Source organism: Grus americana, chromosome 4 (genome assembly GCF_028858705.1).
Source record: "Grus americana isolate bGruAme1 chromosome 4, bGruAme1.mat, whole genome shotgun sequence".
NCBI lineage: Eukaryota > Metazoa > Chordata > Aves > Gruiformes > Gruidae > Grus > Grus americana.
This window is the reverse complement of record NC_072855.1, coordinates 38,807,917-38,952,095: the sequence shown is the minus strand read 5'-3', so window position 1 is coordinate 38,952,095 and position 144,179 is coordinate 38,807,917. Positions and strand designations below refer to the sequence as shown.

The 144,179-nt window shown below is 37.7% G+C and overlaps 2 protein-coding genes across 5 annotated transcripts; one reads left to right on the top strand and one right to left on the bottom strand.

Annotated features, from left to right (window-relative positions):
* The first annotated feature begins 57,205 nt into the window (after positions 1-57,205).
* NEIL3 (nei like DNA glycosylase 3) lies at positions 57,206-80,969 on the top strand. Of its 2 annotated transcripts, XM_054824594.1 has the most exons (10): positions 57,206-57,322; positions 60,616-60,731; positions 65,566-65,700; positions 66,754-66,967; positions 68,168-68,242; positions 70,776-70,942; positions 73,978-74,147; positions 77,292-77,694; positions 79,585-79,759; positions 80,567-80,969. In XM_054824594.1, exons 1-10 carry the CDS (start codon positions 57,206-57,208, stop codon positions 80,741-80,743), a joined length of 1,749 nt encoding a protein of 582 aa, XP_054680569.1. In that variant the 3' UTR covers positions 80,744-80,969. The 2 variants fall into 2 exon arrangements, with proteins under 2 accessions (XP_054680569.1, XP_054680570.1); XM_054824595.1 differs by lacking the exon at positions 79,585-79,759 and having other exon boundaries at positions 80,567-80,723.
* A 12,249-nt stretch (positions 80,970-93,218) lies between these two features.
* AGA (aspartylglucosaminidase) lies at positions 93,219-110,495 on the bottom strand. 3 transcript variants are annotated; one of them, XM_054824287.1, is made up of 9 exons: positions 109,963-110,491; positions 107,813-107,966; positions 107,056-107,168; positions 102,182-102,294; positions 101,134-101,248; positions 99,075-99,150; positions 98,188-98,295; positions 96,022-96,155; positions 93,219-95,185 (listed from the first exon to the last, which is right to left on the bottom strand). In XM_054824287.1, exons 1-9 carry the CDS (start codon positions 110,105-110,107, stop codon positions 95,085-95,087), a joined length of 1,059 nt encoding a protein of 352 aa, XP_054680262.1. In that variant the 5' UTR covers positions 110,108-110,491; the 3' UTR covers positions 93,219-95,084. The 3 variants fall into 3 exon arrangements, with proteins under 3 accessions (XP_054680262.1, XP_054680263.1, XP_054680264.1); XM_054824288.1 differs by lacking the exon at positions 109,963-110,491 and adding an exon at positions 109,725-109,913; XM_054824289.1 differs by lacking the exon at positions 99,075-99,150 and having other exon boundaries at positions 101,121-101,248; positions 109,963-110,495.
* Between the last annotated feature and the right edge of the window lie 33,684 nt (positions 110,496-144,179).

Genomic DNA, 144,179 nt, shown 5'->3' with positions numbered 1-144,179 from the left:
AATTAACATTAAAAATTTTTGCCTTAATAGAATCTTATGCTTCCATTAAGAACAAGTTGCTTACAAACAGAAGAGTCCAAGATATATGTAATGCTAAAAGAAATGGACTTTGCTGTTTTGGTATTTACTAATAGGAAGTTTATTTCAAAACTACTTCATGTTTTTTCAAAGGTTTTTAAAGCTACAAATATTTTTAAAGCTCCACTCCTTCAATGTCAAATTATGCCTTAATATTTTAATATAATTTTATTATGTTTCAGTGGATATGATTTCTGCACATGAATGACAGAAGTTGGGACTGAACCCACCAAAGCATTTAAAACTATGCTAACTTTTAAGCATTAGCTGTTCTGACTTCAAAGTTCTAATCAGTATCTAAAATGCTAAACTACTTTAAATCAGACTGGCACACTTAGTGACTGGAAAAAACCTATTCAAAATTAACACAAAAAATATTTAGTTGTATCTGGGTCTTTTTTAAAGCACACACCAAAAACGTGACATATTCCTTGCTTCCAAATGTAATGTGTACACACACATGCATGCATAATTCTCTAGCACAGGACAAAGACACAACAGGGATGAAACTCTGCAGTTTCTAGACATGACAGCAACTTGCTGACATTCACTTGAATACCTCTATGAAATATCAGAGAACTTACTGCTAAGTCAGTGCACACCTCTCTATATTAAATACTGTATGATACTATGATACTCTATTGGCATATCATTGCCTTTCTGTTTAAATGATTAAATTCATACTGATATTCATTACAATTTTGAATGAAAACTACAATTTCATTTTAAGCAAAATTTAAAGGTAGAACTACTTAGGAGAAACTAGCATGCAGTGAGGCAAACCTGATGTAAACCATTCTGTAGGTCAAAAGGTGCCTCTCTGGGCTTTGGTTTCAGCTCTATCTTCTGAATGTGACTGGCGTAAAGCCAAATGTATCACTGGCTTAGAAACTAGTACAGCACTTCCTTCATCCTTTTAAAATGACAAATGCTTTTGGTAAAGAAAAATACATGGAACATGATTCTGTTGCCCACATAGATGTATTTTTTGCCACCTGAAATGCCTCGGATATCTGAGACATTGCTGCTGCACTGTTACATTGTGCTTATGGGTTTATGGGATACCTGTGCCATCTGCAGTGGCAGCTGAAGGCCAGACAGGATACCCTAGGACATCTATTGGTACTAAATGCTTTTGCAAGGGTAATTCAATCATACCTTTAAAAGCAATCATGACATAATTTTTCAGATGAAAAGTGTGGCTTGGAAACTGTTTTATTCTTTCTCTTTTTGTTGTTGTTGTTTTTTTTTTTTTTGTTATTAACAGAGGCTTGCTTTTTTGCTCTTGGATTGTGTCTGGTGGGTTAGTGAAGCTGGCTGTAACCCAATCCGCTAGTTCCAGACTCTTCCTATCAATGGTACCCTGAGACACAGTTGAGAAATGCTTTTCATCCTGCTTTGGGGATTGCTTGAAGAAAATGTTTTAAGGAATTATAGCAGAAAGCTCACAGTTCTTCAATGCAAAGGAATTTCTAAATAAGTAACTTCAGAAAATGTAGCTCTGTTGGGCTATGTACTGTTAGAATTTGTAATATAAAAATTCTGCCCAAATACTTGCCTGATTTTCAGCAATCAAGCAATAATGTCAATAATTAATTAAATAAATAAATATTTCAGAGCTCAATGGTTATGCTTTGGTAACTTAGTGATACTTGTATCACTTTATTCTAGAAAAAATGCATAGAGCTCCAAAAATCAAAAGTTAAATGATTTGTAGCATGTAAGTCACCAAAATATCATGGCTATTTAGGTCCCTATGCTCTACATACCAGCTATCATATGGAAGTGGAGAGCCTGCACCCAGCGTTGCTTATGAGGCCAAAACCAAAAGCAGGGAGCTCAACTGCATGCCACAGAAGCTCTAATACACTAGTGAAAAAAATGAGTAGGAATTAGTCACTACACATCCAGCTTTCCCTCACAGGCAAACCTGTAGCAAACAAAAGTGTAATTTACTGTCAGCAGACAGCAGTGATTTGTGCAATTTCCACTCTGTATTGTGAAATCTTCCTGGAGCTCCATGACCTACGCTCTGCCAGGGTCTCCAGGGATCTCTGGGAGGCTGCTGACCATGGAACACATTTCCTTTGCTTCCAGCACACTCTGCCCTTCAGCCTGCACTCTTGCTTTAGCAGTGAACTTTTTCCCCCATCTTAGATGAAAACAAGCAGAAATGTTGTGAGATTTCTACTGTCCTGTAAATGTGACTACTAGGCAGGGGAGATGTTGCCATTAGCTTGAATGCAGAAAAGTGTGAGTCAGAGTACAAAAAACCAAATGGTAGGTTACATGCAATTTGGATAATAGTTACCTAGCTTTTACACACCACTTCCCATCTGTAGACCATGTGACATTTTACAAAAAGGATTGGTGAGGCTGAACCTCAAGTACTGTGTTCAGTTTTGGGCCCCTCACTACAAAAAAGTCATTAAGGTGCTGGAGCATGTCCAAAAAAGAGCAAGAAAGCTAGTGAAGTGTCTAGAGTACAAGTCTTATGAGGAGCTGCTGAGGGAGTTTAGCCTGGAGAAAAGGAGGCTGAGGGGAGACCTTATTGCTCTCTACAACTACGTGAAAGGAGGTTGTAGCCAGGTGGGTGTTGGTCTCTTCTCCCAAGTAGCAAGTGATAGGACAAGAGGAAATGGCCTCAAGCTGTACCAGGGCAGGTTTAGACTGGATGTTAGGAAAAATTTCTTCACCAAAAGGGTTGCCAAGCACTGGAACAGGCTGCCCAGGGAAGTGGTTGAGTCACCATCCCTGGATGTATTTAAAAGACGTGTAGATGTGGTGCTTAGGGACTTGGTTTAGTGGTGGACTTGGCAGTGCTAGGTTAATGGTTGGGCTTGATGATCTTAAAGGTCTTTTCCAACCTAAACAATTCTATGATTCTATTCTATGTTTATACTCACTTTATAGATGGAGAAAAAAAATGACAAAAGATTTCCCAGGATCACAACTTGGTTTAAACAAGAGCCAGAAGGGAAGTTAGACCTTGACTGCCAAATCTATGTCCTGGAGACCAAATAGCTACTCCTGCAATTTCTGGGCAAGCCAATTTTTATGAGATGTGGAGTTAAGAGTTATTTTATTTGTTCTTCAGGTTAATTAAACAGGGTTTTTTTCTTTTTTTAAAAAAGGCATTTTAAAATTGCCCTACACTGACTGTAAAAAATAAAAATCAATAATTTTTGCCAAAACAAATTATAATAGCATAATGAAATGCTCCACATTTCTTCAAACTGGCAGTTGCCCGGGTGCTGCAGTAAGTAACATACACTCAGAAAAGTCTTAGCAGTTACAAAGTATAGTGTTAATTTTATACAGTCAAGATGAAAAATGTTGAAAACACAAATGGCTGAATTTTCATAAGTTTGATAATGCCTCCATTGTCAAAGACTGGACACAAAGTTGAATCAAATTACAGGGAATGTTCTTTTGCCCTTCAGAAGGACAACGATGGAGATAGTATTTTAGCATTAAGGTGAGAAATACAGATTTCTGTTCAACAGCCAGCAAGCTATGTATATTCAATAATGGCTGTCATAAAGAGGTTGCCAAAAATCAGTAAGCTTCAAGAAATAAGTGCATGGTTGCAAATACTTTGGGTAGTTTGGAGATCAACTAGCATGGCAATGAATGAAATAGAGAATACACTCCAGTGGGAATTCAACTGATTACTAACCAGCACTCTTTACAGCAGGAATAGACTAAACTTTCTGTTTTACAATGAAAGTAACATGACTTTATAAAGGACGTAACATTCCTTTGTGAATGCAAAAAAGGGGAGATATTCAAGCATAATACTAAGATGACAGCTTCAGAAGAGGAGAGTATAAGAGTTATTTTTCCTAATGAAGTAAGGAGGGTGGACGAGATCTCAAGAAAAAACTAAGCAGTTTGCATTCTGTCATAGTACATTGATGGTGATGGTACAGCATGCCTAACGAGCTGGACAGAAGTGATGGATATAGATTCAAGTCCAAAAAAGAGTAGGTTTGGCCCATATTTCAGAACTGGTGACAGCAACTGTATTTGAAACAAAAATATGAAGCAGAAAATTAAAATATTAAAAAGAAAGCTGTAGGAAATGACTGTACACTAAAGCAACTCTTGAAGGACCTTATGTGATTTATTACCTGGAAATAGTACAGAAAGTATGAGATGGATGCTGAAGTGCTCTTGATCAATTCAGTATGGTTCACTTCATGACTGAGATTTCAAACAAACATGTGGATGATCAAAACTGGCACTGAAAAAATGTCGAATAGGGTATTGATCTACATCACAAGCTGTACCTGATTTATAAACCACATTCCAGAGGCTGACATGTGACATACGCCTGATCCCTCTTTTATGTTTGACATATCAACTTTTAATTTGTGTTTCATAAGTCAAGTTCTTCCCTTAGGTATGCAGTGGAATTCATATTGTACTAGACAGAGAATTAAGATACCTTAAAATAGAAAGTAAAAGAAAGTCAAACATCACAAAGTGCTATAGAGTTTGAAAGTTATTGACCTGGGATAATGGAATGAAAAAAAAATATCCCTAAATTCATATGGCAATCTTTCTCACTAGGTTGACTGATTTTAGTTCAGTTCTCTCAGACACATTAAAAAGTAGATGCATGACTGTGCTTTATATTGTTCAAGTAAATATTCCTTGCCAGAAAGACGTTCCAGGACTTTACAAGAGAATTAGTTCTGATGGGTGCATGAAATTGTGAGCAGATTTAATTTTATATACTATGTCTGGTGTGTCTTTTGTACTCTTGATCCTTAAAATCCTTTCTTTCAATATCCTAATGAAAGTAAGATCTGTACTTTGCTAAATGTAGGCACGAGTTTAACAGCATTTTTGAATGGCACCTTTAGCTGTGCCCCACATAAGTGATTAAATGTTAATTTTACTGATACCGTGGGTCTACATGCATTCTTCTTATTGAGCGCTTTAAGACTTCATATTTATTAAGGAAAAATTGCTACACAACATTGTTTCTATTATAAAATAATTCATGAGCAACTCAAGTTAAAGAAAATGGCTTTGAACTACTGAAAATTTTAATACAGAAGGCAGGAACCTAAAACTGTAGTTCCTGCTACAAGCTTCTATTATGTTGAACTTGGCTGATGTTTTCCAGTGAGTATCTGGAGGTAACAATGCATTTAGGAACTATGTTTCAAAATGCTACTTGTACTTTGATAGATAGTTACATTTTCTATTAAGTTCAGATCTTTTTTTCTTCCCCCCCCCCCCCCCGTTAATTCATTGGGTTTGCAAGAAGGGTTTTATAAAGCAACAAACTATAGATCATTTAGAACAAACAGCAAATATATTTTGATTACCACTATCCAACAAGTTCTTAATTTGAAATATTGCGAATAGAGAAAATAGTAATATTAAGCAGACATTAAAAAGAAGCTGTATGTACTTCACCAAAACTAGCATTTGAAACATTTATAAATATATGGACATTTTTAAGTGCTTTTAAGGAGAAAGAATAAAACCCATGAAATACCAATAAAAATGATGCTTTGAGACTATAAAAATGCTGTATTTACAAACACCTAAGATCTAATTAGGTTTTCAAGTAATTCTACTGCCTTTTTCTTTCCTCCTTTTCTATGGTACAGGCTCAAGAACTAATCACCTTTTCCGATGGCTTTCATTCTTTAAACGTATTTGTCACAAGACTGTTAAAGAAAAGTTGTTCACCTGGAAGGCGGCCTGAGAACTGTTTGCTTTGATTAAATAAGATAAATTCTTAGAAGACATTAACAGAAGCTTACATCATCATTTACAGCTGAATCATCTCTTAGAACTAAAAGGGGGAAAAAAAAAAGAAGTGGAGAAGAATTCAGTGACAGTCTAGAGAGAATATATTTATATTCGTTATCTGATGAGTTTCTCTGCTCCTGTCAATTTCACTCATCAACTATTGGTAAATGGCATTATGTTCCATACAGGGCAGTAAACCAAATCTAATTCTTTATTCAGGAAAATATTTTCAAATGAATTTATATTGCTAAACATAAGAATTCTGAAGTTTATGTAAATGCCTTAATTTAATATTTTTGGTTTTATAAAAGCTTCCAAAAATAGTAGACTATAAAACATAATACTATGATCCAATTCCATTAATTTATGTATAGACCATTCTTGTCCATCCCTGCAAATTCAATTTTTTGTGTTTTTTTTTTTAAATCTGGGATACATTAACATAAGGTATCTTTGCCAGATAAGCAGTGGTGTGAATTTTTCAGTCAAAATGCTCAGAAAAAAACCCATCTCACATTCTGTACTTTATTGCCAGATAATAATTAGGAAGACTAATTTGATTTAGTACATCTTACATGCCCAATTACATGAAGACCATGTCAAAACAACATGAAACTTAAACATTCAGATGTTAGGAAATTTGAGTACTGAATTTTTCCACTTTGTGTATTATGTATGATAGTCTTTAATTTACCCGCTACTTTTTCCAATGAGACTTCTATCAATGGCTAATTCTTAAAGAATGATTCCTAATTATGCTCTTTTATTGTCGATACTCAATGCATCTGCCCAAGGCTTGTTTATTGCCTGCTGTTCAAATCTGTTTTAAATGCAGGATTAAGCTTCCTTTCTTTTTTTTTTTTTTTTTTTTTTTAAGAATACATCATTATGTAATGCTTATTTCAAACACGTTATGGGCTAGAGGAAAGTAAGGGCACATTTTGTATCACTTGTCACTTCCCCAGCAGTTGCCTGTATTCCCTGTTGTATAGGCTTTCATCCCTGCCTTAAGCTGCCACTGTTTGAAGAACTTAGTTTATACCTTGTTCCAGGACAGGGTAGGATCCAATAACCACTATGCTGCACCACCTCTCGTCTCTAGTACTGTATGCGTGTTCTGAATTTCCTTAACAAAAGCCAACATGACTAGATCTCCCAGAAAATGCAATTCCAGACATCTTTTTTTCAAATAGTGATACCTTTCATTTCTAGTCCTATCATCAGCACGCTACACAGATTGCACAGTGCCATCATCACCTGCTTACAGAGATACATATGTACGCTTGACAATCTGACCTCCCAGAAAAGAATGCTCTACTCATCAGGCTAATGTTGCAGTATTCCCTTCTGCACGGCAGGATTAATGGTGCCAGAAATTAAGTTTTGCAAGAGAGAGCATGACTTTGTCTTAATGGTTAGCAAATGATCCTGTTTCTGCATGGAAAGAAGATGCAACTGTGCTCTTTAATTACATGGCTGGAGTTATAGAAGAAACAGGACTTATGAACCTTCCAGGTGAAGCTTGCTGAAAAGCCCATGAGTCTACCTTGATGTCCACCAAGACTGACATGACAATGGAATAGTAAGTAACTTTTGTGGCTTATATAGTGATGACTATGTTAGGCCACACACAGTTAGGGCATTTGGAACATCACCTATGCCATTTGGGAATCATTGGAAAGAAAAAGTCCATATGACCATACTGGTTTCATCCTCTCAAACTGTTTCAAGGAGGAGAATTTAGAAGGTGGTCTTGGAAACCTTGATCCCCTTTTTTCAAGAAAGTGGCTTTGCCTATTTCACATTGGTTAGTCACCGATCGGTAGGAGGCACAGGTTGTAAAGCTCTGCAGGAAGATGTTACTCTCTTGGACACAGATTCTTGGATCAGGAACCAGGATATAATTAGTTTGAAACTAGACTGCAGAATCCTACTCATTTTCATTCTATTTTGGTTTGGTGAATTTTTAATTCTTTACAATAGCACAGTTTTAACAGCAGAGTTACACGTGTATATAGATCCATGTAATAAGGGCATTCTTGAGAAAGGTAGAAATCTAAGGAATCTAAACTATCCTTTACTCCTCCTCCTCCTCCTCCTCCTCCTCCTCCTCCTCCTCCTCCTCCTCCTCCTCCTCCTCCTCCTCCTCCTCCTCCTCCTCCTCCTCCTCCTCTTTTATTACTCCACTCATGGAGGGTAAATAATTGAACATAGGTGAATTAGATATCACCAGGAAAAAAGGAGAAAATATCACCTATGCAAAAATGAGCCTGCCTGTATCCCCACTGCCTGTTTATAACTAAATTATTTATTTTGGGAGAAAGCAAGGGCATGAACACTTTTTAACAGGAGAAAATTGCATCCTGTGGAATCATCATAGTGCTTAACTCATATCTTTCAGATAGGATATCTGCTCAAGTAGAGCAGTCTGGCCTGGACATATTGATGTTAAATGATCAGTAACTTGGCTGCCTGAGATGGACTGATTCCCCTTTGAGATATCTAATTTTGTCCATGCATCAAATAAGAAGGTTGAGTGTCTGAGTCATTTTGGACTGGGTTGTAGAGCAGGTGCCTAGAACAGAAGCGGTACAACCCACAGCAATGCAGCACTGAAATCCTGTTTTGGATACATTCCAGAGTCATACTCTTATTCTGATGAGTCAAATGAATTCAAGCATTGCTCATGTGCAGCAGTATTTGCTGGACAGAGCTCTGAATAGATGTTGTATTATTATTGTTGTTGTTGTTGCTATTATCCAGCTTGTTAATAATGCCAAAAAATTCACTTCAAATTGTGAAGTTTGTTATTCTATTGAGTGAGGGAGTACTGGGCTTTAACCTGACTACAGGCAATTAAATTTTGGGATGATCTTTACACAGTAATTACACAATAATTATTTCTCTTTTTCACTTGCACTCATAGAAAGCAGTGCTGACAAAATTATCTACATTTATTCTGAAAGATTTCAAGTTATAATTTCAGTAAGACTGATCTCTATCAATGACTAATTTATCAAAATCATTCAAAAATTGGAAGGTGAGAGTACAGAGGTGAAGGTTATTTGACCTCACTTAACCAAAACGGAAAATGTAACCTGAGTACCTCATTTGATCTTTTAAGTCAATAGATAAGGAGCATGTTGGTTTATTAGCAGAGACTTCTCATGAATAGTAAATAATTTCTGTTTGCTTTCCCTTATCTCTTCACACCACAAAATTTTAATCACAAAACTTGATTATTTTGGGAAGCGAAAATTTAAAGTCATTTTTAAAGTGGTAAAGAATTATAAGCATCAAAGCAACAAAGTACTATGACTGTTGACCTTTACAATCGTATAAATAAAGCAAAATTAAGTTGTTTGCAAATGGTCTTTTTTTCAGGCATTTATAGACTGGAAATAGCAATGTTTTCTTTCCATGTCTCTCAAACCTCAAATTATATGTCTGCATATGCAAGACAAATATGTAAGAATTGCTCAATTAACATTCTTAGTGAGCTGAATGAGAATTTCACCCAGGCAATAACTGAGTAAATGGTCAGTGTCTGGTTCAAGCTGTTTTAACAGTATCTTTCATATAAACGTTACCTTTAATCCATATGGATTTATGACAAAATAAAGCTAAATATGCATTTTATACTGTTTAGCTGAAACAGCTTAGACAATCCATGATTAATCGTACTAAAGATCTGCTCACACAGAAAAGAGATTTCTAGTTCTCTCAACAATAATTTAGTGTGTCTCTTGTTAGAATTTGCTTTATATCTGTATTACAACTAGCTCCTTCTAGAAAAAAATTCTAAGAGAGTGGTTTGCATTGTTTATGATCATAAACTGCCACCGTGTCAGTCTGCGATGTCATAAGAACACAAGAATGCCCTGGAAGTCCAATTAGCTCTTTATCTTTTCACAGGTAGTAACCAAAACCAGATACCCAGAGGATGTAAGAACAGAGCAAACATTGTTCTCTCAGCTGCACTTCTAGCCTCCAAAAACTCCTACCCTCTGTAGTATCACCCTGCAGTTGTCTGCTTTCCAAGTGGAAAAGCCTTATCTTCCTAAGTTTTCCCATAACTTTGTGGATGTGTTTTATTCTTTCAATCTTCCTTACTGCTTTTCTCCTATATATTTTTTTTTTTTTAATACTACTACCTTCTTAGCAGGAACCATGGTGGGAGAGCAAGGAGGTGAGGGAACCAGAACCACACACAATACTCAATAACATAATGAATCCTCAGTAACATAATGGCATAGTCATAGGCTTGGGTTTGTAATTTCTAAGTAGAAATTTTGAGAAAGTGACTACTTGCCTTCCTCGCCACATTTCTGCATCTTTTTCAGGCATTTCCACTCATTTTACTGAAGGCAGTTTCACACTTTTCAAATCTGAAGAACTTATCTAAAATGCATATGCAATATTTGAAGTTCAGAATGGTACACAATTGCTCAAAAAGAATCATAGAATCATAGAATGGTTTGGGTTGGAAGGGACCTTAAAGATCACCTAGTTCCAACCCCCCCTGCCATGGGCAGGGACACCCTCCACTGGACCAAGTTGCCCAAAGCCCCATCCAACCTGGCCTTGAACCCTTTCAAGGAGGGGACATCCACAGCTTCTCTGGGCAACCTGTTCCATTGCCTCACCATCCTCATAGTGAAGAATTTCTTCCTCATACCTAATCTAAATCTACCCTCCTTCAGCTTAAAGCCATTACCCCATGTTCTATCACTCCATGCCCTTGTAAAAAGTCCCTCTCCAGCTTTCCTGCAGGCCCCTTCAGGCACTGGAAGGCTGCTATAAAGTCCCCCCGGAGCCTTCTCTTCTCCAGGCTGAACAACCCCAACTCTCTCAGCCTGTCTTCATAGGAGAGATGCTCCAGCCCTCTGATCATCTTTGTGGCCCTCCTATGGACTCGCTCCAAAAGCTCCAAGTCTGTCTTATGGTCAGGCCCCCAGAGCTGGACACAGTACTCCAGGCGGGGTCTCACGAGTGCAGAATAGAGGGGGAGAATCACCTCCCTCGACCTTCTGGTCATACTTATTTTGATGCAGCCCAGGATCTGGCTGTCTTTCTGTGCTGCAAGTGCACATTGCCGGTCCTGTTGAGCTTTTCATCAGCCAACACCCCCAAGTCTCTCAATCCATTCTCCTCCCAGCCTGCATTTATGCTTGGGCTTGCCACGACCCATGTGCAGGACCTTGCACTTGGCCTTGTTGAACTTTATGAGGTTTGCACAGGCCCACCTCTCAACCCTGTCAAGGTCCCTCTGGATGACATCCCTTCCACAAAAAAAGGTGCATCTCTGCTCTGCAGTAACCTCTGATTCAGAACTTACTTGTCTTTTTTTGAAGAGTCAGTACAAGAAGTCTGCGCTCTCTGCAAAAACTATATGAGCTGTCTTTTCTCTGAGTTGGTCTTGACTTTCACACACGACATCAGTAGCAAAACAGGATTAACAGAGATGACAGCAGCTTGTTAAACCTTTGATGTTCAGTGATATATTTACATGCACATTGCAATTTCCCACATGAAAAAAAGGTCAGTCTTAACCGAAACTAATTGCTAAGGTTTGGAACTAATTGGAATTCTTTTGGTTTGCTAAAGAAAAACTAAAACAGAAGAGACACTGAGATTAACAACACTTTCATACTTAGAGGCAATCCCTTTAGGTTAAGGGATTCAAGACAAGCTTATGTCTATTTACATGTACTGTGTCTCTCCAATTGATAAATTAATTTCATGTTTATATATATCAGTTATATTTCTGATATTCTTCGCACTTACCAACTAAGTCTTTTGCTATATTTCAAAGAAAAAACAAACTACGATGCCAGTGTCTTTCAATACAGCAGTAGGGAAACATTTACATTCCCAAAATAGTAATGTGAGAGAACATAGATAAAACACTTGATTTCTTTCAGATTTGATGTCTGCTTGGGTGTTACCAACACTAAAAGCAGTATCTAGAGCAGTCATTTAATAATCTGTGATTTACAGTCAGTGCTTAATAGTGGTTGAACCAGTCTGGATTTCTTCCATATAATTCCATGAGCCCTAAGATAAGGGCTTTCACAGATTGCTTTAATTAGACACTTGAGGCCTGATTTTCTAAGGAATGCTCCACAATTGACTGTACATTATGAATGTTTCCTTGGTTATTCACTTTCCTATGTCCTTAACAGGGAATCTAGTTGTTCCCTTCAAAAATGAAGTTCTCAGCAACAGAGGTCATAATTTCAAAAGAAAAAGCATTCCCAGAAGTTAATCATCTTCAATTAGAAACAGTCAAGTGGACCATTTGTTCCTGATTTTAGACTCCTAATTTGCTATTGGAATTCTGTCACCTACAAATTCTTCTAGGCAGAGAGGTTTCTCTTTTTTTTTTTTTTTTTTTTCCCAGGCACTTAATTTCATTTATAACTTTATCAGAAGCCCGTTTTGTAAATTATTTATTTTCACTAGCTTATTTTCTATGTCATAGCTATCACTGGTGTCCTTTTGGATTGTGCTATTCAGCCAGCAGGTTACAGATAATGGCAGTTCAAATTGGGTAGGACAGTACTACAAGAATATTTGTAGATTCAGATGATGAAGGTGGAGACATCCAGGACAACAGAGCATACTGGATAAACTTTTTTTTTTTTTCTGTCCCTGGCATTATGTTTGTTTCTAACAGTCTGCTCAGTAGGGAAAACAGTGTGCTCCTACTCTATTCTTAAGAGAATTCTCTCTCCTAGACTATAGGGTTTTGTAGTGTAACAATGTTTTATTTGTGTTCAAGCTAGAAGAGTCTCTAGACACCTCTAGATGGCCCACGGCACACATCTACATTGATATAATGGAGATTTGCCTAATCTCGCTAGAAAATATCTAAAACATGATTTACGTTTTGCCACAGCTGTCTGCAGAAAAAGAGACAAATGTTTTCTGTCTGCAGAAACAGTTCAGAAAGGATGAAAGATAAAAGAAGAGTGTGGTCATGAACAAGACTGAAAACATCTATGTTGGACTTGGTTATGTGATAAAAGCTCATCTGCACACGCACAAAGGAGCCCAGGGAGACAATGGCCCATCAACCCATGAACTGCCCATCTCAACAAGCCCAGTGGAGCACAGGGGCACAGTGGCAGTTGGGAACCCAGATTAAGGACTCCCAAGGAACAAACAACTTCTCTGGGCCCTTCCCAGGGCTGCTCATCCACAGCCCCATTGTCCAGGTGTGAAATCCATCAAGTTAAGTCATCAGGAGCAGCTGGTTTTTTGGAACACCTTTCAGTCTAAGGGAATTTTCTACCTAGTGATGTGGGACACACTATGGGATGCAGGGGAAGAGCATTTTGGGATTGCACAGGATTTTTGCAGGATGTTTAGGGAAGGAATAGAAGATGAGGAAAAGGGAGGGGTTTAGGTGATTTAGGGAGGAACAAGTGTGGGAAAAGAAAGGTAAGAGGATAAAAAGGGCTGGTTGTGTGTGAACAGATCAGTGCAGTCTCTCCTGTCTTCTTATTAAATTCCTTTCTAAGTCTTTCCTGGGTGGGGAGGTCTCTGTTCTGTCTGCATTGGGAACTGGGAAATCTCAGCCATCTGTGTGTGTGCAACAGTCTGTACCTGCAACTGGAGCAGGGCTGCAGCCTCAGGGGCTTGTAAATCCAGGCATCTGCAGCTGGGGAGACTGGGATCCAGGGGCAGCTACTGGGCAGACTGGGTGTCTGAGCCCAGCTGCTGGAGGGATCCACATATGTATATGTATAAATATATGTGTGTATGTGTGTGTGTGTGTGTATTAATAGTGAACCTCCATCCTCCTCAGCCAGAGAGGACAGCAAGATAAGGCTGTTGGTGCTGTGTTCGTGTGACTGCTCTGCGTGTCTGTGACGTGTGCAGCTGCCCATGCTTATATGTGATGTATCTAAGTGCTCTGTGTGCGTATGTCTGCTGGGAACACCCTCATTGCTGGTTGAACTTGGGGACGTGGAGCTGCAGCAGCCTTGCCTCTCTCAGGCTGATGGATCTGGCATGATACATTTTCCTCTAACAGAGTTAAAGGCATTTTAATATAATCTAATAACTGTATTGATTTGGGAAGTGATGTAGTGACCAAAAAAAAAAATATTTAGACGTCATTAATGACTCCTACACCAACTGAGGAAAAAGAAAAAGGACAATTTTTATGGGCAAGTAGTCTTCCTTGTCATGTACTCAGTAGTATAGAAATATCTATTTTTTTCTTTCCATTTTGAGATCAAGACAATCTTTGCAGTCTTTTAGCCTTCACTCCATCCTTTCATTTCTAGAAAGCCAGTTATCATACTGATAATATCTTTTCACAGAGGAATATGAAGTAGCTAGAAAATAATACAGTACATTAAAGAAGTGAGAAATAAGATAAATGCTATCTGCTCTTTCAGATAAGAAAATAGAAAGAAGGTCACTAGCTTACTTACAAAAACTTCTGCGTAGAAATAATCATACAAGACTAGAGGAAAGGTGGAGGATGAATCTGGCATGATGTATCACTCAGTACTCTCTTGTGCCTGGCATTTTGGGAGGGCAAAGTAGCTTCAGACAAAGTACCTTTGATTAAAACTAAGTTTAAGAAGTAATTTAGGCTTATGGAAACAGAAACAATATTAAAATATATTGCTAAATACACTGCTTATTTGGGTTTCTGATGTTTCTAATTCAGCAACAAATGTTAGTAGGGACTTTCTATTGTGACTCTGTAACCTGATTCTACAGCTTGATTCCCATAAAATGAAAACAGCAATATCATCTCATGTCACGTGGCCTGCATTTAAAATAAATGCCTGAGTGCTTGTGAAATATTCAACTATTTTAAGGAAATAAGTAATCTGAAAGTCCATAGAGAAACACAGGATGCTTTCCTCAAATGGAGTTTGAAGAAATTTAGCAAATAAAGCTCTGAACCACTTTTAACAATGGAGTTTAAACAAATACTGAGTATTTGTGTACTGAATTATGTTTGGATTTTTTTTTTTTTAAGGAAAACTATCATATGTCTTTGTAATTAAAATCTGTTTCATAATGTATGTGCAGCTCCACTGAAGTTGCACAAGAACCCTAAATGTTAATCTTCAAATTCTTGACTTTGCAACATTAATATTTCTACCACAATGTTTTTCAAACCAGCAAATTAACTGCTGCCCTCCTTCGTCCCCAGCACTCATCTCATAATATTGTCCTCTACATGGACTCCACATCAGGACTTTTTATTGTAACATACACGATTTTTTCCCTCTAGGGAGCAGGTACACAAAGAATGTAATGATTATGCCAGTTGGAAAAGATGTCATGAAACAGTTCCTCTGCCACTTTACAAGCACCGTTCATATACTCAAAGTAGGGTTTGGGAGCAGAATTTTTTCTTAAAAGAATACGTCAAAGCTGATCAAATGCAAACCTACATTAAGAATAAACTACATCTGAGATTTCATCTAATCAATTCACCCTACTTGCAGTCTTTCTCCTTCAAGAATTTAGGTTTTAACCTAGTATCAGAGAGTAAATCCTTCCATGTCAACTAATTCTTATGTGCCTATGAGATATACTGCAATAGTGGGTATTTGGTTTTTGCAACCATAGCGATGAAATGTGTTTATTGGCTAAGGTCATAAGAATTCAAAGCAAGTATCTGCATTCATTTAATTTCAGAAAATCTGAACAGTCCTCTAACAGCAAATAATAGATATTTGGGGAATAGAACTACAAAATAAGTTTTGCAGCACTTTTCAGATACCAGTCTACCAATCTGACTATTTGATTAATTGAAAATAATAATAATTTATGAAATAGAGAAAGACAACACAAATCTGATTATCTTACAGGTTCTTTATTTAGTGCTGTATTAGGCATGAGTTTTCTTTGAAATGCCTCAAAATCTTACTCTTGAAGACTTATTTTATTTCTGCTAGCAGCTTAAGTTTCTACATTTATAATTTTTAGATCATTCTTATCAAAAGTTAACAGAAATTACCAGATAAAGTTTTCTTGCTATTAATGTTGTGATCCAGAAATTTTAAAATAGAAATGCTTAAGGGAATTTAGGAATTGGAGTGTTTGTTTCTATTTGACAATCCAATGCTCATGATCCATCAAAGTCAAGAAGACTCTATCAGGCAATTGGTCAGGCTCATAATGAATGGCAGATGCTGTATATAAGATCAACATTGAAAAGATGATACCACTCATGAAAGACTGCCAAAGAATCTCAGCATCTTTGTATAGAATTAAATAGAAGAAAATGTAAGTATTGTGAATTTTAAGTATGCTAAAAAATGTAACATGCAACAAATCTGTACTGAAAAATAATAAAAAAAGAACAATCCATGCCTGGTGCCAAAGTTACTAAAGCACAGACTTAATTCACTGGTAAAAATCTTTTCACTTTAGTGCAAATGGAAAACACGCAAACAGAATCATCCTATTCTAGAATAATTTAAAATGATTGGGGGTACGGAAACTGCAACTATGGTATCAACTAGAACCTTCATGGCAGTTGCAGATTCCTTTAATGAAATAATTTCATTCTGGTGACCTGTGTGATTCCCATTCCTCAAAAATGTTAAGAGTTATCTCTTCTTGCAAAGTTATGGAAACAAACATTTTTTATAGTAAACAGCATAATCTAGCTTTCAAGACAATATGCAACAAAACAGAACTCTAAAGGGATACATTTATTTTCTAGTTTATTCCTTCCATAATTGTTTTACAAAATGTCTGACAGACACAAAACCACACAAAATAACACTCTATGGTTCAGAAGGAATTAAAAATACACTTAATATTGTCTTCTCACTGGATTAAATCCAGTTGACTAAAACAATGGAGTAGCTCTTGACTCACCCAAATGTGACTGAAAATAGAACATACTTCTTGCATTATTAAAAGAATAATCCCCTCAAAAAAAAAAAAAAAGAAAAAAAAAAAGAGAAAAAACAATCTCTCCATTTCCCCAACTGCTACACAGAATACAGTAAAATTCTTATGACAACACTTTTCAACTGAGCTGGTAGATAAAAATGTTTAAATGTATTGGTTATCCTAATTTTTACATGGTTTCGATGCCAAGTTAGAGGTAAAGATCCTGTGGAGGAGCTCCAGGTGACAGAAACTTTAGAGGTAGACTTGAAATATAAGGGACTACACTATTCTATGCATTCCAGAAATTGTAGTTCCTGAGGGGTCAAAACTAAAACATGAATGACAGGAATTATACTGTCCAGCTGCTATTTCTCATATTTTTAAGCAATGCAAAATCTTAAACAAGGAAACAGCAGGCAGTATGATCAACTAACATTTCAGACAGGTGATAAACTATGTAGCGTACAAAGTATATGGCATACAAAACATTTCTAGGACATCTACAACCACAATATTTTGAAGTGTAACAGAAACACTAACCACTGTCAGTGGAGAAAAATTACTTTTTACAGCCACCAGATCCTATTCCCAAGTACTTTGAACATTCTGCCTCACATTCTAGTTTCACACTCTTTTGTGGGCAAGAGTCCTCCGTCTGTTGGGAAACAAAAGGCGTATTGCCACGTGGCTGTGTAAATAGTCTCCTCTTCCAAGTCTACTTTCTGCTTCGATGAGAAGGCCAAGCATATTCATAGCTAGACTATTGCTAATGGCTTGTCCCTGTCAGGATAAAATAATACTCACTTGTCTGTCTGTCTGTCTGAAATAATTACACTTTTATATGCTTTAAATAGACGAGTCTCTTCTGGTTAGATAAACTAAACTGTCATCGCAGAAGGCCAATCACATCAGATGATGGCAAATATTATTTTTGAATGTTATAATAATTTCCTTTTGTCTAACTTCTGAGTACAGAAAGAGTGTCACAAATCACCCATCAACAAAATCAAAGAAAACCGAATTTTCAGAGAAAATCAATTAACTGACTTTGATGGCTACGTGATAGCTTCAAATGAAATTATCCTTATCAGTTACTCTTTTCAATAGTGTCCCTTTAGGACATCACTAAAAATATATATGCGATCTGATCTAATACTCCAGCCTTCACATTTCTAAAACCAATTTTTGTCTGCTATGTCATTCTGGTACAGTCACAGAAGTCCACCATGACTCAGCAATTGAATTTGGCCTATCTACCAGTTTTCTGTTCAATATTCAGTTTACCTTGTACTCTCAAACAAATGTGTGACCTGTTAGATTTGGCATTGGACTGCAAGAGGTGAACACAAGCTCCTGTTCTCATTATATTTAAGCAGAATATGTTACAGATTTTCAAAAGGACTCCTGAAAAAGCAGTAGGTACAAAAGATTTTATCTATTTTGAAGCAATTTCTTTCTTATTATACTGGGATAATTCAGTTTTCTATTATTGAAATGAAGCCTTAACAGAATTTTGTACTCTATCCCTGGTCCTTTTGGCTAAGAATAACATGGGAAGCACTGAATTGTATATCTTGTTGAAACATTTAATGTATCCTCTGAAAATAACAACTTTTATTCTTAAGTGTTTCTCATCATGCTGATTTTATTCAGTTTAATTTTAACTAAGTATTTTGAGACTAGACATTTGACTTTTTCTTTGTCAATACAGAGATTTGTTTTACTACAAATCTCTCTATAACCAGTATTAAGCAAAATGAGAAAATCCCTCTTTTAAAAACTAGATTGGGTCCTCATAGTTATTACTATATTGCTAAACCATGATTTTCAAAAGTTAAAAATCATTATCAATAAATAGCATATCAAAAGACATTTTTAAGATGAATTCATAATTTTGCAAGTTTCAACCTTGTTTTCACACTCTCAAAGATGGCAATTATGAGTCAAGAGTGTGCGATGTTAACTCACCAATTACAAATCCAAAAGCTAAATGTTCAGCTTTTGACTGTTTATTCTTCCAAAAATCCCATTTCAATTTAAGGTAATTCTTAGCTGAAAAATATTTAAATGTTAATTTTAAAGACTTGAAAATTTTGTTCATGGAAATTGGAATGCTATGAAGAAAAATCTTCCTTACTATAGTCTTAATTTATCTTGTCTTATAAAAACTTACTCTGTATTTATTACGTTGCCATATAATTATGAAAGCAGTGTATCAAAAAGCATAAATTTTAGTGAAGGTCCTGATTTGAATAAGTTCACAACTACTATACTCCTTTTATGTGTTTGAAACACTTTTTGTTATACCTAGATTCATTAATGCAATTTCCCGCATGTGATACACAGCCTGATTTCTTACCAGTTTTCAAAAAACGAAAAGGGCCCAAATAACAGCTTAGGCAACCCCAAGCTGATTAGTAGTCACGTTTAAAACAGTTGTTCCAAAATTGCCCTATAAAACTATAAAGTGTTTTAGTAAGACTAATCTATCCAATGTGGCGGAGATACACAAGAGCCTGTATTTAGCTTGTCTTCAGCTTTACGGATCTCAAACTTCAAAGTGATTTTCTTCTGGCTAATAAGTGTCCGGAATATGCATGTAATCCCTCCAAGAGTTTACCTAATTGGGTCAGTCTTTGTGACTTTAAGTTGACCCTGCATACAGCTATACTGTAATGCAAGTTAAGCATCAAATTTTCCTGACATTAGCCGAGTTTATAAGGCAACCATATTAACTAAGTAGGGTGAATTACATCAAAATCAACAGTCTATCTTTGCATAAGCTTCCCAGCACCAGTTAAATGATATTTTAAATGATAAATAGCTTATATTTCAGGAAGAAAGAAAGCTTGTAATGGACAATGACTATGAAGCACCTTTCCAATCATGAAGTTATAATAAAGCAATATATTAGGTCCAGTTAGTTAACCATAGAGTAAACTCAAGTCACCTGAACATCCAGTGAGTGCTCAGAGGTATTTGGGCAAAACATTTGCAATGCTATTAGAATTTCCCAGAGCTGACAGGGCAGATGAGTGAGATGCACACTGTGTTAGTGCATACTTAATCATAATTGCAGAAATCAACTGCAGATATTTGTCATAGGGTCTTTGTTTTTCTGACTGACAGCTGATATGTGGTACATGAAGAAACTATTTACTTACCAGTAATAATTTCTGAGCTTGAGGGATGTTATCTCAAGAATTGGTAAACTAGCATTATCCAGAGAGAACACAGAAACTGATTTCTTGGAAACGAAGCCAGAAGTATTACGACAATCTTCTCTGAGAGAGCACTAAGAAATTATCCAAAGCTGGACACAGAGCCAGCAGTAAGAGTAAAATTTCTATTTAAAGTTTAAAGTAGTTCCCAAGCCACATTGTTTCATTAGGCAATTCTGCCTACCAACACTCTTTTATATAAAAATTTATCACGGGTAATGTATCAGCAAAATATATTTTTGTTATCCTGAAAAAAAATCAAGTAACTACTGTAAAAAGTATTAAAGATGTCAAATAAACACATTATGTTTTTAAAAGGCTGTGTACGAACCATATCCTGTATGCACAAATCACTGTTGCCAACGGAATTAGAAAAAGCAGAGAAAGCAGTATATTACTCCCAAACAGCTGAATGCAGCTGAGAAAAATATCTGATTTGAGCATACCTATGTGCAAACATCCTGATTTGATACAGATGGCTTGAACAAACAAATTGTATGTATCTTTCAATATCCCATTACAGGTCACAAAATGTCTGGATCTTAACTGATTGCTTTACCAGATAAAGATTAGGTTCTTACAAACAGTGCATGTTCCATGTGTCTAAAACATTAGTAGGTTAGACAGTTGGATGTAAAGTGATCTCTTAAATAACGAAAAATAGTTATAATTGCAACAATAATACAATGCATGTATTATACTTTTCTTTACCAAACAAGCTTATAAAAATAAAAATAAAAACCAGATGGTAAAATTTTATATTAAATCATAAATCTGCATAAACCCCTGTATCTCTCACTTCTAAATATACTCTGCAAAAGAAAATAAAAAGGTTTCTTCCATGATAAAATCTCAAACTGAATGTCATATATTTGTCTAGAATCAGTCTACATCTCTTTTCAAGTAGTGCCTACACCAGAAATAAGTTTATATACAGACAGGTATACAGACAGATTTAAACAGGAGAGCTTGTAAAGGACCTTGCAGTATTATGTTCTCTTCACCTTGCACTTTTCTAAGTGTTAGAGTTTACAAGTAGTGTATTGTAGTGCATTTGAAAGTATTTTTAACTGCTGGTATGTTAGTCAAAACATAACTCAGTAGTAAGCAATCTGATTTAAATTTGGAGGGGATCTTAAAATACTCTTTAGAGCTCTCAGAATCATTACCAATCATACATTAAACCCTTAGAGTGTTTGTATCTAAGACCTCCTTCAGAATTAATGTTTCATGGTCTACACAGTAATTTGCCACAAGACCTGAACATTGTAATGTTAACATACTGGTTAAGTTCACGTTCTCATACCTCCCTCTAGTGCCTGTATCTGTTCTGTGTATTTTAAACTGGATTGTAGAGGTTTCAGTCAGTGCAGAAACTGAAGTTTGATAAGGAAGGTCAAAGAATTCAAACAAGGAGAAATAGGCTTGAAGTGAGCTATTTGCTATGTGCCTATAAATAGTTACTAGTTTTGGTTTGTTGGGGTTTGTTTTGGTTTTGGGTTTTATTTTGTTTTGGGTTTGTTTGGGTTTTTTTGAGGATGTGTGTAAGGTAAGAGACAAATAAAGCAAATACAAACTTAATTCTCAAAGGAGTCTTGATGATTCTTTTGATGTCTCTTCAGTCTTTATTTTAAATTTACTGTCTTTCTTCAATGGGAAAACATGTTATTAAGCTCTTTTATCTAAATCTTTTTAGTGAGCAAAAATATTATGTCACCATAAAATGTAGAAATGACTTGAAAAGTTTATATTTGGATTTAACTAAATCACAAAAACTTGGTTTTGGTAGACTTTCCAAACAAGTGGCCTCTTGCAAAAGGACACATGCAAAGATGTGAAGAACTTTACAAGGAAACAACTTTTACCCTATTCCCTTTTATTACTATTTAAGATAGGAAAATAGGTAACCATGTTTGCAGTAGATCGTATCAGTCATTTCTAATGTCTATTGTTCTCAGATATTACAGGTTCTAGTTATTGCTGTTTAATGGTGTATTACAAGATGATGGGAATTGGACAAATAAATTCCTTTGAATTAGACTGAAAAATTCTTTCAATATTCACCTTCCCCCAGTAAAATGCATTTGCAAATGTAACTGGATGCGGTTTCACAACTTCTTTGTATTCACAGACAGAAACATAAAGGGTTCATGACTCGTAGGGCCAGCATGGAGTCACTGTTGTACTCTGACATTTTTTGTATTGAAAATGTTACTATGCAGCTTATAATACTAAATTATTTTATGTCTGTGTCAGAGTAAATAAAAGTATATATAACTTCTGAGTGTATGAATGTTCATTTTTTAAGTTGCTTATCTCACCTAATGAAAGCTATGAATCTGCCATGTAAACAAAGGGACCATCTAGGAATTCAAAGTCCTATCAAGTTTCCCACCCAGTGAGATGGGTGAAGTTATTCTATTTGGAAAATATTTCTACTGTGACCTTCTGACTAGTTGTTTGCCCATCGGTGTTCTGTGTTTTGGATGAATTTTGGTTAGTTACAATAATTTACTTGTTTGTGTTCACTTGCCAATAAGATTTGCATAAACAATCTCTTAGGTAGAAAGCAATTTCATGGAGCTGTCACCACTATTTCGATCAGAAGATACTAAATGAATATGCACAGTATCAATGGTGAGAATACCTAAGCATTTATCAAGTAAGGAAACCAAGCTAGTTCCAATAGTGTGTAAATAATATTCAATATTTGTAGATCTTCATGATTTTGAACTAAATGGAATAAATCAATAGGAAAATACCATAAATTGCTTTTAAATGAGAAATAAGAGTTTACATTTCCATACATTTCATTACAGTTAAATCTACATATAAAGCTACTATCTTGGTTTTAAAAACCAGCTTCCTTATTTTTTAAAGAAAGGTGTATTTCCAATTGAAATACAGATATATGTGAATATAAGAAACAGAAGTAACCTTACTTGGGACATTACTCAAAGCCCCTGTTTGCTAGGAAATGGGCAAGAGAACCTGAAGATTTATTACTCTTTAGTCTAAGTGAAGGTGCCTGTGCACTATTAACAATCTCTGTGCCATTCAGTCTCCAAACAGATTGAGGACATACGCTTTCATGCCTGGAATGCCAAAAGTACGAGAACTTAGTACAAAATGTGCTATGTTAAATATGTGAATGTCCAAAGCTATTTCTGGCTAAAACTAGTCTATCACGATAAGAAAGTAACAATCCTACAAAAAATGTTTTTCTTCTGATGTTTCAGAATACCATACTTCATTGCTGAGAAAATGTATGCATTAGCAAAATATTTTTTGTTTTATCATAGTTTTTAAAATGGCAAGATGAATATTTTTATATTACTAGCATCTCCTTATCTCTAGTCATTCTTTCACCCTTGTCTTCCCTTTTGGTTTAATGTATGTTTTTCTGTCTATCACTGATTTGAATCACTCTTAGAAATAATCCAGAGGTATCCTCTGATTGAAAATTCTGCCTCAGACTACATATCCAGTCAGTATATGTGTATACAAATGAGTCTTAGACATGAAAGCTAGGGAGAGGGCTGTTACATTATTCATTTCATTTCTCAATCACAAAGATGATGCTTTGAAGAAAACTCCATGGATGCTGAGAGTGTGCAAACTACTATGCACAGTAGCATGCCCTCATGAGTCCAATAAAACATTATTAGGCAAGTTAAAGTGGACTGTTAGTTTAAGTGCTTTTTATATTGTAAAATCTATTTTCACAATGTAAAAAAATGCTTTTTAGAAGCTTCCAGGACCAAGGGAGTTTTTATATCAAAATGTTTCTTCCATCAGGAATATGCATACTGTCAAAGAGAAACAGTGAGATGCAGGCCTCCATGCAGGGAGCCTTGTCTGCCTCTGGGCTCTCTGAAGAGCTGGAACAGAATCTGTTGTCTCTTCTGAGAGCCTCTCCTACCCAGAAGAATGTGAAAAAAAAAATCAAAACTAGTATCCCCGCTGTGGGAGTAGCTGCTCAGATGTCCAGTTATGCTCTTCATCACCTACAACAATCAAGCTCACAGGAACATTGGCAATCACACACTTCTCTGTATTTAATATTGGCCTCCCTTTATTCAGTTAATTCAGTTTTCTTCTTCCATCTGAGCCTCAAACAAAGGTTTGGGAAACAAGAGCGAAAGCCAAAACCAAACTGAGTCCAGAGAGATAATAGGCTCTCTTTCTTCATGTTAACTCTGATGGATGTGACAAAGTTCCTTTCTCAGCCCTCACAAAGTCAATAAAAGATTCCACTGACTAGAACTAATCAAGGTTTACTAAAAATCAGCAGTTAATTAGACCCTGAGTTTTTCTTCTAGTTCAGACTGGTTTTGCATTTTATTACAAAGGAGTCACAAGATACAAGGCCAATTGCGCTTAATCACTGAAAGAAGGAAGAGGTTGATGTATCACTTTATGTCAATATGTTTCTTTGTTATTGGGTGGTTAAAACCCCTGAAATGTGGTATTATGGCACCTGCTGCTCAGTTTATCAGCTCTTACACAGGCAATGGGTAATCAGCTCTGAATTAGTATTTTCTTGGCATTGTCAAACATCTACCTGGATGTGGTTATGCAGGCTGCATATTTGAATGCATACACACTGCATAAAAAGATCTTGACCTCACTAACTGTGATATTGATTTGGGGTAATACTACTCATATAAAGCAGAATTTGCTTACATATTTGTTCTGTAAAAGGAAAAAAAATGGTATTTTCCGCCAATGGAAATCAATCAGTTTGCTTTCTGTTGCAAAGTAGTATATGTAGGCCAGGATCTGAATAAAGATAAACCAACCGGTGTAAATCTATGCCTAGCCTTCTATAGTATGCACATTATTTCTTATAAGAATGATTATATTTATCTAGACAAGCAGAGCTCACTATTGACCTTCTATTTTATATTGTATTGTGTTTAGAAAGGCCCAACTGTGCCTATAAAATCATGTAACTCATGCAGACCTTAGCTGTAGTTGCAGCATATTTATTAGTAGAATGGAAAGTTTTCTACCTGTTCCAATGTATATTTTGCTAAATCTTTGGAGGTCACCTTTAGGGTAAGCTTTTAATAAAGTCCAGCAGCTGAAAGTCAGCTGTTCTCTTTTAGGTTGTTTATTTTTCTGGATCAAGCATAATTTCCATGTCCAGTACAATGTGACACGCACCAAGGCAGGTATGTTTCTGAAGGTATTCATATTGACTTAATGCTTTCCAACATGTAACAAAGCAAACAAAAGTACTATCTAATTTCACTTCATTTTGAAATATGGCCTTTCAATACAGAGACTAATCTGGATTTTTTAAAACCTGTTGCCCAGCTTGGGTTGGCAGCAGGTAATTGTCAAAAAACGAAGGTTGTCTTCTATAGAAGGTACTTTTTTGCTACTTTAGTTCTGGAATGTTTTTTCCTTGTACTATTGGATAAACACATACATTACTATGACTTTTTATTGACTGTGCTTATGGAGATAAGGATAATCTTAAGATAAAGAGATACGCTTATGGAGATAAGGAGAATGCTTAAGGGGGTGTCTGAAAGTGTTAGTTCTCGTATTTAATTTAATTACAAAGTAATGTATTGTTAAGAACCAAAATTGACGTGACATGTTAAATAGTAAGATACTATCCAACACATTTAGCTCCTAGGTGTGAAGAAATAATTTCAAGAGAAATGTTTTTCATATTTCTGCTGCAGTCTTTGCAAAATAAAGTATACCTTGATTGGAATATTGGATCACTGGAATGACAGTATGGAATATCAGATCAGAGACAGATTCTGTTACTATTAGTAAGGAACCATACTTTACAGATAATCTTATTGCCTCCAGAAGCAGAATATTACTTTGCATGAATAAGCTTATCAGCAATATGATCTTTCATCAAGTTGAATATTCACTATTCTTCTTCTGTCTCTCCCCAAATACGCGCTTGAGGGTGAGGTTTTGATACTTGTTAGCCAAAGCACTTGTCCATTTAAGCAGCAGCAAGTAGTCTGCTCCATACAAACCAGTGGGGCAGTCCCCCAGTCCCACACAACAGGAAGGGAAAAGCACAAGAGAAATTGTGAGTCATAATTCATTTCCTGGTGTGCTCATGGACTGCACAGCTTCTCATTATCCCCTTGCACAGAGAAGATCAGAGAAATACAATTTAGGCAACAAAAATTAGATCTTAAAATGTGATCAAATGAGTACAGTGGGAGTCAGCTCTAACTGAAACAAATGCAGCCTTCCACACACAAGTTTGAAGTCCACTCTTTGAAGTCGGCAGAAGAAAATCCTACAAATAATTGCTTCAGATTTTTCTAAATCATCAAATTTAAAACACATGGTGGAAGCACTTGACAAACTTCTGACAGAACCATACTTGTTCAGAAACCTCTGGTTTCTAATCAAAGTTATACAAATTGTTCTCCATTAGCCCTCAGCACAAAAATCCCTAGGTTTCCTAAATCCATGGATTCCGAGAAGCCCATTTGTGGACTACATAGGAGGACAAAAGTAAAGTCTTCCAAGGTCCTGAAGAATTTGCAGGAGCACACAATTTGAATTAAAGGGGAGAGCATTCAGGCTTTTGGGCCCTGTATTTCTTAAGTATGATTCTAGGAACTCTAAAATGACTGATTTTTTTTTTTTTTGTCTCAGAGGAGAGGTCCAGGGTTTTTTACTTATAATTTAGATAGTTTCATTTAGAACTAGGAGGATATCAAATTTTGAAATCTGAAGCAAATGGAATTACTCTTCTCTAAACAAAACAAAATTCCTATTTTAGAAAGACTTTTTCTATTAGTTTGCAGTAAGTAGTTATGAAATTTCACACCCTCCTAATATGTTTCTAATAAGGAATTACATCCTTCAGTTCAAAGTAGCTAATTGCTACATTGAAAGTGGTTTACATGGATGAGACATACTAGCTGGTATTAAAATTGTTCCAAATTATTATTTAATTTTTTAAAAGGAAAAGGTTTAGTAATTAGTCTCAAAGGTTTCAACTTCAGCATTTTCTAAGAAAGAAAACATGTTGAAAGCATCTTTTTAGGTGGAACAGATATGACTTTGGTTGAACAACCAAAGCATAAAGACAAAGTTATTGCAAAATATCCACTTACAATAAAACTATCTATTATCATAATGAATTATGCTATCAAGTGTCTTTCATTTTACCTAGTATTCTGTCACAGGTGATTGTATCTGGAAGGTATTATGATCTATTAAGTTGTGAATGAGACTTTACTACAAAGTTTTGAGCAAGGAGGAAATACAGGTGTTAATTAAAGAGAACCAGCATGTGGGTTTTTTGCAATTATGAAGTGAAGGTCAATTTAAAATAGTTTGGTTGGTAAGAGAGCAGTACGTAAGATATCATAATCAAAGGAGAATTCTATTAAAAATTCAGCATTATCAGGATATAATAAAAATTAACTTATCTGTGTTTTTAATGTCCTCATTGTATCCTAGTGTAGAAAGGATCCCAGAAGACAGTTGTACACTATCAGAGTAAAATAGTACATATGAAAAGACAGGATCAAGCCAGACAAGAAAATTCATCAAGAAAACAAAGGTGTAAAGTTGTGTTGGACATGGTGCATTTTTAACCCTACAAGTTCCAGGAAACTGTGATGGAATTCCACATTGTACAGATCAGGTTGCAAATCTTCCCAAAGGACAGAGGATATCTTATTTCTGTATGGAGTGAGATTCAGAACAACTTGCAGTGTTAAATGCAAGCTATCATCTTCTAATGCAGGATCAGGTGAAAAAGAGACAATTTATGCAGCATATTTTAACACAGGATTATCATCGGGTGTGTAAAGGAGCAAGGGCACTTCAGCTCCATCTCCAGAGTTCTCCCGTTTGTTGCACCAGATCTGCATGTCAGTTGATGCTGTAATTCCTTGCCAAATACTGTCATGTGAAGTAGATGACAAATTAAACCAGCTTGGTTTGAAAATTTTACTCGTCATACAAAAGTGACATGCTTGCAATCTTGTGGCAGATTTTCCTGTATTCAACTCATGTCTACAGATGTTTAGATTTGAGGATGCTTTAAAGGCTAGATTACTTTTTGACTAGTACCTTGACTTAATTAATGCTCTTGCTGAGTAAAATCCAGTTCTTTGTAAACTGCTCTAGCAGTTCCATTTCAGTACCGGATATCTGTACAATACACATCGTATTTATACTCTAAAAAGAGAAGTCTCAAAACAAAGGAATGCTGACAGATAGAAGATTAATGAAAGTTCATTTTCCTGGCAATAGAATTCTTTGTTTTGCTAAAAATATTTTAAATTATTAATGTATTTTTTGTCATATTCATATAATTTTCTATAGAGAAGAGAAAACAGAAATGTCAATGAACAGGAATTAGTCATACTGAATGAATATATCATAAAAAAGAGGTCAGAAATCAAATTAATATATATACATGTGACTCAGATCAGTTCACAAAAAGTGTTTTCAAAGACATTAGTCCTAAACCTCGTGTAATAAGTCAGTTGAAATGTACTCTTGAAATAAGAATTTAACAAAAAACCCCAGTATTTTTCATTTTTAAAGAGTTTTACAAAATTTGTAGGAAGCGTTTGAAAGAGAAGCAAAAAAAGTAATTTCAAAAAAAACAGTGTAAGTCTAAAGAAAAAATTATTCTGACATGACAAAATAATAGGTTCTGCTTTCAGTTAGAGTCACTACAGCAATATTGAATTTACTGAGCTATGAATAATATAGCATTCAGGAACAAAGTTGTTATGCTCCGTAACAAGCCAGTTTTTGCCTTACATACTTTTTTTGGAGAGAAGATTTACATGTTCTCATTATCTCTGAACACTCATGAGAAAGCAGAGAGCAAGCAGACTGTCCCCACAGTTTACATGAGGAAAAGGTTTCTGTTTATCATAATGATCTCATGAATCTTTTTAATCCTCTGTTAAAAAGAGCAGGACAGCTGCATTTGAAGCCCTTTTTCCAGCTGTGTATTGCTCAGTTGTTGCTTTTTCATGGAATTTGGGGATTGGTGTAATTAGGCTGAAGGGATGTTGGGTCATGCTTAACGATTAACTCTGCTAATATAGCTGATGTGTCCAAATGTTCCTTTTGGGTATCTGTGTAAACATTTTCTCTTGATAATTCTCTACTCTCCACTTCTTAAAATAATGAATTGGCAGCTTGTTTCACCATCTACAGTCCATGCTTATCAACTTTTAAGTTAAATATCTGAGAATGCAATTTCTTTATTGATAAACAGAGCAAATAATGATATTACAAGAGATGGATAAGGTGACCTCAGAAAGCAGATTATGGACTTACGTTAGTGCAGATTGGACATCAACATTTATAATAATTCACCTAGAAAGATTAGAAATTCTACACTGCTGAATACTTCTACAATTGCAACTTGATTGACTTGTCAGTGAAATATAATTCAACCATTGTATTACAGTCTTTAATTCAGATCATTTATGTTGCAGTTAGATGAGGTTTGATCCTGGAAGGAGTTAAAGCTTGAGTTGGTAGAGTTAATGGAACTCAGTACTTTACAGAACGAGGCCAGAGACAGCAAACTTTGTAGTTGCCAAAGAGGTAAATACAAGAAGGGCCAGAAATTGTTAGAAGAATGAAGTATATTTGAAAACAAGTAAGTTACCTTGCCAAAAAAAAAAAAAAATAAAATAGCAAACAATACACACAGAAGTTACACAATTAAATGATGCATCATGATCCCACCACACAGCAGCAGCGAAGGGAATAAACAATTCTATTAGGAAGCACAGCAACATGGAGTCAAGTGTCATCAGACTAATGAAACAAACATTCCTTTCCTTGTTCCACTACTGAAACAAGATTTTCTATAGAGAAAAATTTCACCTCTTCTCTTTCTCGTCTGCCTTTCTGATATTATATTCTTCAGAGCTCTGTTCCTACTTGTATTTTGTACAGTACTTAACAGGACAGCTCCTTAACCATGATTATAAACACTAGGAACAGTTCTAATACAAAACCACCAAATATATGTGTTAGTTATGAATTCCATTCTTCTTGAGAAAGAAATATAAGCACACGGAAATAACCAAAATATCTAAACTAAAAATCACAATAAAAAACGGTTGCTGTCAAACACCGGAAGTGCCTGACTCACTGAGCATCGCCCTGCTTGAGCTATGCACGTAGCATTTCTATGGTAGGCTCTTGTTCAAACCCAGAACTGATATGCTTGGCAGAGATTAGCTCCTAATTTCCATGTAAGCCTGATATCATTCAGAAAACAAGTACCATGCAAATTCAGAGTCTGGATCTAGCAGGCATTTTCAGATCACACCTAGCTCACACTGATAGGAGTAACCTACTTCCAAGCTTCAGCTCTGACTGCTTTATGTCTGTGGGGAGACACAAGGAATGCAGTCACAGCCCTCGTATCAGGAGTGAGGAAATCAGAGCCTGTGACTTCAATTGTCCAACTCGTGATTCTCTGACACCTCTGCCTCCTCCCTGACCTCCACTTTGGACTTTCACCTCTCTCTGTAACACTGTATTATTCAATAATATATCAACCAATCAGAAGGCAACATCTGTATCTATTTAGCATACTCCAATCATTGCTAATAGCATCAGAAATAAGAACAACTAGTAGGGAGTTTGAGCAAATCCTTGCGAAAAGTATATAGTACTAGAGGAACAGCATGATGTAAGGTTGTCATTGTCATCATCTTTATCCTTCATCATCATCACCTGCTGCACACTTTTTCTCCTGAATCAGCTTCCCCCCTTTAAGGTGATGTATGCCTTCAGCTACAGACCCCACTAAGGAACCTTTGTGCCTGTCTCTGTAAGTCTGACAACATCCTCTGTGCAGCAGTGTCCTCTCTTCCTGACAGCCCTACCTTTCACATTGCTTTCTGCCGCTTTCTTTCCACCTACTAAGATGCAGATGAGTGATCTGGTTAAAAATAAAATAAATAAATTAACAAGAGGAGAAAAAAAAGACGAGGCACCAGTGAAATCTTCTTGCTCTGCTGAAGCAAAATCTTACAATTCATCCCTATCAATGAATGTGGTTGTACATATTGATTAAGGACAAAAATCCTTTCCTGCTATCAGCTCGTAATGAAGGAGGCCCTGCCCATCCACAGAGTTCTCATAGCGCATGGGATTTTCTTCAACTCTTGAATCTTTCTAGACATGCTGTGAATACCTCTTTGTCTTCATGAACTAGAGGACAGAACTGTGACATGGAAGAGGAAGATAAGGCTTCTCTGGAATACCTCAGATTCTGCCTGTCTGGCCCATAAAAGTCTAGGAACATTTGTACTTCCTTTCCCATGGTCATAAACTCTGGAGAGAATGTGGAACTTGTGTCAAAGGGGAAGACTACTTATTTAATGAGTTATGTTGCTTATCCTTATCCTTATTTAAGAATTTGTCTGAATCAGACGATTGCTATCAGAAACATCCTTCTCTGCTAAGAACCGTGGGGGTATTTTTGTTCTTGCAGGCCTTGTTTGAGATGGGGAAAATCCTAATTTAAGACTTCCTGGAATCTTTTTCTTCTTTGTCTCCCATATACAATCTTGGCTCTTGTAAGTTGTTGTAAGAGTTCACATTTTAGTGCTCAAAAGGACCAAATTCAACTGAGCTGTGTAATGATATTCCAAACAAGTTGATAAGGAGCTGTAAGTTACAGCAAAATCAAACGAACAATGAGAAACTCACTACTGGATAGAAAGGACAATATAAAAAACTAGAAAATAAGGTAGTGTAACAGATGAGTAGAGAGTTAACACTTGCTCTGACTGATTCTTCTGCCTCTGCTTCTGAAACCTCAATTAGCAAGACAGTCCTCTCTCTGGGTCCATTGATTGCCACTAAACCACAATAAAATATGAAGAAAAAGCAATTCAACTTACCAAAGTTGGTTGTACAAACATTCTCTTCCCCTCCATTCCTGGGAAAGTAGCTATTATGGATGGCAATGTACGGGTCACTACTCCCTTAGGGACACTGAATACTAGCAAGAGAGACTGGTTTTATACTGGCAATATACTGGCAGTATTTAGCATTTGTCTGCATTTGGATAGATTCCAGTCATTGTTCAGTTTTGAATAAGTGTTAGGGCATTGGGTATGTAACATTATTTTTATAATATCTTTTATGAATATGACTCTACTTTTTTAGTATTTATATATATTTTAATTTTTTACTGACTGTAATAGTTGCATCAATTTACAAAATGTACATCAATGAAAATGAAATTCAGCATGTAAAACAAAATTATATAAAGTATTACAATTAGGTTCACTAAATCCAAGCATAGCGACAATATTTTCATGTGACTTTGTTGACTTGTTATTATTAGTTATGCAAAAGTAGCTCAAATTATCACTCTTTTTCATCTGCAACAACTTTGTGTGACATAATTCATTGGCTATTCTGAATGAATGTCATAAGAAATGCCTCCTTCATGCCAAGAACTCTCATGAAAGCGCGATTTGACATCAGCTATTTCTGATCTTCTCAAGACCCAGAGTTGCAGTGCAACTTGATCAACAGTGATTAAAAGTTATACTTCAAAAGTGGCATTTTGCTAGCATGATCCTTTCTATCCATTTTCTAAACCCAGGAACATTCTTATTTCACTTGCCACTCCCAGTTCAAATCTCTGTTTCAAATCTTTTGGACTGCATATGCACCAAATAAGACAGCATTTACCAAAATATTCTGTATACATGACTGGAATTTTAAACAAAAGGAAAGCAATACCCTGGGAAAATCAGAAATATCTCAATCCAGCATTTTGTGTTTTATTCTTTATGCAAACTAGTAAATTCAAGAGAGAACATTCAAAAGCTGGAACAAAACTAAGTGAAGTCAGAGAGTCATTCTAGTAAAGGCATCCCTATAAGCACGTCTCCATAAGATGTTCTTCCTGCATTCACACAGCAGACCTTCTAAGATTTGTTCCAGTTCCAGCCTATCTACACCACAGCTATTCTACAACCTTATTATACAGTGCTACATAAGGAGGTCTACCATACCCCACCAGTGTCTTGCAGCAAAAGTGGTGGAAATCTTGGGCCAAGGCAGTACCTCCACATTAGTGGCCATCTATACTGTCCTCTCGGGGCTCTTCTACATCCTGGAAGTTAACAGCCTTCATGAGGTAGAGTGCCTTGTATCTGTCTTCATCGGGCTGGCCTGCTGGAGTATCTACATCAAACAGGACAATTTCCTGTCCCCATCCCAAGCTGACCCATGTCCTGCAGAGGTAAGGCATGCCAGAACACCTCACGTGCAGGCTGTCTTTATCACCTGACAGGTTGTACGAGCCTGTGCCTTAAAGAGAATCTGCAACCCTAACCTGGACGCTACAGAGCTTAACCCCACAGGGGTACAGAGCAGGCCACCTGCAAGGAACAAGTAGGAAGAAATCCTTCTTTAGTTTATGAAAGAGGGGAAGAGCAGTAGAATTTGGGGATTAATTCAGGAAACACACAGTTTATTCCTGCTCAAAGCCAGGAGTATGCTTTACTGTTTCCCAGACCAAAACATCCTTCCTCAGAGCTTACAAAGAACAGGACCTTATAACCAGCCTCCAAAGAATTGTTTCCAAGGGCCACAATATACTGCAGCCCTCAAAAACAAACAAACAAGGAAGTGGATGAGGTGACCCTGTCTCCCTGTCCTGGGATACTCTGAAATTAGGTGGCCCAGGAGTATTGGGCTCTTGCTCTCAAAAGATGAAGTCACTTTCTCAGACAAGCAACATCAAAAGGAGCCTCTTCGGTGATATCAATGAACAGCATTTGACCTCCAACAACATTGATTCCTACCACTGATTCTGCTTTACTGATGCTGCTGGATCAGTTAAACCTTCAGATTGTGTCTATTACAGTACACACCTACTTGCAGACCCATAAAATATTTTAAAGAGATACGCAAGTGTGGACATCTTTACTGTAAACTTATGTAAATATGTAAAGTAGTGAATCTACTTCCTAGGAGTTTTAAAACCATTAACATGACAAAAAATTCTGTTCTTTAAAGTATTTCAAAAGATTTTGCAACAGACTTTTACCTCTATAAACAAGAGCTTCATTGGCTTTACTGAAATTATCTTATTCTAGAGGTGTCTTAAATACTTTACACTCTACAGATTTATTGGAATAACTCAGACAGGGAGAATGGTGACGTGAGAGAACATTACACGTCTGCACCTCAAAACAGAACTAGCAGAACTTACTAGAGCATCCTGTCTGAGCAGCCAGCTTATTTACCCCTTCATGACTGACAGTCAGCCAGTTCACATAACTGTTCTAGTTTATTGAACAAAAAACTGACACACTGAATTGCAAAGAATGTCAAAGCTTGCATATATTATACAGTATCATTTCATAAACTATGTGGTATTTGGCAGGTGTCATTTTCTTAAAAAACTGCTGTGTAACTAACAACTTAAAATACTTGTTGAGCTTGTAGACTGTAAGCAACTATAAAATTAATACAATGCCAGCTAGAAAATTGGTACATAAGAGAGGTCAGCCACTTTTAGAAAATCACACCCATAAGAGTATTTGTTTTGTTAGTACGCACAGCCTACTGGTTCAAGTATCTCTTTTCCTTGCACGGAACTCTGTCTGCCACCCTAAGGGCCTATGAAGCATGTTCTCCTCTCCAATTTCTTACAAAAGAAAATGCTTTCACATATCTGTGATAAAAATTAATTTTAAAGTTCCCATATAAGTAACAGGGAAGGAAACTTCATTCTTTCTAGTGTTTGTTTAGCAGCTAGACTTCAAACATTCTCTGAAAAGCAAACAACTCCAGGAAAAGGAAAATTGAAACACAGCAAGCCCATTGAACAGATGAAAGGTTTTAAACTGCATCTGCAGATTAAATACCAGGTTAACAATGATGGGAACCAAATACATAGTTACAAATCAAAGATAAAGGGAGGAACCAAACTACACAAGGTTCATGACAAGTATTAATTTTTCTACAGATAATTTTGTAGGGTTACTGTTCTTATTTTATACACCCTAGAATGAGAAATTTCTTCTTTGAGCAATGGGGGATCATGAAGCTTCAATGTTACTCTGAGTTTATTATTTTAACTTCTGCATATGAAGTAAATAGCTGCTGAAAACATCTGCATTTTAAGGAAAATTAATTGTTCAGACAAATGAGAAAGTCAACAAAAGCCACAATATTATTGGGTGCTATTGCTTTAGCCTATAACAAATAATCTTCATCCTGATTCAAAATATGTCATTGCCCAGAAATATTTACTGCTTTACTGCATTGGAAAAACAAAGCAAGAGCTCCCTCTATGTAACTCCGGATGCATTACTTTGCTGTACTGTGTTACAGATACATTTGTTTATATTTCAAAAGTCTTACTGTGAATGATGCATACAACAAACTGACAAAATTATTCAAAAAAAATCAGAGTTCTCAGCACGAAACTGAAATAGTATTTTTAGCAAAATTACAGAGAATAATTACAGGCTAAAAAATGTAAGACACTTATACTAAATGAATTGGTAGCAAAGACCCATTGAAGGTACAGGGCTAGAATTTCAGATAAAGCATGCCTAGTTTCTGACACACAAACACTTCTGCTTGAAAGTAAGTTAAACCAAACTAGTAAGAAATGTCTGAGGAGGCTCATTATTATTGCTACAATCAGATGACAGTAGAATTTACCATTCTCGGCTGTCTTCCCTGCCTCTGTTGAAAGCTCCTGCTCCCACAGCATGAACAACTCCTGAACCATCACAGATGGTTCACCATCTCATGCAGATCACCATACCAAATTATATTGATGCTGCTTGGGGTTACTTTAATATCCTGGGTAGTAAATGGCAGTTGTTTAGAACTTGTTTCATGTGTGGTTGCTCCTGCTGCAGAAGCAATAATCTCCAAGAGAATGCTGGGCAGACAAACAGTAATTGCTTCAGCCAAATGAACTGCAATCATTTGTGTTTGTAAATTAAAATTCTGAATACAAAGGTGATTCTTTAGTGATGCATTGTAGAAATGGGAACCATTACAACATTTCCAGCCTATCTTTGCAAGGATACTCCTGCCTTATGTAAACAATTCCTAGAGCTATTTGTAATTTTTCACAGAATGTTGGCACACAACTCTGCAACTAAGGGGAAAAAATGCGTTTCTTCATGAAAAAGAATCAATAATGCATGATGGTAGTGAGCACTGTTAACATATAGTCACTGTAGATAGATATTACTGCCTTGAAGCTGTATAAAATGATTCCGAATTTCATTGCACTTTCTAAATAAGACAAAGCCATCCTTTACCCATCCTTTCCTTTCAGAAACAAAACTTTTGCCAGCACATTTCAAATTTAAGGTGGAAAATTACCTTCTCTCTTGAAGTCTGTGTCAGTTCTATTATAAATTTAACAAGCCCTGGGACTGATGTGATTAATCTTATAGGTAACTAATATGTTAACAGTATGAAAGTCTTACTATTTATTTTGAAGTTTCCTCCCCTTCTTCTCAGTGGCTAGGCTGACAAGCATTTTGCACAAAGAAAGGAGAACAATGAATGCTGGTAGTGCACTGACTTCACAAATTCCTTCCTCATACCCTGAGGAAAGAACAAATTTTCCTTAACTTCAGCATGACTGGTTATCCAGCAGAAATACTTATTGCCTCTACACCAACACTTCCATCAAAATGCATCACTTTGACCAGGGCACAGTTTTTTTGTCAACCTGTGCTGTTGAGACAATTGCAACCTAATTGTTAAAGAGATCCTCCAAGACTACTCGAAGGACTTTCAGACACAGGGCATCATAAGAAGGCTGCTTCAAGAGTCTTAGGATTTAACCAGGAGAATGATGGTAAACAACCTGGATCATTTGATTACAGACTTTTGCCACGCTTGCATTTTGCACAGCATATTCATCTCCCAAAGAACAGATTGTGAAACACTTGGTGCTTTTAGAATTAACGAACCCAGTAGTTTATTTCTGGGGTATTAATATGTCTTTGGTTTATATTCTAGCTTTGTGGAACTCTTTGTGTTGACATGTCCCCAGTACTGAGCATCGGTTCAATAACTGCTCATCTGAATAACCCAATGTAAAATACCAATGTAGTGGCATTTCTGGACAACTAGAAATGTGTTATATAAGAACTTACGGCATGGAAGATACTTCTCTAGACAGTACTGATAGCTCTGGAGTTGTAACACTAATAAATTAAATTGATTAGTTGTATATATATACATATATATATATAGAGAGAGAGAGAGAGTTGTAAGGCATAATCCAGGCATGATTACAAGACAGGTGAGCATACTTCTGATAACTATAATCTGCCCAATATTAGTAATTTACTGGCATTCACAATAGCAGACCTTTGGCAATTCTGCGCACATTTTCTGGCCGCTTGAGCCTGTGCAGTAGTATCTTCACTGCTTTTGTGAGATTAACTAATTACACTAAATTTACCTGTGATGTGGCCACACCATTATTCAGGCATACAGGCCTAACAAAATTATATCAATCTTCCCAACCAATGGCAGAAGCAGTATGAGGAGGCACAGCCAACATATTTGACTCTTCCTTGGCTGCCCAAATGGTGGGAGGTAAGCCACTGGCACCTGCTGTCTGTTAGAGGAAGTAGCCTTTCATTTGAGTAAAAGATTAAGTTTTTACTCCAGGATCTAAAAGCATATACTGAGAAATTCTATTCAATAATGACACTTTTAGAAGAAGTACATTGTGTTGATTTGTCTCTACTGAAAAAGGACATCTTAATACTGAATTGTATCTTTTGTTAATATTTAAATATGGGTCAGGCAACACCAGTGTGAATTTGCATTCATAATTCCTTTCTGAAAAGATAATTTGACATGCTCTCCTTTTTCCACTTTGCTGTGTATTCAACTTTAGTTGCAAAGATCATTTACTGTGCTAATGCTTTTCCCCTGCAAAAATGTCTGTGCATGCCATGTCTCATGATGAATACCCATTTGTAAACAAAGTAGTGATTCATTATTATAGCTGAAGGGCATCGTTTTACCTGGATGTAAATTCATCATTTTTTAATGCCTCACAGCTTGATGCTTGAAATCTCATCAAGCACTCTGAAAGCTTCGTTGACACAGATTGATGATCCAAACAATTAACTTAATAATGGCATCAGCAACTGGAGGTTAGAATCAACCAGAGAAAGAGTGAGCCAAGTTCATCCCTCGTGTACGCCTAATAAAGTCAAAGGAGGTATGTTTGGGATCTATTTATTGCAAACAATATATTTGACCCTTTTTTTCCCTTTTCTGAGCTAATTTTATGAGCCTAGCTATACCGCATGAAGTACTCTGTGGACAACAAACTGCAGCTTTTGTTTTTTCTTTAACAGGTTAGGTACTGTTAAACACTATAAACAACACTCCTTTCTCAGAATGGTTTCAGAAAAGCTAATCTGTGAATTTTCTGTTAGAGCTCAGCTGGAGATAGCCACTTCTCAGCTGTTAATTACTACACCTCACCTGAGATATGGAGAAGTGGTAATTGCCATGTACATACTTCTGGTCTGCTCTAATGCATAGTAAAATAGCATTCAGAAAAACCCTCACTTGTCGTTTTTCTAGCTTGTCTAGCTAGAAGTTTTCATGTTTTTCTAGCACTATCTCAATGAATCTCTACACGACCTGGGAATCCACTGATGAACGTACAGCATCATTTGAATTCAGGCTGAACAAATTATAATTGTCTTAAGGAAGATCTTCTGCTATGGACTCTGATGGATTCTAGAAGATTGCAACCATTACAACCACTTCATGATTAGATCCTTTGCTATCGACCTTTCTGCAACATTAACCTTAGCATTTAAAGAAATCCAAAGTACTAAATCTTAAAACTAGGGAACTTAATTCTTCCCTAGAACTCTGTGATGGTCTAACAGTGAGACTAATGTCTTGTGCCAACTGACGTAATCATACCTGGCCAACAGTGTCTGGGAACTGCCAGTTTCAAGCTGGAGACTGACAGATGAATAGTTTTTCTTTCTAAAGAGAGCCAGGTGTTTGGAGTTACATGTAAAGGGCTTTGGTATTACCTTGAAGCTAAGCTGTTTCATCCTCTTTTTTGATAGTAATAAATGGGAGAAATTCACGAGTCAGATGACTATAAAAGTATTCAGGATCCAAAGATGACACCTGCCACTGTCTGTCTACCTCTTTTTTCTTTTTTTTTTTTTAAGTTTTTGTCAGTTTAAAAAATATTGATAATTTCTACAGCCTCGTCACTCCCTTCCTCTACCAGAGTTATTTTAACTCAGATTTGGAACAAATTACTGAGATATTTCACAGCAGTTGATATGTCTTTAATGGTACAGTTAAGGTTCCCATGTTACCACTAATCCTTTTCCACTTGTACATCTGTCACCACAGAAAAAGCATGAGTGCTTAGCTAAGTAATTTTCCTACCTATAAGAATTCAGGCACAACTACACACAGGCAGCTACTTGTATTTGCCAGGTCCATTGCATGCATCGGTGATCTTGCAGTTGCAATGTAGTTGCAGGAGCAACAAAACCTTACATATTAGATGTGAAGACGCTATTCACTACTTTAGGAATACCGATTTTAGCACAGTTATTAGCAAAGTAAGACAAGCACTGTGTGAGGTACTAAACTTTCTTGTATTAAAATGCTGGGTATGTTCAATACAGGGTTATTTTTGAGAGAAGCATAAGTCAGATTAAAGTCATTCTAAAGAAACAGTCTATTAGAGACAACACAACATACATATAAAGATGATGATACTCCATATGTAGTCAAAAGTACTTATGTGTTTGCTAATGTCTAGTGCATAAAAAATAATTACTGAGGAATGGAGGATGGTGATCAGTAGAGAGCAGGAACAAAAAGAAGAGTAACTGTCAGGGAGTTACATACAGCCAGGTAAATGGGAGGTCTAGTCATGCTCCTAAAGTGTGATAAGCTGTAGGGAGACAAGAATGCATACACATGCATATATTTTAAATTAATTTCTCTGAAATCTTTCAGTTCTAGATGAAATTCTTAGAGTCATTGCTTTTCAGAAATTATGAACAGGAACAAAGCTGAATCTGAAGAGGTAAATGTGAACATCTATTTATCCTCTTTCATAATATGAAGGCAAGGAGCCATTTGAGAAAATTGAAAGACAACAGGCTTGAGGTTAAAAGAGAATATTATTATATAGCACATAATGTGTTGAACTCTCCACCACAAGATAACAATGATGTGATAGCAGCAGACAGAAAAAGCATACATTTAATGAAAATATTGTTACACTAGACAGAATATTTAAATACATTTTCATAGATGTAAAGCAATTAGAGTATTGCTAGATATGTCAAATGTTATGACAAACCAATAAAAGAAAGGAAATTGAAGCAAAATAATACTACATATCCCTTTATTCAAACTTCACTGTTATCACAACTGTTATACAAAACAGATCACACACCACAACTCAAATTCTGATGACTTTTACCATGCATCTTAGTCAAGTTCTCCCCTTTCTTTCATCTCTTATACTTTTCTAAGAAAAATGTGTACATTTGGGGGTTTTTTTGCTCGGTTCTGCTGTGTATATTAGTCTGGTGACTATTTGTAAGTAGAGAATGGATAAGAGAAAGTGGTGTCTTTGACAGGCAAAATTGTTGTGGTGCACGGTCTGTAATGCAAAACTGTTCTAAACACCAAAATGGTACTTTCTTCAAACATTGCTTAAATTGGATGAAACAGAAGCATAGTGGCTAAATGTTTTGTCTGCCAGCATCTGCACATGAATCTTTTCCTTTTGTTTGATGAAAATGCATAGTTCCTTATAAAGAAGATAAGTGTGTATGTACGTGTGCCCAATCCCCATTCAGCAGATTGGCACAGTCCAAGCACCACCAGTCAACAGGGCATGCTTTACAGGCTTTATTGTAGAGCATCTCCATTGTCCATGAGGTTTGTGTAGAAAACTGTAGATTACTTTAAAATGACCTAAAGGTAAAGTGACCTCAAATTCATCACAAAAAATAATAAATTATCCAGGTATTAAAGTTCTTAAGCCTGAGTTTTCTAGCACTGATACTTTTAAAGAGACATCAGGCAATGTGAAAAGGTAATTTCAGCCTCAGCCTAACTGAAAAATCTTTCTTTTGATTTTTTTTTTTTTTTAAATAGATGTACCTACTGCACAATACTTTGCTGAAGTATTTGATGCTGGCCATTGTCAGTTCCTTAAAATAATAGATAAATAGACTATTTATTTGGCTTGGCATACCAATTCCTATGACAGGCTATTCTATTTTACTTCTGTAGCTTTCTCTTCCAAGATTAATGTAGGTATGAGTATCAGGTTCTTAAAAAATGCTTATTAGGAAACCTGTCTTTTCTGTGTACAGAATAAAGAAAAGGGAGTACATGTAACAGTACAGCTACTTTTAGGCTAACACAGCAAGGGACATAGTTCTTGATTTTCAAAGCAAGTAGGTCTTGATTTTAAGACAGAGCTAGATGTGTAGCTCATAGATTAGATATAGGTTATTTTCTTACTCAGTGATTTATATTAGCACAGAAATTGAAATTTCCAATATAGGACTATGCAGTTGAAAAGCACTAAATTATGTTATTTTATACATTGTTCCAACTTCTAACAAGAAGTTGGAATTAAAATACCTGTTACTAGTTCGTACTGAGAATACAGAACAGACCAGTAGTGCAAAACATATTATGCCATTTTATAGACACAGCAATAATGAAAACATTGCTAGAGCAATGAGACTTGCCAACTATTGATGAGACTCAGGAGAAATTCTTTAACAGATGTTTCCTATATCAAATAGATACTTAGCCCTCTCTGATTACCATGATCTTGAGAATTCATGACTTGATTCAATGATCAACACCTCTTCAGCAGTCCCATAAAAAACAAAATCTTGCAATAGGTTTTCCTTCCACACAGCAGCTGGTAAAATATATTTATGGCCTTGAGTCCCTTATGGTGAAGTTGTATTACAGCATTCTTGTGCTCATGACATAATTAGGGTTCTGTCAGCACATCAGTCATACACTGATGAATGCACATCCTGTTTTGTTTGCCATTTTAAAAGCTACCACCCTCACAGCAACCAGTGACTACTGTACTACAAGCTGACCTGACCACTTGCTTACTGAAAACTTCAACTGCTGTGCCTCAAGATTATTTATTATTTACTGTAAACTTCAACAGGCTTCCTTTGACAGCTGTTATTTATTATTTTTACATGCCCCCAATATACAATGCACTGAATACTATTCCCTCTGGATAACTTCTTTCCTTAGCTTCAAGTTTCATCATTAAACATTGTTTAGGCACCTTTCAAGAAGAGACATCAAACTCATTCTAGAGTAAGAAGTCACCACCTACAGTGAGAGCTTCAGCAGCTTATACCTAGAACTGCAATTAGCAAGAAAATAATAGTTTGAGATACCAGCTAAGCCTGGAAATATAGATGGTCAAGTGAACATTGTTTTAACGCAATACTCAAATCTATTTGTTTCATCTCTAATTTATTTTTAGGAGTCTTCAAATCTTCAAATTATGCTAGTAATATTTTATATCTATAACATACGCTTCATCCCAGCAATACTTGCTCAGCTCACAAAATATACATTGCACATACAACACCAATGAAATACACTCATTTTTTAAAAAAAAATACCTTGAAACAAACTGTAGCAAACAGACGCTGAAAAGAAATTCTTGCCAAGGAAATGTGAGAAATCCCTTGATTTCTCACACCATTAGAATATTTTTAAAGTTATATTGTAGCTTTTTGTCAAAGCTTATACCTTTTCAATTTCCACTGATTTTCATTAAAGAAAATACCACAGGTCAATTTAGGCTTTCTGCTACTTTTCATTTCCTTTAGTATTTATCCTGTTAGTATGAATAATAACTCAGGTACCTGGAATGGCACGATTTATTTTTGCTATTCAGCACGTTATAGTTTCTTATGAGTGGGATGAAAATAATGGGCATTTTGGGCCAGGATAAATGACATCTTTTAAAAAATATATCTTTATAATAAATATTTTTAGTTCAGTTAAACATTTTACTTTTAATAGGGTAAGTCAGGAATAATAAATCAATTTAAACTAATGGACATTTTTTAGCATATAACTGGCATAAGAAAAACAAAACCTTTGATTCTCAATAAATATTTCTTAATAGCAAATCATCCCATTTGGACTGGAACACAAGAGATAGCAAATCACTGAATGACCAGGTAATTCCAGCAACATAGGTTTTATAATTATATCCTGAACAACAGTGCAATTGAACATTTGAACTTAGCCTAGCAGCTTAAAACATACACTTCAAAAAATATCACCTTGCCTACTTCTTGCACATAAATTATGAGTGCCACCTTGCCTTTGCAGCCCTTACCTTCTCAACTGCTAAAAATTGCTGGCATCATTAACTCACTTCATATTATGCTATTTCTCTTTCTGCCCAACCTGTCACCACCTCATTTTCTCCTGCATCCCCCAGTTTGACAGATGCACTTGCAGTAATACTTTTCTAGTTTTTGACTTATTCAGGTTCTGCTATATTGCCAGCTTCCTCCTGAGAGCGCTGCTGTATCAGCAGCCTGCTTCCTGTGCTTGCAAGTAGAACTAAAGCAGACTTCCAAGCACCACAAGAACTGCAATATTGCGTCCTACAGAATGCTGCTTATTTCCAACTTAACCCATGCAGTGCAGATTTATCTATGATTTACAGAAACAACTGATTTTTCCAAGGGAAATGCATGCAGCCCACATTACTGTGGCCTAGACAGCTCAGTCTCACTGACACAGGTAGGGAACACACTCTATTTGTACACAGTCTATACAGAACATTACATGTGAAATACATTCACAACTTTTGAAAAATCATGCAGATTTGAATTCTGTGTTGTTTGATTGTATGTGCCTGATTTTTATACTGCTGATTGCAGCTATTCTTTTGTATACTTTACAAGACTTTGTATAAAATTGGCATATAACAAATAACAAGTTTCCTTTTTCTTTTAAAAATAAATTTTAAAAAAGGAAACTAAACTGTAGTGGTGATTGCAGCATGGATAGATTGATATGGAACCCTATCAAAATCATGAAACTGATGATACAACATTAATTCAGTAAGGAATTAAAGGAGAACTAATTAAAATGAAACCATTAGTTCTAGAAAATCTTATAATCAAACAAGTTTGGTGACATTATTAGACCTCATTCAATTCTGACTAAAACTACTTATAAAAATATAAAGTAAATTAAACCACCTGAAAGATCTGAAAAAGTAAAGTCACAAGTTTCAAGTTGGGGTATCTGTAGAGGGGTCTATCAAGTGCTACTCTTAGCCCTGTTCACTTCAATGCTTTAAGAATGGTCAAAAATTACTGTATTGATAAAAGGTATACTGATATTGACAGGTAAGCATGCAGGCTAGACAAAATCACTTAAACTTTGTCTAAAGATATGCTGTAGTGTACTCTTTCAATCAAGTAAGAAACCAAAACAGTTTCTACTACCTTACCCTCTTATCCCTATTAAAAACAAGGAAACCCTGTATCTTATGTAGCTGTTACTTCTCTGCAGCTACCAAGTGTTTAATTGTAAAAAAACCCCAACAATGTTTAAATGTATAGATGATACAAATGTATATACAATCACAACCTGTAAAATGACCCAGATGCAGCTGTGGGCAAAAAGAAACTTTTCCCAAATTACTCTTATTTTCTTAATACTTGTCTTTGGTTTTAGTCTGCCTTTGCTTCTAGTCTAGCTAGGATCTTACAATTATTTCTGTGTAATATCTGCCAATTTAATTAATGGTCTGCATACTTCCTCTTCCAGATCATTAATGAAGATGTTAAATAAGACTGGTTCTAACACTAATCCCAGGGTGCCTTGGCAGACACCTCTCCTCACAACATAATTCATCATACCCTTTGTTTGGAGATTGTTTGGATGATACAGCTGATGTAAAAGGAGGCTGCCCACCTGCTTGGCTATGTTTACCACAGGGAACATATTACACCAATTACTGAAAAACTTTACTGACTTTATTTGTTTCTTGCTGCAACTCAGAAAATGAAAAGTGTTGACAAAGTTCTAGAGAAGAGCTGTAAACCTTTTGGTTCCTGATCCCTGAGAGACAGTTCAGCAACCAGATCACTGTAACTGCGCTAGACGACAGACAATTCATAGAAGCAAATCCCTACTTTTTGAAAAGAAGCCCTACTGAATTAACTGAGATAGAGAGATATAAACTCTCAGTTTAAAAAAAACCAACCAACCAAACAAAAAAAACCCACCTCAAAACCTTCAACTCCTAGAAGAAAGCAACCTATTTTTCTTAAAGTGCTCCCAAACCAGAGCATATTAGGCTGAAAGTGCCTTTAAGAAGTCAGCTTCCTCTACATCTTTGAGGGCAAAATCTATTTAGCAGTAGCTGAATTGTATTTAAGTTACGTTGGCCAGAGACTTCTACAGATGGAGGATTCTCAAGATAATTTTCACTGCAGATAATGATCTAAGTAATGTTCTTACCTACATGGTATCACCGACTCTTTCTAGTGGTTTGCATCCCTTTTTCTATTATACTTTGTTGGTGTAGTTTTCCTTTCTGGTAAATCAGCCTACAGATGGTCAAAGCAAGGTCTTTCCGCCTTTGAAAAAACAAATATAAAATAAGACATTTAGTGGTCACTGTGAGTTTTTATTCTATTTGTGTAAATATTTTATATAATCTCTTGCGAGCCATAGTGGAAGCTTCCCACTATAACAAGAAGAGTCCAGGGGCCCTACTTTTCAAGACAGCAGCCTGCTCAAACCCAAGACTACTGTAGCTGGTTATGTCTTTGGGCAGCTTCTTACTGTGTACTTTCATGATTCAGATATTATTCATGTTGTTTGTAGATATAAATCCCACAAATCCTCATCCAATGTGCTTCTGAAGTCCAGTTAGAGGCTGCCTTTGGTTTATTTTATGCAGTTCTTTCAGTTGTTTTTTTTTTTTCCCCTCACCAGATTCTACTTAGTAGTAACCAACATTAATCTTTCCCTAGTTACTCCAGTGTCTAAAACCTTTTACAGTGTTTACACTTTTATTCACTGTTTTACATAGCTTCTCTTTTCCTTAGATCTGACTTGAGATGGGTAGTAGAACAGGCACAGTTCACAACTACTTTCTCAACAACCCTCCTTAGCCTGTGATGGACCACACTCTATTAATACAAAATTTTCACCATTTATGAAGTCTGCATGAGGGAACTGAAGGCAAAGGTTGAAATACAGTGAAGAGAGTTCAAAATACCTGAAGGCAAAAGGAATAAATCATTCCTAGTACTGCCGTGTTGCCAACCCTTAAATTGAAAAAGTGCATCCAAAAGCAAAGTTTTGTCCTTTTTGAACTTTACAGTACTCCTGTCAAACACCTTCCTCATCAGGTTCTATCAGGTTATACCCTGCCAAATAACCTTGCTGCCAAATAAACATTCTCCCCACTTCACAAATCATGAGAAACTTTATTGCACAGAAGCCCACCTCTTACTGCTATAGCAGTTTAATCAGCAACCCTTTATCGACAGTCCTCTGCCAACACCTCTTACATATAGTATTTCATCATCAGAAGGGGGAAAAATAAATAAGGGCTGCAGCATGTGCAAAATACAATTTGAAATATAAGTAACATGAAGATTCTCACACAGAATTCAAAAACATGGCAAGAGAAATCCGGCTGACGAACAGGGTGGATCTTAGACTCACAGAAACACGCAGATTGAAAGAGACCTCTGCTGTTCACCTAGTCCCAAGTCCCACTCAAAGCAAGGCAATATTCAAAGTGAGACTAGGTTCCCCAGGGTTTTCCCCAGGAGTATTCTTCAAGGGTGGAGATTTCACATGCACCTTGGACAACCTACTCCTGTGCTTAACCCCTCTTCATGATTTTTTGTTTTTCTTGTACAGTAAGTATTTCCTGAATATCTTGCATTGCCTCTTGTCCTTTCGCTATGTGCCTCTGAGAAGAGCCTCCACATCCTTAACAACTTCCCCTTTCCTTAAGCAGGTGAAGACAGCAATCAGAGAAGTGTAGAAAGCCTTGCCCTTCTCTTCTGCTAAGCAAACGCTGCGCTCTCAGCTCCTTGCTGTCTATCATGTGCTCCAGTCCCCTAAACATATTGGTGGAGCTCGGCTGGACGCTCTCTAGTTTGTCAATGTCTTCCTGTGCTGAGGAATCAAAAACTACACACAAGATTCTGGATGTGGCTTCACGTATGCTAACTAAACAGAAATAATCGCTTCCCTCGACCTGATGGCTATATACCACCTGAAGTAGCACCGAGTGCGGTAAGCCTTCATTGCCACAAGGGAGCACTGCTGGCTCATTTTCCTTTTGACCAAGCAGACTCCTGCAAATCCATCCTGCAGCGCTGTTTCTCCACCAGTCCTGGGGCAGGATTTGTTGCATGAGGTTATTCCACCCCAGCTGCTGGACTTTGAAAAAGAAGCATCTTCTTGACTCTACGTAAGACCAGGCTTCTTTGTTTCTAAGTTCCCTCAAGTCTACAAAATACACTACATTTATACACTTTGAAACCCAGCAAGTCATTAACCAATGCTGGTCTTGGAGGCCCACATTTGTTTTCTTTTTTGCTTCCTTCTGCTCCTTAGTACTTCTTACCTACTGAGGAAAAAAAAAAAAAATTGGCTGGTCCTTCTCCCCTTTCCAAAACTCTCCCTGGCTTGAAAGCCAGGAACAAAATGAAAACCTCAGCTGCAGTAATAATACACTGCTTCTTTCCAGCCAGGAGGAAAAATCTTTTTCCACTCTCCACAAGGAAAGGCAGAAATTCATAAAGAGCTAAAGCTTTATATCCTACTTCAAAACTGTCTGTAGCCTTTACCAAACTCCGCAAGGTCTATCCTGTCCTTCCAATCTGTTACCCTAGACTGACGTTCAAGAATACAGTAGGAATTGCAAGCTCTCTGGGTCAGTGCTTGTATGGCTTCATCAGGAAGCCAGACACCACTTCTGGACAAAATGAGTATTTTAGAAAACAAAAGTAGAAATAAAGTTCATAAAAAGGGACATTCACATTACTTTCACTAGCCAGTTTGAGTTCTGTTATTGCATTCTTACATGACTTGCTGATAGGAGCACAAGTAATAAATATATGTATGGAAGACATCCAGTTTTGTTTAATTTACCAGCATTGTTTGAGGAGCTATGAATCATGTCAGAGATTTAAGGGGATTACTGATAGAGAAGAGTGTAACCTTTCTTCCAATACAACAGCTGTTCCGAAAAATTTCCATAATAACAGTTGCTTTTAATTATATAAAGAACTGCAAAACCTTTTTAGCTTCATATCAGTAATGCAGCTTTGATTCAAAAGTTGCTAAAGAGATAATCCTCAGTCTTTTTTTGTCGAGGCCAGTTTGTGAGTAGCAATGATTTAAATCCCAATGTCATAATTTTTTTTCAAGGAAAGGAAAGAATAGTCTTCATTTCCCTGGAACTTAGACTGAAAAATTATAAAATTGGAAAGCATTATTCTCCTAAGAGTCCTTCAAGAAATGCTACTGATGCCTAAACAAATACATTTAAAATAAAAATATCAGAAATACGGCACAGACATGAGAAAAAAATTATCCTAAAATATTCTTATCAGTAGTGTTGGACTAGATAAAACAAAAATCTCTATATCTAGAATTGGTGTGTTTTACTAAAGAAGGATTATTTTTAGTAATTTTCAAGGCCCAGACAAGTCAGTGAAAATTGCATTTCTTTATCTTCCACTCTTCCTGCTTCTCTCTGTGATTGAATACTGGCCTCTGACTGCTTAATGCTTATTCATTCCTCATTTTCTGGGCAGATCACTAGTTTGTGAAGATAATTAGAGACCCCTGCTATTCCTTCTAAGCCTTGAATCTTCAGGCTAATTAAAATGGAGTGCTGCATACACATATACAGCTGATAAAGGCTTGCAACAAGGTACTAGGAATCGTACTATTTGTGTAACAGAAGTAAAAACTGGTTGCAACTGCTACGACAGTTTTTGCTATGGCCCTCGTATTTTGCCCTGTAAACCTCACTTATTTTGGTCTGTTATTAGAGCTTCATGGATCTTATAATACTAGCTATACTCAACAAATATTATCCTAATGTTTTTCAGGACACCATTAATGTACAACTTCTAAACCTGAAGGAAAGATGGCAAGTTTTTCATCCCAAGATCATCTTCTCCTAAATCCTTTTATTTTTCCTTGTGGTAGAACATCCAGGGTAAGAGAATACACCTCAGAGCACCGTACGGATAAATGCAATATTGGCAAGAAGGCTACAAAGAATGTCTCTGCTTCTCTCCAGGTACCAATTTTCTCCTTTTCCCTTTCGTCTGTTTTAGCGTGTAGATAGCCTGAGGCACTGCTGGACACTGTTTATTAAATATTTTCAAGGCTTTACCCTTTGAAAAAACCACTGCAAGTTTTAAATATTTTCTTTTCTCCTCCAGACAAATGTAGTAACTCTTACTTAATTTGGGAGGAGCCGATATCCATCAACAAAACAAGGACAACTACTGGCACTGCATTGTGTCTCAAGATGCAGTAAAGTTATGAGCGCTGTTCATAAGTTGCTAGGTAGGTTGTCTGTAGTTATCCCATGAATATCCAGTTTCAGTCAGATCTGCTGTTCCCACCCTGAGGCAGTTGCACATTGCTGTCAAAATTGTTTCTCCAAATGAAGTTAAACTATGACTGTAAATTAGATGATGCTATTGTGAATGGGTAGAAGCACTTATGCTGATGGATCTGAGTATCTAAAAGCAAGCAGAAGGTCTAACTGGGAAAGGAATAAGAGTCTTTAAGGAGCCTATAATTTTGAGTACAAATTTATAAAATAACTTTGTTTTTTCAATTATTTTCCAAACATTTTATTTCTGAATTTAGGCTGGGTCTTAGTCAATTCTTCTCAATATTACTCTATAATTTAAGAACTGCAAAAGATGTTTTGTCCTTTGGTCATAATATTTTGGAAAGAAACAGTCAGGAAAGAAACTTGATATTGCTTAATATGGTTATAGAACTTTGAAATGTCATAACTTGTATACTACAGTGAACATTTCTGAAGGAATCCATATATTTTCAGATCTTTCTTTTTCTCCAGTTTTGCTTTCTAACACACACAAAAAATATAACTTAGTCTGTAATACTTTGACCTCAGAGGTTTGATACTGAGACATAAGTAGTCAAAATCTAGGGCTTCCCACATTCAAGGTCACTGGTCCCTACCCTTGAACGTACCTATGTGTGTTGGGTTTGCGTGGCAAGGTTTTGGTAGCGGGGGGGGCTACAGGGGTGGCTTCTGTGAGAAGCTGCTAGAAGCTCCCCCTGTGTCTGATAGAGCCAGTGCCAGCCGGCTCTAAGACGGGCCCGCCGCTGGCCAAGGCCAAGCCAATCAGCGCCTCTGTGATAACATATTTAAGAAGGGAAGAAAAACACTTAGAGAGAGAGAGAGCTTTTGCAGCCGGAGAGAGGAGTGAGAAGATGTAAGAAACTCTGCAGACACCAAGGTCAGTGCAGAAGGAGGGGCAGGAGGAGCTCCAGGCGCCGGAGCAGAGATCCCCCTGCAGCCCGTGGTGAAGGCCATGGTGAAGCAGGCTGTCCTCCTGCAGCCCATGGAGGAAGGATGAGGGGGTGTAGCGATTCCACCCGCAGCCCGTGGAGGACCCCACGCCGGAGCAGGTGGAGGCACCTGAAGGAGGCTGCAGCCCGTGGGAAGCCCATGCTGGAGCAAGTTCCTGGCCGGACCGGTGGACCCGCGCAGAGGGGAGCCCACGCCAGGGCAGGTTTGCTGGCAGGACTTGTGACCCCGTGGGGGACCCCACGCTGGAGCAGTTTGCTCCTGAAGGTCTGCACCCCGTGAGAGGGACTCCATGCTGGAGCAGGGGAACGATGAGAGGAGTCCTCCCCCTGAGGATGAAGAAGCGGCAGAAACACCGTGAGATGAACTGACCACAACCCCCATTCCCCGTCCCCCTGTGCCACTGAGGGGGGGGAAGGTTGAAGCCGGGAGTGAAGTTGAGCCCGGGAAGATGGGAGGGGTGGGGGGAGGTGTTTTAAGAGTTGATTTCATTTCTCATTCCTCTACTCTGGTTTGCCTAGTAATAAATCAGATGAATTCCCTCTCTAAGTTCAGTCTGTTTTGCTCGTGACAACAATTAGTGAGTGATCTCTCCCTGTCCTTATCTCGACCTACAAGCATTTCGTTATGCCTTTTCTCCCCTGTTTAGTGAATGAGGGGAGTGATAGAGCAGCTCTGGTGGGTACCTGGCCTCCAGCCAGGGTCAACCCACCACACTATGTTACCAGGAAGCTAAGTTTCTGCTGTAGCAAATTTTCTGCCCCTGGGATGTGCACAAACATCAAGACTTGAAGATACCAGTTTCTTTATACCTCATATGTAGATGGAATTGACTATCTCTGCATACCTTGCTTTCGGAGTCTGCTCCAAGAGATGTAGTTTCTTGTAATGTCAAATCTTGGACAGAAACATGGTGAGGAGAATATTGTAGTGGTCTCCGCAACGTGCTCTGCTGCTGGCTTAAAGTAGCCACACAATGAATAATGCAGCTAGGTTCAAAGAACTCAATCTGATTTGGAGCAGCATATGGACTGTTGATCTCCTGCCACCAAAGGAACTGCCATTATCACTGGGTTATTAGGTACTCTGTTGGAGAAAGGAAGAGGAATCTCTTTAGTAGTACAGCATTTCCCTTCAATTAAAAAAAAATAATAAAAATTAATGGGTGTAGATGGATACTGAATACTTAAAAACATAGTAACTACACCATTAAGACGCAGATTTACTCCTAATAAGCCAAAATTAAATTCATACTCTCAAAAGCTCCTGTTACAACTGACAGCAAGATCACAGCCTAAGATCAGAATATCCATCCAGAGACAGTTATATTACAAAATATGAAGTCTAAGGTGGCTATGTTCAGCAGTCAGATGCTGAAAATTAGATTTGACAATTCCAAGCTAATCCAAATGACCTTGGTTCTCGTCATTGCTCTAGTTAAAAACAAAGTACGTTATGCAAAGTAAAAGCACTCTCATAAGAGAGACAGTTAGCCTCAGTTCAGAACACAGTCTATTCTAGTCTCCTGTATATTTTCGCAGGAGTTAGAAACTCCAGGATCAATTGCTCTCCACTTCCCAGGGAAGGATGCACCACTGATTATCCAGGTATCAATGGATTGCTACAGCAGCTTAAAGAAGCTGCCACATTCTCGTTTTTTAAAAAAAAAAAAAAAAAAAAAATTGCTTTGCTTGGATATCTAACCAAAGGAGGTGGTTCACTGTTATGAATCCAGAGTGCAGAGGGGCATCTAGGCAACTCCATGGCACTTCCAGACAGTACCCGGCTCAGTGTACAAGTGAATCGTGTTCTTAGACATAGCTCTCACCTTACACTGCATAAGGAAAATAGGTGACTGCTTGAAGTTACGCAGCAGGGTATCCAATAGCGGGAGCTGGCATTGTTCCCTATGTGGCTAATAGAGAGAAAGACCTAATGAGGCCTCTGCTCTAAATCACTGTCTGGTGAGGTGCCTACCTTTTGCTATTGATTAGATAGGGAGTTCAGAGTTTCCATTACCTTACAAATATAGAATAGTTGATGGACCTCAATTATTACTGAATTTTAGGGAGTGTGAATAGCTTGCCTCTCTCCTTTTAAGTCTAATTCCCTCTTGTGGATTTAACCCTTTGGTCTGAACAGAAGAAAAATTCAGATTTAAGATACATTAGTTCTGCTTTTTCTTTTTTCCTTTTTTTTTTTTTCCCAGCAAAGACCAAGAGATTAATACAGTACAAAGGTCTCTTAGGAATAAGTATGATTTTCAGTGTTTGAAAGCAATCCACATCTAATTCCTGATTGCAAATGGCAAAATTACTCTGCTGAAAACTAACAGGTCAAACTAGCCAAGATTTTCAAAGATTTTTTTTTTTTTCATCTCTAGGGAAATCACAAATTGATACAGAGATAAGAAGCTATCTTTACTAAAAGAGTGGTGACTTGCTTACAGGAGAACGGTCATTGACAGGTGAATATGTCATACTATTAATCACTACTCAGGGAAATCCTGGTACTATTGTGACAATATCAAAATATTAGTAATTTGTTTTAATGCAATTGCACACATAAAGTGGTTTGGGGTTTTTTGCATTCTCTATCTGTCTTAACTCATGTCCTGCTTTGGCAAATTAAAGTACAATGTATTAAACTTATAAATAAGAAATTGACTTTTGTGTTTAGTATATGAATGGGAACCCTAGGCATATGCTTATCTGTGACGAGTTTTCAATTGGTATAAATTTAGTTTCAACTACCCCTTTTGCTTCTGATCCATTAATTAGAAGTATTTTCAACACATACTCCATGTTCAGTGAGAAGAGTACGTAAGTTGTAGCACTTTATTTTGGCTGCAACAATTAAATAAATGCAAGAAACTCTCATACTAAAACTGTTATTCACAACTTAGTTCATAATTTTATATTGATACTTTACTGCAATTTCCAAAGAACCTCCTTGGGCTGTATCTTTACAATAACTGCAGCTGTAAGAAACAAAGTTACAATAGTATGTTTTCTGTAATGGAAGGTAAGAACTTTCCACCAATAAAAGGACTGCAGCACTCAAGGCATTATTTATTTTGAGATAACTGACAAAAAATAATTTAACTATGCAGCCATATCAACTATGCACGACCTTCAAAAATTCACTGGCAGACCAAGAATTCATAACCAGAACACATTCCATGAACACTGCAACTATTTGGATTAATTGCATTAACAGACTTAATTTAGAAGGATTTGGGAATGTTTTTATGAGGTTTAGGAAGGATTTCATTAGGATTACATGATGAGCAATTTTGAGTGTGCTTAAGTGTTTGCATTAACTCTCTAGGCAACCATGAAACAGATCAGTCATCCATTGCTTATTAATTCTTATCCAAGATTTCATCACTGCAAAGGGAATGTCTTTGCAGTTCACTGTATACTTCAATCAGCCAGCAGAAAAAAACACTATGCCTTAGCGAGAATCTCAATGCTGATGTTGTTCTTCGGACTGTTGGATTAGAAGAACAGAGTATGCTTGTATTCTGCATACTTCTGTTGTCTCATGTTGCCTTCAGAGAAATGTAACTTTACTATTTGGTTTAAAATTATATCCTATTTAAATTAGTTTATATTTGCCATATGATAATATTCCCTGACAACATCTTTTTTCAAAGCTTTGTTAATTGCAAGTTGAACTTATGTATTTAAACTGCCCACCAATGATCTAAGGCTAACACCTTTCACCAAGGGTGAAAGTGCTCATAAAACAAAGAGTTTGAGCTATTGGATGTTGGTAGCTCTACTCTTGCAAATTAACCACATCAATTTTATGCCAAATGTCCTGCAACATGAACTGGCACGACAAGGCAGGGAATCAGGGCTTCTGTATAAATTCTGGAAAATGGAATAAAAAAAAGGATTGTATACTTTTCATAATTCCGGGAAACCTGAATTTTTTGAAAGAAATGTACTTTTGATTTTTTTCTAATGAGAATACAACTGCAATAATATACCAGCTATGTCAGCAAAAATATGAGTGCCCAGTTCTGAGCACACTGTTCTATTGTATGCTATTATCTGAATGTAAATATTGCAAATGCACAAACAAATCAAGAAATGGTGCCTGAGAACGCCACTGGGAAAAATAACAGGCAGCTGTGCACACAGCTATAATAACAGGGGACAAATTTATGAGCATATGTAGATTTACTCAATTTCTTATTTAAAAATAGATTTTTACCTTTCACTACAGGTGACTTGCCATGATTTGCTACATCAATTATCATAGTACAGTAGAATACTATGATTTTGTTGATGTAACAGTAGACAGGAAGTAAAAAATAGTTAAATACAAAACTTTTACTCGAGTGAGCTTTATTTGCTTGTTTGTCCTTGAAATTTGCACATTTAATTACCTGTGGGAGAGATTATTTCTTGTGGACATTGGATTTTTCAAAGTCAAAATAAGGTGTGAACAATTATTGATGGAATTACCTGCCAAGAAATGTTATATTCTAATAAAGAACCCTGAAATAAACTTAATGAAAGCTTTTATTTTGTAAGCAATCCATCAGCCTCCTTTTAAAAACTTGCATCTTACAAAATATGTTCCCTTGTAGCCTGGGAACTGCAGTGTTGAAACTGAATGGCAGCAACTGAGATTTCCAGACTCAAGGAATTACTGTTACAAAAGCAGCTAAGATTATTCTACTTGGAACACTGTAAAACACAAAGTTATATATTTCTGTCTTGGCTGCACTACTATGTCATTAAAAAACTGTATCAGCAGGATTTTGCCCAACGACTGTTCTTCATTCAGCTGCTGTCATTTAGGTATTTTTACCTAAAAAACCGATCCTGATTCATCATTGGACATTTGTTTCAAAGTGTAAAACTGTCAGACTGGTATCTATTACAGTGCTATTACCTCTCTTCCCTTTGTTGCAAATGTGTTCTTAAACACTTTTCATAAAGCGAAGAAATTCTGAAATGGTTATCAACCACCACCAAACACAATACAAAGCTCACCAATGATCATTTGTACATGGAATTCAACTTTTAGTGGAATAAAAGCGCATGCAAAAGGTGAGTTACTGCAGAATCTCTAGTTAAAATTCATTGTTTACATGAGTGGAAAAAGGGGTGGGGAACCTTAATAAATAGTTAGTATTGCAGCTTCTGATGCACCTGCAGAATTGAAAACCCAATCTGCTGTAACACATTGCACAAACCAACTACTGAAAAATATAAATATAAAATCTTTTATCATTAAAAACATTATATTTGATAGCCAAGTAATGGGAATTGTTATTGTCTGTACTTTTAAGGTGCTTACATATGAATATAGAAACTGAAGTTATACATCAATTTCTAACTGCCTTGGAAGAACAGTAAGGCAGGACTCAGAGGCAGCAGAAAAATCAGTTTGAGTTTCACGTACGGTTTTGTAACACTGGTGATTTCTGCTCTCTGATTAGTGAGCTTAATTCTCTGGCTAACGATTGCCTTATTATTTTAATTTAGAATGATCACAGTAAAAACATCACTGCAAAAAAGAAAAGAGAATACATTTGCAACAAAGGGTAGCATATCCTAACTTCAGTACCACACCTGAATTCACATTTTTATTTCAGCAAACATAATTAATTTAACCTGATTTCATCACTTCTTTTCAGGAAAAATAATATATTCTTTTAGCAATGACACATTTTGGTTGAACCCAGATAAAAGACTGGATATGGACTGTTTATATAAGAAATAATATTAATTAAGAGATTTTGACCAGCATGAGTACAGCTCATGAGATGCATACAAGGAAATGGTGTCTAATGGTCTACCTTCAAATGCAAGATCCCTCAATTTTCTTAAAACTCGTGGAGTTTATTACACCCATTCTTACTTCAAATGCAGCAGGGAAAGGAGCATTTTCCTTGTGTAAACTTGGGCTGACTGCAAAAACCTATTAAATATTGACCTTTTTAAGGCTGAAATTAACTTCCAATTGTGCATTAAGCCTTGGAAGAAGATGTACTCACAAGGATGTTTTAGACAATACCAAGAAGCCTGCGACAGTTAATTAGCTATTTGAGGACATTATAAGATCACACTTCAGAACAAAATAAATAGGATATACCGTGTTTTCCCTGAAGGGTCTGACAAAACAAAGCTTTTTGATTAACGTTCCCGTCCATGCAAAGGGTAGTCTAAGCTTAAACACCAGCTGGCCGGGACTGGAAAAGAAACAGGAGGTGGGTTAGGCCGGGCCCGCCTCTCCTGCCTGCTCCAGGCCGCCGGCGGCTGCCCTTCCCCGCCCCGTGAGCGGCACCCACCCGCGGACACCCCTCGCCCAGCCTGCCCGCGGGGCCGTGAGGGGCCGGTCAAGAGCGCCCGCGGGGTTTCTCGGACTCAACTGCCCCAAGGGCCACGGGCGTCCCGCGGCAGCCATGACAGCCCCGCAGTAACCAGGCCGGTCGGGCGGAGGCGGGGCGACCAGGCCGCGGCAGCACTGCCCCCAAGCGAGCGGCAGATTTGAACGGAAGAGGCGGGCGGCGCGGAGCGTTTGGTGGTGCTCCGCGGCCATGGTGGAGGGCCCGGGCTGTACCCTGTGCGGAGAGAGACTGCGGGCGCGAGTGCGGCGGCGCCAGGCGGTGCGGAGAGTGCGGGGCAGCGCTCCGCCAGCCACAGCCGGCAGCGCGGTGAGGGGCCGGGAAGGAGCAGCCGCCTTCCCTCAGGGGCAGCGCAGGGCTGGGCGGTGGGGCGCAGAGCTTGAGCTACTGGATGTGCGCGGCTGTAAACGCCGCCAGGTTTGCGGGGGAGGAAATGCACCTCAGAGCCATCAGGAGCCGCTGGGGTGCGGGGTGGCGGGGCCGTCGGGCTTGAGCAGGGAGCGGGATGGGTGGTGCGGGGTGGCGGCCTCTCCTCCCGCCCCCCGGCTGCGGCAGAGCTCCTGCGCCGCGGCTGCCGTCGTCCGGGGGAGGTGTGTGTGTACACGCTGTCTTTATTCTTCCTTTAAATTATAAAATGTTCTGGTCTTCAACATAATAAATAAGCCTTCGCAGGACGACTGTGTAAAGAGGTGCTGAAGCTGTAGAACCATAGGGGGTTTTGGAAATAATGAGGGAAAGCCTTTAGAATTGCTCCTGTTCACTTAGGGCAAACTTTAGCTTCAGGAAACCTACAATGCAAGGAAAATTATAGTAGCAGTTCCTAATTTTAATTTTTTTGTAATCTCATAAGTCTTCATAAGTCTGAATGAAACATGATGGAGAAAGGTACACGCTGGCCTGCAGAAAGGGAGCTTTTACTTCTGTAACTATTTCTTTTAAATAATTAGACTAACTATTTAAATAAGTAAAGAGTATCATATCTGCTCTCATTGTACACAGTATGTAATTTTTCTACTAGTTTTTAATCCTTTCTGTTGGCAGGATAAAATAATTCACCAGTATAAAACTCTTCTGGGTCTTGTGAGACCTTCTGGTAGAAGGAGAGGTTGGGATGTCAGTAGTCAGGCCTCGCTGATGAGCTGTGAACATACGGTCCTCTGGTTTTGATTACAGAGGTGGCTAGCAGTTGGGTTTTTTATGCCTGGTTTTGCTCAGCTGTGAGAAATTGTGTGTTGCTTGTGTCCCAAGTAAGTATATTGGATGCCTCCAGACAGAAAGTTGGGGAATTTTTTCCCCACCTTCAGTGTATATAAGGCAGTGTAGGAGAGTTTGTGATTAAGGCTCAATAAGATAGTACTTCAGTGAAAGAACAATTTAAGGAAGAATGTAGTTCAAGGTATGCAGTCAACAGATCAGTCTTTGTAAGTTTGTGTCTTTCAGGACTAAGCTTTTTGAAGTAAGGAGTTATGCTCCTATGGTTTCAAAAAGAAATTTCATTCCCTTGAATAGATTGAAGTTCATAACTCTGTACAGTAAAAGTCACCTCAGGGCAGACTCTAGTCGTTGGCAAATGACTATCCTAAGGGTCTTGGGCTTTTTAGATCTCGCAATGGCTGCTAACCATGGCCAAAGCCTTGGCTGCTCCTGACAACTACATTGTTGAAGAGAGTTCATGCTATGATGAGTGTAAGGGCTTGCCTGATACCAAAGTGGTATGAATTTAACCTAGAATATTTTGAAAAAACAAGTTAGTTTTTCATCTTGGTCAGTTCTTACTCTGGTTTAGTTGAAAAAAACCTGAGTGGCTTAAAACTAAAATAAACGTTGTTGCACACCAACTTTAATACTTTTATTGGAAGGGATGAACTGTTTATGTGAGAGCAAAGTTTTGCATTCTTCATATTTTGATAATAGGCAAAGTAAACTGTGTTGATGTTATGCAAAAATATTTTTATTTTTCTACTTCACAGAATAACATTAAAACCCTCTAAATGTATATAATTTTGAGGTAATAATACAGTGGGAGATTGTATAGAGAATAGCTTTGAAATTTCACTAACTAGCTGAAGCCTTGCTGATTTGCTAGTCACTTTCATACATATTTACATTGCAATTGAGTGTTGTGACTGAAGCTCTGGTACACGTATCTGTGCCTTGCAGTTAGGGCTCCGATGGCAGTGAATATACTGCTTGCAGGTTTCAGCAGGGACTGAATGGACCTTCTGGGGACCTTGAGGTGCTAGTCAGGGGGACCTACCTTTACAGGCTGAGAAAAATGGGCTGGCAGAACCTTAAGTTCAGCATTTGCAGGACTTGCAGGGGCCTGCACTTGGAACAGAGTAATGTCATGCAATGGCACAGGCCTGGTTGCTGGCCACATGGAAAACAACTCCACAGAAAAAAATGAACCTACGGTCATATACTAGCTGAGTCCAAGTCACTAGGGTGCCCTTCCAAGGAAGAGGGCCAGCCCCATACTGGGCTGTGCTAACAACGGGTTAGTCAGCAGGCTCAGGAAAGTGATTCTTACCTCTGTTCAGCAGTTGTAAGGCTGCATCTAAGTTATTGGGTTTGACTCCCCAGTAGGAAAAAGATAATAACATACTAAAATGAGTTCCCTGGTATAATTAGCAGGCTGAAGCACATGATGCACAAGGAAAGGCTCATAGAACTGGGTTTTTGTTGCTCTCTTCAGCTACCTAAAAGGAGGTTATGGAGGAGACAGTGCTAGACTTTTGTTAGGGGTGCATGGTAGGATGAGAGGCAGCAGATGCAGGCAACCACAGGAGAAATTCTGATTAGGCATTAGGAAAAATTTTCCATTATGACAATAGTGAAGCCCTAAAACAAGAGCCCAGAGAGACGAGAGTCTCCATCCCTGGAGCTATTCTGAAGTTGACTGTACAAGGCCCTGGGCTGCCTGACCTAAGTCATTCCCGCTTTGAGCAGGTCTTCAGACCAGATAACCTGTAGAGGTCCCTTATAATTTCAGTGGAGTTTCATGTGCTAAGCAAGAAAAGATTATTGCTTCGATCTCACAATTACCTTTTTCTTGTCCTCTAGTAGTGTCCCATCTACTGTTCAACATCATCTGAGATTAGACTTCAACTAGTAGGAAGAGAGAAGTATCTCTGTGGTCTCAGTGGAGGCTTTTCTGTAATACACAATGCCCCATGTGAAACCCTGAAAACATATTATTAGCTTGGATAAGAAACTCCAGCAAGAAGCATTTGGAGAAGGATGTAGGTCTGCAAATGGCAGAATTGACACTTTGTAAGCTATACCTGTTTAGTTTACATTAGCCTGAAACTCTTATTGTGAATTCATGACATGAAGGAAAAGGCATAAAATACCCTGATAAAAAAGATATATTGTTTCAATTTGGGAAAGAATGAGCTAAGTTATGATAGCATTAGCAATAGTGACTGCTTCCTGGGTTAATAGTCTCATTGGTTTTGATAGAGCTATTTAAGTAGAGAAGGTTTAATAATGTCCAAGTTGGAAAATTTGTTCATACAGCTACTTGCTGAATATGTGCTGATGCTAGAATCAAAGTAGTATAAATTCTGTTTTAATCTTTGTGTGTGTGTGCTCATTTTCAGACTGCTGCAAGTGAGGAGAGGGCCTCTGGTCACGATTTCCTTATTGGCCATGTTTACAGGGGTGTGGAGACATTGGGAAAGGAACTTTTTATGTATTTTGATCAGAAAGCTTTGAGGTAAGAGGGGAGAAAAAGGCTTCCTATGCATTCAGCCTGTATGTATTCAGGGGGTTGTCTTGTTTTTGCTAATGTCACTTTCAGAGATTTGAAAATTAGTGTTATGGAGAAACTTCTCAGCAGCCTATCTGCAGTGCTGGAAATACTGGATATAGTCACTTACACTTTCAGATAACTTACTGCTTTATTCCTAGCCTAAGATTCCATGTAAAGGTATCTGAAAAGGACAGTTATTCTTTGAAACACTTTGTTTCAAACAGGAAATTGCATTTTCTAGGGACAAAACTTGGAGAAGTGCATGCAGTTACAGTTACTTAATATCTCCCACTACAAACTGTACTTGCAATTTCTTTTAACTTAAGAAATTTAGAGTGAGATTCTGTGCTTAATTTTTAATGATTCAATTCTGATAGTAAACTCGTGTGAAAAAATTGCCAAACTTAAAATATTCCATGTGTATACATTTATGCTGCCTTTCTTTAAACAACATTAATAACTCCTTGGTTTAGAACTATGGCTTCAAATTTGGCAGGTGAATGGTTTGGGTATGGTAAATGTAATTCTTAACTTTCTAGTGAAACTGTGTCTCCTAAACAAATGGTAAAACTGCCAAATCATTGTTTGTTCATGCTTTGCAGAGCTTATTAGGGGTTTGTTGGCGTGTTTAGGATTTTGTCAAATGCTTTAACCCCTTGGAGATCTCCTTGTACTAACCACCAAGTTGTATTTGGAGTCTAGTTTACTAGTTTGGCCATGGCCATAGTTCAATATGCTTCTGTACTGCAAAGACAACTAAAATCTAACCAAATGCACAGTGTAATGGATTATTTAAAAATCTCCTCTCATTCCATATGGCAATTAGTATAGAATACAAAAGGTCCCTGTATCGAACAGGTAGGCCTTGCAGTTAATACTTTTCTTTTACCCTTCTACTTGCAACATAATTCTAATATTGCTAAATCTTTAAAAGGGAAAACAACATCGCTTCTACTTTCAGTATAGTCTTTGTCTCCTAGTGACTGATCTTGAACAAATGTGTAAGGTTGTGATTTTTGTTCATTTAAACCCAATAATATCAACAAATACCTTACAATTCTGTGACAGTATTTTGCCAATGGCACTGCTGTTACAGGAGGGAGATGGAACTGAAAATGCTTGGCTGCAAGTACAACAGTTTACAGTAGTTGCATGCTGGATAAATAAAGGCAGTGATATATTAGTAAATACCTGGGATGATGTGTAGACTGATCTTTGGTAGCAGGGGCCTGCTAGCTATCAAATATAGTGCTATATGCTTATTTCTTCTAGTGTTAGAGAAATGCAACCAGTCTTACAAGCATATACCAGTTTTTACATGGCAATAATGCAAGTAACTAGTTAGGACTGCGTATGTGTTTAAAGTAACTCGTACTTGTGAAGGATAGGATTATGATCCTAATCAGTTTCTCTTGCTTTGTATTGTACTTTCTTAAATAGAAATGGAGAAGAAAAAGCAGTTTTTGAAAAGAAAAAGATAAGTCAGTTATAAAGGAAGATAAAAAAAAAAGCATGGGAGGTAACTGATACAGATGTTAGCCTTTTTTAAATGACTGTTGCATGTATTAAAAATTGGTCGCATAAATAAAGGAATAAATTATACAATAAGAAAACATTGTTTCAACAGACTGAATTACATTATCAGAAGAAAAAAGCTATTCTTTAAGGAATGTAAGTAAGCATTTTGCAAAAGTTCTCTTCAAAGAGAAAGAAAATTTGGTCAAGTTCTAATATGAAAAATATAATCCTTTGACCCTGAAAGATCTTAAATAATTCTTAAGTTTTCTAGCCAATGCAATAACTTATTGTACTTAACGAAAACAACCTTCATTTATGGTCTGATAATAAGCTTAAAAGGTTAATCAATTCATCAGTTTTTGTAGCTCTAGAAGCTGTATTTAAGAAGTCCCTTTAGTCATGTCACTGACTGGAAATACTGTAGAAGTTAAATACAGGAAAAGTCTCCTCTACACAGGAGGCAGAAGTTATTTATTATGTGATAATGAAGAGCTTCATTCTCTTGTTTTAGAAATGTATTTTATGCATCTTAAAGATGTTGAGGAGAGGTAGAGGAAGTCTTCAGAAAATATAGCTTACAGCAGTCTAAGATTGGCTGCCAGTATTGTTATTGGGACAGGAAATAAGGAGTGTGCCTTCAGAGGATGTATTATTTCTCTATTCAAGTTAACTCTCAAATATAGGTCTTTCTTGTAATGAGCAGGGTTACTGATTTACAGATTCTGTATCTGTACATAGTTTCTCAATGTAAGAAAACCAGCTTTTCTTGTCTGCTAAGATTACCTGTAAAAAGCTGGTAGTCATGCTGAAATAGTCAGACATGTCCTGTGAAAGACTGGGCCATGAAGGGTTATTAACTCATTTTACACTCTTGAATTTTCTCAAGTGGGGAATGGCTGCCTGATGGGAGAAGATAACCTGGCCATGAAATTGTTTTATACAGTTTAGCTACTGCTTGCCTGACTTGCAAATGAGAAGCATACTTCTGAAGTGTTGCCATGTTGCAGATAGCAATTAGCAAATGAAGTTCAGTATATTTGAAATCCATGGTGGGCAGTTGAAGCTTTTTTTTTTTAGGAGTATGAATGAAACCTCCTGAAGAAATTAATACTTCTACTTTTTGATGTCTGTTTAAACAAGGACATTAAAGTCACTGAAGAAAGTAAAGGTTTTTGGAAAATCTGAAGATGGGGTTTTTTTTCAATTTTGCCTTGAAAGTCACTTTAATCAATGAAAGTTGAAAAGAAATTCTCTGATACTTGTAAGTTGTGTAGGAGAGACTTGCATGGACTGCATGTTTTGCCACAGAAATGATACAGTTATGTGAAAAAAGTTGTCCTAGGTTTAGTTTCTGTAGTGTGCTATTAATGTAAATTTGGAGTGATAAATGGTTTAGCAAAGTTTCTGAAAATTGATAATGCATGTATGGTTTTGCATAACTGGAAGTGGACAAAAATATTCTTAGAAAATAGATAATTGTTTACTCCAAATCCTTTAAAGGAAAAACATCCACTGCCCTGACTGGAAATATTACATCTTGGCCCTTAGAACTTGATAATGTGAATTGTCACTGTTTTTTTACATCTCCATATAATAGTTTGTGCTGCTACTAATCTTTTATTTTCATGGGGAAAAATGTTTTAAATGTAAGCAGATCTTTACAATATTGTGTATCACTAAATAATTCTAAAAGCCACAAAAACATCAACTCTTTACTATTGGATATCATTGAGTAACAGATCATAGATTTAATTAGCATGGCGTTTATATTTGTAATTAAACTGAGAAGATTTTAGGATATCAAAGGTAATGAAACATACTGGAGTGAAATTTTGTAAATTTCTTAAGGGTCTTGAATGTAAATGTGTAGTGATGACTCAGTTATTTTTTCTAGTCATCAAATGACAAGTCGCTAAGATAGCTAATAGTTGTGAGTCTTAATGCTCCTTTTAAACAATGTACAGAAGCTTGATAAATGAAACCATCAGCTATTAATGTGAATGCTATTTCTTTTAAAAGAACTTTCTGGAAGCATTTAGTCCATTACCATTTGGTAGCAAGATGTAAGAGTTTAGTTTGAAAAGAAATTTGACTAGTTAAGCCTGTGCAGTACTATTCATGGCACTTGAGAGTTGAAAATGGCTATTGAAAATAAAAGTGGCTGAAATAACTCTATCAAGTGAATTGGCTTGTAAGAAGAGAGTTCTGGAAAGTCACACGTTTATAAAAATTGAAAAAAAAAAAAGAAAAATGCTATTAGGAAATTACATGGAGTTGACTTTTATGCTTAATGAAATGTTGTCTTAACCTATCTGCAAATATTTAAAATGCCTGTCCTTCCTGAAATGTAATAAAGAGGGGTTAAAAGGAAATATACACCTGATGTTGCATTTCTTTGGTCATTTGTGTAGTTTGAACTGTTAAATCTTCTTGTAGCTACAAAATAATCCACCTTTTCTGATACACAATGTATAGAAGTAAGACACTCCGTCTTATGTTTTTTTAGGACTTGAATGCACCAGGTGAATTTTTAATAAATAAAATGTATGAGACCATAGTCAAACTTGTCCTTTGCTCAAGTATACTAGCTCCCAGTAGAATATATTATAAAATGTAAGACCTCTTAAAGCATTAGTGATCTGTAAAAGGAATGCTTGAAAGAGTCTGTTCCACTCCTTTGCCATCTGTGCATTTTTCAGTTTATTTCTTTTATTAATTTTTAATTGACTTGCAGGTTTTGCCTTGGTTGTAGGCAAAGAAAAAGCAGAAAACAACATATGGCAGATGTTAGTTACTTTGTTTATGGTGTTATTGGAAGTAGCTTTGATATGATAACAGTGTTGGCAATGTGAGCACTGAAATCTTTCATACCAGGTGACTTCTGCCTGATCTAACAGAAAATTGTCTGGTAAATAGTCTCATTTCTTTCAACCTCCCTGAGGACTTAAGAACCTGTGTTGAAAGACCAGCGTGTCAAGTGAAAAAAATTAAGTGCGATACACCAGAAAAGTGTGTTACCTGATGATCAGGTTTGACTTCTGTATAATGAATTATGAAGACCACTGAAAAATGGCTGTGTTTTGGAGTGTTTCTGACTTGGGGAGGGTTCTTCTCTGGGAATTGAGCAGTATGTTTGTTGCCATGTTATTCTTAATGACTAGAATATATGCGTATACATACTGACTTGGTTAGGTAAGAATAGTTCATAACTTCAAAATGGACTAGTGTAATGCTTGGAAATATTGTTAAAATACCCATAAGAACTCTCTTTCTCTCTGAGGATTCACTTTGGTATGAACGGTTCCATGCACATTAATCCTGATGGAAGCAAAGACAGAAATGGAGCACTACCAATGTTGGAGATACAACTTACAGAGGATACTGTTTGTTTTTATGAGGTGACAGTAGAGTACAGGTAAATCAAAAACTAACCAACTTAAACACAGATTGGTTTATTTCTTTTTATAACATTCTTTTAAAAACATAGTGAAAAAATTACATACAAATTGTTAAGTATTTGGATGAGGTCAAAGCATTCATAGACACAAACAAACCAAATTTTTTTAAATGTATCATATTTATTGGTATGGTAATTTACTTGTTACTTATGTATCTGAGTTTACATACAGTTAAAGTTGTTCTATTGTCAAGACTGGGAATGAAAGTTGGATTTAATTCTTTCCTGAATGCTGAACGCCATTGCTCCTTTAACTTCCATGCAAATCTCACTTCCTTAAAAAGAATAAGGACCTGTGATGATTACTGGTTTCAAATTATGCTCCCAAGGTTGTGGGGGTTTTTTTGTTTTCTTTTTGGAAGCAAATTGGTATAATTGTTCTAATTGACATTAAGTGGATGTTTTTGTCCATCAGCATTGTACTTCTCACTGCTAATAAAAATAACATAACAAGCTTGATTTTAAAGCATTTGAGACTCTTGGGTAAAAAGGAGCATGTAAATTCAAGTAACGTATGCATATTTAATATCACAAAACATAAAAGCTTATGTAAGCCTGAGACTTTGTACTGTATTATTTTTAAATAATTCTTCAATTTACGATTTTGCTTAACCTAATAAAATCAAGGTTTAAGAAAATAATCTTTTATTGTCATGTTGTCACTACTGATCATATAACCATACTGTTAGTTATGCTTGATAGTCCAAACACATGGTCTTTCCATGTTATATGTAGTTTTAAAGCAAGGACTGACAATTATTTTTCAAACTAATATGAACAAAATGAGGATGAATTCTTGTATGTTGGATCAGGTGCATGTATCAGTGACCTGTTTTTGAGAGGGGTGGTTAATGTAATCTCTATATCTCTTCCTGTCACCGGTATTTTCATGGTTTCTGTTATCTGCATATAATGTTCTATTATACTTTCATGTGTTATTTTTAAAACAATACTGCTATATTAGCATATAACTAAAATAAAAATAAATTTTAATGTATTTTTCTCTTCCAGAAATGCAGCTGAGAGTGAGCAGAAAGTGAGAACAATGGAAAGCTTGGATGTCTGTTCTCCAAAGTTTAGCTTTTCAAGAGCAGAAAGTCAGATTAAGCAACAGAAAATCCGCATGTTGTGTGATGTGTTACTGGATCAAGCAGTGTTACCTGGAGTGGGAAATATTATAAAAAATGAAGCACTATTTGACAGTAGTCTCCATCCAGCTGTTAAGGTTGGTGAAATGTCTCAAGATTGTTTTTAATGACACTAAAGTATTAGGAATGTAAATAAATATTTATACAATGTTTTGTCATCATCCTACCTTTGTTTTATCATCTGACATTTCTTAAATTATTCTAAGACACTAAAGTAATGTTTTATCATTGTAACTGGCGATATTTGTCATAACATTCCTTGGAACCTGTTGCTGCCTGCCTCTGAGTGGACATATTTTGTGGGGCTAAGCCTCCTCTCTTACAACTTGAAACCTCTCCTTAAAAGGGAATTCATTTAACTTGGGAATCCTGACTTTGATATCTTGTTGTGTCACCATTAAATTGTCAACCTATAAATAAAGGAAAATGAAGAGTGCTCAGGTTTTCTTTGTTCAGTTACTACCCAAAATAGTTTGTGGTAGAGTTGATTATTTTTGCAGCTGCTTCTTCCACTTCCTGTCCTGCTAGCTCGCATCATTTGCTTTTCTACCGTTGTTTGCCATATTTTTTTTTTGTTGACATCTTCAAGCATCATCTCTAAACTGATTGAAAAGAACTCTGGTGTTTGCAAAACAGAATGAAATTACATAGAATGTAAAGGAAAGCTGGTGAAGATAGTAAAGTAACTGAAAGGTTTTTTAAATGTAATATTTCTGAAAGTTCTTCATAGGATCAGTCTGGACTTTAATTGTATCTGCAATGTGAGCTGGCAGAGGAAAGAAAAATGTGACTTAAAATTCTGAGTTTTTAACAAAAATGTATTTGGTTGATACGTCTCTCTAATTGTGACGCCTTTGGCTCAAGTATTCTTCCTGAAGATCTCTCACAGGAAAGAGCCTCTAATGACAGATAGGTCATATCATAATCTATGAGGAAATTAAGAGGGAACTAAGAGTTGTTAACTCCACATGATTCCTCTGATCAGGAACTCTTTGGTCAATATAGAGGAAGACAAATGAAATTTTTACCTAATTTTTGGTAAGAATGAGGCAAAGTTCATTGTTTGGTATTCACATAGTGAGTTCGTGTGGTATAGAATATGAAAATGTACTGTTTTACTGAGATGATATATATAATGTGAAGTCAGAGAATTATCATGACAGAAAGCAGTGCAATTCCACTACAGCTGAGGGTGTTCAAAGTGCCCCTGCATTATAGGTCTTTCTGCTGTTGTCCATCAGTATTGTAATATTCTAAAAATCATTCTTGTCTTACAGGTTTGCCAACTGACAGATGAGCATATACGTCACTTGGTGAAAATGACACGTGATTTTACCCTGCTTTTTTATAAGGTATTGGCACATGTTTCTGAGAAACCTCCAAAACTGGACTCCAGCACGTTAGCTGTATGTGATCATCTAGTGAAAACAGTAAAAAAGGTGCAACAGGACAAGCATTTCCATAAATAGGAATGTTGGTTTGTGTGCTCTTAATTGTGAGTTGTAAAATGGTGGAATGGTGGGGGAGTCTAGACTGTAAGAATGTGCACAACCAGGCCCAGTTGCAGCAGAAGAGTTTGACAGATGCTGCCTGAGGGCCAGTTCAGTTTTGCTGTGCATGCGCTGTAATGTCACTCTGAACATGTCAGAATTGATGTAGGTTAAGCACACACTTACATGTAAGATAACATTAAGGTGACTCTTCTAACTGAGAACTAGAGATTGCCCCAGGGAAGTATGAAGTTAATTCGTGTGGCTTCCTTTATGAAACTTGAAATAGCAAGTATGTTTGACTAAATAGATTCTAACAACTCTTTTCCTAACTGAAACAATGTTTTTGGTTGCTAAAGTGAAATAAATTCCAGCTTCTCCCTACTGCCTCAACTTCAGTAGGATTTCACTTCTTCCCCTCTGTAATTCCTGGTAGCTCTTTAACTTTCCAGAATAGAAAAAGAGACAATTTGACCAAATTCTTGGATGTTTTTCTTTAAGCTGCATGCAGAGAAATGAACAGCAGCAGTGAAATTCTTTTCTCTTGGTACTTGTGAAAGGCAAGGAGCTAGTGCTGCTAAAATTTTTTTTTGGTAGGCTAGGAGGAGGGCACCTAATTTTCCTAATAGTGTCTTTCAATCATAAAGGCTAACAATGTAATTTGTTTAACAGTCTGCTTAAATAATAGTCTACTTTCCCACTGAAGAGTAGTTTAGTCTGTTGGCTAGGGAAATTTTTTTCATTCTCCAAACTTCATAGTGAAGTCTACCAGTAAAGTGATAGCATCCAGTTCTGCAACAACTATAATACTAGGAGATTTAAATGTGTCATGGGCTTTTAGACTGACACTAAATGAACAAGTTAAACTTTCTGTAGCACAGTTTAGCTGTCTTCAAAACTTTTGTAATCTATACTTAGCAAGTATTCACCAGTCAAGTGCTTTCAAAGGAGAGCTAGCCCCCTGCCGAAGTCTCTTTAAGATAACATAACGAAAATTGGTTAATACGAGGGGTAGTGCTTGATCATTTTTATAGACTGTTATAGAATGTTTGTAGTAATCATACTATATAATTTGTAGTAACACCTTACAGATGCAAAGATGAGGAATCTTGTTTATGTAAAAAAAACCTGTTGCTTTTGTTTGGTTTTTAAATAACCATATGGGAGAAAACTACTACTAAGTTAACTGCAAACCTTGAGGAGAAATCTTGAGGAGGAAGCAAAGTGCTTGTGAATATTCATGCAAATATATATTAGTAATTCCTTCTGATTGAATTACTAGATTGTACTGGCAAAAGCATTCTCATTTGGTGAGGCTGATGAGTAAGAGCACAGCAGAAGCTACTATGCTGTGCTCAGACACCTGTATTTTGGGAGAACTCCAAGGGTCTTCATGCATTATGGAGTTAGAGCTATTGAACCCTGCCAGAGCTGGGCCAGCTGTGGTATCGTTTGAGCTCTGTCCAAGGAACTGCGATTATAGTGCAGAAACTCGTTTGGCTCTACAGAGTTGGCCGCGTGTCTACTGGGCTTTTCTCGTTTGTGTTTTTGTTGGTTTGTTTTCCTGCCAGTTTTAGCTGGGGTATGTCTATGCTGACCCCATGTGAATTGTCTCATGAAATGTACCTGCTTGTCAGCCCTCTGGAGGCTCTTTAGGCCTCTGTGCCCTTTGGGCATGTACTGTGCTTAATTTATATGACTTTCTGCCAGGATCTGGGGAGCTCGCCATAGTGCCAAGTGGCTTTTCATGACCCAATTTGTCTGGCATGGCCAGTGCTAAGGTGAAGCTGAGCAACTTTAATGGGTGCTACCTGACTCCTACAGAACCTCTGGAATGTTTCTGCATTGCTTACTACTTCAGGTTTTGGGAAGGTTCATTAACCCAGATTGCAGCATCAGGTCTGAGCTGGCCCTGCGGTGTGCTTTTGGTTCTTTTTGGGATGAGGGAAGGTGGTGTTGGTTTTGTGGTTTGTTATATTTTTGTTTTCTATGCTGCATTGACTGGAGCTTATCTGCTCTTTAAGAACGCTTCTGCAGGTGCCAAGTCAAAGATGACTGGTGCTGAATCAGAGCTGGCTGGTCCAGCTGAACTCAGCGAGTCCCTAACATATATTTGCTTGCACTCTGCTATTATGTTTTTTTGTCTTCTGCCTTTTATTCCATTATGTGGAGAATTCCAGACACTGTTATACCTGATCTAAAGTCAACTATTTTCATAAAAGAATATGAAATACAGATGATAGCTGTCATGAGTGTGCCTTAAATATCTTTATGTAGTCATTGAGCTGCCAGTTTATGTAGGGATTTTTATTTTAGCTTTGGCTGAACTGTAGAAGGACTGACATAAAATTTATACTGGGTCTCTAACTTGGGTTTTAAACTTGTTTTGGTTTAGTGCCGCAAAATTGGGTCTCCGCTCTACAAATACTGCAAAGTATACAAGCGCCCAGCCTGTGGTCAGTGCAATGGGAAGATCACTGTGTGTCGTTTGGGAGAGAATAACAGGATGACGTACTTCTGCTCCCAATGTCAAAAGGTGGATCCACAGCTTGTCAATATTAGGTATGATGGTAACTTTGTAACACTGAAGCATCAAAGTGCTTAAGAACCTCAAAGTGCTGTTACAGTAAGAGGACACAGATTCTCAAATAGAATGGTTCCTTGTGCATTTTTTTATCTAAATTCACTTGACTTTGCGAAAGAAAAATGTTTTGGCCGTTGGTATTTAAAATTGGTTAAAAGCTTTGATCCTTTGATGCTATTTCTTTCAAAAGTCCTGTCTGTTATGAAATAGCTATTACTCTAATAAATGTAGGACTTATACAACAATTCAGAGTACTCAGAATTATTCACTGTTTCTGCAAAAATTGCTCCTTGTTCTCGGTGTTATCAATATAATAGGCTTGGATGTTTACACACAGTGTGAGTTGAATGGCATAAAGAAGGTAGAAATTTGTGTGTCTGTTTCCTTTTCATAGGATAGCCCCTTCAGTCCTAGAATATCTAGATAGCTGTGTATCTGCAATTTTGTTCTGGCTGTAGAGTTACACTGAGGAAAACTGAAACTTCAGTAAATTCAGAGTGCAGCAAATATTGTAGGGCTTAGGATTTTTTTACTACAGGTGTGCCACAGAGACACTTTCAGTTCCACATAAACTGTTCTACCAGCAGCTTTCGTCCTTTTATTTTAGAAAAGCACAAAATGCATTTGATATCACAAAGGGTCAAAAGGTAAAAGCTCCAAAAGCACTTTTTTTAGACTCTTACGTACCTAAGTTATTCTTGAGAATTTTCATCTGAGGTTTCAGAATCTTGCCTTTTTATAAAGGCTCTGTCAATCTAATAAAAGATACTGCTTTACTTTGCAAACTTGGCCTTCATTAGTGTGTATATATATATTTTTTTATAAGATTTACAGAACACAGAAATCCCTCTCCCACCTCCAACCTTCTTTCAAGATTCAGATGGCTGAAGGGGTTTTGGTTAAAGCTTAGAAATTGCCTTTGAGTACAGATCAAATATAGAAAATTCCAGCATGGAAGATAAATATTTCACATGCTGATAACCCCAATCTGCTCTATTTTCAGAAAGTAATAATGAGAAATGTTTTGCAGAAGGGTAGGAAGACAGCAGTGTTCCATTGAGTCAGATAACTAGAAAATGATGCAAGGAAAAAAGAAAAATCTCTTTCTCTGTTCTAGAACAAGTAGTGGGGTATTTTTTAAACAAATAATTAAACAGTGCTATATTTCAGTGAAAAACATGGTAATGGTAGCTATAAAATAAAAAGGTCGTTTCTTGTGCTATCCTCATCCTAATGGTCAGGTCTCTGTTCTACTGCTCTGTTTTCTGTTATGCAGTAACTGTTATCTAATAAAAGTCTGTGTAGCTCCAGTGGTTTATCTGCCATTCTAAGCTTTTCATGTTTGAAGGCTGAAAGGAGCCTGTATGATCGGACAGACTTGCTGCAGATCATAAACTGTAGAATTTAACCCAGTGGTTCTTGGATCAAGTCAAGTAGCTTATAATTTTGCTCAGCTGAAAAAATGAAGAAATTACCCATTATAAGCTTACATAATAAAAATCAAATGTACCTGGAATCTTAAAAATACACTTTTCTGCCCATATTTCATGTTCCAAAATGAAGGGGGGGGGGGCGGGAAGAGAACAGCATGACAGAAGGACCAGGGGGATGGCATGGAATTAAACTCCAAAGCCTGACATGCTGAATATATTCAGTCTAGTAATGCATCTTTGATGGCTGAGTATAACAACTGATGTAATAATGCAAAAACACCCTTTTTTTTTTAACGCTTCCAGTTTGGCTGTTTTGTTATCTAGCCCTAGTATTTTGGTGAATGTTACTGTAATGTCTGTTCTACCTCTTGACAGCACAGGATTTCTGGTATGTCAGCAGTTCTCATTATCCTTATGTTTCCTGTTCTGGAAGAGATGTGGTAGGTAGTGGATATCCCTACCATTATCTTAGAAATCTAGCCTGTTTAAAGAGAATGATGATTACAGAATGATAGGTCTAAGGAGTGTCACAATGGTTCCCAAGTACAGCATATGCATTATTAATTGAAGTGCTTAAATTCTTGGGATTAAAAAAAGTCTCCAAAAAGTGCCTAATTCCACAAAAACTATGGAGAAAAATGCTTGACAACTTATCAACCATAGTACTTAAAGATTTATGTACCTATTTTACTGAACAGATGAGTTCAAATTACATTTAACATGCTAACAATATTTGGATACGATAACAAAATTAGTCCTTGGTAACATGCAGTGACTGTAAAATAGTAATTGATTCTAAATCAGTGTGGAGGTGGTATAATTTACAAGAAAATAAATAAAACTAAATCAATAGATGTGTCTGGAGTACAGCTTTGGCTCACTAGTCACAGCTAGGACATTCCTGAACTCTTTCTGATGAGGAGAAAAAAAAAATGAAGAGGAAAAAAAAAGAGAAAAAGAAAATCCTTAATTCTGAACAGGCTCTTAAGTGTTAAAAGGCTTTCCAGCAAATAGTGACACACAAGAAAGACTTTCTAATTTTTAAGGTTTTCAGTTCTGTTGGCTGTTATAACAAAGTGATATGGGTACCATTTAAATGAGAGTAAAAAATTTTGTTTGCTAGATTGTGTGACTTTCTGTAGTTCAACTTCTGAACAGCTCTTCATCCAGTAATGCATTTCTTAGTGTTTTGTCCAAGGAATGGAGAAAAGTACTGAAACAGTCTCCTGTTCTTGACAAGTTTTTTGCTTCAGGTACTTGAAAATAGTAGGGAATTTGAGAGAGGCTGGGCCATTGTGCTGGAGAGTACATCAGTTAATTAGTAAATTTCTGTCCATTTTAATTTTAAATATTTTTATTTGTATTACTTCTGCAGCATCTGGAAAGATTTACCCTTGAAGTAAAGAAAAAAAGAAAAATAAATCAAACTCTGACCATGACATGCTGTCCAAGCCATGATAGGCAGGCATAACACTCTGTACTGTTTGTTCTCTAGCCCTGTGCCTCCTTGCACATCGTGGTGTAAGGCAATTTGTAGAAGAAACGTCACAAAACACTAACATCATTCTTTTGTTTCACAGCAAACTGCCAACTAGAAATAGCCTAATTGGCTGGGCATATGGCAGGGGGTCATGTTCTAATGAACATGTAGCTCAGAAATCTGAAGAGGAGTGGACGTGTATGCGCTGCACCCTAATAAACAAGCCTTCTGCTGAAATTTGTGATGCCTGTTTGACTTCAAGGCCTGAAGGTATTGAAAGGTTGTCTGGAACCTACAGTGGGAAGAGGGGGGAGGATTGTGGTTTTGATGCATTTTTTAGAACTACAGAACTGTAGAAGTGTCTCATTATGAATCATATTTGTATAACTTTAGCTAACTTAAAGTCAGATTTTGGGGAAATCTTACACATACAATCACGGAAACTGTCTTGTCTTAAACCCTAAAACTGTCCTGTTTGCTAGCTTTGTGTGCAGGTGGGAATCTATAGACAAGCATCTGCAGTGGCCCTTTGTTTTTACTGGGGCAAAGAGTGAGACAAAATGCTATTATTTCAACACTGCTTTTCATTAGAAGCTTGCAGCGTATGTCTGATAGAGAAATCACCAGGGGGCAGAAAAGTAATTATCATTGTTTCATGTGAACAAAAGCAGTATATTTTGGTAGCCTTTCCAAAAGGTTGTTGGCTTTCTCGGGGCTAGGTTTTTTCCTCCAAGTTCAGAGTAAGGATGATTCTGGACTTCTTACCTAAATAATTTGTTTGTCTCTTGATGGGGTTTTTAATGCTGCTATCTAGATCTGGTGGGCAGAAGCAGCTGTGAATGAGACCTAGAAAGGGATAGGAAGATGGAATGAGTAACATGCTAGCTTGTCTCCAGATTTCTGTAGAGAAATTTAGATACTAAGAAGGGATCAGTGAGGTAATGGACAGACTTTCCACTGACACCTGTTTTCTATGTGAAGAGGAGCTTTGTATTCTTTTTCACTTTCTGTAGAAAAAGTGAGTAAATTGCTCTGGGGAGGGATCTACAGCAAGTTCTTTGGATCAAGATTGTTGCTCTGAAACATTTTGAATTGCTACATATGTTCCAAGAAACAAAGTCTAGCTGTGTGCTTGTGTGTGGCTTTTTAGGGATAAAGCTATAACAATTTCTATACCAATTCCATATTGAAACTTTTCTACCTCAAAAACTAATACTCCACTTATTTCATATGGTGTAGTGAATTGTTCAATGAAGTGGCTGAAATCTGCATACTACAACTTATTTATTTTTCTAGCTCTAGTGTTGCAAAACTGAAGGATATTTGTAAACAGTATACTGGCTTTTTGTATCTGAGAAGAATTAATATTTTTATGTAGGTTCCAGGACTTATAGTTAAAAGTTCACGGAATTTAACTATATGACTCAAAGTATATATGCTGAAATCAGAATTGAAGATCACATTCCCGTAGCTTTTGATGGTACTTGGAGCCATACTTTTCAAAGTGCCTTCAAATTCCCAGCTGGTGAAGAAGTGACTTTATGGTACTGATCTCGGTTCTTATAGATTAAGTTCTATAAATGCTTTAGGATGAAGATTTTTTTTAAAGTATTGCTTCATTCTAGTTATTCCTTTTATGAATGGAGTGATGTATGTGAAACTCTTATCTTACACTAGCTCAAGTCCATTTCTTCAGGTCAGGAATCAGTAAAAGTATGTCTTTGTGCCTTACATGACACTTGTTGCAAGCAGAGGCTAATCTTGCATAATTCTCCTGCAAAATAGAAACCTGAAAGTTTTAATCTGTCCACACTCTCAGATTTACCAACTAACATTTATCCTGGAATTAATACTGTCAGCTGGACCTTAAAATATCTAATGTCATGTGTGTAAATGCTTTATTTTAAGATTTGTGAAAGTTGTGTTCTTTCTTCTTTACTTCTAAGTTTCACTTGTTTAGCTACATGCCATTAGTGAACAAAAGTCTGGAATTTGAAGATGTGTTGGTGGAATACTGTTGAAAAATTTTTTTTAAAAATAAGACTTATTTTTGCATCATAAGAGTGGTATTTGAGGATTTTTTTAAACATGGTTTTACTTACCTCTTTTCAAACTCTAAGATTCCTTGCCTTCTCACTTTGTTCATTTTTTGTCTTTTATGTTGTTTCTAAAATTAACTACTGTCAGCAGAAACCTTTGAATTTTTGAGGACAGAATACTTGGTACATAAAGTTAGCTGCTGGCCATACAGCCAAAATAATTCAGTTTGTAGACAGGGTTAACTATTTACCGTTACATCTCAATTTCCTTGCACCTTTGCTAAGTGCAAGGCTAAGTGCCCACTCTTTCTTAAATCTGAATGCACTGGAACCAGTATGTTTCACTGGGCAGCACTGGCAAAATGGAAGGAACCTTGAAACAAGTATTGTTCAGAGTAAAATGTTAGGGATTCTTATTTTGCTTCTCAGTGAGACTGCCTCTGGAGAGAGTGTGCCCTTATGTATGCCTTATCTACCCATTTTTCTTCTGCTTAATTCCCTCTTCCTTGTATGGAGACAAGATGTAGGAGGGAGACGCTTGCTGGAGATGGTAGAAAAGACTATTCTTGAACACTGTGGCTTCACAGCTCCTTAACAAAGATTGTACATAGGGACCCCATCAAGTTTTTTCTTTTCACGCTTTCCTCACTGAAGATTACCTACAGACTCCTTATTTATTAAACTGGCATTAATAAATTATGCCCACTCTTTTGGAATGATTATTGCCAACTAGGCAGGCCTCTGATTCTGTGAAGAAACATCTTGTTCATGTCAGGAAATAAATGAAAAGTAAATGTCTGAACTGCTTGCTTCTGAGGCCTCTTACAGTAAGGGGTCAATAAGTTTGGATGTGCACAATGTTTGGCAAGGACAGGAACCCTGAAAGTACTAGAAAACCCATCAAATGAATATTCCTTTTTGTGTCAATAGTAAAACAATACTTTAAAAATGGATAGTGTATTGCTGCTGGAGGTACCATACCCTGTGATCTCCCAGTGCTGGGGTTATAAAAGCTTATTTTGGAGAGGAAAGAAAAAAAAGTATTTTAATCCCTATATTTGGGCCAAAATCAATTTTGTATGGTTAATTCTCCAATAGCTTTCATTTACAGAGTACTATTCACATCTGGTCCTATTCAAGCAATAGTAATGTTATCTTGAAACGCATATTGTACAGGACTCCAAAAGTGCATGAGCTTTTTTATTGTAAGAAATTTGGTACTATATCTAATCTGTGACAGGTCTTGAGATCTTTCAAGATGGTATGGTAAATTTACTCTTTCGCTCCCTGTATGATGACTTATTAATATGGATCAGAAATATGATGTATCATTTTATACAGTCGGATTATAACCAATAACTTATTTTTTCCTCAGTTCCGAAGACAGAGAATGTTGAAGATTCTGCAACCTTTAATATAAACTTAATGAAGTACCCTTGTAATGATTTCAGAAAACCAAGCACAGAAATAAAGATCAATAGGAAAGCTGCATTTGGAACTACAACTCTTGTCTTAACAGATCTTGGTAACAAAGCTGTTTTGAGAAATGATACCCAAATATCCTATGGACTCTCTCAGTGTGTTGCTCCAAAAAGCAGTTGTAATCAAATCCAAAACAAGTTCTACCAGTCAGAGGGAAGCACAGACAAGGATTGCTCAACACACGTAACTGCTATGGCTTTTTCCTCCTGTCAGCAACCTCTGTCTTCCAGACATGTACAGAAGAAACAGAAAACTGATTGTATACCCTCGATTCACCAATATAATATAGGAAACAGGTATGTATTCTAAAACATAAACAAGTCTTTTTATAATCCCATAAATCAACTTTATCCCTGAAAATTAATGGAATACTATGCTGTTGAGTTCAGACACTGTTGTCTTTGGATTTCTGCCAGAGGTAACTTATTCTGGGATAGCTAAAATTGCACTCAGATTTCAAAAGCACTGAATGACCTAGGCTGTTGCTGGAAAAATCGTGATTTTGGCATCTGGCCAGTACTGCTGTTAATTAAACAGCTGTTTATATTTCAGCTAGTCCCATGGGACAGGACAGTATAGCTCTAATAGGTCAACAAGCACGGTTCTACCCAAGATAGCACTGTAGTTGCTATCTGCTTAGAGAGATCTTGAAGTCATTGTGAAAGATGACAAAAGGAAGGTAGCTGAATGAATATATTCTAATTAGTTATTTGTCAACTAGCAGTTTTCAACATTCTTCCATGATACGAAGCTCTGTACAGGTACCTTGACGAGCCTCCCATCACTATTTTCTCTTAACTTTCCTCCCTATCCTATATGTAACTACTTCAATGCTCTACCCATCCTGCATTTTTATTTACACAGCCCTATTCAGGCACATCCATTGTCTAGTTAAGAGAAATGTGAGAACCTATTAGGGTTGTCAAGGAAAACTTGGGCAGACATACACAACGGTAATGGGAATGCAAGGTAGATGTCACTTACAGTGGTAAATTATGCAGAGTGAATGTGAAATATTAATGATGTGCTACAAAATTCTTGGTCATGTGTCTGTTCTGAAATACAGAAATTATTTCTTGCATTGTTGAAGCACCTGTTTTGAAATAGGATCTCACTGGCTACCCAGGTTAGGCTCTATGAATATACTTTCTCCTTGCTGTCTCAGTACAGGATTACAGAGAACTGAGGATGTAGGCAGGATAATTGAGAATACAGAGGAGTGCAAAGAACAAATGAGAGTATCAATCATGATAACAGGTAGTTATAGCAAGTCATTAACTTAAATGTTTAAAAAACCCAAAACAACAACAACAAAAAACCCTAAAACCCAAACACTTGGTAACAAAAACCAACAAAAAACTTGTGTTTTTTTCTTTTGTTTTAATGAAGTGTTGGAAGAAAACTCCCAATGTCTGCAGGACTGCTATCTTCCAGACATAAAAGAGAACATAAAATTCCTAAGCTGATAACAAGAGTGAAATAATTTCTTTTTTCACTAAGGTTTCGTCACTGTTTTTCTGCTCTATAAATATATTGGAAAGATACATTTGAGAGTATTAATCTTTTTTATGTTACTGTGTTTAAATAAAGCCTTGTGTATTGCATTCAGATAATCTCTGTCTCAATGATGAAGAAAGAAATAAAAACTTTATGCCATTCAGAGAACACTGTTGCATCCCCTCAGCTGGATTACTTCTTGTCTGAATAAGATTTGGAGCATTACTGTAACTTTTTAGTAAAGAGGGTGGAGGTCTGTTCTGTGAAGCATATAAATATCTTCAACTTGGAGTAATTGCTTGGTATTGGTCTTTTTTCCCCACTGAGAGCAGAATACTTTTTTAGAATATGTTGGAATTTGGGGTGGGCAGTATAATAGTGGTAGTAATATTTATTTTGTTTTGTGGATTAATTTGAGTAATTTGAAATAATTTAAAACATGGGCTAATGCTGGGGAAAACTGGTATCAGACCTGCAAGAAAAGCACACAGTCTTGTCTATTCACTACTAGTAATCATTCAGCTTTACAGGCGCAATACGGTGCATTAGAAAAGTAAGTTCTCTGGCTGTCATTGTGTGTAAAAATACACTGAGTGAGCTATTGTAACAGTAGGAGAGAGTTCTTTGGCTGTGGTGTTGATAATCCCTTTAATATTATGCAGGAGTAATTTTGTGACCTGTCATTACAGCACACCTCAAGCTAATATGACAGATGATATTCGTATGTTAAGCGTGGGCCATCCTCGCTGCAGTAAACACAGCCGTCTCTGCAGTCTCAGAGTTGTGAGAAAGGATGGAGAAAACAAGGGCAGGCAGTTTTATACCTGTCCTCTACCCAGAGAAACTCAGTGTGACTACTTTCAAGTATGTATGGAAGACTTCAGGGCCTGTTTTCTAATAAGCACTTGTTCCTGCAGCCTCCTTGCCCCAGTAATCTGTAAGTGTGGACAGATATGATCCATTTGAAGTTTGAGGTAGTTTCAATTCAATGTGCAAAAGTATTTAAAATTAAGAGCGTAATAGTAGTTATAAACTTAGAGTTTGTTACTTCTCTTACTGCTGAGAAGACACATGATTGTGCAAATCTGCTTGTGTGATGTAAAACAGATGCATAGCAGAAATGTTGAAGGGACTTGTACAAGTCATTTAGTTCGGCCTCTTGCTTGAAGGAGGACTATGGCAAACTCTAGATCTAGACATCAGCCATGTTTCTGTCTAACCAAAATCCTGAAAACCTCCAAGGACGAAGATTCTGTTATCTGCCTGGGCAACTGCTCCCACTGCTGCACTAATACCTATTCTGACCTCCCAGCTGCGACAGGTGGCCATTGCTTCTTGCTATGAGTGTATGTGACTGAGAAGAATTTGACTCAGTCACCTACCACCAAGTAGTTAATAGATGAACTCAAGACAGTAATGACTATAATGGCTTACTTTGAAGAAAACTATGTTAACAATTAAAAGTTACACTAGTTAAAGTGCGTGCAGTTACAATTAATGTTAAAAAATTATCTAAAATTAGTGATCACAAAAGAGATCAAACTCTAAATTACTAGAAAGAGTTTCTTCTAGGGTCTCCCCTGTAGATCTGTTTCTATTGTCAGTTTTAAAATAAGGAGTTAATGGTCATCACATGCTAAAACTGTTCCTGAAACCTGTTTCTTTTGGCAGTGGGCTGACTTGAGTTTTCCATTTTGTAACCATGGCAAGCGATGTGTTATGAAGACTGTGTTGAAGATTGGTCCCAATAATGGAAAGAACTTTTTTGTGTGCCCTCTTGGGAAGGAAAAACAGTGTGGCTTTTTCCAATGGGCAGAAAATGGGCCAGGTATGCAGGTTATTCCTTGATTTCAGTGTTACAGTTATCCTCAGAATATCTTAAGTGCATACAACTTTCCTAGTAATTTCTATTTTGTTTCTATTTCTATTTTGTCTTTTTCCCTGTTCACTGGTTAACTAGTAAAATAGCTCCAACAATGTAAAGAACTGCAGGTCTGGAAAGAGTAATTTTACATAGTCCTATAAAAAATAAACACTGCTTATGTGCTGCATACTATTTTGAAATAAGCATCTAGCTTGCAATATATTGTGACATAGTGCTATATTTTTAATAAAAATTTGAACTGTTTTTTTATGTAAATGTCACTGAAGTTTGACAACACTGCTTTCAAACATGTGATTTATAGAATTGATAAGTTAATCTAAATTAATATTTTAAATTGGTAGACTTTCATAAGTGTAAACATGTATTTAATAAAAGTGAATAAAAAGTCAATATACTTTTTTTAAAACCACTTCATACTTTATTTCCTCAGAGCTTAAAATGAAGCAGCAATGGACTGTACACTGTGAATGTTACCATAGTTGAATGTGTGATCTTGCTTAGATTTGGAAAGCAAAGACAAAAACTGCCCTAAAATTAATAACGTGACTCTGCAGTCTTCTTAATTCCATATTTTAAATCTGAGTCTTAACATTTTATTTTAGTTACTACTGAACTTTTTTCCCCAATCCATATGTAATGCATAATAAAACCATACCTCTTAGGTGGTTAAAACTGAGTTTACGTTTGCTTGTCTTACCATTATTTGATGAAGCAAGGGGAAAAGTAAATAGAATATGCTAAACTATCACAGGGGAAGTAAAGCAGAAAGACAATTCTTCAAATCTTTGGAGAACATACTATAGATAACAAGGAAAATGAAACTAATGCAGATATGGCCATAGCTTTATAAATGATTGAATGACAATCAGTTTTTAAAGAAACAATAATGGGAAGTAGTGTTGCTTCCCACCAAAAGTGTGTGAGATGAAACAGGTGTAAAAGCTTCTTGTAAATGGTCCTTCAGTCTATGTAAATACTTCAGAATTAATTGTGTCATTTCTGAGAGAGAACTGCTTTTTTGCCTTCTTTTGGGAGGGGAGGGAAAGGACTACTAAATTTTCCTGAAAAAGTTGTGGAACTTTAGTCCAATTTAAATCTTCCATGCCATGGTACAAGTGAAACTGATTAATTTTGTCCTAACCAACACAAATTCAGAGGCTTTTTTTCTTCTTTTCAGAAGCCTTTGATACCTTTCAGATCTTTCAACAGTTTCCTTCTGTGAAGGAAATCTTTTTCTAATCAGACTGTAGAAACTATAATCCTTATGTTGCTCAATGGACTCTTTCCAAAGAATATATATCTTTTATGAAGCCTGTTGTTTAAAGTGGGGTACAGAACTCCACCTGAGAACAAAACAAGCTACTTCACATGGTGAAGACTGACTTTCCATTGCCATCTTTTTATATGATACTTGTTACAATGATATGTCACTGACAGCAATTGTAAAGATTTAGATGTATAAGCACAAGCTATCTAACCAGTTCCTTACTTGTATTTGTACAATTGATTACTGTGATGAAGTGATTATTTTTAAATTGTACATGCTTTTGGATGTCTTGCACAGGGATAAATCTTCCATAGTTCAGCTAAACATAAAAAAATCAAAAAGAAATACAACCATTTTTGATCACTTGCCTTCAACAAATGTTAAGATCTCACTGAAGCTGGAAGTTAAATGACTTTTTCAACCTTTGATGCTTCAAAGATAACAGTTGGGCTGTTATGTCTGTTTTTTTATCTTAGCAGCCAGACAAGAAGTATCTGTTTACATATAAGACATGCAAGTTTTAAAAGATAAACTGTTTTATTAGTTACTGCAATCACTTTCCTTTTTCCATTCTTATATTTCTAGAATGTGGTGTTGTATGTTTTTTTAAAAAAAGGGCACAAGCAATATGGAAAGTTAACCTGGACAGTGGAACAGTGATGTATAAAGTGCATTTACCTTCTGTGGATGCAAAATCTGAACTCTTTATTGAAATGAGTAGTATGTCCTGCTTAAACTAAGACCTAAACTAGGGAAAAGTGTTTAAAATATTTCATCCTGATTATTGGCTCCTCTATTTAACAAGTCATTTCTCCCAAAGTTTGCATAATTTAAAAGCATAAGAAATAACCTACAGTAAAAATCTTACTATCACAATGGTAGAAGTTTCCTCTTGAATAAAAGCTGTGTTTTATTTTTTAAAAGTGACTTTCTGTATTGCCTTATTTCTGCTACTTTCAGCCTAACTAATTACAAAAGTTAGCATGCAATAACTTGTATTTATCTCAAACATAATGTAATAGGCTAGCATAGTCTAGCTAGTTGGAATAACTAGAGCTGGCTGCAGATCAGTAGTTTGAACAGCTGTACTTCACTATTTACCAGTGAGATGACAAATTCGAGATTTTATAAAGTCTCTGTGTGTGAAGTTGCAATAAAACAGATTAAGAATTCTAAGCCTCTAATTTTCTCTAAAGATGTTTCAGAATGGTTGTATCGCTGATTGATGATATCACTGTTTTGGACAAATAGTTGTTTCAGGAAATGCATATATTGCTCAAATTCAGGCAAGATGTCATCTAGCAGACAGCATGTAGCATGTTTGAGAGGAATTCTGAAATGTTATAAAAATAAATTTAAGAAGTTTAAAGAGGAAATAGGGCAGGAGCCACAGGGCAAGGTATGGCTATTAAAGTGCAACATGAAAGTTTTGTTTATGGAATAAATGTTTATGGAGAAATGTTTATTTCTTAAACAAAACTCTAAATTTAGAAATTAGACTACTGCCTAACACTCAAACAATTTTGATATTAGTACCCTTTCCCTATACCTCATGAAAGAAAGTAGGGTATGCTAATATCAAGGGGAACTTAACTGCTCTTTTACATTGCTAAGGCTATTATGCTATACATTAAATAACAAGATTATAAATTATTTAATTGTAATCTCATGCCTCCCCTATAAATACCATCCATTTAAGCTATAAACTTAAAATATTTGTAGAGTGTGTTCCTTTGGGCATCTGTTTTGAAGGGGTGGTATATTTATATCAGACTAAATTTGCTTATGATGTATCCTGGTTATGTAATATCACAAGGTGAGGAAAGGCAGAAATGGAAATAACAAAGGGCAAGGATACCCTGAGCTCATCACACCGAACTAGCATGTGGAGGAATCGGACATGTTTACACTCCAGTCATGTAAGAGACTAAGCAAGAGACCAGCTGCCTCTGCATAACTTACTGCTTTTTTTCCCCCCCCTTCTTCCTCTTGGAGAGGACAGCACTCTGTAACTTGTTTAACAAGCTGTGCCTGACAGCTGCTTATAAAAGGTTTTGATAAAAAAAAAAGCTGGCAAGAAAACTTATCTTGGAATAGATCCCCCTCTCAACCTTTCAAAAAGAATCTACAACCAAAGCTGCAAAACAGCAGACCATTCTTGAAAGGATCTCTTGTGTTTGCTCAAGACGAAAGTCCTGATTTTCAGCTTTTGTCCTAACAGTTTACAAATGTGTTTATTTTTTCACATTGATTCATCTATTACAGCGCAAGTGATGGAACACACTTATTTCCGATTTGTATCTGGCTTACCCATTTTAATGGCTTGTGTTGCATATGATCAACTGCAAAGGCTAAGAAGAATCACAAAGCCTAAGTTAAAAGAGGGAACTGTCTATCCTGAATGTTTTCTGTCATTTATATTCCTCATGAAAGCCAACGTAAATAGCTTTTTTTTTAAAAAAAGATGTTACTTTAACCTGTAGCCACATAGAGCTAAGAGAAATGGGCTGTATTCCCAGTGTCTACAGGAGGCTGTTAGGATGACAGGCTCACATAAGCTCCTTTGACCAAATGCATCCTCCATGAGGTGGTGATGGCAGTTCTGTAATAAAAAGGAGTTTTCCAGTAAAGCTGACTTCTAAGTACTCTTTCTTACAATTTTTAGGGAGCTTTTTTTAGACATTAACATTACAAAGTGATAGCATGCCTCATAACAGAAACCTGTCTTTAACCTTATGCAGGAAATGCTTTTTCTGGTTTTATATTCCACAAAGCTAACCTCTGAACTCATCTGAAATGCTATGTAAAACTGTTTTTAGAGGATCAAGGTCACACAAATTGTGAAGTAAATATTTTAAACCTAGAAAATGTTAATGCCATACCCGGTTTCTGCTTTATGGTAGCACTTTAGTTAGTATTGCAGTTTAAGTAAGTTTAGGCAGAGTGTATCTTTCACTTTGAAAGTAACGTTTATTTTCCAATTTGTGACATTCAGGTTAGAATCAGCAGCTTTTATGCGTGGTTTCATGCCTTTATACTCGTATTTAAAGTACTTTTATAACCAGCTATTTGTTGAATGAGACATGCATTTTTCTCAATCTATACATGCACAACTACCATTTGATGGCAATACAAATTCAACAAATAGATTGAGGGCTGAAGCAATGGTCTTATATTGGTAATTCACCCAGGGAGAAATAAATTTACACCAAAAATATGCACTCATTTTGAGACATGACTGTCACAGTTGTGACTACAAACCTTTGCAATTATACATACACAGCTATTTCTGCATCCACCTTCCTGTGTAAAATGGTGCTAGTGCTTGTTTGTTTTTCTGGAATGGAAAACATAAATAAGAGTGGTTTACCTTGATGGTGGAATGGGACATTCAAAGAAGTAGAAGTTGCCATCCTTAATATCTGTATAAATGTTCATCATTAGTGGCTAAGTATCTTTCACACAGAATCAAAAGAAATTTCAAAGTCTTTCATGGACTTCACAGCAGCTGTAAACCCTCTTTCTCTCTGAACAAAATCTCTAGAAGATTTAAAACTCTTTTCAACATCTTTCTTGTACCTTTGCACTGTACAATTGAACTTGCTGCTACCTACACTTGTATTGAGGTTTGCTGATGACAGCCAGAGTTCAGCATCTAGGGTAACTTAATATGCTGCATGTGTGTCTTTATTCTTCTAATGCCTGAAAAGTTATTATGTGCAATTTTTACTTGAATATTCAAAACATACATTGAAAATCCATTTAGAAAAGTGTGGAAATGTGCTATACTTTTAGTGCAACAACAAAATAAAATCCAATCTAAGGTGATAACCTGATGATAAAGCTATTTTCCAGATAAAGGCTTGTTAAAAATGCAACAAGCACACTAATGGACAAATAGAATTAAGAGTGTACGTGTATTGGCTAAACATAGTCAGTGCTTTAGTTATTTAACTTACTGGATTGCTATTCCTGTACAAAGTGCAGGTCCCTGCAGACTTCACATGCTTTATGGTTTTTACTACAAAATTAACTTCAAAGAGCATGTCTTCTAGCTCTTAGTCACGTGGCCTGATCATACTGTGAACAGATCCTAACACTAATCTTCTTTTAATACTAAGGTTTCAGGCGAGACCTTAACAGAGAGCTGACGGAGGAAAGAGATCTCTCAGGAGGCACTCACAAGCAGCAGGGCCTGGCTTAAGATGAGACGAAACTGTGTAGGTAGGAACACTGAAGGGAAAAGTGAGTTCCTCTCTTTTGGCAGGAGAAGGCCCATCCCACTGGTTTGGCTATAGAGGGAGCTGAAACCTAAGTCCTTCCTTCAGATACCATAGGTCTATGTGGTCCTTCACACCAACCTGTATTATCTCCATCAGTATTTTAGATCAACTCAACAAATTAACTGCAAAACAAATGCTCTGTGCTCAGATTAAACAGGCTTTAACCTCAGATTATGAATAAATCCAACTGCACATTTCACTAGATCAAAAATTGGCCTATGCATAAATTTTGCTTACAGGTCTGTACTCCAGGCCGATTCCAGCGAGCTCCAAAAAGATGGTACTTGAAATGGGTCTTACCGCAGCAGCTTCAGCATTACATCTTGGGATAAGAACTCATCCGTATTCCACTAGCTTGCAGTTTATGCAGAGCTAAATATATATCCTGCACGAGGCAGCAACTGGCATTAGGAGTTGTCCCTACATTTTGATCACAGGATCCAGGAAGACAGATGGGGGTAGAAGTTTATCACTTCCTATAAATGAAACATTTGTTTCTATATATTGCACTTTTGACAGAATCGTATTCCTCAGAGGGATGTATTCACATATCTCTAAATCTAGAGAGGATAACAGTAATCATCTAGCCTACCCTTTTGCAGAAACCAGGTGGATTTATTATGCTCCTTTAATCAGTTTAAGTGTATTAATATCCACTCACCTTCATCCAGATGCACTTAACCTAGAAATTCTTTGTGGCTATTTCCTTCAAACATAACTTCTCTCTCTCTCTCTGGCCCAGGAAATACTTGATCATAATGGGAGTGACAGTAGTGACTTCACATGCAAAAAACTCATAATTTGTTAGAGGCCAGGACACTGTAGTACGGAAAAGGAAAAAGCCATACTTGATATAGGGAAAACTGGGAAATGTATTTTAAGCTTTATCCAGAGAACACAATACAGCACCACACAGGGTGCTTTAGTTACTATCCTAAAATTTTATTTAGCAAATCCCAGCTCACTATGTGATGCTAGTTTGAATGTAATAAATTAGGTATTGCAATACTGAACTCAGCCCCTGATAACAATAATCAACTGCAATTCAAACAACTTCCCCCTGAAAAAAAAACCAACTATGTTTGGGTTTTACCTAGTATACTTTAATTTCAAGTTCAGTTTAAAGCCTCTGATTCATTGCACAAGATGGATTAACTTTATTCTTAATTTGTTATATCAATACATGAAGCACATGAAAAAATTCAAGCACTTGAACTTTGTTACTTATATCTCCAGAAGCCAGATAAAGCCTATCTTACATATAGCCATTTAGCCGTACCTGTTGTAAAGTCTCTTCAAAGTAACACAGTATGCAGGACTGACAGCTTTGATGGTAATAAATCCTGGAAAAGGCCATTCCTGAGATAGCACTATTAATCAAGCCACACTCAGCCATTTTGTCAAAAATACTAGTCATTGTGCTAATTGCAAGGTTTCAGGTGACAATCAGCTAGCAGGCTCCGCTGATTGAGATGAATCTTTTAATGATAGCTTAGGTGATTATATTCAATCTATATTTACAGATTGCTTAGGCTGCTTGATTGAAGAAATTACTGATGAAAAACTTGTAACTGAGGTTGGGATTGTTTCCTAGGAACAAGAATGACACTGGGCAGCAAACAACGTCTGCACCTCGGCTTCTACTGCTTCTGTGGCAGTACTGCAGGCTCAGCCACCAACTGGCAGCAGGCTGTAAGTCTGCTCATGATGAGTAAGTCAAGGACCATTCATACTAGCTGTTAAGTGCTAAAACAGCACAACTGTGTCAAATTTGAAAATGAAAGGTACACCCAACTAAAACTCTCACTGTACATGGAATAATCATAATTTATTCTATAGTTTCTTCATGGGCCTGCCAGCTGCCCCTAACTCTCTTCTCTGGTGCATGAAGAATTCAAGCAATTTTTTTTAATATTAGTTTTTTTGAACAGATAAGAGGTAGAACTATACTTTTTCCAGAACTTTTGGAAGACTCCCCAAATAAGGTTTGAATTTAAGGCAGTCAAAAATACCTATTCAGATTGCAGAAGAAAACAAAATTCCCACTAATTCTCTGCAATAAGAATTAATGAATGTAGCTCTTACAGCTATAAAATATTGTGAAACATATACATCTCATGTGCTTGGCCATATGATTAACATACATGGCAATTACAATCTCTTATCTATACCAGTGCACAGAACATCCACTCTTCTCTTCAGGCTATAACACCGCTTTACCAGGTAGTTTACTCTGAAGCATCACATCTGAACACAGGTCCTGGTAACCCCTTTGGGTAAGGCTAAAGTAAACATTCTTGGATGCAAGAAAGATTTACTGTTCACTAATTAATTACTCAGATTACAGTGATATCTGTTACATTGTTCTCTCATGGGTAGGCTGCTCACATTTGCCAGAACTTCATTAAAAACACTAAAATTTGTCAGTAGTGTAAAAGGAAGAGAGATTTCTCTTGTCCTCCATACGCAGGGGGTGGCAGGCCTGAAACTGTGATTGCCACATTAGGCACAACCTTTTCCTTTATGCAGTCTCACGTATTTGGTTTGAGAATAAAATCTACTCAATTGCATTTCATAGGTATGAGAGAAGACCGCCTAGCTTGCAACTCTGCGGTGCTTCAGCGTGAGATCGGTATGTTGTTAGTCATTCACTATTAAGTCATGTGCCTTTATAACATCCTTGGGAACAGACACTTACTACTATAGAAATTTAATAGATGGGAACTTAAGAAACCTCACTGATAGAAAATTCTCGATGTCAGAAATCTACATTTATTCTTTACTCACCAGAAAGTTGCCCTTAATGTCTTGTTGTTAGTGAACTGCTCAGGAACTTAGCCCATTTTCTGAGCTCTTGTGGAATTCAAGCAATGCTTACCAGATGCTTGGTACTGTTACTACCTAACCAATACTGGCAGAGAAACAGACGTGTCGGGATGCATATCCTCATGGAATCTTGCTTCCATCTTCCTAGAGAAGCAGATCTTCATGTGCTATCTTCCTCACCATCTCACATTTCTTACTGAAACTGTTTCACCTTGTATAAATGAACTGCTACTTTTTATAGGAGAATAAGGAGGAAAAGATTCTTTAGCCTCAGTGTTTTAGGATAATCAGGCAGGTTACTATTTGAACACAGATTTTCACATTTCACATATAATAGCACAGCCATTAGAACAAGCAAGTGCCAACAAGCCACAGACACACAAACTCACTGTAGCCATCTGCTGAGCAGCGTTCAGTGTGTCAGCATCCTTGTCGGATCAGGCCCTGGGGTTGGAAGAATAGTAGAACAACCAGAGCTTGAGGGCCTATTGGCTTCCTAGCATTAGGAGTTAGCGGTTTTAGGCATCCCCACTAACAGAAACACGTACAGGAAATGTGCGATACCTACAAACTTAGAAAGCAGCACCTAAGACAAAGTACTGAGGTCCCCATAAAGCTTAAAACACGGGACTGTGGTGCCCAAGTGTCTTTTGGATCTTCCTAAGTCAGGGCAATTTGTCCCTTTCTAAGGATGGAGCACTCTAATCTCTGCATACTGAGACTAAAGGCTTTAGTAGTTCTATATGATTCAGTGATTTTGTTACTCACTGTAAGAAATGCTTGAGAGACACTTACATGAGATGTTCTATTATATGACCAGATTGCCTCAACCTTAGTATGCATTTGAAGTTCTTCCCAAATGCCAAGTCTGGAAAAATCACAGCTACAAAGTAGAACACAATGGTTAAGTAGGACACTGATTGGCATACTATGAATAGCTAAGACTGACCAAAGGTACATACATGACAATTATAAATGACAGTTGGAATATTTATATGTCATTAGCACTTAAGATTTGTCATACTGAGGCATGATATTATTGTTATACAAGTACAACTTTATGCAAGATCAAACTTCTATTCAACTCTGAAAGAGACTTGATTTTTCAAATTAAGTTACAGGGTTACAGCTCTATTCTTGAATGTGACTGGAGATGTTTCCTTAGCTCCGCTGAGCATATTGGCACTTGTCTCTTGCCTAAGCCTCTTTGTGATTCAGTAACCAGACATCCCTGTGACAGAAACCCCTGAGAGCCCAATATAGTAGTCTGTCCAAAACACAGTGGTGTTAGCACAAAGCACATCTCATGGCAACTTTCAAATAAATAGCCAGTCAAGGAGACTGAATTCATGGTGCACACATTTTCATAAAGCATTGTAGTAACAGCAATTGCTCTGAAGTATGAGATCTAAGTTGTGAAGTCTCCTCAGTCAGAAGAAATTTGAATTCATATTTTAACAAAGAGAAGGCCACCAGAAAAAGGTTGTATGAAGACCCTGTGCTTTTCCATCCTGAAAATGGAAAACCTATGGTAAATAATTAAATATTTACATGACAGAAGAGAGAATATGGGGAACGTGACAATAGCCTGTCGATACAAATGCTCCCTGAAGCAGGGAGAGTTCTGGATTCAAATCCTGATTTCTCATGTCTCTTACTGAATTTTACTGGGGACAAACAGTAGGATGGGCATCTAGCTTGAGGGTTGAATCATGAAGCCTGCAGAGAGACAGGCACCTTGCTTCAGTCTGCAGGAAAACTTTGAAGAGTGCCTTTGCCATCTAAGTATGTGCTCTCACCAGCTAGGTAATCTCCCTACTGCGTATTCCTGCAGTCTACCTTGTGTTGCTATTAGCAGCTGGGTGGCTCTATGGTAAAACAGAACAGCTTGCTTACGCTCTGAAAGAAGGAAGAAATACTAGTTTTCAGCCAGATCAGCAATCTGATCCATTTTGTGGAGCTCCACAATCACCAAAACCAATTGCATAACTGAAGAGAGAACACATACTGGAGGATGCGGGTAGTACCGCCCCTTTTGGGGCAGCAAAAGCTTTATCTAGCTGAAATGATACTCCAGAGATGGACAAAGCTCAAAACATAACCTTGTCTTCAGTACTTCACTATTAGCTAGTTATTCTCTGTTCAGTATATTGCTTTTTGTGGATTTTACTACCACTGCTGTAACTATGAGCCTAGAGGGTCAATTCACAGGAAGGAGGATGGTATTGCATACACACCTGAGGGCTTTGATGCATACTTCCCCAGCAAAGATCTGCAGTCAAATTGCCCTGGAGCTGTTTGCTACTGCTCTTTGATGCAAAGTTACGAATGCCACAGCAGAGCCAGTGGAACAGGGTGCAGGCATCAGCTATCCTCAGTGCAAAGTGCAGATGGAGGTCAGAAGGGTTAAACCACTGGATCTGGCATGAAGCTGTTTTGGTGAATGCACACACTGGTCTGCCGGTCCTGGTACAGGAACAGTAGCCTCCAGCAAAGAGAGAGAGCAAGCAGGGAGAAGTAGCGCTGCAGAAATCAGTTAAAGGCCATTAACATCCTTAAGCCCATGCCACAAAGTGATGTTACCTCCTAAAAACCTATTTTGTGGGGCTAGCACTTTCACTAAGCAGTAACAAAAATTGTCATAATTCTTGCTGAGAAGTGAGATCACAGGACTTTTCATGTTGATGGATTCATAAGAATGGGTACAGATTAAATTTAAACAGTTACAGTTCATTAACACTTTGAAGTTGCTATTGCTTTTATTTCACAGACCACCACCTGTCACTGTAAATGTATCAGCTAATCACACCCAGAGCGCGCTGCACCAGCAGGTCTATTTCCCTACAGTGATTCCAACTGTCAGAGGGGAAAAAAGAAGAAAATGAAAACGCAACTAATATTGTTAAATGCACAAACATCTAAACATGTTTGCTGCCTGATGCAGCAGCTTAATAACAACAAAACTAGTCACAAAACCCTGAGATTCTGTCACATCTGCTCCATGGACATTTCAGTAATGTTCTTTTGCTGTAAATTTAATAGAACTTCTGTAGAGGAATGAACAGACCCCCCCAGTGAGAACATTTGTAATTCAGTGGTTAACGTGTAACATACCAGTTGTATATTAAAGCTAGAGTAAACTTAACTGTATCACTGATGTGTCCTCACACACAGAGGCTACAGATAATAACACTGAAATCCTACAGGCATTCTCCATTTCAAAATAAGGATGAACAGAGTTGTTAATGAGTTACAGCAGTCATGTGATAACTAAACCCAAACAATACATGCTAACAAGCATTTCTAAGTTAAAAAGCAATCAGCACCACTGTTGATTTTTACCCTGTGAAGATGTAATAGATTCCAGTTTATACAGTATTACTTGTAGATTCCATCTGAAAGACCAACCTTGGATTCTCTGAAAATCTGAGTTATCCCAACTGAGGCAGTTACAGATCAAAGAATGTATTTCAGTGGTAGCCTACAAAAGGCGAAGTGCCAGGGAAGTTTTCTTCAATAAGTGCATACAAAACATTGTCAAGGTTCACACAGATTGCTTTATTAAAGAACAATTTGGTGCTATGCAAAAACAGGGCATAGTTCGCTTTATTAGTCAGACCACTGAGCTGAGATTCTTTTTCTGTCTACATTAGACGAAATGATAATTTGGTAAGAAGTTTTAGAAATAGAAAAAAAGCAGACTAGTTAGAACCTAATGAACTTAAAACACAGTTGCACTTAAAAAAAGCCCCACGACTTTATAGACAGGATGCATTCAACTGTACCACTAACCTGCAAATACTCATATTCTGTGCAGGTTTTTTCTGCTTTTTGTAGTAAAAGTTGGATAGTAAAAACTTAAAAATACAAAATTCCTTGAAATCAGGAATAGTAAGATTTTTTTTTGCAACCCCAGCAGAAACTATCATAGAGTTTTTGCTTACTTTTGGCAAGGGTTTGTACTTGTAAAAATCCTTCTTAAAAAAAATTCAGGTGTCTGCTAAGCATAAGAGAACAGCACTACTACTAACAACCTTCAAAGAAATATTTTAAGACAAAATATTAAGCACATTTTTTTAATTCAGAATTCTGTCCATAACATTAGAATGGTACATTTATAAATATTATTATTTAATATACTGTCAAATTAACAATATATTAAAATAATTTACACAACCTAACCCTTTCATTTATGATAACTAATTCAGCATCACAAAGCAACCTACATTATTAAACCACACATATGAGTACATACGTCTCATGGAGACAAGTAATTTTGTTCTCATGTATAGATGAGCTGACTATGCTGTAAGTTAGAATTGTAAGAGACGTCAGGTACACTGTTACAGAACACTCCTATCTTTCAGCATGGGCACTCATAGCCTCTAGAGGCGTACACTAGCTAGCACAGAGTGGCATAAGCACACTAGAAAGCAAGCCATGGATGTTCCTAACCTCTTTCAAAAATGAATCCTGGTGGATTCAGCTGCAGCAGTTTGAGACATTACCACCCAGCTGCCAGTACTGAACCTTCTGTGTTCAAGATCCACAATGTCATCTCCAAAGTAACAAACATTGGGATTTTTTTTCATCTATTTGCACTTGACTGCCTGAGTTATCTGAAGTTACAGTGGCCATGGCAGAATGGTTGTAGGAAGGACAGGTAGAAAACTTATCTTAAACCACTACAGATAGATTCAGAAAGAGCTCCTTTAAGGAAAGCTTGTTGTGGCCTACAGTGAACTGTGTGCTACGAGATGCTCCAAAGATCCAGCGACAGAAGTGAATCCTCCAAATAAATGACTTTGTTGATGAAGTTCAACAGTAGGCCATTAAAGATGGCTACTCTAGTTTCAATGGGTTTTTTCCAGCTTTTAAAGATACCAACTTGGAACATAAAGCAACAGTCATTCTAAGGCACAGTACACAAGCATCTAAACAACCTTATTTATAAATGATACATTAAGGTGTGCTTTTATTACCCGATGATTTTATTCAAGTAGACAAAGAATAATTAAAAATATTTATGACAAGACATGCTCATTTTACTCCCCCACTCCCTTTTAAATTTTCCTAGCTCAAGTTTAGCAAAGATTTAATCAAATGATTGGCAAGCCACGAAGTGAAGAAAACAATCAAACAGATCTTCAAATACCTATGGAACAATCCTCAAGATGCTGAGGTTCTATTACAATTAAATCCTGGTATCTCTAGACACAGAGAGTGACAAAAACAGCTTTGTTAGCTATAGGTAACTGTCATGCTCTAGGTATTCAACTGCTCCTTTGCAGGGGTAAACGTGCTACAGGAAAGGGCAAGCACACAGCATATCAGTGACAAGTAAATCACTGTGATTAAGATTCATAACTTAACTTCCACTACAAAAAACAGGTAACAAAGATTTCTAATTGTCCTCACATCCAGTCAGAGTCAACGCAATACTCCTTGAAGGCTTGTACTACCAGGGATGTTTGGATGTCCTCTCTATTTAAACGTATTCTCAGCTGTTGTGAAACAAGTTAGGTCCACATGGAGATGCTCCTCATCTCTTTAAAGCTTCGAAATAGTCTCCACTACTCTTCAAATACCTTTCCAAATGTCAGCATTTGCATGCAAGTTTCTTTTCAACAGAAAAGAAAACCTGAACTGAATCTTAGAAAGACAAATATTCTCAAAGTAGGTCTCAAGTGTACAGGCAGAGTCCCTCCCGCTTCCTGCCCTTTATTCCAGATTTCTGTCAAGTATGTTTTTAAATGGCAAAGCAAAGGTCCAGTTCAATGTTTACTATTCATCACTTTTGACTACTTAGTTCTTACAGAAACAGACTAAGAGCCATTAGAGACTTGGAACAACCATCTTAAAAAGTAACACCTGGGGAACCTTAGCACCTTCCTCCTCTAAGTTTAGATTATAATAGGACAAAAGAAATTAAATGCAATCTACTACTTGCTCAGTTGGCTGACTTAGCAAAGGGCTAGAAACCATGAAGTGAAACTGAGTGAATCCTGGAATTTTATTACATGCAGCACCTAGGAAAAAAAGAAAAAAAAAAGTATGATTTGCTACATTTAGGTTTAGTGTCTTTGTCATCGTACTTTATCATCTAAAGACCCAGTTACTAATTCTACTACAATGGTGTAATTACTCTTTTACAATCTGTTTAACCCAAGACATCTTGAAAGTATTTAATTTTTAAGTAAAAATACAGTGCTACTGACTGCTGTAGTGCAATTAATGCCCTTATAATACAATTCAAACCAGTAACATAAGTTAGGGAAATAGCTCTCTCTCTTTCAATCCTGATTAACTTAATGAGTTTCTCCAACATTAATCTCTTAAACACAGAACTATGGGAAATAAGAGATCAAAGAACAGCAATAAGCAGTCTAACTAAATAAGCCATGTTGATTAGCAAGTTGTATTTCCTATTGATCTAAGAGTTCACTAATGACATGCCTGGCATAATGACTGATCTTGGATTGATGTGAAGCTACGCTTAACAGTCACATTCTCCCTGTGTTATGCCATATCTAGGGGAGGCATAGGAATTCTTTTTTTAAAACCTTCAAAATATCATACACAGTCCAGGAAAACACATGAAGGCTGTAAATATTTTTGGGTTATACTAAGACTTGCATAAATTTTGTGAAAGTCTAAGACATCAAAATGCAGAGGAAAAATTAAATTATCTCAAGTCCACACTAGGACACAGTTGCCCTACTAACTAACATTTGATATTATGAATGGCCAGTATTACTGCAGTGTTCAAAGAATAATTAAAGACTTCTGCTTTAAAATCCACCTTTGGTTTTGTACTTCTGTGACCTAGTTAGGGCCAACAAACTTTGTTAAGCACAATACATACCATAACTTCCAGTTGTATTGGCACATATAACAGCACCAAAGAAGTTTGGAGCATACTTCTGGATTCTGGAAATAACCTTCTGGCAGGCTACTGTTGGGTCTGTTCCCATTCTCATATACTCCACAGCTTGATAACTAAAATAAAAAAAAAATACCCCACACCCAGACAGTTAGCCATACTCAGGTTATATATTCTAAAATACCATTAAGAGACCTCAAGTTCTTTGAATAAAGGAAACAGATGATAAATAATCTTAAGCCAAACTTCATTTTGGCAATTATTACTCAAGTTCTACCTGAAAAATAATTAGAAACAGGACTGAAAGGGACTGCAAGATGTTACTTATGCCATTTATCATTATAATGCAGGACCAAGCCTGGGATAACTCTCTGATCATCTGCAGAAGAGGCTAAGCAACAGATCAGTTAAAGAACTGTAAAAGAAGCAGTTACAGAGTTAGTGGCTTTTATTTTTCATTGTATGATTCTGACACTAAAAGAAGTTATTACTAGTTTTCAAAAAGGCCAACGTCAACATAATTTTTTTGAAGTAAACTGACCTCTGATAAATTGATTTCGGTAAGCATTAAAAAAATCTTTCAGAAAAAAACACTTAAGTTTCTGAAAAGCTTAAAATTGACACATTTTCTTTATTTCATGAATATGAAGGTACAATGTTTTGATCAAGACTTTGAACCACTTTCAAATTTTTTGCAAGCCAATTTAAAAAAAATTCTCACTCTAAATGAAAGAGTAACCAAAATGAACTTCCTTTGTATCTACGGTATCATCAGACAAATGACTATATGGACATTACTTGAGATCAATCAGTTGCATTTCCAAAACGTCCTCAGAGATAAAAAAAATTACTTTTGCTGTCATTTTCTTTCAGAGCCTGAAGATGAAAACATAATGCATAATATAACTTACAAGCAAACACCACTAGATTTTGTTTTCATGAAAGATGCATATACCAACTCCTGTTACGCTGAGACTCATCTACAGATAGCATTAACTATAGATGTTATCAAAGTACTGCAGAAGAGAACTTTCCTTGCATTTTGAGACTCCCTATTATCTTTGATTTATTCTGACACTCAAATAGGTTCAAGTTATCTAAAGATATCTGAATATAAAGCTGTATTTCACAGGGGCATCTCACTAATCAAAAACTCAGTAAAATGTTACTATCTCAAAGACGGTGGACAGAAAATATCACAAATTTTGCCCTTTATTTGACACTTCCTTCACTTCTGGCAGGTCAATTCTACTCTTTGTTTTCATGTGGGAATATCTACATAACATGGAATTAGGAAAGACCTGTATCTACAAGGAACCTGTGATTAGTCTGAGTTATTTTCTAAAACCCGTTCGTGCCAACACAAAATGTTTTAAGCATTACAGCCAAATCCTTCAGGCTGCTAAACTGTAAGTTTTTATTGATTAACCTCATAGTGGAGCTCAACTCACTACTACTGTTGGTATCTGATACCTCAGGATAATTCATAAAGTTGTCAATTGCCTTTTATTTCAAGACTGGCTTGAAACAGCTTGAAACTCATTGAGGGACATTTGTAAATATGCAACAGCTAGCAGGCATTCATAACTGCCAGAATTTCAGAAAAAGCACCCAAGTAATATGAAGGCCACTGCTGTATATTCCTTCAAGCATCAGAACCCATTATGTTCAGCACGGACTTCCATAACTCATTCCTGCTGAGACCAACCCACAAGAATGCCTGTCAAGACTCAGTGATGAAAAATGCCGTATTTTACACAAGTTATGCAACCATGATGACAGCACTAAAACACCTCTTCCAGTTTCAAATTACATGCAATTACATAGGATTGTTACACTGATACCTCCCCACCCTCCCGAGTAATCTGAGACTCACCCCTCATCCTTTCTACAATTTATAACACTTATTTCCCACACAACAAAACACTTTGGAGGAGAAAACTAACCAGTTCTGTTAAAAAGCATGCAAGTTGGGAATATACTCATTACCTGCTGACTTGATTTTGCTACTGTTCTTTCCCCTTCCATTCTTGCCTTTACTCCCAATTCAGCAGCCAGTAAGTCAGACTGTCTTTTTAATCAATTACTTCAGTTGCTGAGTTCACATTTTGCTAAAGAAAGCTAGCAAAGTCCGCCCTAAGGACAAACCTGGGTAAGAAGCGCATCATGATGTCACCATCCCCGGTGGCTGCAGCTCCTCCAGCTGTACTATCCGCATAGGATCCTGCCCCAGCTATCGGAGAATCTCCTACACGGCTGTAGTGAACAATGGGGAAAAAAAAAGAAAAACTGGAAAAAACTACAGAAAACTATAATTTACTAATTCCAGTGGGACTGCATTAATGTAATAGCTCCTGGCCTGATATTGGCAAGTTCTTATGATTTGGGCACGCTTTTAACTTTGTCAACCTTACTGCCTCCAGCTGGGTTAGTCTTAAACCCACAGGAGAACAGAACAGGTAAAGAGGTCACTCCACTGCAGTCAAAAGTATTGTCTTAAAACTACCGAAAAAAGTGATCTGTGATAACCTGACTGACCTGAGGCTTAATCCACCTCCAATGCACAACTGTTTGTTATTATGCTGACTATAGTTAGGGCAGTAAGGTTTAGCCAGTGGGCAACAGTAAGCAGCTGGGGACATTAGTATGTTTAATAACTTGATGCTAAATCCAGAACTTGTCTGACTTGGTTGACAGACAACATTACTAAATGGGTAGAAAAAAAATATCTCAAAACCAAAATACAGGCCCAGGGCTCAGATTCTATCCACATTTCTTTGGAGACCGTGCACCTCTCCAGAATGCTCATTTGTCTCTGGTGCCTTGCCTTACACGTTGCCTCACAAGTGTACCAGTTGTTTGTGTCTCGGTATGGTGAATTAAGCCAGCTGAAAAACAAACATTCCCTCAAACACACACAAATCATCTTGCAACTGCATCAGTTTCTTAGTATTAGGATTTATGGCAGTGCCCAGAAATTTTGTGCCCATCATGGGATGTGAAAAAAACTATTTTGTAAAACCAGAGATACTAACCCTGGAATTTTGTGGACTGCACCGTTAGTAGATGTCCCAGAAGCAACAGTTCCACTCCCACCAATTACAACCATACCTAAAGTTTTCAATAGGGATGAAACATATTCAGAAACACTCCTAGCAAATTTGTTAAATTAGCACTAAGGTTATCAAACAGAAGCACGATACCCAGACTAGTCAAATTACTGATATCCTGAAACACAGAAAAGTCATAAAGAAAAAAAGTTCTTTGTAAAACACATTTGGAAACTTTTTGGGTGTACTACAAGAGCTCAGAATGGAATCCAGAACAGCGAGTGTCACACTGTTCAGAGCTGTACGTTACTGCTGCCAGAGCAGCCTCTATCTCCTGATATACACCTACATTAACCAGTACACAACACGTACCTTGTGTCATCACATCCTGCACCAGTACCATCAGAACAACAAAGTTTAGGAATCATAAACTGTGCTGGAGGGAGATTAAAAAAAGTCAAAAGGATGAGCTTAAATTTGGGCAGAAGGTGAAATACTGCCTACCAAAGTAACAAGAATTAGACAACAGGCAATCAAATGTGTGGATGTGCCTACCCCTTGCTAATTTTGCGTTAAGGAAACCACTGCCTCGTTAGAAAAGCTTAGATTGGCACTTGGAACCAGATTTGGGATCAGCTGCTTCTCCATAAAGCAAGACTTCATCTCTTTAAAAGAGGGCAGAAATTGCTGCTGGCATCAAACTCCAGTACAAAGTGAGAGCCAAGAAGCAGAATCCAAATTCTGTGTTCTCACTAAGCAGTACCTCCTTCTCACAGGAAAGTTTCCTGACCAGTAGAAGCTAAAAGCATAGAGGCACTGACTCTATGGCCATCATTAGCCTCTGCAAAAAGACTGTAAGGGCATCAGTTCCTACCAACTTCCTAAATACATTTTAAAGACTTCTCAAAATGTGTTAAGTCAAGCAGACATTTCATATATATAAAACAAACAATGGGGTGGGAGAACTTGCTGTACAAATATAAGCACTATCATTTACTACAAAACAGCTTAGGACTACTTAACAACACTTCAATTCCTGAACTATATATAGCAGATCCCACTCTCATCCTGCCATTCCACAATTTCTGAGTTTTCTAGAACACATCGAAGACTCTATATCCCAGTAAAGAAAGCTACCTACCAACTTAAGAATTTGGTAGGTTGCCTGAGTTCTGTAGAACATTAATTGGTTTTTAGTAGGGTGGACTGGAAGCAAAGAAAGATTCACACTTGAAACAAGTTGTTAATTCTTGGTATTGCAAATACTATCAGGAAAAAAGTTCTGAATCGCTAAACCTGAGAAAAATCCGAACTAAAAAAGTTTAAGTTTCAAGACTATGAAGTATAAAGCTTTGAAAGACATGAATCTGTTACTGTTCCTTTGTCTGATCTGCTCATTAATCAGCTTACAGGCTTAGCAATTAACAGTCCTCAATCAGTAAACTCTTAGAAGTCTTTGGGGATTGCTAACCTGTTTTAAGTGTATTAGTTTCTGTAGAAATTTATTAATTTACTCAAAAGCCAGAATAGAAGAAAAATGAAAGTAAGCTTCATTTTAAAAGCTGAAGGACTGTTTGACAAACATTGCTTTTGGCTGGCAACAGGACTAACTGTTCACTCCTTTCTTCCACAACTGCAAAGCCTATTAAATTGGTCTGACAACTATAGGGGAGATTTGACCTAAGTTAACCATAATCAAGATAAAAATAATTATTTTTAACCTTGATCAGCATCCAAAGCTGCCCAAGCAATTATGCCAAGATATCTGAGGGAAAAGCAGTAGGGCAATGAACAAATAGCTAAGGGCAAAGAATGAAGCAAGTGGCTGTGCAACCAGCGCACTGGAAAAAAAAAACAAAACAAAACAAAAACCAAATCCCACTTCTAGGGACTTCATCCTAACACATAAGTAACACAATCTTGAAACCACTATCAATAGGAAATAATGCCTCTATGAAATACTTTTCTTTAAACTCAGTATGATTTAATCTATAGGAGAATAAGTAAAGGAAAAAAAAGCAGCAGAGTTACCAAAGGTTGTTACCAATAGTATCATGATTCTGAACATTTCTTTGTGAGATGGTCTGTTCGTCTTTACAAATTACTTTTTCAGGCCTTTTGTATGGTCCACAGGATTTTGAAGAGTCTGGTACCACATTCTGTAATTATTTTATTATTTGCATGAATAATATATTATGCATCATTACAAATAAACTTAAAAATACTAAAATCAGTATCTATAATCTACTACACACGTATCAGATGCCCAATACTTAAATTATACAGCTGTACTGATATCCCAGAAGTTGTTTCATTTAAAGAATAAAGACTGACTTCTGGTATAATGCAATAAAAAGTTTTTCCTACTAGAAAGTTACGTTGTTCAAAGATTCTTTTTTGCTCAATTGACTAGTTAAAAATAAAGAGCTCACTCTTCAGTAAAATGAAGAAAATTTTCAATCTAAAAACAACCAGATAAACTGAGCTTGTTTTATTAATGTCAAGTCAAGATACTGTCCCAACTGAAAAACAGAATACGTATCAAATTAAAGTGGTTCAGCAATGCAGCATTTCATATCCAAGAAACAATGAAGACAGTCTACAAACATGAAGAGATATGCAACACCATCCCAAAACAACAAAAAAACCTTACCACAATAGGCATGTTTAACGTGGACAGCTGTACTAATATGATGGGTTCACAGGTCTGCATAAAGTCACTATATTTAAGGACCTTAATTGCTACTGATTTTCTTTCAGAAATTTATATATGCATCAAAAAATACATGCACTACTTTGTTTAGTTTGAGAAGTCCTGCCCAAATTTAGAGCTAAAAAAAATAAAAATTCCCCCCAGCAAAACACTACTGTAGCAACGTCAAAACCAGAAGGATCTAAGATGTAGGAGTTAGACACATACTCTTAACAAGTCTACCAAATGCTTGGTAATTCCAAGTTTGTTCTGCTTAATAAGCAAAACTTTTTTTTTCCTTCACACGTAAAGCACAACTTCAACATAAGCTGAAAGGAAGAGGCAATGCTGCATTACTGATTTTCTAAACCCCCACTTCACCACCACCACTGCACCGTACCTTCCAGTAATTTGGCTGACAGCTCTGATTAAGCCACTTCGAATACACCAAAAGAGACTTTTGGGTAGTTAAGTCTTCATATGGAAACCCCATTCTTACAGCAAACAGGGAGGCTTTAAAAGCAACAACCAAAAAAAAAGCCATTAATTTACCCACATTTTTACACATTTTATGATAATGTATCCATGCAATGTTATCTAGAAATCAAGAAATTCTACATTCTCTACAGAGATGAGAAATATTTCTTCAGAGAGCAGTATCAACCATTATAGTGATGTGTAACTGCAGTAACAAACTCTCCCTTCACTGGCAACATCAAATTTCCTCATTTCACTATAACTATGTTAACACATCTAAGTTTTAACACTGAAAGAGAAACAAATTCAACTCTGTTAATCAACTGGACACAAATAACCTGGAGTAAGAGTGGCCTGGGCTGTGTGTGTCACAGAAACATTTAAATAAATGACACAAATAATAATATATTTTCCTTAAAAAGCTAGTCTTTCATGACATGTAACACAATGGCACAACATTCGCCACTAAAATACTGATACTTGCAGACATCAATCCAGTAGCTTACATCGTATTACACTTCTTCCTTGCAGTTTTAAAAATGATTGCCTCCTTGTTTTGAAAATTAATATAGTATGTGTCAAGGGAGCAAAAGAAATACCAACATAAGCAATGAAAGAATGCTGCACTTCTAAGAATGGCTGTTATGGTTACAGAGAGGGAAAAGAAAAAAGATCAACTGTTCTTTCATCTTTTAGTTTCTAGATACCTTTGATATTACCTACTAACAGACACTGTTGCTAGATTCAGACGCTTGAATTTGTATTACCAATCCTTGATAATAATGTCACACAGCAGAACAAGCTTCTCTAGTCCATGAATTAAGAAAAGTCTTCAATTATTTCTGGACAGCTTTTCTGTGTTTTTCTTAAAAACTGACACAATTGAAGTCTCTTTGCACTCAGAGGAAAAGAAAACTGACAGCTTCAGTTAAACAGATACTTATTTTCCCATTTCTAGAACAAACAGGAAGGGTTTTTTTGGGGGGAGAGGGTTGGGGGGTTTTTAAGGTAAAATGGTGCTTGTGCATGTTTGTCAGTCATTCTTTCATGAATTTTGAAGCTTTGCTTCTATTCCAGGAAGCAGAGTTGGTCACTTGTACTCTCTGAACTTTTTACTTGTATTATTGGTCTAAGTATTGCTAGGACAAAAAGAGAAAAGGTCAGGCACACTGTGATTTTGAAACTTTTCTATCTGTTGGAGACAAGTCTGAAAATTTATGGGCAGATGATAAACAAAATAATTCTTTTCTTCACTTGTAATGATTCTGCACTGAATGTCCCTGAGTCAGTTCTACATTGGCACACATGGCCTTTATTGCTAGTTTTCTTAGACTTGTCCTAAGGAAATTAGGCAATGAATGAAGAAAGTTCTTTTACCAGTGCAAGAACTGATCAGTGCAGTTATCTGTATCCATTCACCAAGCTACACCACAGGCAAGAAGTTAAGATCCAGGGAACTACAGGCTGGTCAGCCTCACCTTGATCACTGAGAAGTTGATGGAAGAACTAACTCTGGAAACCACTTCCAAGCACGTGAAGGACAAGATGATGATTGGGAGTAGTCAGCAGGGCTTCACAAAAGGAAAGTCACACTTGATCAGCCTGCTAACCATCTATGATAAAACAGCTGGTTTGGTAGATGAGGGGAGAGCAGTGGAAATTGTCTACCTTGACTTCCATAAGGCTTTTGACAGTGTCTCCCATAAGATCCTCAAAGAGAAGTTGATAAAGTACTGGCTGGATGAGCACACAGTGAGCTGGACTGAAAAGTGACTGAAGGGCTTAGCTCAGAGGGTGGTGATCAGTGGTAGGAAGTCTAGTTGGAGCCAGTAACTAGCGGTGTACCACTGGGGTTAATATTAGGTCCAGTAACATTCAATATCTTCATTAATGATTTGGATGATGTGACAAAGTGTATGTACCGTCAGCAATTTTTGCAGATGATATAAAACTGGGAAGAGTGGTTGAAGCACCAGGGGGTTATGCTGCCATCCAGTGTGATCTCCACAGGCTGGAGAAATGGGCTGATAAGAACCTCAAGCAGTTCAACAAAGAGAAGTTCCAAGTCCTGCACCTGGGGAGGAACAATCCCATGCACCAGCAGATGCTGGGGCCACTCAGTGGTAAAGGAGTTTGGTGGGAGAAGGCCTGGTTCTGAGGGGCAGCAAGCTGAATGTCAGCCAGCAATGTGCCCTAGCAGCAAAAGCAAATAACAGAGTAGGCTGGACTCCGGCATTAGCAGAAGTGTTGCCAGCAGGTCAAGGGAGGTGATCCTTCCCCTCTACTCAGCACTGGGGAGGCCGCACTTGGAGTGCTGGGTCCAGTTCTAGGCTCCCCTGTACAAGAGAGACGTGGATATACTGGACAGAGTCCAGTGAAGGGCCACAAAGATGAGTAAGAGACTCGAGCATCTCTCAGAGGAAAGGCTGAGAGAGCTGGGACTGTTCGGGGGGGGATCTCATCAGTGTATATAAATACCTGAAGGGAAGGTGCAAAGAGCAATCCAGGCCCTTTTCGGTGGTGCCTAGCGACAGGACGAAAGGCCATGGGCACAAAGTGAAACACAGAAGTTCCCTCTGAACAGCAGGACACACTTCTACATTCTGAGGGTGACCAACTTGACCAGAGGTTTTGGAGTCTCCCTCCTTAGAGAGATTAAAAAGTCATTTGGACATGGTCCTGGGCAACCAGGTCTAGGTGGCCCTACTTGAGCAGGAGTGGTTGAACCAGAAGATCTGAAGTCGCTGCCAACCTCAACCATTCCGTGCTTCTGTAATACATCCTCTCTTCCTTAAGTTCTCTACGTACCAAAGGTTTTAAAATACCTAAACTTCAATTTTTTGAGTCAAAGTAAACAGAACTGTGAAGACTATTCAGGTGTCATGGCACTGCAACAGATTCCATCAGTGTTTTTAACACCAAACCCGAAAATTTCATGTTACTTTCATTAAAACTTTATTGCCAGGAACAATGTACTGGTCACATACTTAAAAATGTTCAACTAAACAAAAGTAATGCGTGCCACAGCTGGCTACCTCCTCTCTAGTGTCAACCACTCAGAGAAATGAAATTTTAGGAGACAGGCAGACTTTCCTGGATTATATCACTAAACACATTCAAATAGAAGTGCAATGTAGTTATTGGGAAAAAAAATAAGGAATAACCTCAGCAATTTTGCATCTTGAATAAAAAAAGCCTGCAGAGATAATATACATTTATATGAAAAGGCTTTACTATTCTAGCTAGCTTTTCTGGTGAAAACGTAAATATTTTTATTTAGAAAATAAACTGTTGTTTCTGTCACACACTGATTTGATTCTTCTGAAGCTATAGCTCTATTTTCTCTTTATCAATCTTCACTTGGTAAAGACAACCCATAGCTTCCTTTATCCAAGTTCCTATTTCCACAGAAAACACATTCCTTCACAAGAAATATTATTCTTTCTCAATTTCTCCACTGCTTTGATTCATTTACTAACATCTATCACCATCTCCAATTTTTACTCAGATATATCTTTAGCTTTCCTATCTTTCTTTTGCCATGACTGCTAGACAGTTTATTCTGAGGAAGTTCTCACTGACAGCAAGGACTCAGCATAACAGCCTTGCCCACAACTCCATTATGCAAAGAGCTACCTTCTTAGGCTGGAAAATATATTTTAAATCAGCACTTGAATTCTTCTGTTTCTTCGCCTTCCTTATCTTTCTGCTCATTCTGCTGATCAAAAGTTAAAAATATTTTGATAACTACCAATGTTGAAGAAAGGAGTATTATGAGCATTTCCTCCTCCTCTATTTAACACCTGACCAATTTCTTTTTTCAGCATCACCTGTGAAATCTCTTACCAAAGCCACTTGTAACCTAACCATGGCCAACTGCTCCAATTAAATAGAATCTGCAAATCTATCCCTCCTTTCAAACCTTCTGTCAAACACTGTCCTCACCTCCCTCTATTGCCCTATTTTACTCCATGAAAAAATCTGCTTTTGCACTTATTTCTTTATCATTCTGTACACATTAATTCCTTCAAGGATCTTGTATCTTTTCTATCAATTTCAAAGCACTTGACTCACCCTTAATACTCAGATGTCAATTTCAACACTTATCTCCAGATTTCTTTCTGGGCAGGCACAGACATTTTAAAAGTCCTTAACTGTGAGCCAAGTAACCTTCCACTCACTACTCATACCTCCCTGGAATGTACATCTCTCTTGAAACCAGTATTATTCTAACAGCAGCAACTCATTTTAAAAGCTCAACTAGTCCTCCAGTTTGCTATCACTCTGTTGTTTTGTCTAGCATTACAGCTCCTAATGTTCTCACTAATACAAAATACAGTAATCATGCTCAGTATATACTAAAATAGTAAAATGTAATTGTAGTGTCTATTAATTCTGTGATTTCTTAGGAAAAGTTACTCCATGGTTTTAAATGAAACATTTACAGCTAACAGATTCTATAGTATCTTGTATCAAATCATCTTTGATACTTCCGATATCAGTGATATTAGCAAAGCCTTGGGATTAGCAAAGCCTTGGGATTACGAGTGAATACTTGCAGTTAAACTGGAAGGACCATAATTTCTATTTTTCTTTTCATGATTTCCATTACTATGGACTAAAACCTAACTCATACACACGTAATAAGAGAGTAAATACTTCTGAATTATTTGACTAGATTCATTTGATTGTCAGGGAATTCTTCCACCTGCATTACCAAGATTAAGGTATGGCAATTTTAATAGGAAGCGGTTTAAAAAGAGGGTATGACTTGGAAACAGTTAGAGGAATAATTACCTGACTCTCCCACTAATAACGTATGCTTAGTGTATTCAATGACCTTTCGCGCTACACCAATTGCATTTTTTACATGTCTGAGATCTGCAACTGCCCCAACTTCCATAGTGTTGCTGGAAACAAGAAACATATAAAATGTATTAAAAATACAAGAATAACTGTACAATTTTTATTAGACAAAATCTGTTCTCATCTAAATTAGAAAGCTTGCTCCTTTAACATATTGCTTTCATTGTTCTATTCCATAGACAGATGGCATCACACTGGTAGGGAAAAACTTCATATATGTATTGCTTCCTTTCACAGACATGGGGATGCTGCTCATAACAATGACTCCATCCCACAGTAATATTTTCAGTAAACTATTTTGTTACATCAACTCATAACACGAATCACACACTTGCAATTACTTTTTAATCAGGACAGCTTTAAATGGTAAATAAAGCATAGAAGATAATTCTGTAAAATTCACTTCCAATGTAAAATGTTTATGGAATGAATGTAAAGGGCAAGCTCACAATGCTACAAGCCCTCTGCTTTGCAACTGCTATATCTAGAGCTGGATTACTGCATTACATGTAAAGATTCAGTAACAAACACGCTTAGCTACTCTTCCAGCAATTAGTTAAATATTTTTCCTAGTTCCACAGGTTAACATGTAACTTGTCCCATAGTCAGCCCTAAACCAACATGTAACAACCCTTAGAGTGTGCTAAAAGTTACAGGGTTCGTCCTTTTCCCCATGTAGTTTTCTTACCCATCCATAATCATTGCATCCAGTGTTGTTTCTCCACTTTCATCTGGGCTTCCTCCGTATCCCACACTCCCATCACATTGGTCAATCTCACACTGACCACAGCCTCTCTCAACCGCATCCAGCTCAGAACCTCCCAACTGTAATACTCTCCATGCTGTAATCAACAAATAATTGTCATCAGTGAAAACAGTCCCTACTACTGCTTTAAAGAATGGTTTAAAGATGGACATGATAAAAATACGCTATGTAAGTGGATTAAAAAAAGTAAACTATAACTTATAGGAGAAATAAAGTAAAAATATAAATATATTCAAAAGAATGTAAAGCATTACTTTTCTAAATACTGTTTTTCTTGCATATCTGATTGCTGTTTCTGACTGAGAAATGAAGTTCCCTTTCTGATTGGTAAGGTATTATTTACTAACAATCATCACAACTTCTATATATTAAATAACCTCCTCTGCCCAGAACCAACCATTAATTTACCAGTTTATTTAAAGCCTTTTTTTTGAGGGGGGGAGGGGGAAAGAAGAGGGGGAAGCAAAACTTTTTTTTTTTTTGAGATAAGAGACATTCTAACAAGCAGCCCTCAAAAGCTTCATCTGAGAATATGAAGTATCCAGCTGCAGAATAGAAAGATATAAAACAGAGTGATCTCAAAGATCTAAACCTACATCGGTAACTACACAAGAACAAAAAAAAAGTGGAAACAGTACACAAGAAATTACAATCTCCACCTTCTCCTGTTCAACCCTTAGTCTTCTGTTCTTTAGGATCTAGCTCATGGTGCAGTTTTGTAAGACATTACGGACGTGCCAAATGACACGAGTTGAATGAACTGGGCCTGAAGGCTTTACATGACATTTCACAAGGCTGGACCTCAGGCAAGATTTTCCAAGAAGCCTGAGCTTGCTGCTGTTGACAATTGCAATCCTGCTTCTTCCTTGTGCTGGCTCTGGTGCTCCATCATCTGCCAGACCCAGCACAGGGGAGTCAGGAGAAATGTTATCACCCAGCTCTTTTTGGCACATCTATTACACTGTCTCAACCACCTCAAGAAGCCTCATCTTCACAAATGCTGCATGCAACTACATGAAGCTGCCTGCACCAAGGAAAAAGTAAGACTTAATAACTAGCATTCAACTCCACATATGCTGGTCTTATAAACTTCAGTGTGAGGAGTACTGCTCTAATCCGCCCTATCACCTTTATCGCTGTGAGTAGCCTTAACACAAGCTTTCAAAAGCTGCAAAGCACAGGCCTTACAGTTTCCATGGCTGTATTTCACTTCTGACCTATACAAGGCTTTATAAGGTACCCCATTTCACTAGCACGGCTTCACTAGTAAGGGGTTATTTGCAACTCAACTATGGTAAAATAGCCTATGAGTCTTTCAAAAATCAGTATCCACAACTAATTTATGTTGTCATAGGAAAACCTGCTTTGACTGTCAATAACACATCACAAAACAACACAGAGCTCCAAAAATACAGTATTCAGAACTATCTAAATCCTTGGGGGCAAGGAATAATCTCAGAAGAGCACCATTAAAAACAAGTCACCATTGCAAACAGCCACAAGACTGTAAATCGCATTACTAGCAAAAGAATGTTTTCAACATAGCTTTTACTCAGCTCAAAACCCCCCTCCTCTTTTTTTTAAAAAAACAAAACAAAACAAAACACCGCATTTTTCCCAGTCTTGAAAGTTAAACCATTTACTGGCAGGCTCTCAACACCAGGGCTCAGCGACAGAGCGCCATCAACGCAAAGAGAAACTCAGGGGCTTGGTCCCTTCCCATACGAAGGCAACCCAGCACCCTGACGCCCGGCCCGGGGCCGGGCCCCCCCCCGAGAGCCGCCGTAGGCCCTTTCCCAGCCCGCAGACCGGCGCCTCACGCACTCTCCCTGACCCGTGAGCGGGCGAGGAGCCCGGGCCCGCTGCAGCCGGAGCCATTTAACGGAAGGAAGCAGGGTCACAACCCACTTCTTGTCACACATAAGCACGGTCACGCCTGAGACTTAGTCTGTTTTTAAGCCAACACGCAGAACCCCCGCCGGCCTCCCAGCAGGAGGGCGCAGCAGGAGGAGCACCGAACGAGTGAGCGGCGCGGCACTGCCCCGGTCCGGTCCGGTCCCCGGCGGGGGCACCTGTCTCGGCGGCTTTCCTAAACGCCCACGTGTTGATGACTACAGGCAGGGCGGCGGCTGAGGTGGCGCCCGCCAGCTGCAACACGACGAGCAACAAGGGCACGACCATCATCCAGCGCAGACCCCCGCCGCATCTCGCCGCCATATCAACCCAGCCCGGCCTCCACACAGCCACCACGGGGCAGGCGGCTGCGCAAGCACATGCGCACACGGCCCAGCCGCGGCGGAGCGATACTGCCGCTGGCGGGTATAGACCGCGGCGGAGGGCGCTGCTCGCCTCTAGGGAGTGGTGCGGCTCGTCTGGCCTTCTGTGCTGGCGGGTCTCCACAGGCCGGGGTCTGCTGGCGGCCTCTCGAGGAACCTTTTCGTGGCAAGGAAAAGCCTAAATGCCTCCCAGCAAAGGCCAAGGGCCAGAGCAGATTGAAATATAATTTGTAGTTGTTGTGGGCCTGGGTGTGTGTTAAAGCCAGCCTCCTCGTGTGGAGGTCGCAATCCCTCCGTGAAATGACCGTCGGAGCTGAGCTGCCGTGGTGGGGCTGGGGCTCCCAGCAGAGCTGGGCCGGGGGGAGCACCAGGGCAGCGCGTTCAAAGGCGATCTCCATGCGTGCTCGTGAGATTCACATGCAGCATCCTCACATGCCGCTCTGTTAACATGTATGTTTTTGTCAAAAGTGCCTTAATGGCACAGAGAGGTTTCTGCGAAGGATGCATTTTGGGATCTACTGTAGTGAATAGAATTTGTAAAAAGCCTTGCTTTATAGAAATCATAAAACGTGTAACAAGTAATTTCTTAATTCTGCCCCTGCTGTTCAAGCTTTTCATTATAAACCATTAGCAATAGTTTAAAGTCATTTGACACGTTGCCATAGTAGTCTGACTGTTTTCAGGTGTGTAGGCTCGCCCGCTGTCAGCGTAATGCACCGGTTTGTGTTCAGGGCTGATTACGTGCAAGCAGTCGCCGATCATCAACCAGCTATTGTTTCTGAACAACATGAAAAAGGGGGCTTCTGCTTCTACCAGAGAAAGTGGATATGAAATATATTTTTTCTTTTTTTCTTCTTTTTTTTTTTTTACTTTTTCAGCTCATTCTCATTACTTCTTTTTAATATATGATGGGCCAAACTCAGTTACACATTACCAGCAATATCAGTGGTCTTGTATTTGTGGTGAGAGGAGATACTTGGACCTCATGTGTGATAAGCTCAAGCTTGTAGACATGCATAAATTGTACGTGTACCCTAGCTGGTTTAAAAAACCTGAAGCAATATTATTTTTATTGTAACAAAATAATCCACTGACTTGGGAATTAAATGGTTGTCACAACAGAAATGTATTAGCCTTTATTGCAGAAGTCACAAAATAATAAAATGCAGTATTGGGTTTGACTTTAGTAATAGTGTGGCCTTCGTTTCAGCCAGTTCCCAAAAGCGAAACTACCAGTAGTCTAGAGAAACCTTTACTCAGGTTAATACTGTTAGCTGATTTATTTCTGATATGACTGTTCTTATTTCTGTCACGTATTTCTGTGTAAAGCTGTTAGGGAAGGGAAAGGGGCCAAACATCCAAATTAATGTTAGCTAAAGGAAAATAGAGGAAAATATTTTCAGGAAACTAATTTAGTAATAAGTGAAAAGGAAAATATAATCAAACATTTTTGTAAAATTGATACATTAATGATATTTTTCAAATATTGTTTTCTTTTAGCCAGATAAAATGGACCATTATGAAAGAAAAACACTTTGATATGGATGTCATTCAAATAAAAGTATTGACTGTGATGGTTGCATCTGCAGGCTAAGCCTGCACAGCTGTGGAGAGAATATTTTGTGTGACTTGAAACAGCATAACATTATGCTTTGAGGCCCATGAAGAAACTCAGTTGGTTTGATTTCTGTTGTATGCTTTCTAAGTGACATTGAAATGGGAATGACTTCCTGCTAGAAATAAATGCAATAATGAATCCATGCTTTACTGTATACAATGTTATTAAATATCATATATTAATTATGCAAAGTGTGAAAAAAATCAGAAAGCAAACACTGCTCTCAGATACAGTGTAAAATCAAGGGCAAGGTCAATAAAACTCTGGTTTTACATGCTGAGGAGAATTTGAGCAATATCTGTCCAAAACAACTCTGCAAATCAATTGTGCTACATCCATCCAGGCTCTTGATTTGCCTTCTGTCTCTGATATAAGGTATTTTAAAATTGGTCTTTGAATTTAAAACTTGTTTGTATTTTCATAAAAATTAGCAGTTGTTTTATATCAGTTCTTCCTACATCAGCGGTGAAAATGTACCTTAAGCTGTCTGTCCCCCAATACTTACTGCTATCTTAGAGACCGTACCTAAGATAAATGGTGATACTGGTAGACTTTTGTCTCTGCAGCTAAAAAGCAAATCAATGTTTCCACGAACAGATTTTGTCTTCAAATGCATAATATTGAAAGAATATTCTAGAGAAAGCCTTGTATGGACAAGGGATCACCAAGAGGATCTACAACAGACAACACTGTGACTGAATGGCACTGAGTAATTAATGAAAAACACAGGAGGAAATTCACCTCTTTCACTGAGAGTGTCTGTTCCTACAGTGGCCAAATTCTGACCTCAATTATATCTGTGTGACCTTATCTAGCACCATCTGTTCAAAAATGCATGCCTAGCTCCCTTCTGCGGTCTCAAATTTTCCGTGTGTTTTGAAATCTAATTAAGTATTGTAGTTATATTGGTAATTTGTTTACATTTTTATCTTGATTTTACTTACACTTTCTAATATTAACATACACAAACACATGAAAAGCAAATCTGAGAATAATTTTCTTAATAAAAATAATCAACTGTTTGATTAGCATTTGCTATAGAATCTTACTTAAGTGTGAATTTTTTTTGACACCTAGGATTTTGAATCCATTATGCTTCTAATTAAAATATATTTTTAAATGACCCTTTGTTGTGGTTTTCTGTTTTGACTAGATTTGTGTAAGCACTGTACTATCAGTTTTTTAAATTCTTTTTTTTTTCTCTTTCGATCCCTTTCATGGCTTCTTGCAATATGTACATTCTCTCAATTCACTGAACGACACAGGAAAAGATAAAACGATTTATTCATGTTGAATGTCTCCATCATCTACCTCTTAAATCTTCGAGGAAAGACCCTGATGCCTTCTCTCATGCTTGAGAAGAGCTATCTATAAACATTTTCAAAGCTACTTACTTATCCTCACCTGAATCCTCCATAAAACTCAGCACCAGTGTGAGGTGTGTCAAAATGTGTAATGTTTAAATCACATGATTACCCAGATCTCTGCTTCCCATACCGTTTTCCTGTCTTCATGTTTTCACCAACAGTCTTTATCCGCGCGTTACATGTTCTCTTTTACTTGTACTGTAAGGTTTTTTGGATATGTCTCGTCATTTCATTTTAAGTTTGTACAGCGTATAGCACCAGCGTCTCCTAGCTTAGCACTCTTTGATCCTTGGCAATACATGAGCATTCATATCTATGAGAAAAAATACGGATGCTAATTACAATAACCAAGCAGCCATCAATGATAACTAAACAATAATAAATTGTCATGTTTCCATTGGTAAATTTGCTTTTGTTACCACTTTTCTTTTTATCAGATTGCTACGTTACAGTAGCTCACTTTCTCACTTTCTAACCTCAAAATAATTATTACATGTCACAGAATAATACATTCTTACAGTATTATTTTGGCCTATTGTAGCATTCTGTCTCAAAACAAGTTACGTGCAATATATTTCCTATTTGTAATTGCTATACTGGTCCACTGCAGTAATAAAGTTGTCATATGGAACATGTAATGGACCACTTTACATTGTTGGAACTGCTTTTTTTATTACAACTCCTTGTAACTTTATGATGTCTTCATAAATGTGATCCATGGCAATAATAAAGTTGTTGGACAAATACCGCAAGTTACTGTTTGCTTCCGCCAAGTCTGAAAGTTATATTGACATTGTTAAATGAACATACTTAAAGTTTTCAATGTTGAAAGGAAAGTAACCAGAAACTTGTATTATACGAACATTATTTTAGAAATATAGTAACTTACAGTGTCTGCATCTATTTCATGTGGTTTGGGTATGCCTACCAAGACTTCTAAACAGGATCCTTACTGAGTTATGACTATCTGAGGCTAGAGGACATATCAACACATGCAGCACTGTGATGTTTTCATGGTTAGCACACCCCAGATACCCCAATAAATAATTGCTGTGTGCAAGCCCTGACTTTGAAAAGAAAATTGTGTGATGTCTGTGCATAGTGCTCTGCCCAAGTTGTTTTCTCTGTAGTCTTTGTTAGGACACAGGAATGCCATTCCGTGTTTCGCCATGTGCGGTTAGTCTGTGCAAACCAAACCCCTTGTTTTATACTGGCTTCTGTGTCTCCTACTCACGTTCATCCACTCAAAGCTTGCTGAGCTATCAGAGCTCCACAGTGTTCAGTGTAGAGATGGTTCAACAACTTTGAATACAGGTTTTAAGAATAGGGCTGAGAAGTAGTAAAGAGCTAGTTCCTACTCCGTGGTGTCTGAACTGGATGTATCCACAGCTCTGCAGCATTTCTAAACCACTGAAGAAGTGTACAAATCAGGTCAAAGTCGTTTTGAGAATCTATTTCAGCAATGTACCAACCATTCAATTACTGTCCTTTGCAAATTCCACTGGACTCTGATACTAACCACAGGGGTTATTAAGTGGGAAATACATCTTTTTCTGGCTTCAGACTGACAAACTGCAATCTCGAACAAAAACCCTCTTGATAGCATTTTATCAACTATATTTTAAGATGAAATGGCTGAGATACAAAGCACAGAAATACAAAGTTATGAGCTACTACTACATTTTTAAGTTCATTTTGTGCCAGAAATTGACCTTCTGTGCTGATTAAATCATAGGATATGATGCCTAGAAACAAGGGGTCAAGCCAACGGTTAAGCAGCAGGTGTGAGTCTGAATTTACTTTGTGAGGATTTAGTCTGATTATTTGAGTATAATAATCTCAACCTTTCCTGGTCACACCATTGCAACACCACAGAATGCAAAGGAGGCTGTGTAGATTGAAACAAGAGCGGAATTTTGCTTCAGATGTTGTGTGTTTTCATTCTATGTAAATGTTTCTCAAATCCTAGAAGCTTTTACTTGAGAGAAAGGAGTTGTTTCATGCGTTTGCTGTCATCTTTGATATTCACTTTTGGAATAATGTTGTGAGTTAGACTCATCACATACCTTAGATAAATCTCAATAAAATATGCCTCTTCCTATGTTTTCTTCTCTCCAGGGTTGTGATTTTACAACTACTTTTTAGATTTAGACTGTAGAGTCACGTTGAAAGGGGAGGCTACCTTGCTTTTGTAGCATAAATATGAATTTGGATTGTGAATAAATAATAGTCAAACTGACCTTTCAGACCCTTACTGCTGTGGGTGGTCCCATTGGCTTCATTGGAGGAGTATCTGGTAAATGACTGCTCCCTCATCAGCAGAACTAGTTCACCTATGAGGCACACAGGGCAATTGCCTGGAGCTGTACACCATGCAGGGACGCGGCTAGCTAACTTAGGTGGTCATTTGACAAGAAAAGAACACGTCTAACCTTCTGACCTGGGGCTCCCTTAGTCTGTAACAACATGTAATGGTGTGCAAGACAGCAATTACTGAATTCGTTTAGGATAGTCTGTGGCCATCTTTACATTGTCTTGACTTTCATAAAAAACCTTCATATACAGCTTTTCAGAAAAATGTTTTTCTAAAATATTAAATGAAAACATCCCTAAGCTAAAATTGCTAAAATTGGCCAAGTCCAGTGCCCTTATTGTCTGTTCATTTTCCCAATAGCCTTCTAGCTACTCTTTATTTAGAAGCAAATCTACTTTTGCTCCAGAATTTGAAATTTCACAATCTTGTCAATCACTATAGCGATAAAATCACTTAGACTTTACTTAAAGGTGCTGTAAGACTTGATGAAAAACTGTATAATGTCATACTGAAACTATGGTGTTACTGTACAGACCTCCATTCAAATAAGTCTTAATTTTGAGCTGCTGTGGTACCAGATGTCTTTATTATGACTCAATAAAAATTATCAAGCTTCTAAAGATAAATAGTGCTTTTGGATTTGGGTTTAAAGAGAATCTGCCAGAATTTTCACTTAAAATATATATATATCTGTAAACACTGCACATTTCTTATTGAAAGGAACCATATTAACAGCTGTGTTGGGTTTGCGTGGCAAGGTTTTGGTAGCAGGGGGGCTACAGGGGTGGCTTCTGTGAGAAGCTGCTAGAAGCTCCCCCTGTGTCTGACAGAGCCAATGCCAGCCGGCTCTAAGACAGGCCCGCCGCTGGCCAAGGCCAAGCCAATCAGCGCCTCTGTGATAACATATTTAAGAAGGGAAGAAAAACACTTAGAGAGAGAGAGCTTTTGCAGCCAGAGAGAGGAGTGAGAAGATGTAAGAAACTCTGCAGACACCAAGGTCAGTGCAGAAGGAGGGGCAGGAGGTGCTCCAGGCGCTGGAGCAGAGATCCCCCTGCAGCCCGTGGTGAAGACCATGGTGAAGCAGGCTGTCCCCCTGCAGCCCATGGAGGAAGGATGAGGGGGTGTAGCGATTCCACCTGCAGCCCGTGGAGGACCCCACGCCGGAGCAGGTGGAGGCACCTGAAGGAGGCTGCGGCCCGTGGGAAGCCCACGCTGGAGCAAGTTCCAGGCCGGACCGGTGGCCCCGTGAAGAGGGGAGCCCACGCCAGGGCAGGTTTGCTGGCAGGACTTGTGACCCCGTGGGGGACCCCACGCTGGAGCAGTTTGCTCCTGAAGGTCTGCACCCCGTGAGAGGGACTCCATGCTGGAGCAGGGGAACGATGAGAGGAGTCCTCCCCCTGAGGATGAAGAAGCGGCAGAAACACCATGTGCTGAACTGACCGTAACCCCCGTTCCCCGTCCCCCTGTGCCGCTGAGGGGGGGAAGGTTGAAGCCGGGAGTGAAGTCGAGCCCGGGAAGATGGGAGGGGTGGGGGGAGGTGTTTTAAGAGTTGATTTTATTTTCTCATTCCTCTACTCTGTTTTGCCTAGTAATAAATCAGATGAATTCCCTCTCTAAGTTCGGTCTGGTTTGCTCGTGACAACAATTAGCGAGTGATCTCTCCCTGTCCTTATCTCGACCTACAAGCATTTCGTTATGCCTTTTCTCCCCTGTTTAGTGAATGAGGGGAGTGAGAGAGCGGCTCTGGTGGGCACCTGGCCTCCAGCCAGGGTCAACCCACCACAACAGCTTTGCCCCTATTTATCCAAATATATTAGTTGTATTATATATTCTACCATGTGTTCTTTGTGTTCATATATATGAAGGACAGCTATGTATCTTGGGGGATATCTGTTGAGCTATAGTATGGATAACCATATGGTTATCTCTATGGATAACCATATGGTTAGCTCTAGCTAGAGATTCAAATTCATAATCACAAGCAATACAAATATAGGGGTGTCTCATTCTACAGGAATTACTCCATTAGCTTGTTTTAATGAAATCTGTTTTAAGACTAATAGATAGTGTATTGCTACTTGGATTAACCCTTGTACCGACAATTGCACCAGAAAACACCCAAAATTTGCACGCTTATGTTGCTTCACGTAATAGGATTGATTTATCATGTCTGACTCCCCTGTGAGCAGAATTACCAGAGATGTAGTGCAGAAAACCATGGTTTATATTTACAAATGTATATTCAGAGGGAGTACCATATGACATTTCAAATACATGATAGTTTTCAGTAGAGTCATGGGCCTAGTCTAGATCCACAGAACTGTTTAAGCTCCTGACTCATGCTTAGGTTCTCAAACTACCAACTATGTGAAACGACAGACACAATAGGAGGTAGGAATCCAAAACCCTTTGCGAGTGTGGCCTGGCCTATGGCTAATTTCTGAGCAACTGACTTAAATCTGACTTAAATTGAACAGCCTGGATGTAAACGTGGAGCTACCTGGACTCACTGGCTCTAGGTCTGCATCTTCTGCTTTTGAGAGCTGGGCAAAACAACCTGCAGCCCATGCCTCTTCCTTGTCAGTAAGATCCCCATGTAAATATTTTCAGAGGACTCTGTCTCCTGGCATCCACCAGCAGCTGCATAGCTACAGAGTATCTCTAGAGAAGACAAATGAAGACTTGAGATTTAGTGTGGCTGTAGAAACATAGAATCATAGAATATTTAAGGTTGGAAAAGACCTCTAAGATCATCAAGTCCAACCGTCAACCCAACACCACCATGTCTACTAAACCACATCCCAAAGTGCCACGTCTACACTTTTTTTGAACACCGCCAGGGATGGTGACTCCACCACCTCTCTGGGCAGCCTATTCCAATGCCTGACCACTCTTTTGGTGAAGAAATTTTTCCTAATCTCCAATCTAAATTTCCCCTGACACAACTTGAGACCATTTCCTCTTGTTCTTTCGCTAGTTACTTGGGAGAAGAGGCCAGCACCCACCTCACTACAGTCTCCTTTGAGGGACTTGTAGAGAGTGATAAGGTCTCCCCTCAGCCTCCTCTTCTCCAGGCTAAACTACCCCACTTCCCTCAGCCACTACTCATAAGATTTGTGCTCCAGTCCCTTGACCAGCTTCATTGCCCTTCTCTGGATACGTGCCAGCACCTCAATGTCCTTCTTGTACTGAGGGGCCCAAAACTGAACACCGTACTCGAGGTGCGGCCTCACCTCGAGGTCACTAAGGAAGAACAGCACCCATTAGAGAAGACAGAATGAACAGAGCTGTCTACAATGGGATGTGGATGACTGAAGTACCTCTACCCTGCTTCTTAAGAGCCTAGTACTTTTCATTTCTATCTACCAAAGTCATCCTAAATGAACTTCTTTGAAATATTTTTTCTTTTCTATTGTGCATATCTTTCTTTTCTATGCCTATTTTAAACAGTATGATCTCAATGCAAAAATATGCCTAACAATTTTTGTACACAATTAAAGAATTGCATGCCTTGCTGTTGAAATAATAATAGTGATAAAAGGGCATAGTTACCTGATAAAGCATAGTTTCTTCAGACAAAGACCCATATGACAACTAAAATGTTTTTGAAAACGTACCATTTAATGAATTTTCATCAAACCACAAGTTACTGGGAATATAGCAGCAGGGAGAAGGAGGAGGAGGAGGGAATCGTGAGGAGTTGCCCATGCCCTGTGTTATAACAAATTGAACAAAATGTAGCTGATTTTTCTGTATCATTTATTTTGTTAATTTTCTTCTCAAATTGTAGGAATTTCCCATGAACAGTGAATTTGAAGTTTTGTCTTAACCCATAAGTGGCACACATTATTTAATGAAATTTAATCTAAAAGGCTTTTCCCACCAAATATTATTTAAGATGAAACTACTTACAGATTTTGAGAAAAAAATACGTCTTATTATGTGTTTGGAAAACTCTTCTAACACTTGTTAATTTCAGGAATCCTTTAGTTGGAAATACGATCGTGGCTAAGTAATGTACCACTTGGGAGCTATTTTAGTCAGCAGAACCATTCTGGGAACAAAGATGCTTTATCACTCCATATTTTCTGTAATTTCCCCATAGTGATGTGTGTCATATGGTCTGTGACACATCTGTTTCTATGTAAGTATGTAAAAATATATAGAGACTAAGTCTGTTCAGCAATTTGATATATAATCTGGAATATTAACCAGGTATTAAATAGATCAGATAACATGTAATAATTCTGTAGTTTTAAAAGTCTGGCGTGTTTTGTTCTGCAATTATTTTTTGTTCATTAAAAGTTATTCCAACAAAAGTGTCGTCTTTGACTACTATTTACTCCTAGAACAATACAAGCATTAGTTGTAAACAATGCCTCTGCTTCTTGTGTTTAAAGAACTTACATTCATTAACTTTGCACATATTTGGCTTTGAAGTAGCAAATAGAGACTCCTGCTAGTCTACAGACAGTATGAAATTCTGATTCTATCTACAGTCTCTAAGAACGAGCAGATGAAAGAGCATGTTATTTCAGTGTCTCCCTCATAAAAACAGGTTTCAGTCAAGGAGAAAAACAGATTACAAATCAATCTGGGTAATAAACATAATACCCAGAAGCTGAAAAATGTATCTAAAAGATATAATAAAATTCCCTTGAAAACCAGATGGGACGTGGAACTTCCTCTCCATTCGATGTCGTAAGATATGTGTGTGGACTTCCAAGCAGCATTTTTTCATTGTTTAACTTGTGAAACGTAAGTAGCATATGGTTCCATACACTGTATGTGTTTGAGTGCATTCTGATTATTTTATACTAATAAGAATGAACCCAACTGAGGAAGTATACCACTGAGAATGACCTTTGATCAGCAAATGACTTAATAATTAGGTACACAGCTGGATCAGCTGCATTTGGCTCTGTTGTCCACTGCTGGTCTAGAGGGCAATAAAGATTGTAAATGTATACATGCATGCAAGCAAACAGACTTTGAAGCCAAAAAATTATAAATTATAGGTTACCACTTAATTGCACCCTAATGCCTGTGTGTTACCACTTAAAATGAAGGACATCATTGCAAGGAGATTCTTCCATTTCCAGCTGCTAGGGAATCATACTTTGCTTTTTACTACTCCAGTAACGTGAATCCTAATTACAAACTCAGCAATACTAGAAAAAAAATCTGGGCTGAGATATATGCCCTTAATAATTTACACTTGTTTCATGTTTATTAGGAATTGTATTTTTGTATAGATGTATCCTTCTATATAGACACACTCACAAAATACGCCAACAGCTATAGCGTTAAATTAGTCTCTCTCTGTAATGATCCAGAGTTTTCAAAGCAGGCAATCCCTGTCATGTAATTCGTCTTGTCATTTTTTGCTTAGGAACTGGATGTTTCCCACTGGAAAAAATAATGACAAACTAGTCCTTAAACTTCTCAGGTCATGACCTTGCCTGCTTGGTGGAGAGTGGTGGTGAGGAAGATATCATCTGAAACAACTCTGTTGACACTCAGGGTGATTGAGTACATTCCAAAGTTTTCAGTACAGCACTGCCTTATGCCTTCGTAATCTCTGATCAGCACATTTTCATCTTGTCTACTCGTCTGGCATTGCCGTGTCCCATGTCAGTCCTTAAACTTAAAAGCTCATATGGTGGTTGTCAAGATATCACTTGCAATTTGTCAGTCCAGGAGCTCCACCACAGATCTTTTATCCCCACACTATCTTAGAAACCATGGCAAATCTTCTGGTAGGCCAGCTTGTTGGTAGCAGAGTCCTAGTAAACCAGCACAGTCTGATGAGTGCTACATTTTTATCTAGGCAGAATTTGGACTGCCTCGTCACTCTGAACAAATCAGACTTAATGTCACCTAGGCTTAGGTGGTTTGATGACAAGCATGACAGGCAGCACCACGTAAGGTTTCTGTTCTTCCTTGACATTGGTGGCAGCATATATATATTTTAGAGGGTAAAACTTATGTCTATCAATGTGCATATATTGCAAATAGACTCATAATTATATACATGTGCATCATGATTAGGCAGGGCAACGTACAAATGCACAAACACGCACACAGGCACAAGGATTAGGATAGCCAGTGAACACCTGCTTACACACCACATAACTGTCACAAGGGAGCCAGAGATGTGAATTTTCAGCATACCTGTATCATAAAAATACTGCCATATACTCCATTATTTTAACTGAATTTCCAAATTTTTTCACTAGGTGGCAATGTAGTATGTAATTTGTAGCAAATTTACAGCAGAGCTGTACTAATCAGAAATAACTGCACTAGATAAATGTATTACACTGGGTTGCAATAAAGAAATGTTGATTAATTTATAGTCCTACTTTTTTATTTTATGCTCCTAAGAATTCATACCGGATCTACACCTTAAGTAGAAAATACATAAGGTTGCAGTAGATTGCAAAGCCTGCAAGAGTCGCATGAGGTATTTAGACGTGCCTGAGGACAGCCAGTGAGCCCCATTGCCTGAAGTCAGGAATGGAGTGTGGTCCCAAAAGGAGCACATGCAGCTCAGTCACCTCAGTGGAAAGAGCTAATTTCAGTCAGAGAGAGAAGCCCGATTACAGCCAGGAATTAGAAATATTTTATTAGAATGAGTTTCTGAAGTATATCTTGCTCTGGTTGTATCAGACCTCTAAGCACTGATCTGAAGATTGGTTCAGAGCAGAAGGATGTGGATAGCTTCATTTATGAGGTCCTTGTTTTTCCTCTCTTTTCTCACAACACTGATGCTTCCGAAAGTGCCCAGAGGAGTCTCAGAGAGATGGGCTAGAGGTGGTAGGAGCTCCAGCCCAGTGGAGCTGGTGAGAGCTGGCAGCTCTCTCCTGGAGACCTGTGGCAGAACGAGGTCCGCACTGCGGGGCCAGGAGAAGACCCTGCGGAGGTGGACACCCTAGCAGGATCACTTGCAATTCCCCTTTTAAGATTCACTGTGCATGCAATGGAAAGGCTGCCTGTATGATTTGATCACTTCAATATTGAGTCTTCCTTTTGTAGACATAAAATGTGAGGTGCTAGTATATTATATAGAGCCAAGATGTTCTTTTTCTCATTTACCTTGTGAATTAATGAAATACTTTGTATCAGGCAGATTCAATCTCTGCTGTTTTTCAGAATGATCTCTGAACGTGAGGCTGACAGTCTGCCCAGTTCTCTGTAGGCAGCCTTTTGCTTTCTCAAATTTCATTATGTGACTCGACTAGTTAATTTGTTGTCTTTAAAGCCGTCCATACTTTTTACTCTAGGGCAATGGGCAATGTTTATATTTAGAAGTTTTTGCTGCCGTGGTGTTTTATAACACTGATGGTTCAGTCTGATCCAGCACTCTTTTGTCCTGAGCACTTTCTGTCAAGTTGTCTCAGTTATCCCTCCGTTCTTTTGATAGATTGTATCCCTGCTGTAATTGTCAACTGGATAATAATTATTTAGGATGTTTAATTATTTTTTGGACTAGGCTTGTTACATATCTTGGAGTTTCCAATGCTTATGATTTGGTTTTTTAGAGGACCAGCTAAGAAATAGCTATTGGCTATTAAAATGTATGCTACAATTCAGGAGAATTTGTACTATATCTTATGTTTCTTTTTGCTGTCCATATTGAGAGTAAACAAATCCCCAAAACGTCAGAAGTCTTTTGCAAAAAGAGATGGCTCTCACCTTGGGGATAACGGGGTCCAACCCCACCAGAACATTATAAATCCTGCTAAAACCTTTCTTTGTCTTTCTGCTTTAATAGGGATGTGCAGTGGCAATATAATGCACCAGAAGTTTAAGGACAATATAGGTTGTTCAGTATCACGTAATAAAACAAGAATAATTTTTTTAAATGTTTTTGTGAATGCACAGTTTTAGAACGCTCCTGAGCCTGCCCAGTAGCCCTGAAGTGAGGTCTCTGTTGGGTTATATGCACGCAAACACAGATACACATGCAGTTGCACACAAGCCTACCAGGTGTTTTTGCGTTGAGATTCCCACCAGCCAACAAGCTTTAAAGTGGCCACTTCTTGCAACACCTGCGAAACATGGTTTTGACTTAATGAGGTCTTGTTCATATCCCACACTGTCTTCTTCAGCTTCTTTCAAGACAGTGACACAACGAAGAACCTGTTGTTAGAAAATGCCAGCTTACAGCACGCAGTTACTACAACAGCATTTCCATCCAGAATGTGTGAAATTATTCTGATTTTAACATCTATGTAGATTAGCTAATAGTTTCTATGTATTGCTTAGTAAAATAACTCATAGCGATGACTGAAACCAAACCCAGAATATCATGGAACTGTTGCTTGTAGTATTTTTGCTCGCTTTCATATAAAAATTCAGTCACATAACCAGTAACTTTCTTTGGAAAGCCAAGTAGAAACCTGGATTATCATAGAATCATAGAATGGTTCAGGTTGGAAGGGAACTTAAAGATCATCTAGTTCCAACCCCCCTGCCATGGGCAGGGACACCCTCCACTAGACCAGGTTGCCCAAAGCCCCATCCAACCTGGCCTTGAACACTTCCAGGGAGGGGGCTGAGTTGTCTGAATTGTCTGAGTTGTCTGAGTTTACGTGAGTTGCCTAAATGTATTTGTTCTGATGTCATCCCTACTTTGACCACAAAATGAGTAATCAGAAGTAATTTAATTACACAGGAACTGGTTACTTTATCTCTAAGCAATTGACCTGGATATAAATATTGGTGCATTGCACTGTAGAACAGGAAAGGATTTCCCAATATGACTTTATCCAAGTTTCTTTTTTTTTCAGCAAGGCATTTCTTCCCACAGCTTTTAGATACATACATGGATTAGTCTTTTCTAGATTTAATTTACAAAATTTTTAACTGGATATTTGGAGAGTAGGGTTTTATTAGCTTTATGTTGGCCAACAGAAGTGCAAAACTTTTTTTACAGGAGGAACATGCATTTCTCAAATCTGCTCCTGATTTGACTTAAATGTGGGGTTTTTTTCCCCTGTATTCCTTTGTTTTCAATGAGAAGGTTGGTGTGCCTGCTAATAGGTTTACTGTCTGTTTTCAGCTTCCTTTGCATTTCTTCACTACATGGACGAAGTGGAGACACCAAAATGTAGTGACTGTGGCCCTGATTCTGCAACAGTATGTATATATATTTACTTAATTTAAAGCCTATGCTATGACACTGTCCATTATTATTGCATTGTGGGCCTTGCAATATTTGTTGTTTCTCTTAAAAGCTCATTTGTGAATCATGTCATCAAGAAAGAATCTCAGCTTTCAGCTAAACAGAAATATAAATTGTTATCTCCCTAATAGGAGACAGAAGTTTGAAAATATGACTTGAATATACCAAAAGGCTTTTAAAGACAGTAGGTGAAAGAGAAAGATAAATTTATTTTAAAATTATTATGATGTTTAGGAAAAGTCTTCTGTTTTGGGTTGGGGGTGATTGCTGAATCCTGAACGTTCAGGAGACAGACAAAAGAGCTTTTAAGTGAAGGAAAAGCACTCAAAAATACTAGCAGGCAACATTATCCTGTGCATTGTTGATTTCAGTGAAGATGACTTTCCAAGATGTGAGGAGAAAACAGCTGCTTTCGGGTAATGATAGAATTAGTGCCCTGTACATTCTGTATCAAGATAACTTATGCCCCTAAGAATGACTAGCACGCCGAGAATATAGCAGCAATGGTATTTATATTATGCATACTGGGGAATGAAACTGGTCAGAGACTACTGCCAGGATTCTCAGGGCTTTTGAACATTGATAACAGAAGTTCTTGATGAAGCATGTAACTGGTAATAACAAACAATAACTACTGCTTGTTTTTTATACATTTAGATCCATATTTATTGAGCTGTTGTTACATTTTGCCAGCTTTATGACTTTGCAGAAGAGATGAAGTAGAATGGAAAAAAAAGCTGACTTGAGTCAAAGATAGAGAAGATAAAGGGAAGCTACAAAATTAGCAGATCTGAATTTATCTTAACTGGTTCTGTTAGAGGAAAATCTATCATGCTGGATCTGAGAGTCCGAAGGACGTGAGCCTACTGCAGTGCCCCCAAGTCCAACAAGAAGTGAGTCCGAGAATGTCTCCCCAGTATGCACAAGCACACAGAGAACCTGGATACACCACATACCTGCGTATATACATGGCCAGCCACTCAGACCACAGACGGGCACACAGAGCACTCTCATGAACACAGCACCAGTGGCTTCATCCTTCTCCCCTCTGGCTGAGTGGAAAAGAAGTCCGTTTGTGGGAATACATGTATATGTATACGTATATACATGAGCAGTCTGGATTCCTCCAGTAGCAAGGCTCAGATACTCAGTCTGCCCATACTCAGTCTGTCCAGTAGCTGCTCCTGAATCCCGGTCTCTCCATTTGCAAGGACCTGGACATAGAAACTCCCGAGGCTGCAGCCCTGCTCCAGTTCACAGAATCACAGAATGATTGAGGTTGGGAGGGACCTCTGGAGGTCATCTGGTCCAGCCCCCTTGCTTGAGCTGGTTGCCCAGGACCATGTCCAGACAGTTTATGAATATCTCCAGGGATGGAGACTCCACAACCTCTCTGTGCACAACCTCTCTCTGCACAACCTATGCCAGTGCTCGATCACCCTCGGAGTAAAAAAGTGTGTCCTGCTGTTCAGAGGGAACCTCCTGTGTTTCAGTTTATGCCCATGGCCTCTCATGCTGTCTCTGAGCACTACTGAAAAGGGCCTGGCTCTGTCCTCTTTGCACCTTCCCTTCAGGTATTTATATACACTGATGAGATCCTCCCTGAGCCTTCTCTTCTCCAGGCTGAACAGTCCCAGCTCTCTCAGCCTGTCCTCTTATGAGAGATGCTCCAGTCTCTTACTCATCTTTGTGGCCCTTCACTGGACTCTGTCCAGTATGTCCACATCTCTCTTGTACAGGGGAGCCCAGAACTGGACCCAGCACTCCAGGTGTGGCCTCCCCAGTGCTGAGTGGAGGGGCAGGATCACCTCCCTTGACTGGCAGCCCTTCTCCTAATGCTGGAGCCCAGCCTACACTGTTACCTGCCTTTGCTGCCAGGGCACATTGCTGGCTGATGCTAGCTTCCTGCCCACTGGAACAAAGTCTTTTCCTGCCAAGCTGCTTTCCAAAACGTTCTTCCCTGCATCCCATAGTGTGTTCCACACCCCTACACAGCGACCCCCCACAGTCTGAACGGTGATCCAGAGAGCTGCTCCCAACGACTGGTTTCACCCCTGGATGATGGGTCTGAGGATCTGGGAGAGAGCACCCTCAGGCCTTTTTCCTGGGATATTCTGATGAAGAGAAATAAAAAGTGTGTGCTCATTTTTAGCTTTGTCAGCAAAGCCTGTTCACTGGTGACTGTAGCTCTGAATATATGGGAGTTTTTGATACTGTAAGCACTACCGAACTTATTTGCAAAGCATAGCCCTTATAAAATGACAGGATGCATTAGAGGTATTTCAATATTAACCCTGTCTCTTCTAACCAAAGTAATTCCTGAAGCTAAAGTTTTTGATTATTTTATTGGCAACCTTGAAGGGCTATTTCGTAGCATATTGGATTTATTTGGAAAATACCCCACTAATGCAGGTACAGAACTGTAGTGTTTTATAAAATAACATAGGGAAGACTTTCACTCTTCTGAATGCTTTTGAAAATGTGGCCCAATATGCTTGCAAGAAATTCGAAGTAGAAGGTCAAAAAGGGCCGAATCTTGAGGTCCCTACTCTGCTTTCATTCGGGCTTGACTCTGATAAAGCTCTTACTCCTGTGTGGGTTTTGCCTGAACAAGCACTGTGCAAGACTTACAATGCCAGGACTTAGCCCACGAAAATTATTATCTCAGGTCATAGTCTAGGCTTTCTTATATAATTTATCCATCACTTACTTATGTTATAAAAGTGCAGAGGTGATAAAGAAGTCATCTCTCAGGTCATATAGCAGTTTAAACTGCTGTGTCTCTGATTAAGCATCGTAGACAAAAGGGGATAATAAGATCCAGGGCAAGATGAGAAGAGTAGAAGTAAAAAGCTTGCACAGCTATTGGAAAGAAGGCTTACATTATTTTGCTACAGACTCAATAGGAGCATCTGATCCCCATTTCTTATGAAGTGTAGTTCTGACTGCCCCAAAATTGCTTTAAACATGAAAAAGATGAGACCACTGTGCTTAATAATGCTGTTAACACTGTGTGTGAAGATTTGTTCCTTCACTGTACCGCACATAAATACTGCTTGGTCTTCATCCGTGCAAAATGTAGAGGTAAACTTTAATTGAGGGCTTTTCTTTGGGGATCATGTGCATTCAGGGGGAACAAAACTCCTATTATCAACCTAGATATATAACAAGTTTGAGAGCGTTGTCACATAGAGATACTGAAACGTTAATTCATGCTTCCGTGACATCTTGTCTGGATTACTGTAATTCCCTGCTTGCAGGTCTCACTCAGCCCTCCTTTCACAAAACAAGAACTTGTACAATAATGCAACCACTGAGATTTTAAGCGTGCACAATAGCCGGTCATCATATGTCTCTGTACTGAGATCTCAGTGCTGCCTGCCTTTAGGGTACTGGATCGATTTGAAGATCCTGGTGATGTGTTTTAAAACACCACATGTATCCAAATGAGTTTTTGGTTCCCTATTGTCAAGGCCTAGTTTTACTCAAGTGTAAAAATGTTGGGCTTTCATTTGTTCGGAGCGAGAATTATAAATCGCTGTGTCCCATGGCTTCTTCATGCAGCTAAGGAATGCACTTTGCCAGAACAGATTTGGAGTGTCAGTCTCATCATTGACTGGAGGTCAAGACTGTGGTGGGTTGCTTAACTTTTCTTCCTGTCACCAGCATCTCTGTTTGTGTCAGGATATATTTAATAGAACATTTTAAGGCTTCCTTTTCTTCTGACTGTTTCAGAGTTGCAGCATCCCTGTACTTTACAAGAGGGCTTTTCAAATGCCAGCAATAGCATCGGCATTTCTGATTTTTTGAGTCGCAAGAAAATTTTTATACAAAGAAAAATAACAAGATAACAGAAGTGTTTCTGAGATGGATGTTGCTCTCTGTCAAAAGGATGTGCCTACCTTACCTACAGTTTTTTATATCACAGATAGGATAGGAAAGACATCTTTAGTTATCCAGTTGTGTCCCTTCCAACTCAGGAGATCCTATGATCCTATGATTCTGTATTTTGGAATAGGATACAAACTGATTTCTTTATATTGACTGTGCACTTCAAACAAATGCCTACAGAATTTTCTGTGCCAACAAGACCTTTTTATCTAAAACAGTGTATAAAAATAGTTTTGCTTTGAAAATTGTTACTACACAGGTTTATTGGCTGCTGGATCTTTTTTCTATCCCTATCCTTCCCTCTTTTGACCATTATATGCTGCTCATGCTATGTATATATTTGCAGCTTTAGTACTGAGTCTACATTTTGAAATATAATGCTTCTACTGCTAAGCATGATTAGTGGAAAACATAATTTGTGCATTGTCTTGGTTTAACCCCAGCCGGTAACTGAGCACCACGCAGCAGCTCGCTCACTGCCCACTCCAGCGCAAGGGGATGGGGAGGAGAATGGAAAAAGCCAAAACTCGTGGGTTGAGATAAAGACAGTTTAATAGGATAGCAAAGGAAGATGATGATGATAACAACAACAACAGCAACAACAAGTGATGCATAAATGCAATTGCTCACCACACGTGGAAAAAACAAACTCGATGCCCAGTCTGTTTCCGGGCAGTGATCCCGCCTCCCGGCTCGCTTCCCCAGTTCTATAGGGAGCGTGACGTGCTATGGCAGGGAATATCCCTTTGGCCAGGCTGGGCCAGCTGTCCTGGCTGTGCTCTCCCAGCTTCTGCTGCACCTGGCAGGGCGTGGGAACATGAAAAGTCTTTGACTTAGTGTAAGTACTACAACTGCCTAGCAACAACTAAAAACATCAGTGTGTTATCTACACTATTCTCATCCTAAATCTGAAACACAGCACTATACCAGCTACTAGAATGAAAATTAACTCTATCTCAGCCAAAACCAGGACACACATTTAGACTTCATTAAAAAAGGCACAATCAAAAGAAAAAAAGAAAAAGAAAAAGAAAAAAAGAAAAAAGAAAAAAAAAGTCCTGTATCAACACTGGCTTCTAGTTACTTAAATCCTATTTAGTATCTAACTTTCCATTGATATCAATGAAAATAGGCATCTTGACACCTAAATAACCTTATGGATTGGTCCCTAAGTGCTTTATCATTCTGTCATCCTTGCTCACAGCCAGGATACTGTATATTACTTTTCTGTTATTTTCTAGCATTTAATTTTCAGTACAGGTATTCTGTTACATGCATATGTAATATTGCTTTCAAAGCCAAGATGATACATACCCTTTTCATTTAGCCCACCCTCTAGTTTCTTGTCAGTTGCAGTTTTGATGACTGTGACAATATAAAAAATGTTATCCTCCAGCATAACGTATATCATCTACACTAGGTGAAGGCAGGCCAGAGTATTAAACTTCCACACAAGTTCAATATACTGTTATTAGCAGACCTGCTGAAGTTTGCAACTTCAGGTCTAAAGTGCTTGGTTTTTCAGTTAAGAAACAAAGACGTCTTAAAAGGCTAGGCCATACGTTACGTCCCCAAAGACTAACAAGCTTATACTTCTGTGGAAGTTTTTTTGATTAAAAAAAAAAAAAAATCCTTATCACCATTATAGACTTAAAGATTTCCAGTGTCATGTCATCTTCATGGATTCTTGTGCTTTACATCTCCAGTGGTGTTAAGCAGGGTTGGATTTCACAAGGTGTTAGGTCTTGCTGTCGTTTGGAGACATTTTACTGCTAACGGTCCTGTTGGATCTTAAGCAGTTTGGTGAAACTTTCTTTTCCAGATAAAGTGTAATGTCTGTCTTTACTGATATTCTTGTTTGACCCTGAATGTAAGGGAGGATGTATCATCTTCCTTGCTGTGCCTGTTCATTTCTGTGCTGCCTGTAGACACATTCAAAGTTTCTCCACCAGCAGTTAAATTTTCCTTTCTGTGTTTGCCTCTGTGTCTGTCTTCAAGGCCAAATTCAGAAGTGGTGCATGTTACTTAGAACAATTCAGAAGGTCCCCTTAGACTCTGCCAGATCTATTTATACCATCTCTATCAGTGTATAACATAATCTGTAATTTGCATACCAAGGAATTGCAAGAGGATTTCAATTTAAATAACAGAGGCTCTTCTTTCATTTACACCTACTCATGAGTCCTTATTATGAAAGCTGTAGCGAGTTAGATTGACATTTGATGAACAAAGGGCAATTGTCTTCAACGGAAAAGAACAATAGTGTTCCAGTAGTTTTTTGAAGCATATTTTCACTCTTATCATTGTCATTTTCATCTTCCTGGGTTTGGTGAATCCAATGTTTCATCCAGTGAATTGATATTGATCCGGGCCAGTCAGTATTTTGCAGCTGTGTGGAGGAAAAGGAAAAACCCTCTTCTTATTTCTTTTACTCTTGTGGCATTGCCTGAATCTATTTCTCTCTGGTTGGTGTGTGGATTTCAAATGGGTTTTAGAGTGTCTCTAGTTTAGTCCATTCCAGCTTTTCCTTCTGCTAGTCTGCTTTGCGTAGGGTAATGCTATGGTGACTACAGAAATCCCCCTGGTCAGGGAGACTCTGGGCGTCCAGGAGTTAAGGTGTGTGGACATCCAATGATCATGGTGCTGAGCCAGATTGTCAGAACCATGACCCGGATTTTTACTTTTTATTTTAAAGGTATGAGAAAACCTGGCTAAATTCCTAAGTCTTTGCGTGCTAAACATCTTTCATACTTCTTTCCCTTTTGGCTGAGACATGACTACAATATGAGACAGTAGTTAGAATAGCCATGTGTTGGGCTGCACGCCCTATGTTTTTTGCCAGCCGGTCCACGCACGTGTCCCTTCTGGGAGGCAAAGCATGAGGCAGCAGGTTTCCAGGCTGAGGGGGAGGTAGGGGATGGGGAAGGCAGGGGAAGCTCAGATGATCTGTTTCCCCTCAGCAGCAGCTCTGGGAATCGGTCGGAACGCTACACGCTGTCCGTGCCTCACCTCCCAGACCATGCATGTGGGTTTGAAGAGTTGCTTTAAGGGCACGGCTACCTGGCATTTGGTCCTGTCACTTGGAGAGGAAAGGATTTCCACTTGCTTTGCTCTGCTTTGTGAACTTCTGTCCTTCTTGGTGTATGTTATACAGCATTGCTTCTGTAGATTAGGCGAGTCAGAAAAGTATTACAGTTTACAAATGTTGTCCTACTCAAATTGGATGTTAACTGGAGCTGTTCTTCTGGTGTTTGACTTAGCAATTTTCAGCTCTGCTCTGCTGCCTCTGTTAGTGACCTGAGAACAGATTGGTATTATGGCTGCTGAGAGTATTAAGGCTTCTCAGTAATGCAGGTAGATTCTGACTAACCAAAACATTTCCTCCACATTTGCAGACTACAGAGTGTCTGTAAAGAAAATAATTCTCAACAAGTTGTGGGGTTTTTGTTTGTTTGTTTTTGTTTGTTTCTAGAATCCTTTGCACAGCTTCAAACTGTCTTTTCTCAGAAAAGTTAGAGTCTGTTTTTGGTAGTTCATTTTTTTTAAAACAAATATCTTGCAGTTGTATTTTCTGAGACAACCCTATCTTTATATCATATTGATGTTTCATGGCAAAAAGTTGCATCTTGGGTTTGAAGGATATACTTTGGCTTGTTTGCTAACTGTCTGAGTTTGTAGATAGCTGTTTGCAATCTATGACCCCCTCTATAATGCAAAACTGGCAATTGAAGATTTGTATGAAATACTATACGAAGACCTCTGATCATAACAACAAACATCTTCATTCCTTCCAAACTTAGTACTGGATGCTGAAGCAAAGGAGAAATCTCAAACATCTGTATTTCAGATGTTGAAAACAAATGCTTTTCTTCAAGTTCAGGCAAGCTTGTGGTAGTAGTAAGGTTCATCCCCCACATCTCCTTGCTGTAATTAACATGGCGCTGTAATTAACATGGTTTCTTGGTAGGTAGATTGAACAGGCTAGCACTGCAGTGGCCATCTTCTGCAGTGAGCAATGTGTCTTCTGAGTTTACTACATCTGTGGTTCCATATGCCACAAGAAAGAAGGTGAATGCCTGATTTGTCTTTCAGCCATGCCGAAATAAATGTCTTTTGCAGAAATATGGTTTGAATGGGACTTGAAACACATATTGTCTTTTTAAATCACTCTGAGCCCAGATTTGCACCCTGCTGGGTATCGTCTGCAGTACCTCGAGCAAACTTGCTGCCTGTTAGCTTCGAAGGGAGCTAAAAGCACTCATTACCATGCAGGATTAGGCCCTTTATGTTTAGAAATAAAAATAGCTATCTCGCCATTAAGGAATGCCTTACAAAATGAAAGGATAAAGTCACCATGAAGCTACTTTTGTGTTCCTAATGACTGTGTAAAACAATCTACAGGGATGAAAAGGAAATGAAGTAAATACAGCGGTGCCCCACCACCTTTCAAAGGCAATATCAAATCATCCATAAAATTCTGTGGAAACAAATGTCCAACTAATCCACAAAATGAAAAAGCTCAGATTATCTGTTAAAAAAAAATGAATAAACCTGTTCTTATTTGGATGATAAGCATTAAAGATTGTCTTCAATAATTAAGGGTTTGGGGTGTTGCTGTACTCTTGGAACTAAACCTTTTAAGTAACTTCCCAGTTTCCAGACCACTGAATCTTTGAAAAGTTAATTTTTGTTATCTCCAAATACAGGAAGCTTAGCACAACAATGGCAGTTCAAAGCCTCCCAGGTAAAGAGCCTTCAAAGAGTAATTCGCAATACAAATTCATAAAAGTCAACAGTTTAGACTACTCAATTGCTTTTAAGATTTTCATCAAATGCATCTCAGCAGTTGAAACTTACCACTGATGCCTCCCAACTGAGTTAAAGTCAGAAAACACTGACAACGTTACCTTTCTTTTTCTGTGGTTTTTAGGCAGTGAGAGATGGCAACTGAACTTTGCCTCAACTTACTTCCTATCTTATCTTTACAGATCTGACTGAAAGTAAGTGCACAAGTAAAATACTCTGTGAAATATTACATTTCACGCTATTACTGAGGTTTTAAAATGCTAATTAATAGCGAGTGAATTGTTCACATCAGAGGAAATAAATGTTAGCTGCTCTGTGTAATTAAATTTCTTTTAAATACAGATAGGTGCTCCCAAGGTTCTTTCCAATGCAATAAAGATACATATTCTAAGATCAAGATTATTTTAGAAGACATTCAGCAGTTTTGGGACATTTTAGACTTTCATAAAGAGATGAACAAGCTCCTCATCAATGTGACAATAGTGTGATTTTTCCGTAAACTCTAGTAGAATTTTCCTTTAAATGCTACAGAATTGCAGCCCAGTTTTACGGCTTCATTGTGCGTTATCCTGGCAGAATCAGAAATTAACTCTGGTATTGGAGAAGTGAAATTAACTACTCTGTGTCTGGGCTCCCTTCTCTGTCTGATGGGCAAGATTTTCAAAACAGAGGCTGGTGAATCGAGACATGCTTTTAAACATTTTTTTTTTCTTATTTTGTAAAGATAAAAATATTAACATTTAATTCTGATGCAGTTACTCATCCTCACAATAGCAATGTGGTTGTCTCTTACTGTGTTAAGAATTTTGTGCTCTGTTTAAAAGCTTCTGTATCCAAATACATTTATATGTGTGTTTGTGTCTGTTTATATGCATGTGTACCTGTGACTGAAGGAGTTTGTACCTGCCATCATCTGGGATACAAGGGTTCTGTATTAATTTAAGGCCTTCATTAGTATTGTTTCATCATTCTCTCGTACTGCTGTTTCAAACAGATCCCAATAACTCAATAACTCATACAACAGTATAATCTGTTCCTGTGAGATACTTAGATTTGCTTAATAACTAGTAGGTCTGTGCCTTAGAATATAATTATAATAATATGTATTAATTATAATAGCAGCAGGGTGGTCATGACATGAAAATAAGATAGCTTTTTTTAAATTTCTGATTATGAAAGAGTAAAAATGTCAGTCTTTTTCCAAACCTTTGAACCCCTTGGCTATAGAAGACTGCAGTATGAGAAGAGGCTTTCTCATGAGCTCTTATTTTCTCTCTCTCTTTCCATCAGAAAAAAACCCCAAAGCAACCACCACAAACCTTTAAAATACTGGTTTTTAATTTATTATTTTGTAACTCTTTCTGGGCAAGTCGGAAGTGTAATGATATAAATAAAGGACTTTTTTTTCCTTTTTCTAAACAATCAATCATGAGGTTCAACTTGAGTTCAGCCCCTCTTCTGTTTAGCCTTGAGGAGACAGAGGATTTTCTGTGCAACTCCATAATATATAGCAAGAATTCCCAAACATTCTCCCTCTGATCATACAGAGGGGATCATTTACATCTGGAGCTTTCTTCCACTTGCAGAAGTGGCAATGCAGGTTTCTTTTCAGGTGTGGTTCTTCCTGACACATTTCTAAATGGTTAGCACTTCAAGAGTGCCTGGGTGGATTGGCTGGAAAAAGCTGGTTTCCCATTTGGTAAAAACAGGGAGTGTGATTACTGTTTTCTTATTGTTATAGTTGGCTTGTTTGGTTTTTTTGGGGGGTGAGGGGGTTGATAGAAAGAGCTCTCATCATTATGCTTCGCTGGCCACCCTGTCATCCGCTTTCCTGCTGTACAAACGAACCTTTCTCTTGCTGCCTGACTGCAACTCCTTTGTCAAGTGAGCTCTGTAGCTGTTGAGTCACCTCTGACAACATCCCAGCCATAGCCCGATGACTTTCATTGCTCAGCCATTTCATCATGGGATTTATATTAGAAATAAATGTAGCTCCTTGCAGTTACATAATTCAACCAATCTGCCAGTTAAAATCCAGTTTCTTTAATATTTGAACCTGAATAGTTTACCAGCCAAAAGTCCGACCCTACAAACACATCAAAGTGAATCTTCATTGCTTGTATAGTTGGCCCCATAAAACTCATCGGAGTATTTGCATTAGCATGGAGAAGGTGAGACCCAGAGCTGGTCAAGTAGTCATTAAAAGGTAGAAATCATAATGAAATCACTTGAGGTTTGAGTGAGAGAAAGAAAGATTTAGAAAATAAATAAATAAACATGAGATTTCAATTAGGATTTCAGACATCGGGAGTGAAAAGAACAATGTGCTAGGATATACTAGGGATTTGCTCTCGGGGATTCGTGCTGAACCTATATAACACTCTAGTAATGAAAAGCTGTATATCAGAGCATGAACTGACTTCCTCTCAGTCAAAACATTTCCTCTAGCTATCAGTGCAAATAAGAGAGGAATTTGGACTTCATATATGTTGTATTAAAATTTCAATCAGGAGGTGTCTATGCAAAGTCAAAACCAATATTGTTTCAGGTTTTTTCTTCTTTTTTTTCTCTCTCTTTTTTTTTTTTTTTTCCTTTCTCCTCCTCCCCCTATTCCCCTGCCCCTTACTCGCATTATACAGCCAGCATATACTTGGTTTGACTTGGCCTTTGGCTTTATCAGCCTGGTTAAGAACCAGAGTTTTTAAAGCTCTAAAATGAAAAGGGTATGTAGCAGAAATTTTTCAGAATCACCCGATTCTTTTAGTGCTCGATAGAATTTTCTTGGAAAGTTGGTGAAATTTCACTGGGCCCTCCTTCAAATCATTGGGTACACAGATACTTTCACAGGTACGCCCCTTTCTGCAGCTGACGTTCAAAACTGACTCGGGAAGAAATGTGCCACTGAAAGGCAGTGCAAAACCAATCCAGTTGTACTGTGAGTGCAGAAGGCAGTGAGGCAAAGTGAGCTACCCTGAACTCAGGTAGAAACTGAGAAAACTTTGGATTAAGCACGAGAGGAAAAGAAAAACCCAGACCCACCCCCCTTCTTTATGTAATTTCTCTGCAGCCTGCCTTGCTTTTGCCATCAATGGTAAAAACGTTCTCTTCCCTAAGGTTATTACTTAGGAGAAACTGATCTCTATTATTCCACGCAATTACCTCTGAACATACCTGGGCTCTTTTACTTCGTTTCTGAGATTCATATCTCTGAGACAATTGCTCCATTTATCCTGAGTATTTCTTCCTTCCCCATTTCCTCAAAGCCTGTTCCCACGCTACCTCTGCCTCTGCTCCAGCTACCTGCTTCTCTGTTTCTCCGGAGCGCTGGCTAGCCAAGAAAGGAGGGGAAGGAGACAATTATAGCCTCTTTAGCCACAACTACAAAATAAGCTCCACCTACATAAAATGGTGGTCTCAGCAGACTGTATGGGTATTTCAGATATGATGGCGTACAAATTCTCTGTGCTCCTTGGTTCACCTCTTACTGGTTTCATCCAGTGAAGCTGGTTTCAAATTCCGCTCCAAAATTGCTGTAAACTGCTCTGATAGGAAGTTTGAAACTTACATAAGAGTAAAGAGTAATAAAAAGTAATTATTGAATTGGGAAGCGAATATGCAATCAGTTCAGAAGCTCCAGCCACTACAATACTGCTTATTTTATGTATTTAACAGTGTTCTACCTTTCCCATTCTTTTTGTGCATCGGTTATTATCTTGATGTTTCCTTCAACAGGTCCTTCATAAATACAACTGATAATGTTTCATATTACAAGGGCACTTTTGCAGACACCATTTGTATCACTTTCTGCCCAATCCATGTGTTCAAGCTTTCTTTTATAGCAATAATGCCTAGAAACACTCAAGGCAATTTTACTGAGAATTGTTTCAATACCTTTCACCACAGAATCAACTGTACAGGAGACTATCCGTGTGTGCAAGCCCATTTGTTTTAAAGGAAAACTGTGGATCAGGATGTATTTTGAGAAAATGAAATAGGTAGGGAAAAGAGGACTGTAGTTTCTTGGTAGCAGCTGAGTATCTTGGAAAATGGCGAGGGGGGACTTGAAAGTAACTTTCTTCATGTAAAATTATCAGAAGGTAAGAAATATATAATAAAGAAAGATTTTGTCAGTGAGCTTAGATGAATGAAATAGGATTTCAAAATCATTCTAAAGGGAAAAAATAGAAAATAAAGGGTGTAAAAGATGCAGAATTCACAGTGCTGTTTTGCTATCCCATGTACTTGAAAAAAACGTTTGGAGCTGGGCCCATGGTATTTAGTTATAACTTCAGAAATCATTACGATCAATGATGTGTTTTCATTACAAGGCTTAAATTTCCAAACTTTCATTAGAAAACCCCAGGTACAGCTTGTGTGTTTAATACACGCTATTTTATATTTTTAAATGCATATATATATATGAATATATGTATATGTGAGTGTATACCCCATATATGTAAATGCTATTTTTCTTGGAAAGTATTCATGTTTTGCAGATACCACAGCTTTGTTGATATTCTAGATAGTCTCACTAAGCAATGCACTTGGAGATACTCAGCGTTCTTGTCCTTGAGAGCCAAACGTTTTGCATGTTCTAGTTAAGTGCATCCTTCTAAGCCCAACAAGGTCATAGACATTGTCAGAAGCAGAGACCCGAAACAAGGAATACAAGATTAACAATAGACAGTTTTAAATGATAGGAGATTAATTTCTTTAGCCTGAATAACATTGTCACTTGCAATTAATTTTAACTCTGAGTTCAGAAGAGTATGTAACAGATACTTTGAAAATGAAAAACTGAATTGAGCAGTGAGTAGGGTTTATTTCTACTTTTATATTCTCTTACTACATTATATTATTATATTAGATTATGAGTTTTCTAAGTACTATACATGTCATGGAAGCTAGATAGATTAGGATGCTAGAGGGATCTCTCGTAGATGTACTTTAATATCACTGTTCCTTATTGCTTTGCTTTCACCATCATAAATATTTTGCTTTGGTACCTATTTTGTTAATAACTGTAGAAAAATTACTATGTGTGGTTCTTCAGCATTCAGTTTTTTCTTAGCTTATTTTTCTGTGTCCTTTGATTGGGAGGGATTTTCCTTTCTATATACTACTAAGATAAGGAGCATGCTGTCTTTTTCCTAAACTCCTCCTTTTAGACATCTCTACCTTCCTCAACGGTTGTTCTCATTGAAGAATCTTCTCAATTGCCAATTTCTTGAAGGCCAAAGACTATTAAGCCAGCCATTTTTACGTTTTCAGATGAACTGAAATCCTTAGGTGCATCCGGCTCTTCTATATTCACGTATATCCTTCAGAATAGTCTCCGTCTATTGCATTAAGGGCAGGTAGACACATTTTTCTCTTTTGCCACCTGGTAAGCAAAGGTTAGAGTTCAACTTGTCCCAAATCAGCTTATCCTTCTACGGGGTAGTCAAAGCCCACTTACAAACACTCTGCCGCAGTTTTACATTTTTGCCTCCCACCAGCATTCAAACCTGGGTGAATGTCTTTCTCTGTCAAAGCAGCAGTGGGAGGTGAAAATGAAAGTCCTTTTTTTCTTTCCCTGAGAAATTGGACTGTAAAAAGCTGTCAGTTTAAAAATGACATAGTGGCACAGCATTTCTATAAGGTGGCTCCTTTCATTTTTGACTCCTGCTGTCTCTCTGACAGTTGAAGTTGCAGCAGGAGGTAAAAACTAAAATGAGCACTGCTGGCATTTGCCCTGGAGCACAAAATTAATAATGGAAGAAACAGGACGACATCCAAAAACACCTCGTATCAGATGTCAGCCAATGAGGTTTCAACACTTCCATAATAAGGTGACCAGAACGATGCCCATTATTCCAAATATGATCTTATTCTCTATTACTTGCCTAGTCCTGGATCTATTTTCTCCATTTTATATTTGATTCTGTGCTTTGTGGGTTATAGAATATTTTAAATTCTATTAAGCTGTATGCTATGACTTTATAAGGTTTCCCCCTCTGCACCCTAGATCTGGTCAAAATTTGATGGATGTTGTCTTTTCTGAAGTTTATACCTCTCAACCTTTCTACATAAAGGTTTCACTCCCAAATCACTGTTTGAAATATCCTGCTATGTCCTATCTGTATATAAGAACAAAACTCAGAACCTATTAAATTGATAGCTTTTAGAGTAAACAGCCACAGGATCAAAAAGCTGAGATGGTTTTTATTCTTGAAAACTCAAGCGCTGAACATTTCCTGCCATGATTAAGAAAAAATCAAGTCATTATTAGGTGGCTGAGAGAAGGAAGAGGACTCAAAATCCTTCAAGCAGGATATGGGTCTTTCTTCTGTCTTAAAAGACTCAGTGGTGTGTGTAAATCATATAAAAATTAATGTAAGTAGGCACAAACAGTCTGTTAGAAATGGAATACAACTGTAGTTCCTTCTGAGATAATTCAGTCACTTTCTGATTTATCAGCATTTTGGTGGTATTTACTATCTTTTGACTTTTCAGGAGAGCTAATATTTCAGGGTGGTGACTGGTGACTTACTGGGATATGACATTCCTATACCACACGAAGTCACGCTCTGTCATTCATTTCTTCTGCAGAGCTTAGCTTTGAGGATAACCTGTGTTTGCAGCATAGCTAACTTCTCTTAACATTAATTATTTACACTTTTTGGTATTACATACCTTTCCTTCTACCTTTTCACTTCCAGCTTTGCTACTGCTTTTATTGGCATACACTTTTGTTTTGCAGAGATGAAGAAAGGGGGCAAACTTTCAGCAAACCAGTGATGTGGATAATTCTCAAGTGCTGACAAATACACAAAATGAACACGTTGTAAAGAAAGCATTTTATTTCTTCATGTGCTATTGCTTTCAGGCATTACACCAGTCATGTAGCCCACAGCTTAAAACAGCTTTCATCTATTATTAGAGAATAAGAGTGACTCAAATGCTTCAGCTGAACCCATTGATCTCATTGATTTCAGCATCTGTTAATGACGAAGAGAAGCGGGACTGGATAAACACTTCTAGTTCGTTACAATTACCTTTAGTGGTTTCTTCTTCAATTTCTAAAAATCTTTTATTGTATTGTGTTAACCTCTTGTGCAATTTAACTTTCATTCTTGTCTTCTGATTTTTTCCTTGAGTCTTGTTTCCAAACTTAACTAATTCCATAATCCTTCTTTAATCTTTTTTTTTTTTATTCTCAGCTACTTTTTGCGCTTGCTTACTCATCAGTCTAGTTTTCTCTAAAAGTACATTTGTTAAGGGAAGAGCCAAAGAGAAGTTGGGCATATGTTAATTATTTTGCATTCTCCAGTTCCCCTCTGTACCCTTTCATTCTATTGCTCTATCCCATCCACTTCCCTCTGTGTTTTCCATGTCCCTCCAAGATTTACTCTGATTAGTTGTAGTCTCTTTATGTCCACCTATGTATGTCCACCATCCTACTTACAAACATAAATTGTTTATGATTACTGTTATCTAGCTCCTCCTCCACCTTCCCTGTACCTCCGTAAGCATGTCTCTGCTTTTCAAAATATAACCATGCATTACTCCCTTCCCAGTTTCCTCTTTCCTGTTTTGTGTGTGTTGTATTGCTCTTTCAGTATGTTATTCCAGTTTGTTTTCCCTGATTTTTCCTTCTGCTTAATGCTCTCCATCATTTGGGTAGCTACTTGAAATCTACATTGCCTGTAGGGGTTTTCCCTTTTAACAGCCCTTTTACATGTATTTTATATTGTCATATCTTGTTACTTGTCTATTAATATTTGGCTTCCTTTTGTAAAACTGAATTTCAGGCCATGATTTTGCACACAGATATACTTTTTCTCTCTTGTACCATTGCTCACTTGAATTACTCACGTCAGATCTCAACTTGCTTCCATCAGTGGGAGGAGAGTGGGACTGCTATCTTTGATCAATTATTCTGGTTTTGTTCATGCAGTTTCCTTTGTCTTGATATTGAACTTAAGTAAGCATGATTTGGTTCTCTGTCATTATGTACAATTGCTCCTTGCTTTATTTCCTTCCATCTAAACTGTTCATTAACCTCACAATACTTCTGTCTTTTGTCAAATTTTGAACTAACCCACTACCTAATTATTCCCTTTTCATACACACATCCATTGTTCTAACTTTTGAGACTCTCTTGTACGCAGATCTTAAAATATCCCTCCTCTGGACTTCTTATTCCAATCTAGGGGTTTGTTTTATCTGTAGAAGTAGATGTTTCCAAAGTTTCTGCTGTCAGCTTTGATAGAATTTGTAGAAATATATTACCAATATGTCAAGGAATTAATTTATCTGAATTCAGTGTAAAAGAAACAGGCTAGTTGTTAGAGAAAATTTCCCCATTTTCTTTTTCTCTTTGGACCCCTCCCCCCCCCTTTTTTTTCTTGATTAGTACAGTATTCAAGTGTACAGGGTTCTATTATCTTCTTTCCTATTTTGATTTATTTTAGCATTACTTTATATAGAATGATAGGCATATGGAATGCAGTAAGGGGGGGATTATCCTAGGTGAGATAAGGTGGATGTTAACACAGCTGAGCCACCTTACACTATGAATTTTCAGGGGTCTCCTGATAACAAATCTACTTGTTTTTCCTTGGTCTGCAGGGTTGGCTTCCAGCACAAAGATTTTTTATTTTGCACTCTATGACATAGGACAGGAAAAGAAGTTGGTGCTAAGGGAGCTGAGAATTGAGCTCCTCTCAGTGGTTCAATGTCCATGATGTCTTGAACACCGTCTGCACCGTTTCCCAACCGGTATGTCACTGGTAGACACAACAGTTCCTTGTGGACGAGAGACTTGAGGGGACGGTGTTCCGCTCTCCTCACTGCGGTGCTCTGAAGGGCACAGAGCGCTGCTCTCCACCGGGAACCTGCCCGTCTCCGCAAACTGTGGAGCTCCCTGACCTGCATAATCCTGCTCATCAGGCTCCTGCTGGATGGGATGCTGGTGAGCAAATAGACAGGAGCTCAGTGAAAGATGAGACAAAAAACACCAACAATACTCAGAGATGCTTAGTTCATAGGTCTGGTAAGTACAGAACATCTGTGGAAGGAAGTGGTTGTCTTCCTCTTGGAAATATGAGTGTTTCCCTGACAACTCTGCAGAGGCATAGACACAGTGAAATCAGCTGGTTGCTTATTTATTTGAAAATGCAGCTCAAATTCGATAGGTTATGCTTCGGAGTCTGACACCTCAATACCCATTTTACAGGAGAGGAAACAGAACCAATGCCCATCAACAGTGAAATATACCGATTTAATTTAATTGGATTTGAATGCCTGCTCTGCATTACCTTTCCCTATTGTACCTTGTTTGCTTGCTTGTAACTCATGTACACACTTCAAAAATCCCTAACGTACAGTTCCTCCTGCTCCCCTCAACAGGCATGAAACACACAAACAGCAGGGCACCGGCTCCATTTACAGCAGATGACCGATTAGCTGAGGTTTTCCCCAAGTGATTAATAACACTAGAGTCTGAAATGCCTGTCTAGCAAGACTTGAAGAAATACCTTTTAAAAAAAATAATAATAAAAAAGTTATCCTCTGCCTCCCGTGAATAACTGAAAAATTGAAATACCTAGAATCATTAGGTATTTCTGAAAAATCCTGCCCAATTGCCATGCTAGGTACACAAAATACGCTGTAAATCCCAACTCTGTTTTTAATGAGGAACAGTAACATGGTTATAATAAACACCTGTTAGTTGAGTAGACAATTGATGACAGCAGTTTCTCTTAAAAAATCTCATTCACAGTAAAGGTTAAATGACTTGTAAATTTTAAATTTGTGTGTGTATATATATATATATGTATTTTTGGATATTATTGTATTCTAAAAAAAATAAATTAATTATCATGTAACATCATAAAAACTCATGCTCTGGCAGTTTCCCCTTATGAACAGACTGCTGTGCTGCTTGAACTATCTTGTTGAACTAATGAGCCTGAGTATGTTAAAAGTTAGGTGTTAGTCCCATAATTCCAAATATACCAAAATGCTGGTTGAATGTTTCTATTGCCAATTCTTTCAAAGTTAACATCACAAAATCCCAAATACATTAGTGTTCCATAACCAATCCTCTGGTTCGAGGTGATTGTTATTCCTGGTTGATAACATGTTTTTTCCTGAGGGATATACTGAGATTAACACCAGTTGAGCATAATTAGTATCTGATAAGCTTTAATAAGCTAGTGTGCTTTAATAGGGTACTGTATAGTGTTAATTGTATTTAGAAGTGCAGATTTTATCACATATGTCAAATGAATCTGGATAAATTTTCTGTAGTGGAAGATTATGGGAGGATACCAACATCTAAGATAAGCCTTTTTTTTTTTTTTAACTAGTAGATGGCTTTTTACTTAGGAAAGGGTGAAAGGTGAGATTAGAGATAAAAAAAGGACGAAGATACTTCTGAATTTAAATAAACTAGTATTACATTTGTATTTACTGAATCAGTCATTTTGCAGAGACAGGGCACCAATGTGTTCACACTGAAGGAAGCCTACCTTATGAAGTGGTTGTTACACTTCAACTTAAGAGAGATGTGCTTTCTTTTTGGTAATTATAATACATGTATTCAGATGGTAACTCTTGTCCGTCCTAATGCTGCTAAAAGAGTATTTCAAAATAAACCTTTCATTGAACTGAACAGCTGGAGTAAGCCCATGCTTGAGGACTTTGTAAATACTCTTCCTTCTCCTATCTTGTAACGAATTGCACTTTTTTTCAGCTGTGGCAAATGGAAGACAAAGAGTCTCGTTTCTTTGTAGTATATATAATTTCACCTCATAGAAATTTTTTTTCTTCTTTTCATTC

Bases quoted from the DNA above. Each gene is read 5' to 3' on its own strand.
- AGA (XM_054824287.1), bottom strand. From the start codon at position 110,107: ATGGCGGCGAGATGCGGCGGGGGTCTGCGCTGGATGATGGTCGTGCCC. The intron at 107,169-107,812 runs GTAAGAAAACTA...TCTTGTTTCCAG, and splicing joins GATGCAATGATTATGGATGG to CAACACTATGGAAGTTGGGG. The intron at 99,151-101,133 runs GTAACAACCTTT...TGAAAACTTTAG, and splicing joins TCAGAATCATGATACTATTG to GTATGGTTGTAATTGGTGGG.
- NEIL3 (XM_054824594.1), top strand. From the start codon at position 57,206: ATGGTGGAGGGCCCGGGCTGTACCCTGTGCGGAGAGAGACTGCGGGCG. The intron at 66,968-68,167 runs GTTGGTGAAATG...CTTGTCTTACAG, and splicing joins GTCTCCATCCAGCTGTTAAG to GTTTGCCAACTGACAGATGA. The intron at 79,760-80,566 runs GTATGTATGGAA...TTCTTTTGGCAG, and splicing joins CTCAGTGTGACTACTTTCAA to TGGGCTGACTTGAGTTTTCC.